Source organism: Lepidochelys kempii, chromosome 9, assembly GCF_965140285.1.
Source record: "Lepidochelys kempii isolate rLepKem1 chromosome 9, rLepKem1.hap1, whole genome shotgun sequence".
In the NCBI taxonomy this organism is placed as follows: domain Eukaryota; kingdom Metazoa; phylum Chordata; order Testudines; family Cheloniidae; genus Lepidochelys; species Lepidochelys kempii.
The window spans coordinates 2,100,838-2,225,020 of NC_136388.1; the positions used below are offsets into that span (position 1 = coordinate 2,100,838).

The window sequence follows — 124,183 nt, forward strand, 5'->3', positions numbered from 1 at the left end:
TTGCAAGCTGGGCTTCGCTAATAGAATCTGTCACTTGGTTTTTTCCAGGTCACAAACTAAGAAGAGCAATTAAATCAAATTGGAGGCTGTAGAGATTGGAGCAAGCCTCCATAGGCCAGGTAGTGAAATCATTAACGATGTAGTTCTTTTCCATGATAAATTGTCGAGGAGAGTGAAACATGCTGCTGGCCATTAATCTGGGCTAATCAGCTTGAAAACTGGGTTGTTTTATTTAGTAATTAACTGGTTATTTGAAAAAAATGATACATGGCCCAGTGCAAGTCTATAGAGCTGCCATCCAGCAGATAATAATGCAGAGCAGTGGGGAATCTCTTGAGGGCAATTCATGCCTTTTCAATTAGAGCCATTGGCAAAGTCTGAAAAATGGCCCAAAGTTTGTACTGACACCTTGTAAAGAAAAACACTCCAGTGAACAGAGCCAGCATCTTGGGGAGTACTGGTAATTGCTCTGGCCAGCCCCTTGCACAAAGTGCTCTAAGCAAAGCCAGGCATTTCAAAGGTATCCTTGTGTTTCACACCTCTCTGGTGCCATTGGGAATAAAGGAGCCGAAGACAGAAGGCATTCAAAGCTGGCAATGAAATAACTTGGGGGGCCGAGAATATAAGGATCCTCTCTAACTGGTGAGGGCCCGTATCTCCCCACTCCAGTGCACAGGGTAAATGGGGAACAGGCGTGAGCTGTCCAGCCCCCCAGGGGAATCCGTAGCCCGCTGAGTCTGAAAGGGAAGCTGAGCAGGACAAAGGAGCTGGAAGGGTTTTCCCAGGGAACCCGCTGCCAGGACCCTGGCTCAGAATCGATTGGTGCTGCCCAGACTGTTTACACACGAGCAGCCTCACAGCCTAGTGCCAGCTGAACAAGGGAGATCACAGGATGGGCCCACGAGGTGGCTTGGCCAGTCGGGGCCAGGTGCAGCACGCTCATCCCCTCAGCAGGAAGGACTTGCTATGCCAAAGGGACGACTGCAGCACGGAGACACAACAGGGGCCCGTTTGCTCCAGTCATTTCATCCAGGGCTGCCCAGGGACCTAAGGGGAGCCATGGCCCTAGGTCCTGCAGCACAATCCTTGGCCGCCCTCCTATAACTGCAGGGCGACCCCAAAGCCTCAGGAGGTTATTCCTGGCCACGGGCAGACAAGCAGCGCTCTCTTCTCATTGGTCAAGGACAACCCGGAGAGAAGCCCATTGGTCGCATGAGTGTGTTTTACACACGTCTGTGCATTTCTCTCCAGATCAGCTCCTGGCCAGCTGCCAAACTTGCGTCCCCCAAACTTGGGGACCGCTTTCAGTGACCTGCGTGTCCCAAATAATGTCCATTTTCCCGTTTTGTGAAATATAAACAGTGGAAAAGTAAAATCACTGCTGGAAGAGGCCTCTCCCTGCAGCCCTAGGGAAAAGACACATCACGGTGGGAGTTGCAGCAAAAAGCCAGTTCCCAGGGGAAGGCGCAGGTCTGCACTGGTGACGTTAAAGGGGCACACAGAAGTGTCGTGCAGCTGGCGAAACCTGCCGCTCGGTCACACTGCTGTTTCCAACCAACTGTACTTTTAAAATATTTGCTCTTGGGGAGCCTTTGATGCAGGCTTGGAGGGGTGGGCGGGAAGGGGGAATAAAGAGAGGCCATTCAAAGGGCCAGGAAGCACTGTCTGAGACGAACATAATGCATGTGGCAACAGGCAGCCCCGGTTTATTAAACCCAGCGGCCAGGGTCAGTCGAGCCCCAGAGCCAGTGGTCATCCCGCAGCAGGAACCGTGCAAGCCCCAGCAGGCTTAGCAAAGAGCCAGTTAATGAAAACCTCCACCAGGGAAGCAGATCACATCAAGGCCACACAGAAGCTTCAGATCCCTTAAGCTGCACTTTGAAGAGCAGCAGCAGCAGAGAGAGACAGGCAAGGTCACAGAGCACCGAGACCCCCTCCAACCTGCCACGCCGCTGAGTTAAAAAAATCATTGTTGCCATTTGACGAAACTTCACCAAATAAAAAAAGTTGAATCTCCCTGCTTAGGAGAGTTCCCTGGGTTTCCACTCTCTGCCACTGGGAGCCCTCCCTTTCTCTCGGTTGCGATGGGCATTTGGGATCAGACAATCTCAGGACTCTGGAAGGGCCTGTGGCAAGGGAACCTTCGCACCCCATAGACAGTCAAATATTTCAGTCTTTCGAAACTAGCTGTAAAGGCTGCGGTTACCCTGGCACCGACCAGCATGACTCCCATTAATTCAAGTTGTGGGAGTGTAATTTTCATTAGTAATAATAATTGTCCCCATAAAATCTGGCAGGGGGAACTTAATGGACCTACACTGTTTCCCCATGAAATTCCTGCTTTTAAAAAGTTCCCCCTGCCTGGCCTTTTTAGCTTCTACTGTAAAAAAACAACCAACACCTTGAGTGACCATTTCCAAACCAACTTTGCTGCTTTTCCTGTGCTGGCCCCAAAGGGAAAGTAAAACAACCTGAAGCATGGCCAAACCCCCAGAAAGTTAGCTTGAAAAAGGCAAAGATAAGAGGGGGAGTGCCAAGTGCCCACAGGGAACAAGAGCAGGTCTTAGGGGAAGTATTAGTCCCATGCAGGGTTTATTTAATGCACCAAAGACTTCACCAGCCATCAGGAATTCACAGTGCAATGCCCAGACCCCGAGGAGTAAACTGACCTGGCATGGTCATGATGGAAATAAAGTTATATTCAACGAGCAATGGTGATCTTGTGGTTAGGTCAGGGGGCTTGGGCTCCATTTCTGACTGATTCACTTGATGTCTCAGTTTCTTAGTTTCCGCATCAGTAAATTGGGGATCAGAGTCTCTGTAAGTGCTGATTATTCAAAAAGCAGCAAGACAAAGTGTTACGTCTAATCATCATCTAACTAGATTCCTCCCTCCTTCTCCATATGTTCCCCTAGGCTCTCACAGTCACTCACCTCTCCTTGTGCATTAGACACAAGACTAAGAAACAGCTTTAATATTGCATTGGGATGACAGTTGTCTCTTACTGTGATGTCTTGGGAGAGTGCCACGCCTGCAGATCCCGCTATTTCAGGAGCCCACCCTTGAAAGATAATCGATTGTGGAGGGCTGAGTGCATGGGAAAGCAGACAGATCTTTGCCCCTTCCCCTCACTTAGATCAGGCATCCAGAGGACAGGGAATTTTTTGGCTAGCTTCTTTTCCATGCAGCCAGGCAGTCACTCCTATAGATTGTACTCCAATCGCAGCCACGGTACTTGCTGGTATCATCACACTGCATGGCAAGATGCTGACAAAGTTCATGGCATGACGACATCGCATCGACAAGTCACAGTCTAGGTTAGCCGATGTTCACATTCAGTCACCCCTGCTCAGTCAGTCTGGTCCCCCTGGGCTGCACCTTGCGGAGGCAGGATGCATCTGCCATGAGTGATTGGACTGAGTGGCAAGGTTTGGCCCACCAGGAAGATGCAGCAAAAAGCCAACATGCTGTATGAGGATTCAGAGCTCCCCCGTTTTGCTGAGTTGCCGCGTTCAGATCATGAAGTGACGCTGTCTAGTTACACTTTCCAGCACTTTCTAGCCTTTAGAAAAGCAGGACTGAGGAGTCTTCCAATATGTTAAGGGTGGTGATCAGTTGCTCTCCATGTCACTGAAGGTGGGACAAGAAGCAATGGGCTTAATCTGCAGCCAGGGAGATGTAGGTTAGATATTAGGGAAAACTTTCTAACTCTCAATGTAGCCTCTGGAACAGGCTCCCAAGGGAGGTCGTGGAGTCACCATCATTGGAAGTGTTTAAAAACAAGTTGGACAAACCCCTGTCAGAGCTGGTCCAGGTTTACTTGGTCCTGCCTCAGTGCAGGGGGCTGGGCTTGGTGACTTCTCGAGGTCCCTTCCAGCCTGACATTTCTGTGATTCTATAGAGGTGAACATGCCAGCAATTATTTCTCTGTGAACATTTACACAAATAAAAGAGTGACTTGGCTTTAGCGGAGTCCTGACTCTTGCGTGCTCCCTTTCCATGACTACCTTAGTGAAAGCATTTACTGACAATTCACAGAAACAGCCACATTTTAAGCAAATGTCAGAGAATATTCATGAAAAGCAAATTCGGAACTTGCAAAGTCGAGGGTTCACACTGGAAACCTGATTGTATGAGAGATACCCATCCGCTGAGGGAACAGAAACAAAGACCTGTGACCTCTGCGTCCAATCAAAACTAGCCTACCGGGGGAGAAGATTTCTGATACTAGCCAGTTCTTTGATCTAGTAAACAAGGGCAGATGGTGGTGATCCCATGGCTGGATGCTGAAGCTAGACAAATTCAGACTAGACATAAGGTGACAATGTTTACCAGTGAGCGTCATTAGCCATTGGAACAACTTACCTGGCAATGGGCTGGAGATGGGGTCTCTCTTTCTAACTGATCTCCTCTAGCCAGCCAGAAGTTATGGGCTGGCTGCAGGAACCACCTGGTGATATTCTCTGGCCTGCATTATACAAAGAGGTCAGACCAGATGGTTACAATGTTCCTTTCAGACCTCAAAAAAAAAAAAAAAAAAAAAATCTCTGAATAACTGACACAGTAGAAATTTCACATTCTTGAAGCCAACTGCTTGCGAACAGGCTGCAAACCCATTATTCACTGAATCACTTCAAGTTGCCCAGGACAAATTGTGAAGAGAAAATAAAGGGGAAATTCATCAGATACGTTTTTGACAACAAATTTATTCAGCCTGCTCTGTCAAACGGCACTACAAGAAGCTGGGTTTGCCTTGTTTCAAGGACTCTCAAACTTCCTTTGCTTTCCATGCCCAGCGTCTGTGGGATCACTTAGCTGACTTTCAGCTGAACCTGTTATTGAGACATGCATCAAGCTGCCCTGAAAACCTGTGAGTCTCAGTGCTATCAAACCCCACAAAGGCAATTAACTCAAAACAGGGTTTGATTGAATAAGTTCTGTTGACCATATATTGCAAATACAGTCACATCTTAGCATGTTACATGGTAGAAATTAAAATCTCTCCCTGCTTGACCAGCCAGACTCCTCATGGCAGATTAATCTCATATAGACCATACTGGAGATACTTATTCATAAACTGAATCGGTTTTCTCTAAGCCGTGGGTGTTTGCTTGAGAGTGCCACCACCAGTCACCCAAAATCATTATGTACCAGCATTTAAAAAAACGTTTAACTTATCCCTTTATCAGGGACGCCGATCTCTCACCCCTGGCTCTTCATTAGAATAATTGCCAACGCTGTGGTACAGTATCAGAACGGCTACAACTGAACACCACGTAACGAATGTGAACGGCACACAGGGGGAGTAAGTGACCTGATTTCTGGAGGAACCAAGGTCCGTTTATTAACTGAAAACCCAGGAGTTCTAGGAGCACATGGGTCACAGGGTGCTGCAGCTCCACTGGGTTTGCAAAGTTCATTGTGACTGTGGTACATTAGTCACATCCTGTGAACCATCTCTCAGCACTTCAATATTATACAATTTGATGGGAATCCTGTTGTCACTTTACTGTAAATGAGGCCTCAAGTCCAGAAAGCTGTTTCCAGGAACTCTCCAAAAGGAGGAATTCAGCCCCAGAGTAGCAGAGTGATTCAGGCAGTGCTATAGAAATAGGAAGGGAGGCCTCTGACTGACACCACACCACGGCATGTATTCTAAAAATCTATTCAGGAAAAAAAAACAACACCCCACCCTTGTTCTTCTAATCAGCCACGTGGGTTTGCACAATTAAAACTCAATAGCTTCTTCCAGGTCTTTGTCAAGGTCCCGAATACCCCTGTGTCAATGTTCAGTGTGGCATGCCAGGGCCTATTCTCTTCTCTCTGCAGGTCTGTCTCACCACAGCCGCTTCTCCACTCCATCAAAAGGCTTCCTCTCCCTGGCGCTTGCGTGGGACTCGTGGTTCTGCTTGGCTGCACGTGAAAAAGAAAGTCCAGGGTCAGGCATTGGTCAACGTGGGGGCTGTTTAGCACAGGCAGTGCGGTGGGTTGGCCAGTGGAAGCCTTCGTAAACCCGAGCTGTCACATGAGTGCTACTACAGTTATAGATGTAGGATGTTGATGAAGCAGGCGTACCATAAAACGAATGCCAAAAATTGTTCTAAAACCAAAAAAACCATGTTTCATGGCAACCAAATCTCAAAGTTTTGCCGCGTTAGTTCAGATATTCACCTATTTTTGATTGTAACAGACATGCACAGTCAACAGTAATATCTATGGATATATGGTGGGATTTTACAAAAGCACCCAAGATACTTATGAGCACACGTCCCAGTGACTTTTATGGGACATGGTCCTAAAGTCAATTGTGCACATTTGGACATCCCACCGACAACATTCACAGAAAGGTGACAGTGGACCAGCCAGTAGAGGGCGATGAAACTGCTTTGAAGTTGTGGTTCGGGCTGGAGCTCGGGCTGTGGGCTTCAGAGCCTGAGCTGCAACTTGAGAACAGTGTCTACACAGCTATTTCCAGAGCCTTAGCCTGAGCCCGGCTAGCCGAGTCTGTTGACCTGGGCTGGGAGGCTTGCTCCAAAATGTGCATAGACATACCTATAGATAATGACAACTTACTAGTGTATCGGTCACTCTGTTGCATCTGATGAAGTGAGCTGTAGCTCACGAAAGCTTATGCTCAAATAAATTGGTTAGTCTCTAAGGTGCCACAAGTACTCCTTTTCTTTTTGCGAATGCAGGCTAACACAGCTGCTACTCTGAAATCTGTTAGCTCAGATATCAGAGATCTGTGCTGCGTCTCTAAGGGGTCCAACCTTGCCTGATGACCCATGTGGGTGTACATGATGGAATTTCTCTTTTTTTTTTTCCAGTTTTCTTTTTTTTAAATGTAGGTAATGACACACACACACACAAAACTGTGCTAAAAACAATCAAGGTTGCCAAGTCAAGCGCCCAGAAGTAGAGCTGGGCCAATAACTGATTTTTCAGTTTGTGGCAGTTCTGAATTTCTGAGACTTTTTGAAAGGTTTGGCAAATCAAAAAAGTAAAAATTGTTCTGAGTTAAATTAAGCTTTTTGGTTGTGAGTATTTTAACCTTGTTCGATAAAAAGCAACGAACAAAGTGCTCCATTCACAAATCAGCAGGAGGAGGTGGTCAGCCTCCTGTTACCCAACAGCTAGGGCATTCCCCCAGGATGAGGTTGAAATCGCCGCTCTTGCTCAGGGACCTGAACCCAGGCCTCTCTGCTCCTGGCAGGTGCCCTAGCCAGTCAGCTGGCAGCTAGTCTGGGCAGGGCTCTCAACCTCTCCTGTGGAAGCTGGTTCACGGCTATAAAATACTTGCACAGTTCTTGGGCCAGGCAGCGAAAATGAGAACAACTCACTAGCCTGGTGGTTTGGGCCCTCACCTGGGCGGGTGGAGACTCGATCCAGGACCCTGATCCAAGGGTTACTTAGCGACTTCTACAGATTGACGTCTAGTTTTTGTTGACCCCAAAGTGTGTTTTTCTGTTAATGAATGACTCATCCGAAAAGAGCTCTATGCAGCCGCTGGGCAATGCCAGAATCCAAGAAAGCTTATGGTGGGGCTTTGCATCACTGGCACTTGAAGCATCTCAGACGCCTGGGCAAGCTCTTTAAACTCAACACCATCTGGGCCTTCTACGGCATTTTATTTTAAAGCCCAGGGATGACAACATTGGCTTCAGAGACCTGCTTTATAGCGTGTTCTCTCACATGAGCTCACATCCCCTGCCCTGTGCGCACCCACGGGGGATTCCCCGCTGCATTTCGGCTGCCTACAGGATCCCAGTGGGGCAGAGACAAGGATACCACGTGCTGAGCTACAGCTCAGCCAAGCGGGATTGGCACAGTCAGGAAAGCCGGGAGCTCATTTCTGGGCTGACTGCCTGGCCCTTCCAAGCCAGGAGTTACAATGCACAAGCGGAGGGAGACTGTCCCACCAAATCCTTCCGAGACACAGAGATCCTTTTCTTTCATGAATTTGAAACCTACTGATTTCCCCTGGCCACGTCCCCAACTTTTGTTCTAAGACGCTGGGAAGTGTGAAAAAAGTGAAATAAAAAAGGGAATAATTGTTTTAGGAAGACGAAAGCAACAGGGCTCCGCTCTCCCTGGTTGCTGTAAGTTGAGCACAGTAAAGGCCTTGTTCTCCCCTGAAAGCTCGAGACGTGGGTTTTGTTCCCAGGATATACAGGCTTCAGCAGCTGCTTTTGTGGCCAAAGAAACATTCCAGACAATTGGTGAATCATCCCCAAAAGTGGTAATTTGACATCAGCCACAAAGGCTGCCAGCCCCGTGATCAATGAGCATCTTGGGGTGTATTAATACAGGAAGAATTACAGTGGCCTTTCTGAGCGAGTAGCGCCCATCTCCTCTCTGCGGACAGCACAGTCATGAACCCCTTGCTCTGAGATTGCCCAAGACAACACTGCAACCTCCAGATGGCACCACATAAGCCGCGGCTCATCCCAACACCTGGCTCTGGGTGGAGGGCTGACTTCTGCCTTATTCTTCGGATTCAGACACAGGACTTCTTTACAAGCTGTGTCTATAGGATGTACAAAGAAGAGGCCGCAATTTTTCTGATGCACGGAGAAAGGGGGACAGGAAATGGAACCCTCATTAGCCAAGGTTGGCAGCCAAACCATGTAAGAACCCCTGCAAGTCCTGCCCTCTGGATGCCTAGGGGGATATCAAGAGCTGTATTTTGATTTTAGCCTGCATCCATGGAAGGGCCAGATCCCGCAAGCTGCTGACACCCTCCACTTATTGATTTGTAGGAACTCATCACCTGGAGCGACTCCATTCAAGTCAGTCACTTGATGTCCTGCAGGAAAAGATGCTATTCTCCCCGCTAATCTGACCCCATCTAGCTACAAATACTGCAGGGCACATGATCATGCAGCTCCCATTTAAATCCAGCTACAGCTGGTTATAATTGTGAATGCCCCAAAGCCACTGGGTGAAGTAGCATTTCCTGGGGTTTGGGTTAAATTTACCTTCCATTAACCTTTGTCCAAAACCTGACTGCTAACGTGACCCAGCGCTGTTCTCCCTCAGGTTACTAGCCCAGACCAAGAGTGGCTGTCCCTGAACAATGGCTCTGGCCAGGGGGCTGTTTAATGGCCTGTGTGAAATGAGCCGGGGTGGGAGGGTGTCTCACTCAGTGCCCAATGGCCATGCGTTGAGAGCAGAAAAACTGACAACCAACACCAGACAACCCTGTGCTGGCACCCTGCTGGGATGAAGAACATGAATACTGAGCTCTTTCCATCCCCAGGGCAAGGAAAATGTAAGCGAGGCAGACAAGGAGGTGGCAGGGAGCGTGGAGAGGCTCAGAGGAGGGAAGAGCTAGGACGTAGGTTTGCTCTTTTTAAATGGCCCATTGGTTTTTCCCTGAATCACTGCATGAGGGCACAACAGAACCTACAGGCCAGGTCTGCAAAGGGGGCTCAGCACAGAGACAGACAGACAGGTGCCCAGAGCATTGTCCAAAGACACCAAACCTGCCTAGGGACTTTTGGAAACTGCGCAAGGTGCCTATCTGCAACTCCTGGTGCCTCCATTCTTTGGTCAATTTGGCCCTGCATCCTTTGGAGGAATTTGCACAAGGAAGGGTGAGGGGTTAACGACCCAAGCACAAAGGGCATTGCATGCAGCGCAGCAGTGGGGAAAACACAGGCTCTGCTTGAGAAGGAGAAGTGGGCCATCACAGCGGGCGGAGTAGAGGGGATGGGGCAGTGTGATAAGACGAGGTCAGCTATGTAGGCAGAGGGGAAGTTATACTGGGATTTGGAAGTCAGGGGCATGAGGTTAAAGTCTGATGTGGTAGACAGCAGGGAGCCAAGGGACCCCTCAGAGTTGGGGAGACATGGTCAGAGTGATGGAGATCGTTTTAGCAGCTGCATTTTGGCTGGACGGGGCACGTACCAATTCAGGCTCTTCTGAGGAACCGGAGCTGCTTCCCCAGTTACAATGTGGTATTGCCCTTGTTAGGTACTACCCCAGAGCAATATCCTACCTGCCAATCACCCACGGTGAGCCCAGGGCTGACATTTCCCAGCCAAGCCCTGCAACAGAATAAGAGAGGATGATAAACAGTCCAGTAAATATCCCCTTCAACAGCAGCTTAGTGAATGCTCTCCAGTGCCTGCAAGAAGGGGGGCTTGTTTGCAGGGCAGTTTGAAGTAACCATGGCCGAGGGGTGATGCTTAGCTCCAGAGATCAGGCACTGGGTTGATATTGGCAGAGTAAACACTTGGGGCTCCAGATCACAACATCCCTGCTGTTGACAGAGGGCATTATACCAGGATCTGACGCCAAGTCGCACTTCACGGTGACAAAGAGGACAATGCCATGATCTGGCAACTGTCAACAGTGTTACAGTGCTGAAGACTTTAGTTCAATATTTGCCAAGAGGCAAAGTGAGTAGTGTCTGCTCAGTCTGTTGACTTAGATGCATCAATTATTAGAAAAACTAGATTGACCAGATGGGAATTCCCTTTCAATGGCTGGTGACCAAATTCCATCCGCAGCATTAGATCCTGTGGCCTTACATTCAGAGTAACAGGAAAATAGTCTACCTCTAGTTGTTGCCCTGTCCTTGGGCTACAACAAACAAATGCTCGTATTGGGAAGCACCGTTACGTCACGTGCAGCCGCGCTGCCAAAGCTGGACAGTTCCCTGGGGGCAGCTTGCAATGACAAGTGGTGGTTCAAATGGCTCGTTCAAACACGCTGCAAACCCCCTTCGTGGAACGGGTGAGATGCTCCCGAGAGTTCCACGGATGGCCTTTCAGAACGGTCCGACGCCGCTTCTCCGGTGGGAATTAGGGGCTTCAGCAAACATGGATGAAGCCAGACCCGCCGACGGGCGGGAGGAGAGGGGCAAAGGGGGCAATCGCCTGGCCGGGCCGCAGGGCTCCTAGGCGCTCGCGGGCTGGTACCGGCAGCGGCGAAGGTAGCCGGGGGCACGTGGAAGCCCTGGCCGTGTCAGAAGAGTGCGCCCGGCCGCAGCTTACTGGGCACCAGCCAGCGCAGGTGCAGCACCCCCCAAATGTCAGGCGGACCCAGGGCCGTGGGGGCACGACTTGTGCGTGCGTGCACCAGCTGCCGCACGTGGGCCAGCTCCGCGCCATGTGGGGACGCGACACCGGGCCAGCGGCAGCCTGGGGCCCGGCTCCGGCAGCCTGGCAAAGCTCAGCCATCCCTTTCTAGGGGGCCTAGTGACTGCTCTGCCCTGGGGCCTGGAGGAAGCGGAAAAGCGAGCAGTTGCTAAAGCTCATTAACACTTCGTACCTCATGATACCTTGTGCCTGCAGACAGCCCCGCACTGGTGCAGCCGAGAAGCCGTGGCTGATCGTCCATTAGGCTGTGCAAGTAAAAGTCGCCCTCCTGATCCAGTTCAGCGTCAGATGAGAGAGTCTCGGCCTGTGCAGGGAGGGGCCAGCGCAGCACGAATCGCGGCTGGGGGCTCCCGGGCAGCGTGGGCTGTAGCGGCAGAGACCCCGACCCACCCCAGGAGAAGGGGAAGCACGTGCTGCTCTCTGGGCCTGGGCAGCGCATGGCCCTGCCTGAACCTCATCCCGTTGGGGGAGACGAGCAAACTTCTTACACCCAATTCATGCAAGAGCACACGAGGAGGAAAGCTTCTGGCACCCTCTCATCACATTGGAGCCCTGTGCAGGGTTAGCTGTGTAGCCTGGCCCTAAGAAATAAGGGGGAGAGGGGAGAACAGATTTAATTACCTAGTTATGTCTCTTTAAAGACCAAGGACTGGTCTATACTGCAGACCTGGGTCGACGTAAGGCAGCTTATGCAGACCTAACTCTGTAGCCGTCTGCCCCACAACGTGGCTCCCACCAAAGTAACTCGCCCGCTACGCTGACCTAATACCTCCCCCCCACGAGAGGCGGAGCAGTCGGGTCAAGACAGTGTCCATGTATTTGCCGCACTGCCGCCCCCCAGTGCCCCACACTGGCAGTTAAATCGGTGCAAAGGCTCCTAGTAAAGGCGTGGGCTGCCGAAACAAGCAGCATTGTGTGGATGTGCAAAACCGATGTCCTTTCTGCGGTGGCTGCACCTCGATGTAAGTCAGGGCCAGTCTCCACTACAAAACGAATGACCTAAGTTACATCTACGGACAGCCACTGCAGTAACTGAATCGCTTTTGCACGGCCACGCTCTGCTCCTTGGGCCCGCGTCGTCGCCCGGAGCGCTTACACCAATTGGATCGTCAGGGCAAGTCTGCGCTACAGAATTAAGTCAACCTAAGTCGTGTTGATGCACAGCCACCGCAGGAATCGAATCAGTTTTGCACATCCACACCACGCTCCGCGTGTCAGGGGTGTGTAGCCTCACGAGACGCGCTCGCACCCATTTAACTGCCAGTTTGGGGCCCTGGGGGATGGCGCTTTAAAAGCAGCAGCAGTCAACGTAAGCAAAGCAGCATCTACCCTGACGCGGCGTCAACCCAACTACATCCACCTAAGTGCTATGCCTCTGGCAGAGGTGGGGTTATTACGTCAGTGCAATGGGCGAGTAACATCAGTCGGAGCAGAATTCTAGTGTAGACGCTTATTGAGTTAGGTCAATGTGAGCTGCCTTACGTCGATCGAGCTCTGTAGCGTAGACCAGGACTCAGGTCATAGTTAAATCATTTCTACTGCCTAACTGCTGTCATCATTAGTGCACGTGAGAAAGTGGCGCTAAACTTAGCTCTGGCTTGTGCTCGGTTACAGGAGAGCTCACTCCCTCCCCCGGGCTTGCAGCTTCCGTTGCTGCATCCTCCAGGGGATTTCTTGCCTGGCAAGGGGAAAGCACCAACCACCACCGAGCTGGGTTACAATAAAAATCAAAAGTGCTCCCCTTCCTCCAGGGCCCCGACCCCGTGCAGACATATGCACATGCTGAACTGTAGGGGCTGAGAATCAGCCCAGCGCTTCTCACAGCGCAAAAAGTTCAGCACGTGAGAAACTCTGTGTAGGATCCGGCCTCCTCCGTCCCAGCCTGCGGCACCCAGCTCCCCCTGGTGCTCCTGGCACTGGGACAACTGGCAGGACTGGGAGACGTCACTCAGCAACCTGCAAAGCCTTTCCTCTCTTAGATATAAAAAATGAGAGTGAATCCAATCTGGCAGGATTGGAAGCCACAGCCAGTGTGTGTCTTGAGCAGGGCCTATCAATTGTGTAAACCCCCTTTCCTGGGCACTTTTCCTTACTGGAGCCCTTGAGAGAGGAAATCAGCCCTAGGCCGCAGTTATAATTGTATTGGCAATAAACCACTTCACATTTCACTGTGAAATGCCGGATTAGGGTCCCCCATTCAGGCCGTCCTCGCGTACATGAACCCTCTACTCATCACTCCATTCCCCTATCCAGTGTCCTGCCTCTTCTAGAGTCCCGCTGCTACTCCCAAAACGAGGAGACACTCAGATGTGCCGAGGGCCACCGCCCAGTAAATACACCAGAATATGCATGAAAACCCCTGGGATGGTTTGGAACTGAGTCACACAGGTTGGCTTTGTCCCTTGCTGTCCTAAGACAATGAACATATGTCATGGAGATTCCTCTCCAGCTTATCTAGGCTGTAAGAAAGGCTTTTCTTTGGGTAATAAAAGGGGTCTCGGATGCTAAGATACCATTCTGTTTCTCAAGTAATGTCACAAGACTCCTGGCTTGGCCACACAGTTGCTCTTTAGAAATGAAAGAGACAGTCCGTGCTTCTGCTCAGGACAAGTGGCAAAACCGTTGCAGCCCTTTTTAGAGAAGAATAAGAAAAAGAGAGAGATCAGGAACCCTGTTGCTATCCTGTCATCCTGGGAACCAGGCCTTTGGGCACTGTTTGCCAAAGGGATGAGCCGTGGGGCCTCTAGGTCTCACCTGCTGATCCTTAGGAGTCATGAATATTCTCATAATCCCCCCCCCCGCCCTCCTCAGCCCCAAAGCCCAGAAGCCTTTTCATCCCCAAGCTAGGCTTCATCCAGAGCTTGTTCTGTGCCCCAGTGTATGCCAGAGCATCCCCTCATCTCCACATGAAAGTAAGCATCTGCCACCGGCCAGGCCTCCGTGTTTCTTCTCTACTGCTCATCTACTAATAGTGTTTACTCTTCAGACTGTATTAGGCGCCCAAGTAAATTCTATTCCTGCCGTGCAGAGGACAGACAGCAAGTTGGGATCTCGGCAGCACCAGACACAAACTAAAACAGCTTTCCACTGGATACATGTGCGGGGATGGACAGATGGACACCCCCCCACCCCCAGCAAATCAGACACCAGGAGCTGCCATCAGAAGTGATGTAAATGGCAGAGTAAATGATACTTTCATCGATTTTTCAGGCCAGCTGGGACCACCCTGGTCGCCTGCATAACAGGCCAGAGGCCGTTACCTGGAGCTGGTGTAACTGACGTGCCAGGGGGGCGGGAGAGCGCTGGAGCAGGAAAAGAAAAGGCACCCAGAGTGTGTGAGGAAATGCAGCAAAGCAGGGTGCAGGGAGAATATTTCACGTCACCCTCCCACCAGCTGCATTTCCAGTCACTGGCAGTGATTCGTTGCCAGATATGCTAAATGCGGCCACCAGGGGCTTTTCGTGTGGCCACAGCCTCCTGGGCAGTGATTGGGTGGCGGGGGGAGGGAAGGGGGCATTTTCCCCAAGCAAAGTGTGGTTTCAAACATAACCCGTGGATAACCTTGTGGGCACATAATAGTCCTAAACAGGAGGCGACTGGCCAAGAAAGGTTGTGCTTCTTATTGCAACAGCATCACACGTGGGCTACCAATGTCACTGTAGTGGCAGGAGAGCAAACAGACGGAACAGTTAAAAACCCTTGCTCGGCTGTCTCGTGGTGTCTAGGAGAGGAGCTGGTTGTCTACGTCCGGTTGCCAGGTGGTCACCTTCCAAAAGCCAACAGCCCAATTAGCCCCTCTCCTGGCAGGTCTCAGCAAAGGCACCAAATACTGATGGGAGCAGAGACGGCATTGCCTTCTCGGGTCCTAAGCTAGCGGATGAGGGATGGCAGGGGCCAGCGTGGAGGGAGATTGCACTAACTGCTCACACTGAACTTACCTGTGGAAACATAGGGAATGTGTCACGCAGAGCGATGTCAAGCGAGTAGCTATCACCAGCCTTAAATCACTGTCCAAGAACCCAGCCTTTCACGAGCAGCCTCCTGGGGCTTCTTACAAATACGCCCTCTTTAGTCTGCCCTAGAACTACCATAACTGTTTCCACAAACAAGGAGCTTTTAGGCGTGGTGTGTTTGAGATTTAGGTGAGCTGGTCTTCCCCCTCAGATACAGAATAGTACCACAAAGGAAGTGAGGTGTGCGGAAGTTTATCTAAGGAGACATGCTGTGCACCTTCACGGGGTGGAAATTTGTTCTAAGGATTTCATGCTATTTGTCTTATGATTGTTGCACTTTAGAAGTGGACCCACCCCAAAGAAAATTTTCTGTGTCGAGGTTATGTCAAGATATCACCGTTGTGGTGAAGCAGCATCCCCTTTCAAAGCCCCTGAGGCAAGCCGGGACATCCACATTGCTATGTTTAGTGCACTAGGTCGAGAGTGAGTCGGTCTCCCCAGGCTCGGAGGCTCATTCCCAGCTGGAGTCTAGACACACTACCCTGGCACACTGAAAATTGAGGGTAAAACACAAGATAGCCTGAGCCGGGTCAGTAGCACCCTCTGAGATCATTCAGACTGAAAAAGCTTATACAATCAGATTTACTTTTCACTATTCATGCTTTTCTCTCATACGGACACTGAAAAGAGACTAGCCAATTTCCCGCTGGTTTACCGGCGGTTTCACTTTCTGGTTCTCCTGTGTTAACGCACTGCTGCAATGTTAGTGTTGCAAACATCGTGGAAGGAAGTTTGTGTGTCTAAAAAAATACCCTGGGCAGAGCTTCAGCAGGTGTAAATTGTCCCAGCTTCACTGCCTGCAGGGGTTAATAAAGCAGCTGAGGATCTGCTCCCAGGGCCAATTCATTCAGCCTGACAGTGCCCTCCTGCAAGGGATGTGTGTGTGTGTGTGTGTGTGTGTGTGTGTGTGTGTGTGTGTGAGAGAGAGAGTGTGAGAGTTTGTGCTTCTATGACCAGATTCCATGACTGCAGAGGTACTTCCGATTAACACCCCTGTGTGACAGGCCTCTCCTGCCTTGAGCAGATAACACTTGGGTGTTGTTACCATGTCGGAGCTTAGGCCACGAGTAAGACAACACATTTCGTTTTCCTGATCGTACAGAGGGTAAATATATAAGATCTATGGCAAAGTTAACCACATATGGCAGGATACTGCAGCTCAGTAGGTGTGGTGGCAGCCACCCCACACCCCCTGCAACAGGCCACCTTTCTCTGCCTCTCCTGTGGCATGTCTCTGAGGAGACGAATCTCTCCTGCTCGGGGAGTGAGCGCCCCGTCCTGGAAACATTCTGAGCATAGGTCCCAATGCCCTGCTCAGGAGATGGGAAATCAACTCATAGTTGGGGATTAGGTCCTGCTTTGAGCAGGGGGTTGGACTAGATGACCTCCTGAGGTCCCTTCCAACCCTTGATATTCTATGATTCTATGTATCAGGGGGTAGCCATCTTAGTCTGTATCCACAAAAACAACAAGGAATCTGGTGGCACCTTAAAGACTAACAGATTTATTTGGGCATAAGCTTTCATGGGTAAAACACCTCTTCAGATGCATGGAGTGAAAATTACAGATGCAGGCATTATATAATGACAGAAGAAGGGAAGGGAGTTACCTCACAAGTGGAGAACCAGTGCTGACAGGGCCAATGGGAGCCCGGTGGATGTGGTCCACTCCCAATAACAGAGGAGGAGGAGGTGTCAATCCCAGGAGAGGCAAGGCTGCTTCTGTAATGAGCCAGACACTCCCAGTCCCTATTCAAGCCCAGATTAATGGTGTTAAATTTGCAAATGAATTTTAGTTCTGCTGTTTCTCTTTGAAGTCTGTTTCTGAAGCTTTTTTGTTCAAGTATAGCTACTTTTAAATCTGCTATAAAATGTACAGGAAGACTGTACTGGCTTTTGTATGTTACCATTCCTGATGTCCGATTTGTGTCCATTTATTCTTTTACGTAGGGATTGTCCGGTTTGGCCAATGTACATGGCAGAGGGGCATTGCTGGCACATGATGGCATATAACACATTGGTAAACATGCAGGTGAACAAGCCCCTGATGGTGTGGCTGATGTGGCTGGGCCCTTTGATGGTGTCGCTAGAGTAGATATGGGGACAGATTAGGCAATGAGGTTAGCTACAGGGTTTGGTTCCTGGGTTAGTGTTTCTGTGGTGTGGTATGTAGTTGCTGGTGAGTATTTGCTTCAGGTTGGGGGGCTGTCTGCAAGCGAGGACTGGCCTGTCTCCCAAGGTCTGTCAGAGTGAGGGATCTTTTTCCAAGACAGGTTGTAGATCGTTGATAATGTGCTGGAGAGGTTTTAGCTGGGGGCTGTATGTGATGGCCAGTGGTGTTCTGTTATTTTCCTTGTTGGGCCTGTAGTAGGTGACTTCTGGATACCTGTCTCGCTCTGTCAGTCTGGTTCCTCACTTCCCCAGGTGGGTACTGTAGTTTTAAGAATGCTTGATAAAGATCTTGTAGGTGTTTGTCTCTGTCTGAGGGGTTGGAGAAAATGCGGTTGTATCTTAGGGCTTGGCTGCAGACAATAGATCTTGTGATGTGTCCTGGATGGAAGCTGGAGGCATGTAGCTAAGCATAGCCATCAGTAGGTTTCCGCTATTGGGTGGTGTTTAAGTGACCATCACTTATTTGCACTGTAGTGTCCAGAAAGTGGATCTCTTATGTGAACTGGTCCTGGCTGAGGTTGATGGTGGGGTGGAAATTGTTGAAATCCAGGTGGAATTCTTCAAGGGCCTCCTTCCTGTGAGGCCATATGATGAAGATGTCATCAATGTAGCATTGTTCTACGTCAGCCATAAAAAGGAAAACACCATCCTGGCCGCCATGGATGTAGAAGCTCTTTACACCAATATTCCACATAAGGATGGACGACAAGCCATCAGGAACAGTAACCCTGATGAGGCCACGGCAAGCCTGGTGGCTGAGATTTGTGACTTTGTCCTCACCCGCAACCATTTCAGATTTGGGGACGACTTATACCTTCAAATCAGCGGCACTGCTATGGGTACCCGCATGGCCCCACAGTATGCCAACATTTTTATGGCTGACTTAGAACAACGCTTCCTCAGCTCTCGTCCCCTAATACCCCTACTCTACTTGCGCTATACTGATGACACGTTCATCATCTGGACTCACAGGAAGGAGGCCCTTGAGGCGTCTTCAGCTATAACAACAGTCTCAAACATTCCACCCCAGACAGTGGTTTATTAGCTCCCGTCTCCACTTTACTGGAGGAGGAACTCAATCGCTCAGATGTTCTGAAGATAAAACATTTGCAGGCAAGAGCATATGAGGATGTAAAGTTTCAGAGTAGCAGCCGTGTTAGTCTGTATTCGCAAAAAGAACAGGAGGACTCATGGCACCTTAGAGACTCACGAATTTATTTGAGCATAAGCTTTCGTGAGCTGTCCGATGAAGTGAGCTGTAGCTCACGAAAGCTTATGCTCAAATAAATTGGTTAGTCTCTAAGGTGCCACAAGTCCTCCTGTTCTTTTTGAGGATGTAAACACACCCATGCACGGAAAAAAGGTGTCCAGGTGTCTAATGTGCCCACATGTGAAAGGACTCCTGGGAGCAGTTTTCCCCTTTAATCTGGCCCTTCTGAAAGGGCTGAGCTTGTCCCAGCTCATACCCAGAAAGCTTTCGGCTCGGACGGCTTCAGACAAGGGCTGCATTAACTCCCCAACCTGCAGGAAAATTATTGGAAACAAAAGATTGTGAGATGTCCCTTTTCCTCCAACAAGCCTGGAAACAAATGGTACAGGAATGAGGTCAGAAAGGAATCGTCCGCCCACCATACTGCTGAATTCATTTACCTACCTCAGAGCCCATTCAGGGAAAGGGGTGGGACAGGGAACAAGGGATGCTATAAAGCAGAATGAAGCTTTGGGGTCGGTTGCTACATTACAAGATTTGACAGGCCTTTGCCAGCCTTCAGCTTCTTTGTGTCTTTCGCATAATAGAGAAACACAAACTGAGCAGCCCAAGATCTGGGGGTTGCACGATTAGGCAGAACAAACCCTTTGCAAATGCTAATAGTATTGTAGCATCCTGTCAGGCAGTTACACAAAAAAGGATGTTGATTTTCACATGAACCAGAACAGACCCATTGTAGAGAGCTGCAGTGAATGTGCCATATCTAAACACCAAGCGCTGCAGGAAATCACACTGGAGATTTGGCAAAACGCTGTTTTAAGAATTCTGAAATACCTGGAGTAGACTGTTCTTGCACAACTTTCCTCTTATTTGGAAAGATTAATGACGGAGAATGGCATTAAAATCAACTGTTAGTTATTGGGCTGGATGCAGGACTCACTGGATGAAAGTCTCTGGCCTGGGCTACGCAGAGGCCAGACTAAGTGTTCATAATAATCTCTTCCAGCCTTAAAATCTAGGAACATCTTGGCTGGGACAGTTCCTGTATGGTGGAGGCAGCAGTAGGTGCGCTAACTGTGGTTCAGGCTGGCTGGAAGGCAGAGCAGATTCTCCAAGGATTGTAGCCAAATCTTGGTCTACTCTTCCTGCCCTTCTGGAAATGCACCAGTTTTTAGACCTTGATAAATGAAGTACTGCAGCCAGTTGCTTCCTGAGAAAAAGAAAAGTATGGCCGGGGAGGCAGCATACCAGCTTGTTGGTCAGTGACAAATTAGTACCGGGATTATGAGGTTCCCTGACAGTGATCCCAAGACCCCACAGACTAGTTGGGTGAGGATGTGGGGCCAGCTGTAAACAGGACAGGTTTGATCATTCACAAAGCACATTCCTGCTGCTAAACTCCATTCTACACTTCACATTCACAAAAACAGAGGGACCATCACAACTGAGATGTTTAGTGTAACAAATTCTGTTACAGAAAAAGATTCCATAACAATCACCAAAAGGGCCTGACTCAAAGCACAATGAGGTCCGTAATTCTGAACTGATTTCAAAGGGCTTTGAATGAAGTCCAGAGGCCTGGCATTCCAGAAGTGTTTCCATTTCTCAACAAGAGACCAATGAAAACCTATTAATGAGTTTTATTATACACTTGAACATGTGAGGAATATCCTTATTTAGGCGGCGTCCCAAACTCTGAATATCTCACCCTCTAGAAATATATTACATGAACTTTATATATTTTTCAGCCATAGCTGTGTTCACCTAAAATATCAGATGAATTGCAACTAGTAATAACAAATAAAAATGCCCAGGTGATCAAATATGTAACACCGCACCTCTCGCCGGCTAAGAGATCAACTTGTTTCTTCTATTTCAAGTCTGACTACACTCTAGATCAGAATGCTTTGCTTTCAGCACATTTCTAGGTCTTTTAACTGTCCTGTATCTGAACCTCTAGATAACAATCTCTAGAAGAAAGAAGTCAGTGTACTTGAAAAATAAGCAACATTTCTGAAATGCTTTTGTTACTTTTTCATTGAAGAAATTCCCGCGAAAGCCTGGGTACATTCGTTCACCATTACATGAATGGGAAACGTCAATGCCAGGTAATATGTTTACAGGATAGCAATCGCTGTGCATTGGAAAGGAAATCACCCCTACTGTAGACAGCTGAGGGGTCAAGAATGAACCTATATCATCTCTCACAAAGCTGCACTAATGTTATGGCTTAATCGTTACTGCTTGAAGTATACAGAAATTACAGTTACATTACACAGCCTCTGAGAGGTGTCATGTTTAATGTAAAAACATTACATGCTTTTACAAGTCTAGTGCAATCATAAATATAAAGTGCTGGGAATGTAAAAGGTCACAGTTTAAGGTCGTTTCCCATCTATCTGCTAAAGACTTTGCCATACTGGTTTTACTTGTCACAAAATATACTGTTTTGGCTAGCTTGACTTTTTAAAGCACATAATGAGTTTTTGGATAATTTGCTCTTTCCCTTGTACAAATCATAATGGTAATTAAAGTAATTTTATTTTAATATAGTTTCAAGATAAATGAAGGCAGCAAATCTCTCTCATTATGCTGGTTTTAGATAATTAAAAGGAAAAATCCATTAAGCATTTTCTTTGCACTCAGACATCTTCATAAATGTCTAACTTCTGGTATTTTACCAACTGTAATCTGTCTTGTCTGGTTATGTTGCTGAATGGCTAATCTTTAATTACTGAAGAGTTAAGCACAACCTCCTCCTAAATAGCAACTCCTTCCCCAGGCAAAAACCACTAACACAATATCAGCATAAAATCAGCTCTGGTGAACAGGTAGGCTGGTTTCGGATTGGCTAAGACACAAAATACACTGGCACGACCAACCAGATAGCATCTTTTCAGTGAATTCAGATCTAGGTCATTCTCTCATTTGTTTAAAATTGCATATTAATGTAATAACTGGCACAATTCTGCCCCTTTCAAATTTCTATTGTCTTGCGTGAGAATTCCTCTGAATGACATTAATTTCCTGAAAAAAGACAAACCACCACCTTCCTTAATGCAAGAAGAACTTTAAAGAGGCAGGAACACGTAAAACCAACTGGTGAATGTGCACAGATCAGGAAGTACATGCTTCACTTCTGTTTTGCTTTCTGAACATTTCAGTATTTCAACTGGTCATTTAATTTTACAATGAGATTATTAGCAAGGTACAATCTATTTAATATAATTGACATGCCCTCTCAATTATCAGAGGGAGCTGTTAATCTGTACTGTATACTCAAGGCCCTTCATTTGCTGTTTTTATTTTGTTTAAAATTTACCAGGAATTTATAAGTGTTTATTACAAAAAATAAAAAGTGGATGAAAATTAGAGCAAAAAATGAACTTCACAGGTTTCTGGGTAAAGAAGGCCAATGGCATTTTGGGATGTATAAGTAGGGGCATTGCCAGCAGATCAAGGGACGTGATCGTTCCCCTCTATTCGACATTGGTGAGGCCTCATCTGGAGTACTGTGTCCAGTTTTGGACCCCACACTACAAGGAGGATGTGGAAAAATTGGAGAGAGTCCAGCGGAGGGCAACAAAAATGATTAGGGGACTGGAACACATGACTTATGAGGAGAGGCTGAGAGAACTGGGGATGTTTAGTCTACGGAAGAGAAGAATGAGGGGGGATTTGATAGCTGCTTTCAACTATCTGAAAGGGGGTTCCAAAGAGGATGGCTCTAGACTGTTCTCAGTGGTACCAGATGACAGAACGAGGAGTAATGGTCTCAAGTTGCAGTGGGGGAGATTTAGGTTGGATATTAGGAAAAACTTTTTTACTAGGAGGGTGGTGAAACACTGGAATGCGTTACCTAGGGAAGTGGTGGAATCTCCTTCCTTAGAGGTTTTTAAGGTCAGGCTTGACAAGCCCTGGCTGGGATGATTTAGTTGGGGATCGGTCCTGCTTTGAGCAGGGGGTTGGACTAGATGACCTCCTGAGGTCCCTTCTAACCCTGATATTCTGTGATTCTATGAAATATTGATGTTAATATTTTGGGACAGGAGGACAGAAAAAAAAGCAACAAATGGAGAAAAGTCAGAGTATTGAAAATAAAAGCAGTTTTATGCTGTGGTTTTATTTAATAAACTGTACGTTAACAGTCTGTGCACATAACACACACGTGTGTATCTTCCACTACACTGCCTTACTTTAACAGACAGCCTCACATTTACACTTAGACTAACACATCTACCTAACGTAAGGGACTGGATTTTCCCAACGTAATCAGTACTTTCATGTACTTGAGTGTGCCCGAAATTTGGGTGAAAAAAAAAATGAGTAAAAAAACCAAGTTTTTATAAAACCCAGGAATTTTTCAGTAAAAATCAGCACAAACGGACAGTGAAGGGCCTTGTATACACCACAGTGCATTAAACTACTTCAGTGAGGAGAGGTAAAAAACGGTGACCTACCTTTTCGTAACTGTTGGTCTTCAAGATGCGTTGCCCATATGCCCATTGCATTCCAGGTGTGTGCACACCCACGTGTACGGTCGTCGGAGATTTTTGCCTTAGCGGTATCCGTAGGGTCAGCTGTGGTGCCCCCTTGAGTAGCCATGCTATCAAGTTCAGGAGGCTGCCATGGTCCTGGGACAGCAGGTCCGGACAGAGAGACAGCCGCAGTGGGGCGGCTACCGAAAGGTCCAGCAGCGTGCTGAACTAGTGCTGGTGACACCACTCGGGCTACCAGGATAACTTTTGCCTTGTCCTGTTTGATTTTCAGGAGGACTCTGCGGATCAACAGCAGCGGTGTGAAGGCATATATCAGGGCCCCCGACCATGGGAGCAGGAAAGCCTCTGACAGGGAGCCCCTGTCCATTCCCCGGAACAAACAGAACACGTGGCATTTCCTGTTCACGGGACGTGAACGAGTCCACCTGGGGAGTCCCCCACTTCCGGAAGATAATACTGACTGCCTCCGGATGGAGCGACGACTTGTGGCGAGATGAAAAGGTCCTGCTGAGGTGATCTGCAAACGTTCCTGGTTCCGGGCATATGCGCGGCCACCAGATGAATGGCATGCCACACACAAAAGTCCCAAAGGCGGAAAGCTTCTTGGCAAAGGTCCGAAGACCTGGCTCTACCCTGCCTGTGGATGCAATACATCACGGCAGTATTGTCCATAAGTACCTGCACCACCTTGCCCCTCAGGTGGGGCAAGACAGCCTGGCAGACCAGGCGGACAGCTCTGAGCTCCCTGACTTTGATATGGAGGGCCAGATCGTCTCACAGCCAGCAGCCTTGTGTGCTGAGCCTGCCAGGTCTGAAGCATAACAGACCAGGGTCAGTGACGGGGCCAGGGCCACGAAGGGAACTCCCTGAGACTGGTAGTGTGATACGAGTGAGATAGATGCTGAAAGGACATTGAACACGGTGTCCACCTGCTCGGCCATCTCCTCCACCTCTAGGCCCAAGTTCTTGGCCACCCGTCAAAGCAGAGCCTGGTGTTCTTTAAAATCGTCTGGCGGGCTGGCCCTCAAGGGTCCTGCGACCACCTCGTCCAGGGACGAAGATGATGACTGTACCACCGGGGGAGGCCCCAGGGCATCATCCACCGTGGGGGAGGGAGGTTTAGGGGTGGGTGCAGTATCTTCTGAGCCAGGTGCCGTTGGTACCGTCAAATGTTGCTCTGAGGCGGCGGCATGTGCGAAGGGGGCATCGTCATGGATGCGAAGGGGGTGCGAAGGGGGCATTGTCATGACAAGCACACCCCACACACTCCAATAAGGCCACTGCGCTGGCCACTGGCCACACTGCCAAGGCAGCGCCGTTGTTGTCGACGCGGCCTCGGGTGCCCAATTGCGACGATGGGATCTGAGCAAGGGGCTGAACTGCCCTTCCATGCCAGAGGAATCCCCTTCCAGGTGGGGCTGTCGACACCTGAGTCTGCCTGCTGACCGTTACGGTAAGAAGGAACTGAGAGGGCGTAGGGCTGGCGGGGTCTGATATAGCAACACGTGAGCGTGGCACTCAAGGGGACGCCATTGCTGGATACCACTAAGGCAAAAAACTCCGACGACTGTGTGTGCGTGGACATGCGCACACTTAAAATAGAATCGACATGAGCCCGACATTAAATCAAAATAGTAAAAGATGTAACCTTTTATTGGTACCGGTACTCCTGTGTCTATGATTTAGGCTTTGCAAAACAGGTAAGCAACATCTTTAATATCTGTGCTACTTGTCAGGATTTTTTTTTAATTGTTTTTGTAACATTTTCCTGAATCTTCAAGGCATGGTTTAGCACTCCAGAACGCACCTGTTGATAAGCTGACTTCCATATCATCATAATTCTCAATTCCATTGTCTTACTAAACATCTGTGTGGTATAAGAGAATCTAACAAACATTAAAGCCTGGTACCCAGTGTAAAAGCCTGTGAGAATTTCACTTACACTGAGAAAAAGTTTTCAGAGTAACAGCCGTGTTAGTCTGTCTTCGCAAAAAGAAAAGGAGGACTTGTGGCACCTTAGAGACTAACCAATTTATTAGAGCATGAGCTTTCGTGAGCTACAGCTCACTTCATCGGATGCGATGAAGTGAGCTGTAGCTCACGAAAGCTCATGCTCAAATAAATTGGTTAGTCTCCAAGGTGCCACAAGTCCTCCTTTTCTTACTGAGAAAAAGATCTATGCACGACCAAACCATGAGAAAGCTGATAAGCTTCTCAAGCAGGGACCATGTCTGGTTTATCTGTAAAGCACTATGCCTATACATAGTGCTATATTAACACTACCAGCGAAATACTGTAGTTTATATATAAGGCCCATTGGGTTTGGTTTTTATTTTATTTACAATTTCCTGGGAATTTATCAGTCTGCGTAAAAAAATTAAAAACAGGTGAAAATCAGTAAAAAAAAAAAAACTAAAAGGAGGGGCCAGAAGGCAGGAGAGGTGAAGGGATTGTTCCACTTCCTGTGGGCCTGGCTCTGCAGCTGTCAAGCATTCTTGGCTGCCAGGACACGACTCCCTGCCACTCTGCATGGGGCCATGCTGAAAGTCAGGAGTGGGCTCTGTCTGGCAGGTAGAGCAGACTGGGGTGGTCACCGGGTTCCCTGCCCATCTCTGGGGGAGCGAGACCGGCAGGGAGCTGGTGATAGGGGAGCAAGTTAGGCAGGAAGCCCCTCTCAGCTGTCGGGTCCCAGCTCCCTGCCTCTCACGCCTCCTCTGCACAGCAGCAGCCACCAAACGGCCTTTACTCTCCTCTCTGCAGCTGGGCCGCGCCATTCCGTGGGGGCTTTGAGGGGGCAGAATGTGGGTTAAAACTGGTAAAACCCGAATCCTGACTTTATCAAAACCCGGGGATTTTTCAGGAAAACCTGATAAAAAACAGAACCAAAGGGTGTTATTTATACATTAAAACAGTAGCCATATTCAGCAACTGCATAACGCTCCATGTTCCTAGATCTCAAAGCACATTACAAAGGTGGGGTACCTTTATCATTGTTTTACAGATGGGGAAACAGCCACAAGGAGGTTTAGTAACTTTTCAACTGTGCATACGACATGAACATTTTGTGTTCAAAGCCTGAATTTTATTATTTTCCCTTCAATTACATCTGCATTCAATAAATACCCAGCTTTCGAGGAACACATGATGCTAAGTCTCAGATCAGCAATAAATTACAACCAAAAAGTGTACTGATATCATGCTGGAGAAAAGGTGCGTACTGACCACTGGATGTGACATTTTGCAACATTCACACTACACAGAGATTTCAAACAGTGATCTTGTCAAGTAAACGAAAAAGGGTTTTTGTACAGAGAGGGATTTCATAAAAGTACAGACTCATTCATGTGACAGACAATCTAGGGAATCTGCTTTCCTTCACAGTTGTGGAAACAACTTAAACTTCTGAAGTTACCCACAGTCTGTGCCAAAAGATCATATAAACCAATTTACCTTTTTTCTAAAATGCACTATTTTTCCCGTAATCAAGTGGTTTTAAGTAAAGAGAAGCCCCAATGCTCAATCTGTTCGATTATTTTGCCATGTTTAATTTTAAGCACCACTGCATGAAATCCTACGTTAGTTTTTTTTACACAGTGGTGCTTAAAGTTTTATTTTTGATTATCAAATGTTAGGGGTTTCCTGTTCCAGTTGCTCTCTGTGTCTGAGAATCAAAACGATAAATGTTCTTACATACTTATTCCTTCTCATTCTCAATTACTAGTAATTCAAATCGTTTGCCTCTTTCAGAGGGAAGAATACAAGGCTATGTCAATTTCCTAACCTACATTTTGGGGTAATTGCACAATGAACTGTTTTGAACCTGTCTAACATCCTCTTCCTGGGCAGTATTCAGCACCGTCTGTCAATTCTAGCTGGATTACTACACTTGTATTAAGAGTGTCTGGAGAAAAATAAAAAGGGGCTTTAAAAAGTCATCGGACATCTGTGAAATTGTATTTAGATCATTTTCTTAAATCTGTCTCATTGACAATTTTAACAGCAATAGAAGCTAAGTTGAGATATGTAAAAAAAGACGATGTTCATTTATGTGGGGCTTATATTACACAAAATGTATAACTGGCAGACGAGATAACAGAAGAAACAAGTAAAATCAAGTGAGCAAAATTCTATGTGACACCTCAAAGAATTGGTGAATATTTGTTTAATCCACCAAGCTCTTGTATGTCACTTGCAGACTGCGTTGGGGGCAATCTGACAGACTGAAGGAATGACAACCACTGAACATTTATACCTGTCTAAACTACACAAAGCAAGTGGCTATGAAGGGATCTTGTGTATTACACGACTTTAAAGCAATTTTGGCCTTAAAGTCCCCAGTAAAAAGAAAATATATATAAAAAAATCTGGTTTTGATTTTTTTTTTCTGAAATGTTTATTTGAGAGGGTCAAACCAAGTGAGTTACACTGTTAAATTATTTTACTGTATTAGCCACACACATAATTAGCTTACTTTCCAACAGGATATGGGAAAAGTTAACAGGAAACCCAGTTAGTGTCCAGGCAACCCCCAAAATGAAATGTGATTGGCTATGATTCAGCATATCATCATCTACTAGGAAAGCAGCCATAAAATGAGCAGCTGTTGACATCATTTCCTGAGCCAAACTTTTTAAGGAGTCAATGAATGACAGCCTGTACTTTTCAAAATACAGGAACTGGCAGAATTCCTTGGATAATGCTCAAGCGCAAGTGCTTAAGTAAAGTCTCTCTCTCTCAGATCTCCCTTCTCACCACAATGTATTTAAAGGTGTACCCTAGTGATTGAGGATGCTTCACATACCGTATACAGATACAAACAATATTAGTTAGAAGGGCATTCATTCATGTATGTACAAATGATAAATCTTTATTTCAAACTCCCAGGATTATTTGCAGGCAAGAAACTGACACTGGATAAAAGCAAGGTATGAATCTGCTCCAGTACAGCCACACTAGACCGCAGCCAAGAAATAAAAGCCTCTCCTTCCTCTCAGGAACAGAACTTAATTGGGCAACTTTGGCATTCCCTCCTCTCGTCATTTCAACACAACAAAAAATGGATTCTGCGGCCATGTTTGTCTTGCTTCAAAAATTCAAATGGGAGGTTTTGTTCAATACTTCTCAGTCCAATGGGAGAAATTACTTCCTTCACCCCCTTTGACATCGCAGGATGCTTCAAAAAGGTACGATAGGAAGAAGAATGGGACAGAACAGCCATTTCATTCAGTCTTCTTTGTGCAATGCATTTTGGTAAAGGCCCGCATTCTTATGGTAAAAGTGCAGCTGAAATATAAAAAGGCAATTAATGTAATTAAAAACAGGTGCAATTATACTATACAGTTCAGTCATGATGCCTTATATACTCTGAGAATTAACACAAGAATTAGGTGATGGACATGAATGAAATCTGAAAGTGACACTCAGATCTGAGTGCTGACAATAATAATTTTCCCGTGCACTATCTAGCACTTTTCATATAAGGATCTCAAAATCCTTTACAAAAACAGAGGTATCGTCACATTTTGATTACAATGAGCTATAACTGATCTCACATTTTAATGTTGATACAAACTGTGCACTCAAAGTGTATCTTAGAGCTGTTTCATGAGACCTGAATAACTAACCTAGAATTGTAGCTGCACCAGTCCCAGTATACGAGAGAGACCAGGTGGGTGAGGTCATATCTTTCATTAGACCAACTTCTATTCATGAGAGAGACAAGCTTTCAAGCCATACAGAGCTCTTCTTCAGGTCTAGGAAAGGAACTCACAGTGTCACAGCAAAAGCTCTCCGACTCCACCTACTACAAAGAACTCAAAGATGACCCCATACCACAGTTTACCCAGAAACTTAAGGATATCATCAAATCCTTCCTCAAACACCTCCAAGACAAACTCATTCCCCACATACCCACCCCTTCTACATACAAGGGCAGACCCATCATATCTGGCCATGGCACTCTTACTGGAGGAATACTGGGACTCATACAAACCAACCTCAAACCACTCACCACACAAAGGGCCAGCTTCCTCCAGGGTACAACCAACTTCCCTCACAAATGCCACAATATTAACAGGCTCCCTCAGAACACCATCCTAACCTCCATGGATGTCACTTCCCTACACATCGATATCCCTCACAATGATGGCACGACTGCCTGCCTCCAATATTGACAAGACAATGGACAAGCCTCACATATCCACTCCAAACACATCACCAAATTCATTCATTTCATCCTCATCCATAACAATTTTACATGCAAAACCAAATATTTTGTCCAAACCTTTGGGGTACTAGGATGGCTCCCAAAATGCCAACCTCTTCATGGGCCACCTTGAAGAATTTCTGGACAAATAAATGCACCATGACACCAAATGATATACCTGAGATATATCGATATTTTCATCTTCTGAACAGACAGCTTAAACTCCGTCAGAGATTTCCACCACAACTTCAGCTACCACCACACACCCATTAACCTTTCTCTGGAGCACTTCCACATGAGCATCAACTTCCTGGACACCACAGTCAGCTTCAACAATGGAACCCTAGAGACAACTATATACAAGAAACCCATGGATCAGCACACCTACCTTCATAGATCCAGTAACCACCTCAAACACACCAAGAAATAGGTTATCTACAGCCAAACACTCAGAGAACACGGAAGATGCTCAGAGGAGAAAGTCTGGGATATACTCTTAACACACTTAAAACTGTCTTCACCAAGCAAGGACATACCACAAGAGAAGTAGACTGTATCATGGAATGGGCCACCCAAATACCCCAAGAGAACCTGCTTCAATACAGAAATAAAACCTTCTCCAACCTCACACCCCTAGTTGTCACCTACCATATAAGGTGTCAACAACTACAACGGATACTCTATTATCTTGAACCTCCACTTCTGGCCTTCAAACAACCCCCCAACCTCTCCATGCTCATCATCAGAAGCAAGCTTCCCTCAGACCAGGACACACCAACTCAAAGTGACATCAAACCCTGCCAGAACAACAGATACAAGACCTGTAGTCATATCTCTACTGCTACAATGATCAACACCCCCCCCAACACAACTTTCAAGATTCATAGATCCTACACATGCCTATCAACACGTGGTGTACCTCATCCAGTGCACTCAATGTCCCAACAACAAGGATGTGGGTGAAACCAGACAATCACTATGCCCTCGAATGAACTCAAACAGGAATATGATAAAAGACAAAAACACCCTATCACCCATGGGTGAACACTTTTCACATCCGATGAAGTGAGCTGTAGCTCACGAAAGCTCATGCTCAAATAAATTGGTTAGTCTCTAAGGTGCCACAAGTACTCCTTTACTTTTCACAAAGTGATCACTCTATATCTGACCTCTCAGTCCTCATTCTCAAAGGAAACCTGCACAACACTTTGAAATGACAAGCCCAGAGGCTTAAATTAATTACTCTGCTAGACGCCAAAAATCATGGGCTGAACAGAGATACTGGATTTATGGCTTATTACAGCAATCTGTAACCCTCTAACCCTCTCTTTTTGTCCTATGACTACAGAGGTGTTTACAGGCCACTCTACCTTGAATGGTCCGTTACAATACGTGTTAACTCCTTATGCTAAACAATCTGTTCCACCTTGCATTTTGCTGTGACATTCAGAGTATGTTTCCCAGACCTGAAGAGGAGCTCTGTGTGGCTCGAAAGCTTGTCGCTCTCACCAACAGAAGTTGGTTCAGTAAAAGACATATTACCTCACCCGCCTTGTCTCTTTAACCTAAAAGCACTTATACTATATTTCACATTCTTTTGCTGTTATAAAGACTAGAATCATAGCACTGAAAATTGAAATAAAAAAGGAAAGAAGCAAGGGAAAGCTGTAAAATGAAATGGATTTTCAGGAAACAATTCCTTCAGCATTGTGTGTGATGGGTTGTTCTGCGTGCAGAGAACAGTAAGAACATTGTACCTGCTTGAACAATCTACTTCTCCTGATGGAGGGCTTCAATGAAGGCTTCAAGTTTTTCCTGGATTTCCCGAACTTTTTCTAGAAAGATTAAAAAGATTGCCATTCAAATTTCTTGCTATTTTATTGAGGATAGATACAAAAAACCTCAACTATAAAGCAGAACAAAATCCAATTCTGTAAGCAATCATTATCCTAAATGTTTGATGCACTGAATGCCTTTGTGAACAGTGTCTGCATCAGACAAAAATACATACACTATCTTTTCAGGCTGTTTTTTTCTTTAAAGAACTTTTCCAAGTATATACCTTTTTCCATAAATGCTAATTTAATAATTCCAAAATGCAGCAAAGCAATCTGATACTGAAATAGCTATGTTTTGAAAAGCTCAGATTTCCACTGGCTCACACATGTCAAGTCAACTGTGCACCTGTTGTTATACAGTGGGAGTTGTTATCCATTAAGTAAAGTGCACTAATCCCTCTCTCTTTTAGCCCAATATCATTATTCTCCACATTAGTAGCACAAACACTATTAATCATTCAAGAAACAGTTAAAAGCTAGTGACCTAACAGGTAGAATTTCAAGCAATCAGACCTCAACGTGCAATAGACCTGGTACAAAAGACACAGTGCTTGGAGTGAAGAATCCTATCTGAGTTGAATATTCAATTACATATCTACGCTTGGTCCCCTGCATCTCAGCACTGATCAAAACGATGCAGTCAGAATTATATTCTGCAAAACCTCTAAATCTGGAATCATTTTCCCCATCAGCAAAACCACTAGCAGGACAAAACTACATGCAGTCACTGAAAACAAAATGTCAGTAGGAAATTTTAAAAAACCCAAACCCTTGATTTTTTTTTTTTTTTTACCATCACTGTGTCCCTCTCTCCCCCTCAAGATCTTGTACAACACCCTTCACTGTAGTGTCTACATGTTATATGTAAACTGCAGTGACCTACAGAACAGACTTTAAAACTTAATGGGATTGAAAAGCCTCCATGCTTTTCTCCCCCTGCTTGAAGTTCCTTCTTGTAAACCAGTGGTTCTCAAACTTTTGCACTGGTGACCCTTTCACACAGCAAGCCTCTGACTGCAACCCCCCCACATAAATTAAAAAACACTTTTTTTATATTTAACGTTATAATAAATACTGGAGGCAAAGCGGGGTTTGGGGTAGAGGCTGACAGCTCCAACTCCCTGAGGGGTCACAACCCGCAGTTTGAGAACCCTCTGTTGTAAACCTACGTAGAGCCAGTTACTCCTTTTTAAGTGTGTGAAGGAAAGGGAAGAAGTGGATCATTGCACTTAGAATAATCCGGAAATCAAGCGTTCAGCAAAAGTATGCAAATGTTCAAATCTAGTTTTAACAAACTAAGAATATCATCTGGGATAAAGCCCCAAATTCCCTTTGTGAGGTTACAAGGGATGCTTCTGGTTATCTTCTTCCATTAGTAGTTTTCTTCATTTTCCCAGCTACTTATTACATTTTAAAAAACCAAAGTACATGACTGAACAGGGTACGTGTGCAGCTGGGAGCAAGCACCAAGTGTGATCACCCGAGGGAGTGTTTGTAGGAGGTAGCTAGGAAAAATAATCGTTTCATCTAGCAATGAAATGACCTAATCCTCATACTTTACACCAAAGTGTGTTTCAGAAACAAAAACAAATTAATCATTGTAGGATAAAAAGGACATTTCAGCGGACCAGATTTTTTAAGAGTGATGTAAAATATACTCCAATAATAAAGAAAAATTCTGCAACTGAAACAAAGCTGTTAACATTATTTGGCTAGCATTTGAAATAGATACAGTAAAACAAGGCAGTCAGCTTTATTTCATGTTAACAGCCTGGCCTGGTAAGCTCTTGCTTCGGTCTCTCTATGACCTCAACCTCAAGTTGGCTGGATCACCCCCTTGAAGACCAGACGTAGTTTAGTCTCCTAACCAACTTTGTCATGGGGCATTCTAATGAGCAAAGAAAGGATCTGTACACCAGAGTGAACTTAGTGATAGTGTGTGCTGACCTGTGTTCCTGACTACCCTACACTGGGCTAAAACTACCAAAAGGCATTTCATTAAAGACTTCAGGCGATCTTAGTCTATACTCGTCCTATACACAGTGATGAACATGGGTGTCTGAATGTTTACCAGAGCTAAAAATTAAAATAATGAGATGTATGGTTTTCAAGTGCAGCTTTCTCTCCAATCCCCTCCGCCCCCTGCCTGGGAAATGACATGTATGTTTGTTTTGTTAATCTGAGTGCATTCATATGCATCCCTCAGAAGTAGTGCTATTCAGGGCAACCAAAGTCTTGGAGCTTGAGACAGCCTTTTAGCTATCCTGGGTCCAGATAATTTCTAGTCTTGCAGATACGGACAGAGGGTAAGTTCCTGGTCCCATTAAAGTCAATAGCACAAGTCCCATTGACTCCAGTAGGATCAGGATTGTATCCCAAAGACTTAAAATATGACTGGAGATGAGCCCTCAGTAAAGCCATGTTGCTAGAGACAACATGCTACTGCTGGATTCAAAACTGCTTAAAGATTGTTTTTTTGTTTCTGCGGGCGGGGGGGCGCGGCGCACAACCCAGATCTCTTTCAAAGGCTAATTTTGTATTATATTTGACAAACACATCACAATTATTTTTGTAATTATGATGTATACTTCTTGCTTTGGGGAGTAATGTAATTCTGAACTACTTATTTTTAGTTTGGGTTGCTTTATTCAGTCCAACATTCTTTCCTCAAATATGATTTTTATATTTATCAAGCTATTAGTCTCACTGAAAGCAGACAGATTTAACAACATTAAATGCAAATATTTTTCCTGTTCAACCCTTGGTTAGTGAAATAGTCCAGTGCTGGAAATTCACAACATCAACAAAATCCATAATTTATGAGTTCACCCTTAAAAAAAAAAAGTGTGTGTGTGGGGGGGGTTCGGTTTGTGCCAACAAGATCTACTTTAATTTTTCGATCAAGGCATGTTAAAGTACCAGGATAGCCAATGTTTATTCCACCAGAATGCAGTTCGGCAGTTGTGGTTGTTTAGAGAACAGACATACTAAAGTTGCCTCCATAGTTATCATAAGCACTTTATCAGTTTTTACACCTGGATAGAATTGAAGTGACTCCTTAACTGTAATAATTATGAGGTCTTTAAGTAACTTAACTCTTTGAAAAAAAAAATTCTTAAATAGAACAGTTAAAAAGTCTGTCAAGAAGTTATAATATATTCATACTAAGCTTTGTATTCGCGGTAGGAATACAGCTTATTGCACTGAAACAGATACTAATCAACAGGTAAAATATATTTTTTTTCTAAAACCCATAATGCAACACACAGTAATCGTGCCCTGCTATTTAGTTTGCTTTTCATTTAGCATAACGGCAGAAAGCGTATTGATACAACTGTGGTTAGTACAATGATAATTTGAAATTCTTGGAGATACTTATTTTGATGAGCAACAGAGTGCAGTGACTGAATACTTCACGGTAAGTATGTCAGTACCTCCTATCATTTACATTCAAACAATGGGACGATAACTAAAATTGACCCAAACAGAAACAATAGATATTAACTGCCTCAACGTTTGGGGATGTTTGCTTCTGGATCCAACACACTTTGCTGTGAGATAGATTAACACTTGCCTCTTCTCCCAACACACACACACACACACACACACTTCCCAGGGGTTCTGCTCCAAATCTGTGTCCAAGCTTCTTGGCTTGAGCCCATCTTCAATTAAACAGCCCAATTGCAATACATTTTATATTGCAAATGAATACTTCCTCAAAATCCAATAGGTTTTTGGATTTCAAACCAGGACACTTCTTCACATGAGTCCACATTAAGGAGATGGCTATGACATATTGAGGGTATTTATGTTGCAATATTGTATTATTCTAAAAAATAACCCGCAGACTACGAGATAAACTTTTAACCTGCTAACAAGTACGCACTTCTCTAACATACTGAACTTTCTCCAGAGTTACTATCCAATGCTCCAATATCACATCAGGCTTCCAAGTGCTACAGTTCTGTTATAATTTACTTCTGAAGTTTATATTTAGATGTTTCTCATAACTCTGATAGTGTTAATACAGATGTGGAGTTATGAATGCATGATTCTTACACCACCTGTTAAACAGTGATCAAAACTTAAGTGAAACCAGCGTAGGAAAACTATAACAAACCCCTTGTTTCTAGCTTTGGAACAATGAAACACACAGGCCTACAGGCAATGAATACCCATTCTACTTTCCATTTACCCAATGTTTACCTAAAGGATGAGCTGTTCCATACATCAATTCATTATGTCTCCTGATTTGGTCATGAATATTCCCATAATCTTTTCCCAATATCCCATAAACCTCCACTGACACAGAATGAAGAAATTCTTTATTCAGGCGGCTTGAGAGACCCATTCATGCTTGTTCCCTTTTTATCTCCACATGAAATGATACCGCTGCCCACTCATTTTCTTTTCATTAATCCTCTGATACTGACTCTAAAAGGCTCAAAACCAGACTAATTGATCCGTAATTAGGATTTGAATACACAGTGAATACAGAAAGACACAGCCAAGGATAAGGTTTACTTTTGCTGTTAACATCAATTTAGGAAGGAGAACCCCCCCCCCCAAATATTCAGTCTCATAAAGACAGACTGTCTACTTACTGGTCCCAACTTTATAGCTACATTATTAACGTGCCTCACCAGTAAAAGCATTGCATAGAGTGCAATAGCAGTGCTGTTAAAATTGAAGCCAGTTACCTTCCAAGCAAAGATGATGAGGTAGGGGTGAATAACTTAAAGCAATAAATCTGAAAGAAACTTTTCATATAATGCTGTAAGAGTAAGAAAAATAATCAGCTTTATAATCAAATGACTTTTTTTAAAAGAAAAGGAGGACTTGTGGCACCTTAGAGACTAACCAATTTATTGCTCTAAAAAGTCCTCCTTTTCTTTTTGCGAATACAGACTAACACGGCTGCTACTCTGAAACCTGTCATTTTTTAAAAGAGGAATTTAGCTTTCCAGTGTAAGACATTTCTGTCATGACTGAAAACAAATAGTGGAAAAGTTTCCTCAGAAGCTAGAAATTTTCCACAGAGGTATCCCTGTAGACAAAGTTGTCCTGTTCACTAATTCTTCTCTTTGATGATATAAATCTATATTTTTGTTTAGTTTTTCAAAATACATACATTTGACTAAATATAGGATCACTTTTGCCTTAATTTAACATTAAAATCAACCTAGCAATACATCACTGGCAATGACATTGCCTTCTCAGAATAATAGGTGCTTAGATGCTGTGTGCCACAAACTCCTAGATGGAGAAATGCAACTTGAAGACAGATCTACGAATTATATCCAAAAAACACACGCATGCACAGGATATTACACACACACAGTTCCTCCTCTGCCTTGGTGGGTCCTGCGCTTTTTTGGTGGATTTGCTCACCCCAGAGGTTCACGGCAGCTCTCAGTTTGGCCGCTTTTGCTAGAGGCTCAAATCTGCTGTTCACTCAGCTAACCTCATCACTGGCCAGCAAGGGGGAAATGGAGAACAATCCCCGCAGTCTCTGTGTCCCACCTAGTGGGTCGGGGACAGGCCAGATCCCTTTCCAAATTAGACCTTCCCTTCTGGTGTTGCTCACAGAGCAGGTCAACTTCTGTGTCCGATCAGGAGTTGGGGAGATGGGGGCAACGCAGGCCCACCCTCTACACTGGGTTCCAGCCCAGGGTCCTGTGGATAGCAGCTGTCTACAATGTCCCCTGTATCAGCTGTGTGACAGCTACAACGCCCTGGGCTACTTCCCCCATGGCCTTCCCCCAGCACCTTTTTTATCCTCACTGCAGGATCTTCCTCCTGAAGCCTGATCACGCTTGTACTCCTCAGTCCTCCAGCAGCACGCCTTCTCACTCCCTGCTCCTTGTGCGCCCCCTCACTAACTGATGGGAGGTCCTTTTTAAACCAGGTGTCCTGATTAGCCTGCCTGCCATAATTGATTCTAGTAAGTTCTTAATTGGCTCCAGCTGTCTTAATTAGCTTGCCTGTCTTAATTGGTTCTAGCAGGTTTCTGATTGCTCTAGGGCAACCCCTGCTCTGGTCACTCAGGGAACAGAAAACTATTAATTCAGTGGCCAGTATATTTGCCTTCGACCAGACTACTGTACCCCACTGGCTTGGGTCTGTCACAATACACACACACACATTATATCTTACACACACACGTATGAATGTATGTATATCAAGTAGTGCAGCAGCAAGAGGAGTTGCAGGTAACCTTTCCCCTTCAACTAACTCAAAGGATCAGTTTAAATCTTTTACTACTAGACTATCCATACGGCAGCAGTAGCATGAGTTTCTGAAGAAGGTTGTCATCCTGGCCTTGGAATAATATTTAGGACTCAAGAAACCTCCTAGAGCTTGTCTGCTTGGGGAAGTTATACTGTTCTCTGATAAAGTGTGAATTTAAACTGCTTTAGTTACAGCACTTTAGCTCCTCATGTGGACATTAAATACAACAGTGTCATAAGAACATAACATAAGAACAGCCAGGCTGGGTTAGACCAAAGGTCCATCCAGCCCAGTATCCCATCTTCCAAGAGTGGCTAATGCCAGGTGCCCCAGAGGGAATGAACAGAACAGGTAATCAAGTGATCCATCCCGTCACCCATTCTCAGCTCCTGGCTGGGAGCATGCGTGCGTGTCACTTTCACACACAGAGTCATTTTTTCTCATTTTCCAAAGCTTAGTTGCTCTGGAAGGGGTTTAAGCAAAACTGAAAAAGCCACTCTTATTCCAGAATAAGACAGTGTCCACACAACGAGTTAAAGTGACATAATTATACTGCTGTAACTCTACTAGTAAAACTCTCCTGTGTAGACAAGCCCTTACTCTTTATTGTATGCCTCTGCTCCCTGATTCTGAGATGAATATGAAGGGAAAAAACCCTCAAAAACTATTTTTCTTTTAATCTACAGATGGACAGTTACATTGTAGGAAAGGGGCCAGAGCTGTCTGTACTTAGTGAACTAAATCATAATACTTAGGACTTTACAAACATTAAGAAGGAATCTACACAAACATCTCTGTCTTGTAGGAAGCAGTTAGTATTCCCATTTTGCAGATAGGAAAACTCAGGTAGAGAGGTAAAATCATCTGCTCAGAAATCAATCACACATTTAGATCCCTGTTTAGGTAAGCATTTAAGTACATTTAAGTGCTTTCCTACGTAAAAGACTTTTCTCATTCAGGGCCTTAGAGGAACGAGCACAAGGCTGGCAGAAAACCTTTTGAGTTCTAATGTCTTCTCTGCAACTAAGATATGCTGCCTCCCAGTCTTACAAGTTAGACAATGGGAGATGGTCATTAGTCCATTCCTTGCCTATACAGGATTGCTCCCAGCTCGATGATCTCTGGTTCTTTGTTCGGGCTACTTTTAAACAACCCAAGAAACCGGGGCATCGAACACGCTATAGGAATCTATTCTGCAGACCAACACATCTCTCGGCCAAAAGTTTCTCCTGCCCTGCAGCCTGAAACTTTTGCTCAGTATCAAACCATCACCTACAAAAAAAGTTTATTCTTTAAAAAGAAGAGGAAATATTTGCACAGCCATGACATATGCATGCTTTAACTGAGTGATCACAAAAGGCAGGCCTCTGACCCTTGCGCTTCCTTGCCCTCCTCCCTCCTGTTTTTGGTGTATGTTGCATCCTCACGTGTCCGTCAGTCTATCATTCAGGGTTTGAGTCTACAGTCTGATTGGCACGGAGCCCCACCGAAGTCAATGGCGCCCATTTATAGACATCGAATTGCAGGATCGGGGTCTGAGATTATAAACTCCTTGACGACAGGGTCCTATCTTCTATTATAAACTTCGACCAAGCACCTAGTAGAATGGGGGCACTATAAAACAACACTTATAACCCCTATAAGTTCTGGCTTCTTGTACTTTGTTAAATAATTCTTCTCCTTTTTGAGTGTTTACAGCCTTCTGATATTCGTAGGTTTTGATCTGTCCTTCCTTTTATCTGGCACTTATATTTTAGTTCTTTTAAATCTTTCCCCTAAGTCAATTTTCTCCATTCTGTTCCCTGAATTCCTTCTACACAAGAAGTTAGTTTGCTACAACTCCTTTAAGAAAATCTCTGATTTGCTGTTATGAACACATCATCTTTCCTTCAGTAAGCAGAAAATCCAGTCTATAGTCAGACTGATTAGCACGCCCAGCATCAAACTAACTAGCACATTATCCCAGTTACATATACAAAACCACACTGAGCAAATATAAAGGGGGCTAAGTGAAACAATCTCTTCTTGGTTCAGCCCTTTGTGCCACGTTCTTCCATATTCTATAGGACCATAGAAAACTCCAGTTCTTGCTAAAACAATGTGGGGGAAGTGTTCTAAAGATTGTCCAAAAAAAGTCAACTCCCAAAACAACCCCTACACCCACAAGTTACAAAACTTGCATCAACATGCCTTCTCCCACCTCACAAATCTCGAAAGGCTAAGAAGAGCTACTATAATTTACTGATCACTGCAGGGTCATGTCCTGCTGAATGTTAAAAAATTCTTTGACATTGGCTCATCACATTTTTTTTGCCAGTTTCCTCTTGCTCACATACCATATTTTGCTCTGGATGTGTCCGACGGGAAAGCTAAAACTAAGAAAAAAGGAAAAACCACCCAGGCAGCCCTTAAAGAGACAGAACATCATTTATCACCTGCAAAGACAGATTTATAAGAAGAGGGCCCCCTCTGTTCCTTTAAGACTGGAAAACAGATGGGAAGTGAATGGACAGTCAGAGGGTCAAGAAAACACATGGGAGGTGCTACTTGTCTGCTGTATGTATGTTCCCAGCATAAGAAAGAGGTCAAGATTGTAACTGCATGGCTGGGTGCTGGAAAGGCCCTTTCTTCAAGCTGTTACAAAGACAAACGCTGTTCCTCATCCTGCTGTCAAACTGTTATAAATATTGGTTTGTCAAAAGCCCTTCAGTGGCTGAAGTTTTTTAAAAAAGGCAGAACAGCAGGATGAATCATGTGAATGATTCTTAAACAATTAGCTCATTAGTGTAATAAAAGCACTGCAGTACTGGAGAAGTTTAAATGGAATTTATAATAGTTCATATAGTAAATCCATGAATCATTAAAAATATACAGACTTAAAATGCAAGCTTGCAGAAAAGCTAGTGTACCACTTCGTTACTGGTAGCCAACATAGAATGAACAAAGCTGCTAACCAAGGTAACACCATAGTAAAACTAACATTTACGGTTATCAAATATGTTCCTTAAATCTACTGTACCATGCAATAGATGTGAATATATGGCAAGATTAAATAAATACTTTCTGTAAATTTTGAACTTCAAAGTATATTTATTGGGATTGGATAATCATGACACAAAAGCGTTAATCACATCTGTGTATAAGACTTGCTTTACAGAGCTAGGAAGATAAAAACAGCACTGTGATGTTTTACTAGCTGGAGCCCAGAGCTACTGGCAAAACTTAAGCACGTTTGCACTAAATCACTTTTCCAGCCCTTGAAAACAGGCAGTTCATTTTGGGTGCTGCTAGAATCCTGGTATTCTTGGTGGTATGGGGAGTGGTGCGAGGAGGTATTCTGCATGGCTGATAGCACAAGTGAGATGCTATTAGAACAATGGATATTGATCTTACTTTCAATGGTTAGCATCTTCTTAGAACCCTAAAACAAAACCAAAATATTTAGCACACCCATTTTATATATCTCCAAATATAGCCAGATCTCCAGGAGTTGGTTTAACACATCCTTGTTTTATGGACATGAGCTCTTCTATGACCTCCTGATAGTGAACTGACCAAGTACTTTGTTCAACTAGACCACAACAGGAAACATCAGGGGAGCCTGCTTCCCCACCACAGAGAGAGAATCTGTTGGTCTTTCTCTCTTTTCCTTCCTGTTTCAGGGGAGGATTCAGGCAAAGGAAATTTAGAAACCCCAGCGTGTATGGTTAACATGCTATAAGCCAGAACCATGACACCAGGTCAAACACTGCAAGGAACTGATGCTAGGAACAGAGTCTGGATAGAAGATGTTAATAATCATTGCTCAAATCAATCTAGCTACCAGCGCTAACGATACTTTATCCTCAAATCATATTGGAGCAAAGTTATCAACCGCGACTTAAGAGCCCCACCTTTACTTCATGCTAGGGGATGGAGCAAAACCAGCAGTCAGAAAGCCAGCTTGTCTGAAGAGATTAAAGATACTTTCACAAGTACTTAGCATTGCCATTTTATTTTAACGTTGCTAAAAATGCTCTTAGGAAAAAAAAAGACCCCCATAAAACATGAATTGTGCATTGTACTGATGAAAGTGTAGGCTACTAATTAATCAATGTCTTGACCCACACTGGCCTGAGGTCTGCACATGAGCCCGTCTCAGCTAATGAAACTGTTTCCAGCAACACATTTTCCCCTCCCCAATCAAACAGAACAGAAGCCGACTGTGTTTCTCAGAGTAGTCCCCAGGGCTCTACAGACTGGCAAACATGAAGTTATCACCCCATATCTGACAACGCAGGAGCATAGTATCAAAGCTGAGATAGCTAAGCGGAGGTGAAAATGACAACTACTGAGACTTTTGACCTGACACTAGTTACATTTGAGAACTTGTCAGGTCCCACATCCCTGTACAAGGGAAGGTAATTAATGCCACAGCACTACCATAAACAGCGCTCAGAGCCTACCACAGGTTTCAAAATTTTCATTATGTATCGGATTTCCAATTAAAACTGTCAAAACGAGAGACAGAATGGAGCACACAATAGATGTTAGTCACATTGCTTAATGCATGCCTGGAAGGTGCCCAGATGTACAGTGATGAGGAACCAACACAGAATAGAAATGTCTTGAATCAGCTCTACAATCAGGCAAAGATTTAATTGTGGAAGGAAACCTGTCATTTTCATTCACTGTATCAGAGCAACATGCCCATTAACTGGAGGGAGTAGGTGAAAAACAAACTGAAAGCAGACCATGAACACTATGTGATGACTCATCCAAATACATAAACGGTTTAAATTCCTCCAGCTGACGCACAGACAACTTCTGTGACTAACCATATTACGAAAGAAGAAAAGGAGGACTAGTGGCACCTTAGAGACTGACCAATTCATTTGAGCATAAGCTTTCGTGAGCTACAGCTCACTTCATTGTAGCTCACGAAAGCTTATGCTCAAATAAACTGGTCAGTCTCTAAGGTGCCACTAGTCCTCCTTTTCTTTTTGCGACTACAGACTAACACGGCTGTTACTCTGAAACCTGTCATATTACGAAAGGCAATTACTTGTGTAAATCCCAGTGCAGAAACATGAATATTGATCTTTATAAAAACTAAGTGCTGGAAATTGATACATTTTGGTCCTCAAACCAAAGGAGGACTGTACTCAATAGTTACTTGGACCACAAACCAGTAAAGCCTATCTACAACAACATTTATGTTATGATTTCAGACAGACATCTTCTCTTTTAATGATGAAATTTAACAAGAGAAATGTTTAGAGATAGGACTGATACCATGATTCGTCTCTGCTTGTCAGGAATACAGACTAATTGCTCAAGTCTTCCTGCTCTGAAAGAGAAGATGTTACTTTATTCCTCATGTTTGTTTGTGTGGTCATATTAATTACTGCACTTCTTTCTTTTATTTTATATTGCCTTCCATCTTGGAAGCTAGGTGAAAAACCACCGTGACCATACTAACTAAGCTGGCAGAGAAACCCTGATGACCCTAATTTCTTAGGTCTTTTAGGGTCTGATTAATATATTTCACAGCTTGGTAGAGGTTGATTCATCTTCTTTTGATTCATCCACCTGCAATAATTTTGCATTTCTACAAACACTACTACTTCCACATGAAAATCCAATTAATGATGTATATGGTATCTGAACATATAACTGATCAGTATTTTTTAAACTAGCACCCAACATTCTGTTTCCATCCTTGTCACGTGCAGTACATTTCAGGAAGAGATTAAATTTAGTAAACATAACACCAGAACAACATGCATCAAAGGGTAGATCATTGGACTCAGGCAAGATTAATAGGCAGCAAGCATGCCTTCAGTCCTACACCGATTTATCATTATCTTTCTATGTTGACTTTAAATGATGGTTTTGGTCTGCGAAGAATGTGCTAAACTTTGTGAGGATCTGTTTTTGAACCTGGATATTAGTGCCTGGCTCTTCATCAATAACATTAAGAAACCACAGCACTCCGATCTTTGCCATCTGGGATTTTGAAGTTAAGAAAACCATCGCTCCATCAGAGGAGGTTTACAATTGATGTATGCTCTCCCTAGAGGATTACTTCCCTCTTTGAGAAGACGCGGCTCTTTAAAGCCCTTTCTGCCATGACACAAAGCAGGAGCTACCTTATCTGCACTTTGACACAAACAATCCTACACATTCCTCTAGCAACTGCTTTAATTTGTCAGTTTCACACAGCTGTCCAAAACAAAGAACTGTTAAATTCAAGTTGCCTCCACTACCACAAAGTACATTTGCTTTAGCTGGGCTCATGCACTGAATTAAAAATAAGGCAAAGGTGACTAGGTACAAATAACAGCTATTTGCTCTATAACTGAATAGAACAGAGTAGGAACACTAAACAAAAATAGCTGAATACATTTTAATCCTAATGATAACGATCATATTCAGTGTGCATGTACAAACTATACATATGCTGTCTCTCTCTCTCTCTGTCACACACACACACCCTCCCCACAATTCAGCATGCATCTGGGGAGGGTTGAGAGGAAGCAGGTCATGTTGCCTCTAACATTTCCACCTTATCAGATACAGATGGTGTAGGTGAGCATTCAGTTTCTGGCTGAGACTGGGGCATAGATGAGGGTGCACTAAATAAGGAACAAATCCAGAAAAGACAGAGGGGGAATGAGTGGAAGATAACAGCCACCGTAACTGAGGGCATATACTGACTTGCATTTGCAGGTCTTTTTAGAGTAGCAGCCGTTTTAGTTTGTATCCGCAAAAAGAAAAGGAGGACTTGTGGCACCTTAGAGACTAACAGATATATCTGAGTATAAGCTTTAGTGAGCTACAGCTCACTTCATCGGATGCTCAAATAAATTTGTTAGTCTCTAAGGTACCACAAGTATTCCCTTTCTTTTTGCAGGTCTTTTTAGTTCCTCAGCTGCTTTAGATGATCAGATAGCAGGGATAGTCAGGACTGCTGTTGGATCTGCACCTGTTCAGAAGGTTACAACGCTTTCAGATGCAGATCTCACTACTATTATCCTTGCCTTTGTCACTTCAAGATTAGACTACAGCAATGTGCTCCTTATGAGGATATCTTAGGGCCATTAGGAAACCTGTACATAATGCAGCTGACCCTTGTTAAGTGGTGTAGCTAACTGGTTGCAAAGTTACCATCCAGTCTTCATTAAAATCTCTTCTAAAAGCTCACTTCTTCCATGATAATAATTAGTTCTAAAGATCCCTGTATGTGCTTCCTTCCTCTGGATTTCCAAGTCCACGTCTTCTCCATATCCTTCTTTTAGAGTCCCTTCTGGGGACTTTGGGACCCCACAGTAAGTGCTTACGGAATTAGACCCTTTACCTCAATCTTGCAGAATCCAAACATATTGTTGGCAATAAATAAATGTTTTAAGCACCAATATAAAATGAAAATAATTGTGGCCAACTCTCTGTAATCGACATTGGTTATCTATCGGATTCCAGGTGGAATTTAAGGTGTTGGTTTTACCCTAGTGATCTGGACCCTTCCACCCTGAGAAACTACTCCTCCCCCGTGGTTGTGACCAGTAGAGCTGCTAGAGTTTTATCAGTCCTTGTTTTTAAAAGATCTGATTTAGAAGGAAAAGAATCTGGAGCAAATGGAGTCAGGAAAGCCAAGGGAGGACAGGATTTTAAGGAACATATGTGATCAACGGGTCATGAGATCTGACCAGGAAGAGGTCAATAGTAACCTTGTAGTCATCTCAGTGGAGTGAAATACAAATATGGGATAGTCAGCTCCAAACCATAAAATTAGTTTCATGCAGCATTTTCATTCTGCAGCTCATAACAATGAAGAAAATAATGTCACCATGCAGTACTATGCTACAGCTGCCCCCAAATTACTGCTAAGGGACTCTGGCACCAAGATCCACTTAAATGCATGACATTAAAAACTGGTGTGTCTTTAACCACCCTTTGTTCTATGCAGACATTCCACAGACACCAGGAGCTCCCTTGTTTAAGTGGAATCTAACAAATGGCCACATATTACCCAGAAACTCCAAATACTGGTTCCACAACACTCTCTGTATTTCAATTACCAGTCTAATCTGGGGAGAAACTGTACACAGATGTGCAACTGAACTACGATGGCACGCTGAGGATGCCCAATATTCAACCAACATCAATCGGGCACACTAAAAGGACACTTCCAAAATAAAATGCAACAGAGGCTTAAATCCAATTCTAATGAATTCATAACACACTAAAAATACAGTGACTTCAACAGGTAACAAAACCCAGTGTTAGCCTTAGATATAAAAAGCAGAAGAGTTTTTTGGAACACCAGTTTAGTTAGTCTTGATACACTTTGTGCTTTAGAAGAAAATAATTACAGCTAATTCTGTGCACCAAGATTACATTTTAGAACTGTGACAGAATTTAAGAAAATCACCCTAAGGTAGGAATTTCTTTTTGTACACATTCAACTGCACTCCTCCATTTCAATAGGCCTTTGTGTAGAAAGAAGTCCTGACTAGTCTGACACCTGCACAGGTGTCAATGCCTTATGTGCTGACAAACTGACTTGGGGGCTGACCACTTAGTCATTTGAGAGTCAAGTTTCCCTCAGTATTCTGCTGATCCCTTGCCTCCTACTGTGCTCCCTGCCAACTACTCCCATTCCACAAATAGGATCTGCATGGGGTTTTGTTTCTGTTTTTGGGTTTGTTTGTTACAATACCTGAATTATGAGGGAGCAGAATATTGGATGAATAGCACACACAGAACTGTGGGAAGAGGCTTTGCATGTTAAATAATTCTTACATGCGCATATACTGGGCAGAAACTGGATTTTGAAGAAAAGTGGTCTGAGGTTTTTTAAGCAGCATTCATAGTTAAGCTCTTTAAAAGAAAGGACACCCTGAGATCTATATTAAGTTTCTTGGAGCAGAGACCGGGCTGAAATCTTTACACTACCGAAGTCAATAGCAAGAGTCCCACTGACTTCAGTGGGGCCAGGGCTGCACTCCGTATCTTCCTGTTTGCATTGACAGCACTTTAGCCTGTTGTAGGTGCTACTACAATATACGTCCATAGTCGCTTATGGAGCTTCAGAAGTGGAAAAGACCTTATGAACTGCTCTGTGCGGTTACTTTTCAAATGATTTGCAAGATTTTTTTCCTTTCCATTTATAATAATAGTTACTTATTGAAATTGATTTGTAAAGCCAAACCTTGCAATACAGCTGTGGTTAAGAATCTAGCCATGTAGCTAAGATAGAGAAAAAGCTTCACTGTCATTTCTAAGCAGTGCAAACTGCTGAGTAAGAAAGAGTAAAAGAGTAGAAAATAAGAGGCAAGCCCAGACAAGTGCTGTATCCTCCCAAAGGAAACAAACTTAACATCCGAGAAACACATGCTCGCTGCCTGGGCAGCCAAGAAACAAATGCTAGCTGCCTGGACAATGTGCAGGCATCAAACAGTAAAGAAGAGTAAACAGAGTCTGGACGCCTGGCATGGCACGACTCCTGCTTATCGATCCTTCTCAGTGCTGCCACAAAGGCCAGATGTTGCCATCTTGTGTTAGAAAGCTGTACAGCAACTTAACTGCATCATGAAGTTCATGTTATTCAGGAAATTTACTTTGGCCCTTTATATTTTGAATTATTTTGACTGAAATTCTAAAAGAAATCAGTCAGACAGAGTGGAACTCTCAAAACAGTTAAATATTTCTGGGGCCCACTTCATTGGGAAGCTCAACAGCAAAGAGCATCTGTGTCAGGAAGAGTTTTGTTGGAAGATGAAAGCCACCCTCACAGCATTAATCTTCTGTACAGGTTTCAGAGTGGCAGCCGTGTTAGTCTGTATCAGCAAAAAAAATGAGGAGTCCTTGTGGCACCTTAGAGACGAACACATTTATTTGGGCATAAGCTTTTATGGTCTAAAACCCACTTCATCAGATGCATGCAGTGGAAAATACAGTAGTAAGATATACATACACACAGAGAACATGAAAAAATGGGTGTTGCCATACCAACTGTAATGAGACCAATTAATTAAGGTGGGCTATTATCAGCAAGAGAAAAAAAACCTTTTGTGGTGATAATCAGGATGGCCCATTTCAAACAGTTCACAAGAAGGTGTGAGTAACAGTAGGGGGAAAATTAGCAGGGGAAATAGTTTTTACTTTGTGTAATGACCCATCCACTCCCAGTCTTTATTCAAGCCTAATTTAATGGTGTCCAGTTTGCTGCTAAAGTAACTATAATTTATTTTGTTTTAGGAAACAAATTACAAAATCAAGGGAATTCTGCATTTCAGTGCAAGATCGAAGTCATTCATCTGCATTATTTTCTTTACCATATAGGATACAAATCTGTGGTCTGATTCTGGACAACAGCACTGCACAGAAACAAGTTCTTCTAACTAAACCAGCAGAAAAGGTCTGAAAGCCTGCACCAAGCTTTTTGATGGCAACAAGACCCAGTAACCAACAACTAACAACTCCCTGACGACAAAAATACACTAGCAGACCTACAAGTTTCAACATTTTGAGTAGTTATTTGCTCGCTTTTTAAATTTAACAACGTTCAATAAGACCAATGGAGAAACAACATACTGAAGTGTACAGCATTAACTACTTTGATGAAAGTAAAATAAGGCAGAAATGCAGTAGAAATCACTATGTACAGGTAAAACATAATAAAAGATTATATATTCCATTCAAGGAGATTCATAGACTAGCCCTTTTCCATGCTGTAACCATACAGATAACAGTATATCAGCTCTCCTTCATTTAAACAGCAGAAACCAGGCTAGAACTTTAACAGTATGCACAAAAGTTCTCTATCCAGCTGTGGCATTAGTATGGATTTTACTTTGCTATCAGTAGATGCTACAGGACTCCTTTCGTGCCCAAAGCAGAGACTTAAAAATGAAGGCGACAATGGGAGGGACGAAGAGACTGACAAGGTGCACTTTTATGAGTGCGAAATTTACTTTATATAACATTTTTAAACATTACTGCTTTCATTCCTACTCCTCCGTACCAATGCTAGTAGATCCTGCATATAAAGTACATATATAAGGAGCTGTCAGGTGAGATTCTAAGGGTCGCTGTGGAATCCGTGTTTCGTAAGTGCAACTTACTGTTGTGCCACTTGGGCTCCATCTGAACTACAAATACAAACAAGTCAGAGGACTCAATTACAAGACAGTTGCATTTTTGGTAACACACATGGGACTTCACAGTATCCTACAGATAGGCTAAAGATTTGGAACTGTTTTTAGACAAGCTACAAAACACAGGTAAGGTCCTATCTATACTACAAACTGAAATCATGTTGCTAAGGAGCTAGGGAACAAGTGAATTGACAACAGGTCCCACCAATGGCTGAATTTGTAATCCAGAAGCGTTGTAAGTGCCCAATTAGACAGGGAACAAGACAGACCTAGATGACCCCTGCACCGCCCTGTTTGCAGATGTTACACAAAATAATGAGCATGTCTAAACCTGTTCTTACAGGTAAACATCTGTGGCTTTCCGGTGGCAAATAATTTTAGTGTTTTGTTCAAGGCAATACATGTCAAACTTCTACGTTCATCTATATGCAAGGCACTTTTAAAAGACATTATATTACATCACATTTCCCCCAGTCAATTACTTTTCTCCCTCTTTGTCCCCTTCTTCCAGGTGTTTCTGGTCCTAGGACTTCACGTTATTAATTTAACACTATGTGAAGTCGAAATAATACTACGACTATTTGGCATTTCTCTGAAATGAATGCACACACACTTCCCCCCCTAAAAAGATCTTCAGTACAACCTTCAGAATTATCCATATTTTACACAGTTTGTGCTAAGCTGTGTAAGGAATCAATTTATGAGCAGACTTTGGAGTGTCTATAAATAAAATGTGGAAAGTAACATGCAGTGAAAGTGTTAGATTCAGGGCCCGAGTGGTATTAATGAAACACACGCAGAGTTAAAAATTCCATTCCAGGATTTAGAATACATGCAATAAAAACATGCATCAAATGAGAATTTTGTGATTTATATGTAGTCTCATTGTGAGGCTGTGTCATCCAAGCTAGAATACTAAACATGCCATCAACTGGCATCTCAGGGCAAACCAAACAATAAAACACTTTCAATGCTTTGGAGTTAAAAATTTGAGGTAGCATAGCAACACTGCTTGACTTTTGTTATCAGGAGACAAGTCCTGACATGTCAAGGGTATTTAAATAATCTAGACTTCCTTTACAAGTAGAGCTTCAAACTAGGAAGCTAAATCTCAACTGGTGAATTAAAATCCAAACATTTAATGAGAGTGAACTGCTGGAGTGAGGATTTCCTTTCCTGAAGTAGTGGAGTTCTAATTGCCACTTCATGTTTACGAAGGAGATTACTTGTAGGTCCTACTGAGACTTCAATGCCTAGTGTTATCAGAAAGGATCTCTCAGGTGTATGAAAATTGTAACAAAGAAAAACATTCTCTGTACACTAAGGAGAAAGCCAAGAAATCTTCTCTCAATCATCTGCTCATTAAATTAGTACCACTTAGCAATAAAAGCATGCACAAGAGAGTGAGGAGAATGTTTCTGAATTGACTGCAGAGCCAAGCACTGATGGTTTTAAAATCTTCCCAAAGGTACAATAAAACAGAACATGTCAGCATACATCATCTTTCACCGTAACTGTGCACTGGATGAGGATTAGTTAATAAAAAAACCACCTGTGGTTAGGGTCTGTGACCTGCAAGAAACACGGGCATTTTTTGTTGCTACATTTTATTGAATATAAAATGCTAGATACCCACTGATATTCATGACTGAATTAATAATATATAAGTAAGGCCCTACCAATTTCAAGGCCGTGAAACATGTCACGAACTGTGAAATAAGCCCTGCCCCTGAAATCCCATCTCCCCATGCTGCTGGGAGTACCCGAGCTTGGGGATCCTAGCTGTTAGTCTGGGCCGGGCTAGGAGGGACAGGAGTTGCCCTTCCCCTGCTCTTGGTGGGGAGATCAGAACCACCTCCAGAGGCAGCACAGAAGTGAGGGTAGTACACCTTCATTTCTGCACTGCAACAGACCCGGAACTGGGCTCGGGGCTTCCGGCCCCCCGCGGCACCCACCAGGGCTTCTGCCCCCCTGTATCTCCAGCCAGGACTCAGGCCCCCATTTTTCCAGGGGCCCCCCAAATTGGCCAGGACCCCTGCGTTAATCCGCCACTGGCCAGGACTAGCAGCTAGGCGCCTCCAGCTGAGGCGCTCCCAGCAGCTCCGGAGGGATTGGACCCACCTCCAGGAACCTCCTCTAGCTACAGGAAGCTCAGTGGCTGCTGCCTTCAGAGCCCAGTTCTGAAGGGAGGGTAGCAATCCTGTGACCTCCCCCTCCCACAACAACTTTGCAACCCTGCCCCGAATCCTATTTTGGATCAGGACCACCATGGTTATAACCCCGTGAAATTTCAGGTGTAAACATCCGAAATCGTGAATTGGCTAATTTTAAAACCCTCTGGCCATGAAATTGACCAAAATGGACCATGAATTTGGGAGGGCCCTATACAGAAGATTGCTATGTTCACAACTCATCCTTGTCTCACTGGAAGTCTTGCTTTCTGCTACAGATATCTTGTAGCAAGAAACATCAGTCTAATAAGGCTGTGTCCTTCAGTGAATGGAACTGGAAACCAGGATGGTCTGAGATATTTTAAAGTACTAAACACTTCCATAGCTGTCTTAAGTACCAAGTTTTTAGCTTTCATAATATCTTGTTTTCACTTCTAAGCATTATGTAAGTCAGCAAAAATCCACTGATTCATCTCTGAATACTGGTGAATCAGGGCAGAATTTTCAGAAGCCTTCTCGCTAGCTTGGAGCACTCAGCAGCTGGCCTCCAGTGATCTCACACACTATCCATCAATTTCCTTGCTGGTTGTTCCCTTAGAATCATAGAATCATAGAATATCAGGGTTGGAAGGGACCCCAGAAGGTCATCTAGTCCAACCCCCTGCTCGAAGCAGGACCAATTCCCAGTTAAATCATCCCAGCCAGGGCTTTGTCAAGCCTGACCTTAAAAACCTCTAAGGAAGGAGATTCTACCACCTCCCTAAGTAACGCATTCCAGTGTTTCACCACCCTCTTAGTGAAAAAGTTTTTCCTAATATCCAACCTAAACCTCCCCCACTGCAACTTGAGACCATTACTCCATGTTCTGTCATCTGCTACCATTGAGAACAGTCTAGAGCCATCCTCTTTGGAACCCCCTTTCAGGTAGTTGAAAGCAGCTATCAAATCCCCCCTCATTCTTCTCTTCCGCAGGCTAAACAATCCCAGCTCCCTCAGCCTCTCCTCATAAGTCATGTGTTCCAGTCCCCTAATCATTTTTGTTGCCCTTCGCTGGACTCTCTCCAATTTATCCACATCCTTCTTGAAGTGTGGGGCCCAAAACTGGACACAGTACTCCAGATGAGGCCTCACCAATGTCGAATAGAGGGGAACGATCACGTCCCTCGATCTGCTCGCTATGCCCCTACTTATACATCCCAAAATGCCATTGGCCTTCTTGGCAACAAGGGCACACTGCTGACTCATATCCAGCTTCTCGTCCACTGTCACCCCTAGGTCCTTTTCCGCAGAACTGCTGCCTAGCCATTCGGTCCCTAGTCTGTAGCTGTGCATTGGGTTCTTCCGTCCTAAGTGCAGGACCCTGCACTTATCCTTATTGAACCTCATCAGATTCCTTTTGGCCCAATCTTCCAATTGGTCTAGGTCCTTCTGTATCCTATCCCTCCCCTCCAGCGTATCTACCACTCCTCCCAGTTTAGTATCATCCTTCTACGATGACCTGCCACTATTACTTCCTTGGTCACTTTCTTGAGGTTATTTCCATCTCTGCACCTCACATGGCCAAAGTACATAAGTTTGTGCCTACGGATTTCTAACAGCAGGGCCTGCTTCCCCCCCAGTAATATTTTTAACATTAACAGTCATCTTCTCTTCATTCCATGAGATACACAAGAGTCTTTGCCAGCATCACACCTTCAAGACTTCAGTTTTCTGAACTGGGAGTGGATGGGTCATTGCACAAAGTAAAACTATTCCCTCCCCCATTTCTCAAAGGTTTTTGTCAACTGCTGGAAATGGCCCACCTCAATCATCACTACAAAAGGTCCCCCGCACCCCCGCTCTCCTGCTGGTAATAGTTCACCTTAAGTGATCACTCTTGTTACAGTATGTATGGTAACACCCATTGTTTCATGTTCTCTATGTATATAAATCTCCCCACTGTATTTTCCACTGAATGCATCCGATGAAGTGAGCTGTAGCTCACGAAAGCTTATGCTCAAATAAATTGGTTAGTCTCTAAGGTGCCACAAGTACTCCTTTTCTTTTTGCGAATACAGACTAACACGGCTGTTACTCTGAAACCAGTTTTCTTCTTGTTGCAGCATTAATTTACCAAGCTACCTAAGCATTACAGTTTTATATAAATATAGTTTATTTTCTAAAAAATAATATCAGCTTTACAGCACTGAATACTGAAGGATAAATCAGTGCTAACAGAGAATCATGCAATGATCTGAAGTTTTGCAAAGAAAAATAACGTATAGGTATTAAAGTAGCAAAATGAGTATTAAAAGGACAACATTTAACAACGGAAAATGAATAGGACTCCTCGCTAAAAAAGGAGATAATTTCTTATACTCATACTCTACTCTTTGTTTAAACACCAAATAGCTTCTAGTTTTTCTTTACACGGCTTGATGGCGAAGTGTTGAAACCTGGGCAAGCCTTGGGTAAAGCCCATTTCACTTTAAGAGTTACATTACAGTAGGACGGACAGGGGACTTCTGAAGTAATACGGATACTTTGTGCTGACAGCAAGGTGCCAACAACCTGAATGCATCTTCAGATCACTGCTATTTCACACAGATGCTAAGAAAAAGAAATAGACTAAAAAGACCTTGACTAGGCCACTTCAACATCCAATAAAAGTTCTCATTCTCTGTAATCCTAAAATACTACAGCAACACCTACAGAATCCCCCTCCCTCCCAATTACCTACACTTTTAATTTAAAGACAACACTGTAGGTTCTCAATGTAATCATACAGATTGGTGGTGTCAACAGCAGGTCCTTCTATAAGCCTACAGTTTACAATACGCATAAAGAATTTGTTTTTATATAGCATTGTCAGCTATCATAACCTTTTGCTAAAGAAAAACAACGTATATATACTAGGAAAATACAGCAGCAATTACATGCTCAGCTATCTATGAGATGACAACTGCTTGACTGGTTCTCATGGGTGACTTTAATTATTCTGATATCTGCTGGGAGAGCACTACAGCGGTGCACAGGCAATCCAGGAAGTTTTTGGAAAGGGTAGGGGACAATATCCTGGTGCAAATGCTGGAGGAACCAACTAGGGGCAGAGCTCTTCTTGACCTGCTGCTCACAAACCGGGAAGAATTAGTAGGGGAAGCAAAAGTGGATGGGAACATGGGAGGCAGTGACCATGAGATGGTCGAGTTCAGGATCCTGACACAGGGAAGAAAGAAGAGCAGCAGAATGCGGACCCTGGACTTCAGAAAAGCAGACTTTGACTCCCTCAGGGAATGGATGAGTAGGATCCCCTGGGAGAATAACATGAGGGGGAAAGGAGTCCAGGAGAGCTGGCTGTATTTTAAAGAATCCCTATTGAGGTTACAGAGACAAACCATCCCGATGTGTAGAAAGAATAGTAAATATGGCAGGCGACCAGCTTGGCTTAACAGTCACATCCTTGCAGATCTTAAACATAAAAAAGAAGCTTACAAGAAGTGGAAGGTTGAACAAATGACCAGGGAAGAGTATAAAAATGTTGCTCGGGCATGTAGGAATGAAATCAGGAGGGACAAATCGCACCTGGAGCTGCAGCTAGCAAGAGATGTTAAGAGTAACAAGAAGGGTTTCTTCAGGTATGTTGGCAACAAGAAGAAAACCAAGGAAAGTGTGGGCCCCTTACTGAATGAGGGAGGCAACCTAGTGACAGAGGATGTGGAAAAAGCTAATGTACTCAATGCTTTTTTTGCCTCTGTCTTCACAAACAAGGTCAGCTCCCAGACTGCTGCACTGGGCAGCACAGCATGGGGAGTAGGTGGCCAGCCCTCTGTGGAGAAAGAAGTGGTTAGGGACTATTTAGAAAAGCTGGACGTGCACAAGTCCATGGGGCCGGATGTGTTGCATCCGAGAGTGCTAAAGGAGTTGGCGGCTGTGATTGCAGAGCCATTGGCCATTATCTTTGAAAACTCATGGCGATCGGGGGAAGTCCCGGATGATTGGAAAAAGGCTAATGTAGTGCCCATCTTTAAAAAAGGGAAGAAGGAGGATCCTGGGAACTACAGGCCAGTCAGCCTCACCTCAGTCCCCGGAAAAATCATGGAGCAGGTCCTCAAGGAATCAATCCTGAAGCAGTTACATGAGAGGAAAGTGATCAGGAACAGTCAGCATGGATTCACCAAGGGAAGGTCATGCCTGACTAATCTAAACGCCTTCTATGATGAGATTACTGGTTCTGTGGATGAAGGGAAAGCAGTGGATGTATTGTTTCTTGACTTTAGCAAAGCTTTTGACACGGTCTCCCACAGTATTCTTGTCAGCAAGTTAAAGAAGTATGGACTGGATGAATGCACTATAAGGTGGGTAGAAAGTTGGCTAGATTGTCAGGCTCAACGGGTAGTGATCAATGGCTCCATGTCTAGATGGCAGCCGGTATCAAGTGGAGTGCCCCAAGGGTGTGTCCTGGGGCCGGTTTTGTTCAATATCTTCATAAATGGTCTGGAGGATGGTGTGGATTGCACCCTCAGCAAATTTGCGGATGATACTAAACTAGGAGGAGTGGTAGATAACGGTGGCAGGTAGGGATAGGATACAGAGGGACCTAGACAAATTGGAGGATTGGGGCGAAAGAAATCTGATGAGGTTCAACAAGGATACGTGCAGGGTCCTGCACTTAGGACGGAAGAATCCAATGCACAGCTACAGACTGGGGACCGAATGGCTAGGCAGCAGTTCTGCGGAAAAGGACTTAGGGGTAACAGTGGACGAGAAGCTGGATATGAGTCAACAGTGTGCCCTTGTTGCCAAGAAGGCCAATGGCATTTTGGGATGTATAAGTAGGGGCATAGGCAGCAGATCGAGGGATGTGATCGTTCCCCTCTATTCGACATTGGTGAGGCCTCATCTGGAGTACTGTGTCCAGTTTTGGGCCCCGCACTACAGGAAGGATGTGGAAAAATTGGAGAGTCCAGCAAAGGGCAACAAAAATGATTAGGGGACTGGAACACATGACTTATGAGGAGAGGGAACTGGGATTGTTTAGTCTGCAGAAGAGAAGAATGAGGGGGGATTTGATAGCTGCTTTCAACTACCTGAGAGGTGGTTCCAAAGAGGATGGTTCTAGACTATTCTCAGTGGTAGAAGATGACAGGACAAGGAGTAATTGTCTCAAGTTGCAGTGGGGGAGGTTTAGGTTGGATATTAGGAAAAACTTTTTCACTAGGAGGGTGGTGAAACACTGGAATGCGTTACCTAGGGAGGTGGTAGAATCTCCTTCCTTAGAAGTTTTTATGGTCAGGCTTGACAAAGCCCTGGCTGGGATGATTTAATTGGGGATTGGTCCTGCTTTGAGCAGGGGGTTGGACTAGATGACCTCCTGAGGTCCCTTCCAACCCTGATATTCTATGATTCTATGACTAAGGGAACGCTGACCAGCACGCTAGGCCACGCTTGATATCCTACACTACTTACACAAAAGCTATGTTAAAAGAAAGTTATGTAGTTGCGAAGTCCAGCATGTGAAGTTAGGAAATGCCAGAATTAACGTTTCCTGTGACCTGAATTTGGCCCCCTTGTGCATGTGCACTATGGCACAGTCTTCAATTATGTGATCAGACTTTCTTTGCACAGTACATTTTCCTCTCTTCTGGAGGTTTTGCTCTGCTTGTACGCTGCTGGGGCGAGGTACGGGGGCACGGTAAGCACAGTGCTCAAGAAATGTTGAAGGATTTTGGTCTTGTGCCAAAAAACCCAAGCTGTGCTGTGTGAAAAACAGATGGGCAACGGCAATTTTCATAAGTTTATAACTAGGCCAATTCTGAGCAGATTTTCATGAGGCCAGCAAAACACACTTCCCTGACACCAAGACCATCCCCATACCATATCTGAAAGGTCTGCTGCAATAATAGAGTGTAGAGTGCTTCAGAAAGGGTTCCAAGAACCTATTATTATCTGAAGCATTAAGCAGCCTAAAAGTAGAGGCAGCTTTTGTTCCCCAATAAGAAAAGCCAGATCTTAAAACTTCCATCCTGACAGCCCCATGGCACATGTATATGGGATCTAGGTTTACAGTTTCATCAGAAGGATGCCAACTTAAGCAACACACCAGTCCTCCAGCACTGCATGGTGTTGTCAGCACTTTGGGTGAGACCCAAACCTTCTAGCTGACAGGTAAGGATCTGTATTAACGTTTAGTATTGTCAGCAAATAGGCATCACAATTTCATGTGATAAAGGGCTCAGCTGCATGATCTATTTCCTTTTAAGTCCTATGTGAAATACTAGTAGAACAGCTACTCACTGAGATCCTCCGCCAGCTGGACCCTTTTGCCCGTTAGTAACTTAACCTTCTTGTCACTGTCCTCAGCAAAGTCTTCCAGCACTTCCTTTACATTCTTCTCCAAACGTCTGACTGTGAAAAATACATGTTAAAAGACTAGTGAATTCTTTGATAGGAAAATGTTTAAAATCAAAGGAATGTGCTTTCTTCTTTGCTAACACTACTTTTTTCATCCCCTCCAAAAAAGAAAAGAAAAATTCCTGGTTTTTTGGACTTGTGCAGTTTGTGGGGAGATATGGGCAAGCTGAGTTCACACATGACAATTTAAATAATGCATTCAGCTTCCTAAGCCGATCTTGCCAGAAGTTTCATAAAATCTACGTATTTGGTATTAAAATATTAATTGCACTTAATTTCTAGTGTATGAAACGTGATATCTAGACACAGTTACAAACCCTGGTCTTCCCTAGAAACTCACATTTGTGCATTAATAAATTAATACCATGACAACTACTAATAATGAACTTCCGGCCATGAGTCACAGGCTCCCCTCAAACAGCCTTTCAGGGAAAGCCTGAGCAAAGAAATAAACCCTGCCATTTGCCCTGAAAAATCAACAATCCCTAAACATAGGGGATTTTATCCCTAGATGGACAAATCTAGTGACTGTCATTTTCAATAGCTCAGCTGATCTCCAGTGCTAGCTTGGAGCATAAAGAGAGGGTGTTTCTAAAATACACAGGACCTAACCATAAGGGAGTCTAACTTGGATCCCCCAAGGAAGGCTGTTAGAATCCTGTGGAGCCTAAGGATATTGTGCTGAGTGTGTGAAATGCCCAGAAGAAAAAGCCTCAATCTCTTTTAACCAGTGAAGGCGGACAAAAGTACTCTTGGGTACCACTGTTATCTGGGGATCCAACAGGAGCCTAAGAACCACTGTACTGCAATTGCAAACTGTTTGAGAAATACCAAATACCATTGCAAACTGTTTGAGAAAAGTTCCTGAAGTGTAGGGGTCTGATGTTCCCTGCACCATTTCCTCAGGCTCTTTTGTTTTACATGGGCACAGTCTTAGCCGATTAGTTCTCATCTAGACCAGATGCTTGGGAAGCCGAGGGAACTTCCGGTGTAGGAAACATGAGAGCTCAAGAGTTGAGTGATATCAGCAGGATGATGGCAGTGCAGCTTTAAGAGCCTCATATATACATCACCAACATCAGAAATAATAAACACGTTAAACAAGTAGCCTTAGGCCTCTCGTTGCCCACCAAAACATGAAACCAAAGCCAGCCTTCTATTCCAACAAACTAGAAAGTAACAGAAGCTTATTAACCTTAGCACTGTGTTACAAACAGGACAGTCGCTATAAGCCTCACCTTCAGTGTTAGTAAGCTGCTGCCTCAGTGTGTTTGCTGTAATCGCTAGCATTCGCTGTATGCGCCAGAACAGAACCACATCATTGCATTCGAGCTGAAACAGGTAGAGGAAGGTGTTAGCGCTTCTTTTCCTTCCTTCCTTCCCCCGGGGGACTCAACGAACTGTGTAGTCCCTTGAACAGAAAACTGAGGTTGCTCTGACATAATTCTTGAACACACTGACTATAGCATATACACATTAACTCATGCAAAGACATATAGAAAAGATGTGCTGTGCATGATGAAGAAACATACCCACAATGCCTATGCCAAAGGCCACTCTCAGTCTTGTTAAATATTTCTCCCACTCCCCCTGCATCCAGTTGTTCACCTTTCTCCAGTGGAAAGGGCCATGAAGGGTCAGCACAGGAAAGTGACCTGCAGGCACTACATACAAACTGGTACTGGGCACATGGCGCTCTGAAGGCTGTATTATACCAGCTTGAAGGAGACAGGCAAACTCCAAACTTTGTCTTGCTGCCTGACGAAAACTTATGAAGAACACGTGGGAGCTAGGGGTTTGCACAAGGGCTTGCAGGAGATACCCAAGGCCCATGGGACGCTCCAGCTTCATAGAGGGGTTACCAAAGAGGGTATAAGACAGAGGAGGAGTTGATATATGAACTCCTGCTGGGTTGCTGCCTGTATTCCTGACTGCATGCCTGGTGCCACAGGATGGCAGCTCCCAAACTCCTCTCTGAGACCCCATCCTGTGCCACAGAGCCCTGACAACAGCAGTCCTGTAGAGAGGCTTCTGTGGTAGGGACGAGGAGGATTTCGGACTATGTTAATTGATTCTTTCTCTTTAATCATAGGGAGATTCTTTTATTTTAGCTTTTTTGGCAGTTTCTCCTTTATTTCAACACACTGATTAAAGAACAACCCCTTCCTTTTGTGCTGCTGCAGGCAATGCTGCAATCATCAAACTTCCAACAGTTTAAAATACAAATCATACATGAAGTTACAAAAGGTGGCTCTCTAAACATCTCAGACATTTTCCTCATCTTTATCATCCCATAATTTTAAGTATAAATCTGTGATACACGTTGAACCATTTCCATATCTCAAGGGATGACGTCCATTATCATGATCAAAAACAGATTTCCAAAACACTGTTTGCATCAGAACAAAACTGCCATTTCTCTCTAAACCTTCCATTTACAAATACTGGAGGCTCCACTGATATGCTAAAAGGTTCAGTAGAGGAGGTCTGATTGCTACCTCTGTGGTTGACTATTAAAAATGAAAATTACTTATATATGGCCCACATTTTATTGTGCCAAATATTAACCCTTATTTTTATTTCTAACACTACTGCTCCACCCTCTTCGCAGAAAAGCCACTCTCCTTAGTAACAAGGCTTTTCCTCTACTACAGCTTTGAAATCTAAAAGTCAACAAGGAAAGCAGACATTAATGGGAGAAGTGGGGGCAAATAATGGATACCAGCAAGACGCCAACAGTCCGTGAGGGCTGTCGTAACATTAAATTGTCATAACACACTGAAGAGTTAGAAGAAAAGGAGTACTTGTGGCATCTTAGAGACTAACAAATTTATTTGAGCATTTGTTAGTCTCTAAGGTGCCACAGGTACTCCTTTTCTTTCTGCGAATACAGACTAACACGGCTGCTACTCTGAAACCTGAAAAGTTAGAGTCAGGTAAAGAGATGCTTAGTTGATGACTGACATCTAGTGGACATTTTATGTAATTACCACTTAATGGAATTTTGTCCATTGAAAGCAGACATAGCCAGCTGGGATTAAAAATACCATACTGAATATTTAAAAGCATATAAAGAAACAGATTAATTTAAAAATGGTTGCTTTCTTTTTGGCTAGATCTCTATAGACATTGAGGCTGTTTGCATTCCCCAAACTGCAGTATCCATGTGTTCCTCAATTTACCTCAGAGTCTACAAAATGCCTTTGGTAGTAATAAAAGCCTCTTCGACACAGATTACAGTGGCTCAAAGCTGTCCTCAAAAAATGTCTTCTATAAACTTGGTGCCACGTGTCTTTAATCTAAAAAGAAAGTGGTTAAAATTCATGGATAAACTACATAAGCATTCTCCAGTTAGTATTTTATGTATTTTAATAATCACATTTCACCTTAAGCACATGAAAAAAGTGCAGAATTGATTTGCACAATCCCTTTCCCTGTATACATTAGCTGTTATGCAGTTATCAGCTGGTGAATTAATGAAAGCTATACAACATATAATCAACATCTTAACTGAATCCAAGGAAAACATTAAAAAGGATTCTGTCAAATAGCATGTTTACGTTTCTATTCTTCAATGTTTGCAGCATCCTCTCAGAAGTTTAAATTATTGTGTGCAGACATTTGTAAATGGCATACTGTTATTCTGAGTTACATGCAAGTTACAGGTCACACTCTGCGAAGACTGTCATTTGAGCACAACAGATCATAGAATCATAGAATATCAGGGTTGGAAGGGACCCCAGAAGGTCATCTAGTCCAACCCCCTGCTCAAGCACTTTGAATGCCATACATTAGTTAACTTGCTGTTTAGACAGAAAAGGGCACAGGGAAGTATATTAGTGGATCTTAGATTTATGAAGAAACTACACACCTTTAGAACTTTTCTTAATTAGGTTTATTTAGACCCCAATCCTGCAAACTCTTATCCATGTACTCTGCTTTCTTATCAGAGCAGCGCATTCTAGTAGATGAAGCACGGTTCTGAGACTCAGAAGAAATGGATTCTGTTCCTGACTGCCACTAGCTTGCTGAGTGACCTTGGGCAAGTCATGTCACTTCACCTCTCTGCCTCCGTTTCTCCCATCTTTAAACAGGGGATAATGCTACTACCTCCTTTTGTAAAGTGCTTTGAAATTCTCTGATGAGAAATGCTGTATAAAAGCTAATTATTAATTATTATTATTATTATTATTATGTACTTAGCTTGAGTAGTCATGGTAGTAAAGTTAAGTAGGTGCATAAGTCTTTGTAGGATTGGGGCCAAAGTTACTACAAAAACAACACAGCACTAAAGAAAATCTCCATGTACCTAACACTGACAGTATTTGAATTTTCGTATATAATTAGTTTTTTAAACTGCATGTTTAATGAAATGAAGGGCCTGGTTACTTTAAGGACCTTACACGGTTACAACTGTAAACCACTTTCCAAAAGATTTTCACCGTGGTGACACAGTCCCCTGAAGAAAGATGCTCCCTTTCGATAGAGTTAACTTCAACCTCTTTGGCTGATTCATCTCACGGATATAAATAGATGAACTTCAGTCAAAGTCAACTACACATACAACTAAATACAATTCACAACGTCTTCGTAAATACCAGAGGATAGGTTTAATCATTCCTCTGCCCCCTGTGGAAGATTTGCCTCCACTACACACTCTATGGATACTACCGCTTTGGGGTAGACATAATGCAATATGGGCCTCTATCACAGGCAATGTATCTGGTTAGCAGATTCTGATTCCACTGTCAAATCCAAAAGTGCTGTACTACAGTTGTCTGACAGCCGACAAATAAGGCCCTACAAAAATATGTGCATTGCATGCAAGTATTCATTTAATAATTTATTCTGAAACATCTGGATTATAAATTCAGTTTAGATAGTTGTTTTTATGATCGCTAGAAAGAGCATACAAACGCTTCCATATGTTCTGCTACAAAGTTACATCTTACCAAACATGGGTCCACTGCTACCCCTTTTGCTTCAAGATTCTTTCGGACAGTTGTCACCTCATCATTTGCAAGGTAAGCTGCGTGGTCTTCGTTGCATTTGATCATCTTCTCAAGTTCATTTTTTGTTTCATTGCGAATATTCTCAAATAAAAAAGAGGTTCAAATTCAAACACAGACAGTCCCACATTATTTAGAGTCAGTAGTTTCCCAGCACCACCATTCGTGTGAAGAGCCACGAAGGTAAGAATCCCAGCTTGATGTCACTCAACTTGCATAGCATACCATATCATGTCTATGCCATCAGCCCAGATTACAAAAACCCTTGTAGTAGTACAGGTAGTAATAATAAATATATCACATACTCAGTATGGACAAAAAGGCTGAAGTGTAGACTGCTTGACAATAGCGGTTTTAATTAAGGTCTGCATTTAAAACTCCATGTAGCTGACACAATCACTTGACCAGCACTTCTACATGGCTGCCACCCAACTCAACAAGTCCCTCAACTTTTTCTCTGTTCACCCTTGGCTGTCTAATCTCAAATCAACTCTTAGCTGCATTGTAACTTTATAGCCTGGTATCTCCTTCTTAGACAAAGTACCATGTCTCTCTTTATTCAGCCTTAAATTTTTTCACAGAACCAGCTATCTTTGAATCATGCTGGATCTTGAATGCCAGACAAAGAAAGAAATGGAAAGAAAATGCATCAATTAACTCTGTTACCCCTTTTGGGAAATCTTCAGAATTCAATCTTTATCTCGATTTTGCTGCTGTTAAATATTATGCATGATTCAGTCTCCTACCTGTACTATGTTATAGCATGGTCCTTCCTCCTAGGTCTTTCTATAGTAGAACCTCCGAGTTACGAACGCTCCAGGGAATGGAGGCTATTCACAACAGTGAAATGCTCATAACGTTGAACAAAACATTATGGTTGTTCTTTCAAAAGTTTACAACTGAACATTGACTTACTACAGCTTTGAAACTTTACTATGCAGAAGAAAAATGATGCTTTCCCTTTATTTTTTTGGTAGTTTACATTTTACACAGTACTGTATTTTTTTTTTTTTTTTTTGGGTCTCTGTTGCTGCCTGATTGCGTACTTCCAGCTCTAAACAAGGTGTGTGGTTCACCAGTCAGAACTCTGGTGTTCGTAACTTTGAGGTTCAACTGTATACAGATATTCTAAAAATAACTCCCTTTTGGGCAGAGACCCAACAGACACATTAAATTCATTGGGAGAAACTTTCTCACTTGCTCATAACTTGGAAGACTGGGCTAGAATAGAAATGCTCAGGTGACATTAACTAAAGCTATCCATAACATGCCAGCTATAATACTGTAGTTCACTACTGAAACGACGCCATTTAGCCATGGTGGGATACTGCACTGTGTGATTCAAAAGGCTAAATTAATTAACATCCTGCTTACATATTGGTTTATCTACCAAGAGAAGAACTTTCCTCATTACTACAAACATTCAGTTTAACGACTGAACAGTAAAAGACATCATTCCAATGAAGTAGAAAGGAAACAAGTTTACAATCTCTTATATTATGCACCTGCCAGGTCTCCAAAAGAAATAATTTCCTTTGGGCTAACAGTTACAAAGCTTAGAAATGATCCCTGGGAAACTGCAAGCGTTATACACAATTACCCGCTTGGCATGTGCAATAGCAATAGAGTGCACAGGTCCATAATTTTAAAATCTAGTCATTAATAATCACCATGCTCACCACAAGACTATGCAGCTGCAAGACATCCAATATTTCTGTTTGCTTTTACCTGTTCTTTAGTGCGGCCTAGCCAGTACAGCCATCTTTTTTTCCAGTCTGGGCCTACCATGTCTTCAATAACCGATTCAGCTAGAAAAGGAAACAAGATATTAGATATAACTCAGTAAAATACATGCTACTAGGAAAGACATCTATTGAACCAAAACCTTAAGTATGATCAAAGAGTAGACTTCTAACTCCTCTTTTATGGAACCCTCAAAACAATTTAATAATAAGGAAGTTTTCACATTCACTTTTTAAATTATTGAAATTTTCAAAGCAGTCAAGGGGATTTAGACATACCTTTCATCAAACTTTTTAACTAACTGGGCTAGGACTATAGCAGCAGTGAGGAGTCTGAAATGTACTACACACAGAATGTAATTGAGATTACATACACATACATCACTGCACAGAAAACTTTTTCCTATCATAGAATATGAAGTGTGAGCACTCACTGTCCTTGAGGCGACTCTGGAGAGTATCCTCCATGAAGTGAATAGCTGCATCCCATTGCTGTTTATCAGATATTGACCGATCTTCTAAAGTATTGTGCTGTATCACTCGCTGGCAACGCAGAAAACAAATCTTAGATTTTATACAGGCCAACTTTTTAGTCGCCAAATGAATTAATGATTTAGAACCTACCTTTAGGACAGAAAATAGCAAACAAAAAAAGTCAAACTTAGAACACTGTTTCGTATAATGAAAATATGCCCCACTCAAAGTGATTTTTTGAAAATAGCTCAGTTTTAGCAGTATATGCTATTTAGACTCTCTCTATGGACACAGCACTTACTCTGTGTGTTACTCCAGTAAGGGAAACTTTCTGCACATCACCTAATAATGTTTTGCCATGAAATTCAGCCCTTTATGTTGCTGTGTCTTGCTGAGAGGAGGCAAATATGTGGAATATCAAGTAGTAGAAAGACAAGATGGGTGAGGATCAACTTCTGTTGGAGAGAGAGACAAGCTTTCACGCCACACAGAGCTCTCCTTCAGGTCTGAAAAACATACTCGGAGCATCACAGGTAAACACTGGAATGCATTATCTAGGGAGGTGGTAGAATCTCCTTCCTTACATATTTTTAAGGTCAGGCTTGACAAAGCCCTGGCTGGGATGATTTACTTGGGGATTGGTCCTGCTTTGAGCAGGGGGTTGGACTAGATGACCTCCTGAGGTCCCTTCCAACCCTGATATTCTATGATTCTAAGAAATACAAAGTGGAACAGATTGTTTCGCATAAGTCGTTAAGACCTATTTCAAGGGACCATTTAAGGTGAAGTGGACTGTTAACACCCGCCCAGTCATGGGGGGAAAGGAACTGGGTGAGGAGGGGTTATAAATATAAATTGTTGTAATAGGCCATAACTCCAGTGCCTCTATTCAGTCCATGATTTCTGGCATCTAGCAAAGTAATTAATTTAAGCTTCCAGGCTTGTCTTTTGAAAACGTTGTGCAGGTTTCCCTTGAGGATGAGGATTGATAGAGTGATCGCTTTGTGAAAAGTGTTCACCCATGGGTGATGGGGCATTTTTGTATTTTATCATTTTTCTGTGTGAGTTCATTCAAGAACACAGTGATTGTCTGATTTTGCCCATAGAGTTTATTGGGGCATTGAGTGCACTGGATGAGGTACCCCACATGCTGTAATAGGCATGTGTAGGATCCATGGATCTTGAAAGGTGTGTTGAGGGGGGTGTTGATCATTGTAGCAGTGGAAACATGTCTGTAGGTTTTGCATCTGTTGTTCTGGCAGGGTTTGCTGCCACTTTGAATTGGTGTGTCCTAGTCTGTGGGGAGCTTGCTTCTGATGATGAGCTTGGAGAGGCCGGGGAGTTGTTTGAAGGCCAGAAGAGGAGGTTCAAGAAAGATTTCTTTCAGGATGGGATCCCAATCGAGTATGGGTTGTAGTTGTTTGATGATACCCTGTATGGGTTCCAGTGAGGGGTGGTTGGGGACAACTACAGGTGTGAGGTTAGAGGGTGTTTTATTTCTGTATTGAAGCAGGTTCTCTCAGGGTATCTGAGTGGACCATTCCATGATGTGATCTACTTCTCTGGTGAAGTGTCCTTGTTTGGTGAAGGTAGTTTTGAGTGAGTTAAGGTGTATATGCCAGACTTTCTCCTCTGAGCATCTTCTGTGATATCTGGGTGCCTGGCTATAGATAACCAATTTCTTGCTGTGTTTGAAGTGGTTACTGTATCTATGAAAGTAGGTGTCAGGTTTCAGAGTGGTAGCCGTGATAGTCTGTATCAGCAAAAACAATGAGGAGTCCTTGTGGCACCATAGGGACTAACAAATTTATATGGGCATAAGCTTCCGTGGGCTAAAACCCACTTCATCAGATGCCTGGAGTGAAAAATACAGTAAGCAGTATACATATACACAGCACATGAAAAGATGGGAGTTGCCTTACCAAGGGGGGGTGGGGTCAGTGCTAATAAGGCCAATTCAATTAAGGTGAAAGTGGCCTATTTTCAACAGTTGACAAGAAGGGGTGAATATCAAGAGAGGGAAAATTACTTTTGTAGTGCTAACAAGGCCTATGCAATCAAGGTGGTATCTGATGAAGTGGGTTTTAGCCCACAAAAGCTTATGCCCATATAAATTTGTTAGTCCCTGTGGTGGTGCCACAAGGACTGCTTGTTGTTTTTTGTGAAGGTAGGTGTGGAGATCTGTGGGTTTCTTATTAGTTGTCTGTAGGGTTGCATTATTGAGGCTGATCAGACAACTATATACAAGAAACCCACGGATCAGCTTGTCTCTCTCACCATCAGAAGTTGGTTCAATAAAAGATATTACCTGATCCACCTTGTCTCTCTAGTATCCTGGGGCCAACATGGCTACAACACTGCATACAATGTCAAGAATGTCAACAAGGAATCCCACTGGAGCATGGAACCAGCCTACCAGAGGCACAGGTAAATGCTATGACTTTACTACATTTCTAGGCTTTATATTATCAATTCATTTTATTTGTGGATGTGATTTTCAGGCTGTGGTCCATGGGCAAAGAAAAAACCTCTGAGAACCAAACAGTGAGATTATTGGGTACTGGGAAGGTAAGCTGGTCCACGAAAGGTAATAAAGAATAAAATAAAATTAAATTAAATAAAATAATAAACCAAAGAACCACTGATTCAGATCATGACATTCAAAAGCAGAGATTGATACATTTCCTAGGACTTCTTCTAACACTATTAGGGATTTAACAAAAAAAATGCAAGCAAAATGAACATTCATCTTAAATCAAATGATTTCAAAGGCAACTTGTTTGGCAGCTGCAAGAACAAATACCACTCTGTACCAGGCTGTCTTCTGCTCTCTCATTCCACTTGTGTCGTTTAATACTTTCTTCTTTGACAGCTTGTTTCAGTTTATCAAAGATGTCATCATGCTCTTTTCCTTTCTTTTCTGTCATGAAGTGAGAAAATTCTTCCTGCAGAGTCTCCCATGCTACCTAGAAAATTAACAAGAGAAAGGTTTCAGAGTAACAGCCGTGTTAGTCTGTATTCGCAAAAAGAAAGTGAGTGAAAGTGAGCTGTAGCTCACGAAAGCTTATGCTCAAATAAATTGGTTAGTCTCTAAGGTGCCACAAGTACTCCTTTTCTTTTAACAAGAGAAAGTTACCTTCTGAAGCAGTCCATTACTTTGAACAGCTGTATGTATTACAGTCACTAACATAATCTTACAAATATGCAGACAGCAATACTCACTCACCAAGAAACGGAAGATATTAGAATTCAGTGATTTGCTTTTGTGGCTCACATATAAAAGAAATTAACACTAAACTTTGCTCACTGAGCAGCAACAACAGATGAACACAAAGGGGAATTCTTCTGCTGGGAGGAGGGGAAATATGGATATAGTTAGCTTCTAGCTTTTTGCCACTTAAGAGCGATTTTTATTGGAAAACATTTAGTGAGACAGCCAAATAACACTGCCAGTGGTTTTTGTGGCGCACACCCCTGGAAGACAATAGCTCGCCAATCTCCGGTGACTGGCTGCAATGGTCAGGAGCATGGACATCCGGAATCGGAAGAACTGCTCCTCTACTGTCATTTACTTATAACTCCTAACCTTCTTTTTAACAGGCTTCCAACAGAAAAATAAAGAGCTGTAAATATGAAAGCAAGGAGATATTTTTATTTATAAAACTAAAATGCATTCAGCTAATTAAGTTCTAACCTCTACTGCTTTATTAGGCAGTTGTTTGTCAGTCCACTGCTTCAGCTTGATGTCCACAGTGGTGTTAAATGTCCCTGAATTCGTAGCTTGTGCTGCTGGCAGGTAGATGTTCTCAATCACATGAGTAGATACTCTTTCCCACAATGTTTTCTGAAGAATCTCCTCCCTAAATTGAAAGGTATAACATGTGATAACTTCCAGTCCGTAGAGTTCTAATCCATATGGCCAGTACTTTAACAGACTGACAAAACAGATGCCTTCTTGTACTTTCATTATTCCTAACACCAACCCCCAAACCATGAACTTCTCCCTACTTTCATTCTGCTGAATGAACAAAGATGGTATCTGGAATTTTTACGCATAATTCATAGGCTTGTTGACTGATGAAACTAGCTGAGAATTCCAACCTACAAGTCCATCTCATCATGAGTATATGTCAAAGTTCACCTGTCAAATTAGCTTCTCATGTCGCTATGGAGCTAACAACCATTTCTCCTATTTGTGTTGCAGTACAGACGTTAATATACAATCAAATAAAATATAGGCTTTATTAGTGATGATTCAACCCCCAAATTAATTTTTTTAAAATATGGTTTTAAAACATTTCAGAGAGACACGGTGGGTGAGGTAATATGTTTTATTGGATCAACTTCTGCTGATGAGAAGGACAAACTTTCAAGTGTACTCAGAGCTCATATTCAGCTCCTCACTGACCTTTTCTCTCTAATATCTTCGAACCAACACAGCTACAATGATACCGTATTAAAATGTTTTGGAAGATTTAACATTATATGAGCTAAAGAGGGCAGAGTTGTCATTAAAATATTCAGGACACAGCAGTCTCATGGCCAGCTGACATGCCGACTCAGGAGGAATGACTGAGGAACTTCTCAGAAGTGTCACTTCAGCTCCTTCCATCTCACTAGCATAATGACAAGTCAAATCTTTGCTTCACTGTTATTAAATATCCCTATTCTCCCCAAGCTGTGGTAACTTCAAAACTGTCTGCCTGCCAAGTCAATATAGACGGGGCTGAAGTCACTCAATTCTTTAAAGCTGGAAAAGGCTTTTAAATAGGTTTTCAAAGCTTATAAAACTATTCATAGGAACCTAAAAAGAACAAGTATTTAAGAACCAGGAAAGAATTCTGGAAAATTTACCATCAGTAAATAAAAATTATTATTGCCTCTGGCAAAAATGTTGGTTTCCTTAAAAGCTTTTGTTCAAAACAAGGTAATTGCTTCATCATTCACACAACCTCATTTATTTGAGCAACACCACTACCACTACTGAGAGTGATGATATTGCATGATACTTTTGCTTAGGCCCGTGCTGGAACCACCAGGTCTGGCGTTTGTTCCTTAAGATAAGCCACAGAGTGGGGCAGGATCTTGTGACTATGAGCAAATGCAATCTCAAGATCTTCCTTATTGTCATGCCAGTTTCATCAGATCAACAAATCAACCCTACCCAGGACATAATGGAAATTTTTAATGTATGACAGAAAAACGTGGAGTCCTCAGCAACTTGTCACTATCACGTCAGATGCACTGATCGCTTGATGCATATCATTCTGAACTCAATGGCTCACACAAGGATATTTTTATGGCCCAGGTTTCAAGTTTCCCTATCATCTATAGCGCACACACACGTGATACACTGGGTCAAACAGAGGAGCTAAGTGATGGGTTAGATTACCCAAGGAATGCACTGAACTCTGAAACCGCAGGCCAGAATATGAACTCAGAAAAATCTTTTGCACAGAAAACATTCATGGGCCTAGATGTGTTTTAAGGGAATTGTTTTCTTTAATGAACTGGAATCTTAGCATTGGCCCAGATTCTAAACTGTGACCAAGCTGCAGTTCAAGAGGTAAAAGGTGCAAAAGTGGCTGAAGCTAGAATGTACGAATGTTTGGGATATGCTCTTTTTCACCTGGCTACACCAGTCTTACTGGGACAGGACATGGATAGAATGTAGCACAGTGACTCTATGCTAGCCAAGGAGTCCTCTGTGTAGAAGGAATCCTCAAAGGGACTGTGAACAGAGTGCTAGGTATGAAACCCTGAGTCAACACTCTGTTCGCAGCAGCTCCAATCTGCTATGCCTGATTGGAGCTGCTGTGAACGGAGTGCTGACTCAGGGTTTCATACCTAGCACTCTGTCACAGGGACCATTAAGCCAACTTTAGGGCCTAGAAGTATCTCGTCTTTCAACGCTCAAATCTCTGATTCTCAAAGAAGATACAGAACTTAATATTGTCAAGGTTGCGCATATGCGCGCGCACACACACACGTGTTATCTCAGCATATATGGTGGTAACCCAAACCAGGAAGATTAAGGGATTACAAAAATTCATCTTTAATGAGAACATGACCAATTGTTGAGTCATTATCAAAGTTTAAAAGCATCCTTGCTTTGCATGTTCATGTTCACTCCTGGAACTGTCGAGTGTGTGTTATATCAATTCTTCCTGAGGTGGCAGGAAAATGTACTATATTGACCAGGGACTACAAGCAAGTTTAGTGATCTAGAATAAGAAACATGTTATGGTGGAAAGGTGGACAAAGGAAATCACTCAATACCCAATTAGGCAATAATTACCCAATTAGGCAATAATAATCCTTTTTTATTTTAAATCTAAACAAAAATCTGTAAGATAAACAAAAAAAACCCTCATCTGTTTTTGGAAGAGGAACATGTAGCATAAATTTGAAACTAAACAGTTACTGTACCAGTGCTTTGGTGTGACCTGGCTCAAACTTATAACCTCATCAAGGATTTCATTCTTCGCTTTTTCGAACAGTTCATTCTATGCAAAAGATAAGCATGAAAGTCAGTGAAGACTCTGTGATGACGACTTTATCTTGAATATGCCTGGACTGTAACTTTCTATGCAAGGCAAGGGAATACTTTTTCATGGCTTGTAAACCTAAAACGAAACCTTCCAGTTGTGTTCTGGCCAGCGTTTATGCTTGTACCATGCTATCCTAGTGTATCATGCTATGCTCTTCTGCACAGCTGCTCCATTCCTGTGAGCAAGCTGGGTATTAAAATATCCAAGAACTTTTACAAAGAACTCAAAGAAAAAGATTATATCAATATCCTGTCTTCCTACAAGGACAGGGAAGACAGGAAGAGTTGACAGAACAATAATCTACATGATTACAAAGCAACATCGTTCCTTGTTATTTTGACGAGTAGAGCAACTCTGTATCGATTATAGGATTTTAACAGCACTGCAGCTATTTGAAAACTGAGACTTATGTTTTGTGAAACTCAAATGACTGAATTTTTGAAGTGACTGATTTCATATCACATAAGGCCTGATTCTTATTTACACAGTTCTGGTAGCTGAAAGAGGCCTTAAAAGTGATGTAAATGTCAATTATGCCATCTTTAAGGTCCCTTTACAATGCCAGAGTGCAGCAAAGGAGCCACAGTACAAATGAGAATAAGACTCATAATTTCTAACCCATAATCTTAATAAACATTTTCTAACATATCAAGTAAACGTGTAATGGAATTTACCCGGTCAAGCTCTCGCAACCGGGGGTAGTTGTTCTTCCACTCAGTCTCAAGATTAAAACGTGTTGCTATAGAACGAAAAAGAAGAATCAGAGACATACATTTATTAAGACTCCTTTATAATCTGTTCAGAATGCCTGGCTATTCTAAGGACTCACCTGTTCTTTAAATTCCCATGAAACTTACTTGTGAGAAATCAATCTTGCATTTGACATTTCAAGTAAACCAAGTGACTGAGAAAAATCATATATTTTATTCTTCAGGCAAATTTGAAAGGCCATAACAGAAAGGGAATAAATTTTGGCATTTTTGACCATAAAGCTCTTTAGTGACCAATGGTTACATGATGACAACTCACAATTCCATCATCCAAAGCTGTGCTAAGATTTGTCCTTCACTTCCATGCTTTAATGTTAAGCAAACGCATTTCTCTGAAACTTTACATTTAGCAAATGATTTCTCTGTGGCTTTAACTATCATTTCATAATTACTCAATCCATTTAAAAAAAGTTACTAATTGCAACAGTTATGGAACATGAAAAAAAGGAAAAAGCACAAGATCAAAACGTAAGTTTCACAATAACGTACAGTTTCATAATTTTTCTTTCTGCCCATCATTTATGATTCAGATTATCTAAAGAAGCTTATTAACATTTCAAAATGTATGTTGTAAGATCTTATTTTCAACAGGAGCTATTAAACAGTACTGTTTTTAACTCTCAGCTGTTGGTACTGCTTTCTTATCTTCTATTCTATTCCCTAGCTAAAGAGTCAATCGAACTCTCATTAAAGTCCAGGAAAAGTCTCCCACCAACTTCAATGGCAATAGGATCAGATCCTAACACGGGGTGAAATTCACTCCAACAGAGGGCAAGCACAAGACCCTAAACCCCACCAAAGTGCTTAACGAAGGTTTTCCAGTCTAGTCATTCCCCCCTTTTCACCCCTGCCCCAACTAGGCAAGCATTGGACTTTCAACAGAACTAAAATGAACATCACAGTAGCAGCTGTTTGTGCATTGGCTACTTATGGTAGCCCAGCTTTGGGAAGAGAGTTTTACAGTGAACTGCTGGCACAGAGTCAGCACAATATTGCCCAGAACTACTAACAGGCATTGTTGGTTTGAATCTACCAGTGTTTGAGGGGACTATTCTATAAATGCCTAAATATTTATCATTGGGGCAGACTGCCAGACAGGAACAATTTGAAGGTAGGTAAAATATAAGGCTTAAACTATCTAGTGTCTGTCTAACCAAAGACATTCAAAGTTCCTCAGCCAATCCACTGTCTGCTCCGACTCACTGCAGAAAAATATTTCCTTTAAAATGTACCCCACTTACTGCTATCACAGAAGGAAATTAACCAACACTTAACACTCAGTTACAGCTTGATTTAATATCTTCTAAACAAATGTCACCCGTTTCAAAAATGGAATTGTAACATGTAGCCAATTCGTTCACGTTATCATCCATTTACTTGAGTGCCACCTACTATCATTTTGTCAGATTCAGCTTGGGTGTGTAACTCACTCACAGAATTTTTACCAGTATGGGATGCTTATGCAGTTACATCCTCAGACCTGGCTCCACTCAAATATGCTTCACTTTTGCAGTTTACTGGCAAATTAGCTATACAAGTGTCCACTCCAGAAAAGCGATCCATGGTCCAGAAAGTTCTGCAAGCCCATAGCAAACTTTAACCATATGCTCAGGAAAACCATCATGCCGAGTTCTTGGCTAACAAAGGAGCTTGAAGTGGGATTCTATGGGAAGAACTCAAGAAAACAGATCCCATAGCAAGCCCAGATCTGGTCCCAGTAGGCACAGCAAAGGAACAACTTAGCACAGAAGAATAGCATAGACGTTCCAGATTTCAAAGCTTTGCAGAGAAAGGATCAAGAAATAGTGAAGGTAATTAGGCAGCTGTCTAAGTCAGATGACAAACAAGGAACCTGGACTTCATTGACACAGAGTTCCCCATATAAAAGGCATGAATTAGAATTGTACATAGATGGACTGTTGATGTACCTTGAAGAGCATTTCCCAGTGTGGGCTGTACCATTTCAGCTGCACAGGGAAACAATCTACCTGGTGCAAGACACACAATCAAGAGGAAACCCAGGGGTATACAAAAGCATGCAGCAACTTACCTCCATAGGTTGGTGGTCAGGCATGAGGATGGATATGCAACAGTACTGTGAGAAATGTTTGGTTTGTGCACAGAAATAATCCTACCCTCACAAAAAGAAATGTTCCCTTAAGATCTCAAAATGTATGAGAGTCCTTGGCAAGCTTTGCAAATTGATTTTGTGGGACCCTTATCAAAAACTCAAAGAGAAAACCAATATTTTCTTGTTATTATTGTCCAGTTCTCTAAATGAGTGGAAGAATTTCCTTTAAAAGCAAATACTGCTTTAACTCTGGGCAAAAATCTTGGTAGAACACGTCTTCTCTCGTTGGGGACTCCCCACTCAGATAGAGTCAGACAGTGGAAAACATTTTACTGGGCAGGTGTTCTAAAGATGTTGACAAAAATTGCACATGCCATACAGGCCCCAATCATCAGGGATGGCAGTGCAAACAAACTACACCATCAAACTAATGCTGCGGAAGCTGGTAGATGCTTATGGATGCAATCGGGATACCCTGATTCCACTCATTTTTCTGGCACTCAGGGCAACTCCAGCTGCCTCCACAGATCATACACCCTTTGAGGTGGTGAGTGGGGGAACTACGTGAATGCCTGAGGAATGTTGTGGAATACCAGTAGCACACAGTTAGAAGAGGTTAAACGGGAAACCTATATGCAAGCATTACAGAATCATCTTAATCAGATTCACTTGCAGGTAGCTATTAAATTGGGAAAGTATAAACGGAAGGCAAAAGCCTATTTTGATAAAGAACAAAGAGAGAACCCTTGGGAAATTGGAGATCAGGTTATGCTCCTACCGTGTGCTGTACTGAAACACAATATATGTAACTGATGGACTGGGCCACCCTATATCGTGGATAGACTCAGTTCCTCTGTATACAGAATTAGGTTCAAACAGGAAAAAAGAAAAGTAGATAAATTCTATCATGTCAGTCAATTAAAGTTGTACCTGAAAAGAGAGATTTCTCCATAGGCAGAGGAACCAGAGATGCTGAGCACAAAAGAGGAAGTGCAGGACCAGAGAGAGCCATCCCAGTAACAGGGAAAAGAAATTGTATGTCGTAACACTGATTCTGTGTTCATGCCTTTACACTGCACTGCTGACAGAGCAACAGACCATTCCAGCACAGCAAGAAATAAGAATAGTTGAGGCAAATCAGGCTCTATAGGCAAGACTCAGACTTGCCTATAGAGGCTCCGGATGCAATGATAACAGTGACCTGGACACGACAATGAATAAGCCAATATCAAGGATTGAAGGGAAGAACACCACGTATTTCAAATAAAGTTTTCTTTGAATGGGATTGTCAACCAGCATAGCAACAATTTATAACTAAGTCTTGGAATAAAACACTATTTACTGCATGGACTAACAGCACAACTTTGAAAACACATAAGATACAGATTCATGTCAGGTCTGCACAGATTAGGATTACGGCTAGGATTAAAGGATAAGTGAAAGTTCGTATTGTGGGAAGATTTTCCATTTGAGGTCTAAAAACTTGGAAGGTACGTGCATTATTTTCCAAAAAACATAGTCAAACACTTCTTCCAACCACTCAAACAAGTTTTATTGAAAAGTTAAAGGAGCAATAGGTGAGAGACTTTTTCTTGCACATAACATAGAAAAAAATGAGCAAATGCCTTTTGTAGATTGGAAAATAATCTCTCCCTTAATTAGGTAATAAGGAGCGGAGGAAGAAGATGTAAAACATATGTTACAACTGGAGGTAAATCTTCAACAATAAGTGATAGAATCCCATATGGATTATGGAAAAACAAATGTCAAAGATCAGTAAAAGATGGATCATTGACCATATATAACCTAGATTATGAAAATGAAGGGGAATATGAAGCTGTATCCAAATTAAGTAGAAATACAGGCAATAGTAGTGGAAAAGGATTATAATTTGCAGGACCATGGAGAAAGTCCCGTTTTACATGAAGGCCCTGCTAGTGGTCTCATTGCTATGCCTCTACCATGGGTATTAATCAATCAAGTACAATTTATGCATATCCCTTTTGTGTTACATTTATCAAATTGGCAACTGAGTGAATTCAGTCATTTTAAGGACACACAGGTTGCATCTTTCTTTTCAGCTCTCCTTGCGGCTAAAGTTGCTACTTATCAAATTGTCCACTGTAGAGGTTGTCCAAACCTGAGAGATGCCAGTTCTTTTAAATAAAAAGGAACACAAGACCTGACCGTTATAACTGTATAGGAGGAAAATTTGGACTGTTCAGAAAAAGAAAAAGAATCAACTTCTAATTTGGAACATTCAGAATCGAACAGTAAGGCCTCTCCAAAAGCCATGGTAACAAATGTAAAAACCCTAGATGGCACTGCGAAGATGACAGGGCCAAGAAAAAGGGAGATCCAGCTGTAGCACATGCAGCATGTTTAGAAACGCCAGTAAAACTGTTTCAGTTAGAGGATGAGGTTTAGTTAGGATTTTACAGTTAACTGTGGGTGGAGCTTTGTGGAACACATGACCACCAGAATTTCGAGAAGGGGAAAGATCATTCAAAGGCACTGTACATCTGTTAGAGTGATGACATTTGTTTCACAACAAACATTTAGACTCCTAGCTAACACAGTATGAATTTGGCTCAGCCATTACCCCTTTAGATTTCCACCTTCCTCAGATTCCTAGGGCAGTGGAGACTGAGCTGGGTTTCCTGAAGCTTTCTTGTGTGGAGGCCAGGGGTTTCTCACCACACCTGACTTATCACAGCCCAGCGTGGTGTCAGGCTGTGCCAAAGGTTGCTCCTCTGGCTCTAAGGAGCCCTCTTAGGGTATGTGTACACTGCAGCTGACAGTGAGACTCCCAAGCTTGAGCAGACGGGTTTGCGCTAGAGAGGCTCAAGCGAGCATGCTAAAAAAGCAGTATGGATGTTGTGACTTGGGCTGAAGTTCAGCCTCTTAAGCTGAGGGAGTTGGGTGAGCTTGAGATACACAGCTCCAGGCCAAGTTGCAATGACCTCACTGCTATTTTTAGCAGGCTAGCTCAAGTCTGTCTACCTGGGTTGGGAGGCTCGCTGCCAGCTGCAATGCAGACAGACCACTATTGGCCGGGAAGGACAGAGATCCTGTTCTTAGCTGAGCTGGGCCATTTAATCTCTCCTCCTACTGCGCCAAGGTTTTCCCTCCTATCCCTCCATTAACAAGGGCAGGGCATATATTCTTCTCGGGTAAATTGTTTTGGCATTTCATTGCTGAAGGTATGATGTCGAGATGTTAACACTCCATTGTGCTCTCTTTTCTGTTCAGGTCAAGCCGGAACTGTGGTCAGGTTTCCACCGGTTCCACTACCTCATGTCACGTCTTTGAAGCAGATGCAAGGTTTGGAGGCAGATACGTTTTTTTGGCCATTTGGCCTGGGACAGTCAATGTAGAAATAGGATGTCTCCCAGCACTGTGAGATTCATCAAAAGGCTCACTGGCAGAGAACACTTGGACTCTGTCCCACGTAGCAGCGTGGCTTGGTGCAAGACACATGTCCAGTCGTGGGTGGGTTTGATAGGGTCTTTTGCCAGGAAGCTATTTTAAGCTTTAGATCTGCCAATCAGAATGAGGGGAGGCTCATGTTCTGGCCAAGCAGCTATGTTCATTTCTCTCCTTCACATATTTACATTCTTGTTGTTTATTTAATAAAGTTGGGACCTTTGTGCCACGAACTATCCTTCACTTGAGATCCCCCAGGCAACATGACATGGCAATTTCTTATTAATGATTACATACAAGGAGTTATGGAGAGATGTGCTGGCCAGAGGATGACAAACCCTAGAATTACAGATCATTCACAGAGCCGTGCAATGGAAACTTGCAAAGTTCCTGGACACATTATGGCTAACTAGCCAATACTATGAGGCTTTGCCTTCAAGGGTATTAAATTAAACAATATTACCTTTAAAAGCATCTGCTTGCTGCTCCACCGACTCTCTCACCATCTTCCAAAAGCAATCTGACACAGCAAGACTCAGGTTCCTCGTTGTCACCTGGTGTGCCTTCAGCATACATGTCCTGTAAAGAAAGGGATACATATGTACATAGCAGTCTTTTTAAATGGTCTTTTCAGGGCTGTTATTCCCAGAATAAATCTTTGCTTTCTATGCTGAAGAACAATTTAACATGACAACATGCAGCATCCTAAAACATTGACTCTCTCCACAAAATATCCAGTGCACAGAATTGTATTTGGAGTTCTCCTTGAATTATGAGGAAAAAAACATGTATCCTGTAACCCCGGAGGGAAAGTTTGGGATTTCAATGTCTAAGCAACATGAATCATATTTCTTTTCTCAGATAAAGTGTAAGTTTGCTAAGTTAGCAGAATCTCTTCACTTCACTGAAAGTGGGCCGCCCAAAGCTTTGAGGATTAGCAGACATTGCAACATATACACAGTGCTTTCACACTAAAAGTCTGTAAACAACGTTAAGCTCTGGGAATGTATGCTAGCATTTATTGATGAGATTCACTTTAATATAAAGTATAAATAGCAACATACTTCAACAGTTTTGAATTTTGAAAAAATTCCTCTTCATACTCTTTAATAGATTCGATACTTTCACTGCTGTTTCCTAGAGAAAGGAGAGAGTGCCACAACAATTCCATTTAGACATTGATTCTGTATCAACAAACAAAAAAGAACCAGACATAGAACTCTGATTACCTTTTCCTGTAACGACTGCAAAGTAACCCAAAGCCTTCATTGGGAAGAGTTTACCTTCAATGATTTGTTGTATCTATGCAAATAAGTACAAAAAATATGTTGATCTTGTATCCATTCTCTCATTTCATTAATGCAATATTAAAATGTCTCAAACAACATATAAAGATAGATTATGCAGGACTAACTCTTTCTTAGGAGATTACACAGAGGTTTTACTGCACTCTGAAAATTGTAGTTAAAGGAAAGACACAAATACAGGAAAAACTTAATACCAAAATGCACAGTACATAGCTAGAAGATGGAAAGCCACTTGAAATTTAATGTTGACTGGACTGCAGGTTTTTACAACAATTAGACTTACATAAACCTATTACTAATAAATGTTTTGACTATCTTGGATATTACTTAAAATAATAATAATTATAACTGCAAGTTAGTTAGCATTTTACTCCCATATATCAAAAAGCACTTTACAAAGGAAGGTAAATATCATTATACCTATTTTACAGATGGGGAAAATAAGGCACAGAGTTGAAATTACTTAACCAATGTCATATAGCAGAAATCAGTAAAAGCAAAAACCTGCACAGATTAAAAATAATAAAACCCTCATCCTGGATGCCCTAACAGACATCTTTTCCTTCTTTTCTTTTCAAAACCTTCCCAAAAAGTTAGATGCACTTTCATGTTTGTATTTGCACCACAATTTTCTGCACAACTGTCCCTCTACATGCTGTGGCCTTAGAACAGAAGGCTTATATAGTCACCCTGTTTGGGCTGGACACGTTTTTCTCAGCAAGGTCCACCTTAGTCAAAACAAAGATTGTCCTTTTCCCGTGAGGATCCATTTGGCTGACTAAATCAGTGACAATGCTGCGTTCTGCATCCACCGACCCATCTGAAAAGATTTTTAAAGATGCCATTTCAAGACCTTTGGTAGGATAGACAGCACTCGAACTCTGACTATTCAGTGGGCACTACAGTTAATTTTTAGCAAATTGTTTAAGTTAAAAATATTAATGATAGCATGCCCCTCAGTATTTAGCTTTCGGCACAAGCAGTGCGAATTTGCGTATGTTCTTTGCATCAGAAAATTATTGTCCCCTGGTGACTAACGATAAAAATAAGTTTCCACTAAAACTAAAATACACCTAGACGTTAAACTATTCACCAAAATTTTGTTTGAAAAAAGTACATGACACAATTCTCAGTATAAAGATCTCTCTACCGTGGTCTCTTAGCTTAGGAACACTGTTTTGGGGAAATCTTGCCTTTAAATAGTACTATCACGGTCTTGGTTATATTTTAAAAGTAATAAAATTGTAAGCTTTTTTTGTATTAGTGGCAAAAGGGCCAAACAATGCCATGAATTTAAGAAAAAAAGAAAGACATCACAGAGTGTACTGTGGGGCCCACAGTGCAAATTCCCACAATATTTCAGATGACCTACCTAGAGAACATTTCCTAAAACTGCACCAAGAAATTAAGAACTGACTTCTGTTCAGGGTCATTTTTCTAGAAATCTAGACGAAAGATCTAAAGAATACACTGCAAGGTTTTAATTAGCACAAGCAAATGCCATTTTGATTATTGTCTAGCGTCCTAATTTACCTTGAATACAAAGGATGATGGCATTCGGGTTCTGCATATAGGCCTTGCTGATGCTAAAGATAGTATCCTTAGTATCTGGAGCCATACCTGACGTCACAGTCTTTAAAAAAAATAGAATATATTTAAAAAAAGAGAGATGGAATGAAAGATTGTTTCCTTTGGTAAGAGTGTATTAACTGACTGCTCTGTACTTACACTAATGACACCAGGCAAATCTACCAACACCATTCTCTGCAGACCAGGACCTTTCACATTTAAGGAGATGGTCTGTAAAACAAAGCTGGAATGAAACTTTTCACCATGGGGTATGACTTTTTTTTTTAAAAAAAGAGGTCAGATGACCAAGATGCCTGACAGCAGAACCATTTTTATGGTATAAATACATTTCTTTATACAGTACAAGATCTTGAAATAGCTACAAACTGATTGGACATAGCCTCATAATTGATGGGACAAGTACAAATGAGACTCTGCATGAAATGAATGGGGAGCCTTACCTCAGCACTGACAGTGCATCCTTCTTTCACACTCTTCCTCATTCGGATCTCTATCTCATTTCTCAAGGCTGCAAGCTGTTTTGACACAAAGATATCAGATGATATTAATCATTTGGCTCTAGACTGTTCTCAATGGTAGCAGATGACAGAACGAGGAGTAATGGTCTTAAGTTGCAGGGGGGGAGGTTTAGATTGGATATTAGGAAAAACTTTTTCACTATGAGGGTGGTGAAACACTGGAATGCGTTACCTAGGGAGGTGGTAGAATCTCCTTCCTTAGAGGTTTTTAAGGTCAGGCTTGACAAAGCCCTGGCTGGGATGATTTAACTGGGAATTGGTCCTGCTTCGAGCAGGGGGTTGGACTAGATGACCTTCTGGGGTCCCTTCCAACCCTCATATTCTATGATTCTATGGGCAAATATTACTTGAATACTCAATAACAGACACCAACATTGGCAAACAAGATGACTTAGCAGCTAGGTAACACCTTTTATCCAAAGGTCATTGTTACAATCATTGACTAGGCCTCAATACACACAGGAGAAGCAGATAAGAGAATATCAATTTTATAATTTGGTTAACTGAAGCACAGAAAGGTTTACTGATTTGCCCAAGGACTCTCAAAACTCAGTAGCGTACCCGGGAGCAGGAGTTGTTACACTCAGTCTCCTGCTCTAACTATTATGCCCACTTCATTGCCATTCAGCTCTAGGTAGCAAGGACACTGAAACATAGTGTAACATTTAACAAAGTTCTAGAGTAGCAGCCATGTTAGTCTGTATTCACAAAAAGAAAAGGAGTACTTGTGGCACCTTAGAGACTAACCAATTTATTTGAGCACAAGCTTTCGTTATGGTCAAATAAATTGGTTAGTCTCTAAGGTGCCACAAGTACTCCTTTTCATTTTACAAAGTACCCCTCTTTGCTCAACAGTCTTCTAATCCCTATACTCAGTGGGCAACAGCCAGTATAGACATCTATTTTTTCAAACAAAAATGTGATCAAGATTACATTCATCTCAAGACATTTCTTGTACTTACATCCTCTTCCTTGGTCAGATCAAACTCCCGAGAGCTGTCTTTGAACAAAGCCACATGGTGGGGACCTTCACTAAGTGTTACCTAATATTTAGGATGAGGAGATGTGTAACTAATAAAATCTTAATAGCCAAGATTTACAAGACAGAAACCCTTCCCCAAAACAAACAAAATAAGGGTTTTAAACATTTACCATCATTATTCAAAGGAATGTACTACCTAAGAAAGGTGCTTGGTTGACAGCTCTCTAAATGGAAATCCTTTAGACATTCTTCGAATTTGCTAAAGCTATGATTTTGGCACGGAGTTCATGGCAATCATGAATCTGAATAAAGTCCGTGACAAGCCCATCCCACGGCGGCAGCTCCTGTCTTGTGGGGCTGGGCCTGGTATAAGCACCAGCAATGGGGGAACCAAAGGGCTATCCTCTTCCCTGACTTTTTAAAACGTGGCTGGGAGGGAGCATGCCATGGTCCAGCCCTACAGGCTGGCGCCCACTCTGCTTTATGTCATGTGCAATGTGCCAACTGGGACGCACTCTGCATCGTGCCGCATGATGGTGGCCAAGTCTTTACCTGCCAAAACCAAGGCGGCAGCAACTCTGGGCACAGGGGACCAGTCGGGTCCACGAAGCTGGACAAATCCATCATCCAAGGGCCTCGGGCTAGCCAGCAGGGATGGTAAGGTAAAGAGAGTGGGGGAGAGAGGGATGGTGAGGGGGAAGGGGAATCAGGAGCTTCAGGAAGGTTGGACCTGTGTGAGGGGGTACAGCAGGCGCTGGGGGCAGAGCGTCAGGCTGGTGGGGTCATTCTGGAGCCCCCAGATGGAGATGGAGGGGCGCTGTGACTGTGTATGTCAGCTCACAATGCCTGGACCGGGGAGATGGGCCCAGCCCTGTGGGACAGGAACTGCAGCTGCAGGGTCAGTGAGGGGTGAGTTCTCTCTCCAACCTCCCTGCCTCTCCCAGGCCTCATCTTTCAGCACCCCCACTATATAATCCACAGTCATTTCCACCCACCCTAAACAGTACACGTTTTTGGTGTCAGTTCTTTTCTTTTGTAACCAACCATACTACCAACAACAAAAGTTACTGTTTAAATTATTTTTGGGGAGGAGGAAAGCATTAATGTAATATTTCTTAGTAGCAACAAGGATTAAAACATCATTTTTGATAAATCTGATTCAGTTTGTTTGAAAAAGGGGAAAAATTATTGCTTTTCCTTGTTAAAGGCAGCAGGTAAAAATACATTATTTGGTGACCTTTCTGTGCCTTTTAGTTTTCTTCCTGCATCTCTACTGCGCCATTCACTAAAAATTTCTGTGCCAAAATTGTAGGCTTGGGAATGGACAATGAGTGTACAAGCTTTCAGTTCTGTGTCTCAGCCATGATTGCACTGACTACCTCTAGGACTAAGAGGCTAGTTCAGTCTCTGTGCTCATTCAACCAGCGGGTGTCTCTGGTGTGAGTGCTGATAAGTGTTAACACCCGTCTGTTGGTCTCCGAGCCAGTTCCTAACAGTCAGATGGGAGTTATTTTCATATTAGTGGCATTTCACCCAAAAGCAGATAGTTAAAAGTATTATTTATTTATTTTTTCCATCTGCACAATCAGTTTCTAATAACTTTTTATCTTCAGCAAGTTTGGTAAGAAGATAGCTATGCATTTAAAATATTCCATAAGCAAAAAAGGACCTTGCCTACCTAAAATGCACAGGCACACAACTGATTTTCACCTTCACTGATGTCATAGGAGCTCTCTGCACAATAATAATACAACTAATAACAACACTTAGCTCTGATATAGCACTTTTCATCAGTATATCGCAAAGCGCTTCACAATCTTTTCAATGCATTTCTCCTCACAACACCCCGCGAGTTAGGGAAATATTATTAATCAAAACGGAGGATGAGGCAGAATTAATGTGAACAGACATAAGCAGCACATATTTATGTATTATTCCTCATTTAAAAATTGAAGCCCCCATTCTTCAAATACGTCTAGGCATAGTGTTTACTTAGTGTGAGTAACCCCAATCGAAATCCATGGGACCATTCACATTAGTAACTGCTACACCCTGATAGTAAGTACTGGTAGGATTTAGCCCATTAGTAGAAACAATGCAACAGCACATTTATGCTTTTAAATGCTTTTAAAATAATCAGATATTCAAACAAAGATAACTTAGCTTAGATTAAGTGAATGTATAGTACTTGGATACTTTACAATATTTTGAATACCGTTAGGATACCTGTTAGGATACTGTTTCTTACCTTAACAGGAGAACGTGTCATCATTTCCCCAGACCCTCGAGGAAATATCCGGGCTTGTGCAATCATTTCCAGCACACTGGTTTTTCCTGCACTCTGATCTCCAACCACTACAACCTTAAATGAAAGTATTATGTATTAAATGAAAGTCACTGGCTTTTCATAATTAAGGCAGTTTCTTCAGTAGGACAGCTTAGTTAAACAATACACTGTAGCAACCAATTGAGAACATATATTAGAACTGGTTACTTTGATTAGTTTTGACAACAAATAATGAATTCCTTAATAGATAAACAACTGATTTTATTCATGCAAAAGTTTTTCCACTTGGGCCATTTAAAACTAGAGATAGGGCAAAGTAACAGTGTCTGGATCTGGATCAGGCTTTGTCTATGGTTCAAGGCCAGTTCGGGGTTTAGTTCAACGGTGATGAAGCCACATGATCTGTTCCCACAAGATTTTGGTCACATATGAATTGGAAAGTTAGCCTTTTTCAATCTGGATCTGAATTAGTACCAAACTGCAGTGGGATGTATGGATGCAGAAATTCAAAACCAAAAACTCAAAACCAAAACCAGCACCCAGCATTCAAAAGGGTTCATATTCAAGGCTGCAGGTTGACAAATCATTTAAAAGTGAAATGGACAAAACATTCAGAACTACACTATAGGGAAAAGTCCTGCATTATCAGGCAAATGGACTAACTCTAATTTTTATCATTCTGGGATATATGAAGGTCTTTAGATTAAATATCTAGGCTGTTTTTTCTGCGTGTAAGATTAAAATCACCCCTAACTCTTAATCTGGGGTCTGCAAACCAAAACACGTACAACTTTTTCATGCATGGTATACTATATTACTCACTCCAGGAAGTAACATTTTCACTTAAAGTTACATAACCCTTTAAGACTTCACCGACTTACCCGAGGTAGATGATCTTGGGTATTATAGCTGGCATCATAGTCAGACAGAATGTCTAGAACTTCAGAGTACATATCAATCAAAGATTTCTAAAAAGAATTGAAATACAGGAGTGAAAACTAAACTGGTTAAAAGAGCTAAGACCAAGTGCCAACAGTTTTCATCTTGAGGTCCTATAAGAGAAGATTATTGTGTGCTTACATTCTCATCAAGGTTTGAGCCTTAAACATTCAGTGCCGCAGCACAGACCACTTCCATTTTAGCTAAAGTATTAACTACAATAACTGGCAGCAGAAGTAGTCTGTTATCCTGTGCAGAAGGATTTCTAGCTTATTGAAACAATGGGGTGCATATACACGTCATGCCCAATTTTACAGACAGCACAGCCGAGTACTTAGGTTTGGCAGATTCTGAAACAGTGTAGTAAAGTGGCTGAATGATGGATTTCCCATATAAGAGATCTAGGTTCAATTTCTAGCTTGTAGAGAGGATTTGCTCGATCACCAGAGTTGCAAATCCAATAACTAATAACCTCAGTCAGTACAAGTGTGACAAACTCATTATCTCCTGGTTCCAAGGAGGAAGATCCGTTTTGTCTGTGCCTCATTTGGAAGTACTCTACATGAGGGAGACTGAAAAGAGGTGGTGCACGCACAGTTTTGATAGAATGCTCAGAGCTTGAGACAGCAAGTGAAGAACAAACTATACTTTGCAAAACACTTGAAAATAGTGATTTTTTTTTTCAACAACTCTTTATTTTGTTAAATCTGCATGGATTTATATGGGGCCATCAAACTACCTCTCTGCCAAGTCTCAAAGTCCCGTTTCAAACCATGGAGGTGCTAGAGAACTGTATACAAACAGCTAGAAGAATATTTTTATAATTAAATTACAATAATGTAGATTTTAGTTACATAATGCTGCACAAACCACAAATCCAACTTTTTAATTTATGTAATCTTCAAGATAGACTTAGTAACTTCAGATCTTGTTATACACATGTAATTACATACAGTTAAAGCACAGTTAGAAATGAGGTTCATTGAAATTGCTTACCCAGTATCCTTAAGTGTAAAGTCCACTCATCAATAGCTAAAAACATTAAGATGCATTTATGATGCTAAAAGACCAATTGCTAAATAAGTATTAATGAAGCACTGTAGCGCTCATGAACTAATTCTGGTCTCACACTTCTGAGGGACTACCATGTAACTATATGATACAGTACCTTTAGATTCCTTTGATGAATGCCCTTGTCATCTTTCTGCAACACCAGCTTTCTTAGTTCTTTGTTTTCCTTCTCTAAGCGCTCAAGAATTCGTTGATATTTCAGCTACAAAACAGTAGCACAAATAGAAAACAGTGTGCACAGATTAGTAAACTTTTCCCTATCTAAGAATTTTATTATATGGAAAAAAACCTCACTCTCCGAACAAGTCCTTCTAAACCACAGAAAATATTTAACCACTGAAAGCTTGTTAAAATCCTACATAACCAAGTGAAAACTATTCAAAAATGACAGATTGAAGAACCAACTTGACTATACCTTTATCGTGAATGAAATGAAAATTTTTAAACAACCAGAAAAACACCTGAAATACATCAAAAGTCAGAGATAGGAGAGAACAAAGAGAGACCTTATTAAAAATGTCCTTTCATTTGATATTCCATTCTTAGTTAATCTAGATATAGAGGATGTAGTAAGAGCCTAAACCAGAAGTTATCAAACTATGGTCCATGAAGGATTTCATGGTGAGGGAAGTAGGGACAGGAATATCATTCACTGATATTTCCTCTACAAATTGTGTACACTTTACAAAAATGCTTTAGACCAGTGGTTTTCAACCTTTTTTCATTTGCAGACCCCTAAAAAATTTCAAATAGAGGTGCAGACTCCTTTGCAAATATCAGACACAGTCTGCAGATCCCTAGGGTCCGTGGACCACAGGTTGAAAACCACTGTTCTATGGTAACGACAACCTTTAACAGACCCCTTAGACACAGTCCATGGACCACTGCATCTGCAGACCACAGGTTGAAAACCACTGCTTTGGACAGTATATTTTTCAGCTATCACAAGCAAAAGGTACCTCCAGCATCAGACTATTTTAGAACTATGGGACTAAGCCAAAATGTTCAAACTTGGAACATCTAAATTCATATTTAAACACCTAAAATGAGCAACCTGAATTTCATAGGTGCTGGGCACCCACAATTCCCATAGATGTCACTAATATATCAGTGGAAGCTGTGGGTGCTCACCATTACCAAGAAAAAGATCCTTATATTCAGTGTCTACATGTGGATTTAGAAGCCTGCTTTAGGTCCATAATTGAACATTGTGGCCCCACTGCCCATCACAGTTTCTAGAACAACTGTTCCAATTCACTCCAGGCTGACATGAAAGGCAGACTATTTTAAATTGGTACAGCTCAAGGGGGAAAAAGTTTTAGAAGTTGTAAAGTGTCAGGTGTTTGAGCTTTTTTCAAGCCTTTATAGTTTAAAAAAAAAATTAAAAAGGGCTGGTCATCTGAAAAAGGTGGAAAATTGAAGCGCTCTGCCAGTAGTTGTCAGCATGGCTCAAGGTTGTAAGATAGTTTCCTGAGCACTTCTATTGGCTTCAGATTGCTAAAGTCTATCGATAAATGGACAAAAATATCCCAAGGAAAACATTCTGTAACTTTGCCATTAGCAGCTGTTCACACTGCAAAGATATCACAACACCTCTTATAAAAATGGCTTTAAATGGGAGGGAAATGGTTACTGATTGGTGTAAACCTGTCTGGTAAGAGAACCACATATTCTAATTGTGCCTATGCCAACAATGCAACTCTTCTTCTGGAAGAAATGGAAACACCGGTTCTTGTGAATTCTACTGTGACTATAAACAGACTAGCATACCACCTTCTGTGGTTTTTAATATTACAGAACTTTCTCTTGTTCCACACTCAGATCCCTGGTGCTTGACTGTCTAATGCATTTTAAGAGCTTTGTGTCTCTCCTAGAAATGTGATTTCATGGATTAAGAGATTAAAATGTCATCTTTTTATGTATAATCCCATTTCCTTTCTATAACAAAAGTATGCCAGCTAAGCAAACACTAAAAAATCAAGACAAATCAACAAAGCTCTAAAATAAAAGAAGGTAAATCTAACACATTGTCCAATTCAGGATAGAGTATCAATTGTAGTGTAGAAGCATCTGATCCAGGCATAATCTTTAAAAAATTCCTTCAATTTCTGCAAGATGTCATATTTGAGGTGCATTTTTGTTCAGTCAATTTGAGTTTTGCACATATGGTCCTCTGAATTTTGGTTCCTTGTTACCTGGACTACGTACCTGAGTGTGCAGAAGTTCTTCTTGAAGCTGATCAATCTTCTCTTTGTCAGAGACCTACAACATTAAGAAACATAATCATGGTCATTGCTTGGTTATACAAGACATATGTTTAGTTTATCCTCAGTGTGCAACTGAATCCCAAACCAGAAGCTTTATTAAACATAAAATAACTGATTAAGCATGCATTTCCAGTCAAATCGAGTTCTTAAATCAAATCATCATTTGGCATTTAAAGTGGCTAAAGGTTCCGCCAAAAGCAGAAACATTCTATAAAATGAAGTCTAAATCTTTGTGCAAGCCAGTAGAAAAATTAACACCTTCAGGACCAGATACTGAGAAATCAGGCTTAATGATCAATAAAATTCAGTAGCTTCCTCAGAGAATTTCTCCCCCACCAAGGGATTGATAAAGTCAGGTGGCCGAATTGTCTGGGCCTAAATATTTATTTGTTTAATTAGTACGCCACTTTGAAGATGCAAACACAAACTTGTATCGATTTGGTTCAACACCACTCCCCGCTAGGTATGCCAATACATAAAATCTTTCTAAACTATCAGCATCCTCTAGATTGTGCAGTGCATTCTTGCCAGGTGTTTATATTTAAGATTTATAAATGCCAGAGGTTAGGGATCACATTCTTTGTGTCTTGTACACAACTGAGCCAAATTATGTAGCCAAATTCTAAAAGGAACACTGTACTCTGCAAAAATATTAAGTATATTTTACTATTCCATTATTTTAATTTGTCAGTATGCAATCTTGATGGGATGCTTTACATTAGCATACACAGTCACTCAGACAGTATTAAAATGTGGGAAACAATGTAGAAGAGTGATCATAATGTAAAATTTTTCAGTGACCGGTGAATTCAAGTGTGATCTCACTATAGTTGTGCAAACATGAAGGGACTTTTAGTCAAATCCTTTCAAAAATGAATTTGTAAAATAAAGTAGATCTAAAAAAGAAAGTGAAAACAGATGGAACTTTCAATCTGTTTCTTCAGAAATGTAATTAAGGTCACAAGTTCAATAATGAAATACCAAACATAGGAATCATGCAAGTATTTGAAAACTAAGATGAAGCGTAAAGGACAATTAAGAAGGAACGATTAATGAAAAGATGAAGTAATAATACCAATATAAAGAAATTCAACTCAACTTTAAAATGAAGTCACTCTAAATATTTGCAATTCAAACAAATTAGCTTGAAGTGAAAGGAGAATATCAACTTAATGCATGGATAACATGTCATTTATAGGACACAAACCAATGCAGTCACTCTTTAATTTCATAGTAACTGTTGGCAGCTTGACAGTTCCCAGTTCTTCATGGCAATTGGCTTATTGGAGCTTCTTAATCTATAAGATACACATGCCCATGTATTTACTTTGCAATAGGCAATGCCAAATTACAATCCTCTCTATATCCAATTATTTTCTTATTCATTAGCTGATCCTTGAAGATAAAGTGCTGGAAGCAGGCCACCTTCTGTTTCCACCAGTGGACCAACAGCACAGAAACATGAAGGCAACAGACACTAAGAAGAGTTCAGCACAGAGAAGGTGGCTTGATGCCTTTAGCAATATACAGTATGTCTAAACAAACAGAGATATATCTACCCACCCACACACCCAAATAGAAAGTACAGCAGGCATATAATGGGAGAGACCAGGATAAGAAGGACAGAAAACAGTGAAGGAAGAAAAGAGGAAAACACAAAAAAAGGAATACAGAAAATGTTTCTGGGCAATGCAGCCATCCAAAAAACAGCTATGTCCCTCCTCTCAAAAGCATTTAAGAAAGCTTTTTCTGGAGGTTTGATAAATTTTTAATGAAATAGTGAAGGGGATTATACTAGTCATTGTTATGGCCGCCTTTCATTTTGTTCACTATAAATATACCGCTGATATCTAGACAAATATTCAATATTCTCCCCCCAAAATGGTTACTGAAAATGCCCGAGGAATTTTAGGAAAAACAAACAATGCTTTTTTGGAATCCTAAGAATGCTCTCAGAGTGGGTCACAACTCTCCTTTCTCCACCTAAGCCATTTTACACTTCAGGAGTAGATGGGCAGATAATGCACTAATCTCTCTTCTCAGTAGTCACGGGTTGATATTTGCTGTCAGTCACAAAGGAGTGAATTGTGATAACCTTATTCTAGTTCCTAGAAAGCAGCCCTCTAACGATGTGCCACAATATACGGCAGGGAAATACGCAGCATTGAGACACTTCTAGCAGTAACGTACAGACTATGTCAGAACTAAGGACATGTGTACACTACAGCCCTAAATCAACCCACATTAGGTCGACTTACAGCCACCACAGTAATTACTGCAGGGGCGGATGTCCACACTACGCTCCTTCTGTCAGTGGTGCGTGTCCTCACAAGGAGTGAGTCCAACCAACTGAAAAGGGGCAGTGGGGGAGGCTGAGAGTCAAGGCTCTCAGCTCCCAGCTGGGCACACAGCTGCTCCTCTCTGCCCCGCCCCGGGCTTCTCACCTCCCTGCAGCCAGGCTCTAGCGACCTGGCTTTCTTGACAAGGCAGTCAACAGCTGATGTAAGTAACACAGCATCTACACAAACACTGCATCACCCTAACCACACCGACATAAGCTCTGTGCGTCTTGTGGAGGTGGAGTCATGATGTTGGTGTAGCAGGACACTTACACTGATGGGACAAGGCTGTAGTGTGTACATTGATATAATTAGGTCAACATAAGCTGCCTTAGGTGGACCTAACTGTGTAGTATAGACAAAGCCTAATGTGCACCAGCAGAACACTATAGTGAAATCTGCAGTCCCATTGATTTCCCACTGAATCTGTGTGTCCTATTCATTTCAATGGAACTATTCATGTGCTTTAAGCTAAGTGTTTCATTTATTTTGCGTTTTTATGCCTGGCTGTAGTTAGCACCTTCATATTTTTCACTTAGAATATTTCATTCACAACAATATTCCCAAGCATTTCTACATTGGTCATAATTAAGGCTGTGAGTTTGTCATGGAGGTAACAGATTCCTTGACTTTCTGTGACCTCCATGACTTGCAGTGGCCGATGCGCCTGGCAAAGGGGCAACTCAGGCAGCCCTTGCGGCAGTCTCGGGCCCCCGCGCCCCCTCAACCTCCCAGTAGCAAGAGTTTCAGTGTCTGAGGGGGCAGAGAATTGGGGCATGGGATAGGGTGAGATGGGCTCTGGGTGGCGCTATCTCAGAGGCTCCCCAGAAGCAGCGACATCCCCCTCGCTCAGCTCCTAGGTGGAGGCGTGGCCAGGAAGCTCTGTCTGTTGCCTCTGCCCAGAGCGCTGTCTTTGCAGCTCCCACTGGCTGGGAGGCAGCCAATGGAAGGTACAGGGGCGGTGCCAGCAGGCAGAGACAGCATGCAGAGCTGTCTGGCCACGCCTCCGCCTAGCAGCTGAGTGAGGGGGATGTCGCCACTTCTGGGGAGCTCCCCAGGTAGGCGTCGCCCAGAGCCCACCTCACCCCAGCCCATGCCCTAATCCCCTGCCCCCTCCCACACCCAAACTCTGCTGCTGGGGCTCGGGGGCGGGAGGGAGCCAGGTAGGGAGCCTGTCAGCTCTGCCAACATGCCCCCTTCTACCCCCCCGCAGCAGGGCCGCCAGGCAGCTCCCCCCACCCCCACGTTTTAGTCACCGGTATTTTTAGTAAAAGTCACAGACAGATCACAGGCCATGAATTTATTTATTTTTTTTTTTTTTACTGCCCATGACCTATCTGTGACTTTTACTAAAAATACCCATGACTAAAATGTAGCCTTAGTCATAACTGCAGTATTTTCCAGCAAATTACAGAGTAATAACATGGTCACCCATGCCTGATAATAATTGACATGATGAAAGAAACTGTCAACTTTTTAACAAAACATACAAATCCATTTATTACTTGTTTTAGTTCTTATTTCAAATGCTGTGCGGATACATTTTTTTGTCAATCCAATTCATCCAAAAAACCATAAATGACAAAAAAAAAAAAAGAAAAAGAAAAACAACATAGGCCAGATAGGGACCAAGTCCTGGCACTTCTGAAAATCCCAGGAGGCACCTATTGGCATCTTTAGGTACCTACATACCTTAAAAATCTGTGTGATTGTCACAAGTTTGACATGATATCACAAAACTGTCCCAAACCACGAACATCTCATAGTTAAACATTAAGAGCTATAACAATTCCCAGTGGCATCACTGAAAACGTCAATGCACAGAGAGATGCAGCCATATGAGTTCTTGCTATGCAACAAACCCTTCAGCTAAATATAATACAGTATTTGCCAAGTGGGCAATAAAAGTCTACAGGGAAAGAATTACAAGTGTATAAGGGCATTAAAAAAATGAGTTATCAGGTGCCCTTTTAGTAATATTTTCATAAATTTCCATCTAAAATAGACAATCTATATTATACAAACATTTTAGACTGTAGATTAAATCCCAAATTAAGATGAAAATCTGGGAAATTTAGATTCTGCAGTTTAATTATTTTTATGACTGAGGAGAATCTGTATCACATGGTGCATGCAAGTCCCTCTGCTGCTTGGTTTGTTCATTACACATTCTGACAACGTCAATGAGATACTAAAGGAAAGGAACAGGAATACTCAGGCTTAGAGGAATGGAAATGAAAATCATATTTTCAAGTAGACAGGTAACACATCAGCTTGCAAAAGAAAAGTGAGGTAAATTTAGCCATGGCATAAGTGGCAGCAACTTGGCTGACTTCAACGGGAGTTGCACCTGTTTCTGCCAAGACAGAGCTTGGCCCAATGACTGAATCTTTACATTACATCCTCATTTTAAGGTGTGTACAGCAAGTGTTCTGTTTACCTGGCCATTCAATTTGTTTCACAACAAATGGGTTCGTTGCAGCAAAATAAAACTCATCATCATTCCTCGCCACTGGCATGCATCAAAGCACACAAAACTGCACATCTAAATGTTACAATCGGCTTTGATATTTCTACAAGGAACGTGATGCTCAAGCATTCTGGACATAAATTTAGGACTTTCCCTTACAGGATTGTAAGTTATTTACTGAGATAGACATCAAATCTTTTCTGCAATTCCAAGGCCATGGAATTAGTTGCAAAAGAGCAATAATGATGGGGAATTCTCTGTAGAAATAGATTAATCCTGAAAAAATAAACTCTTTGCTAGTTACTCAAAAAATGAAGCCGAAGTTTAAATACCAAGTACTGTATCCCCTTTCCAGCAACGGTTTTAAGTTTTCATATATCCAACACTACACAAATAGGCACTCTTCTTAAAAAGGCTTTAGAAAAAAGTGGGGATTACTCCGTAATGTTCTTGCTTTCTATTTCAGAATGTAGACCCTTCAGCACAGTCAAATTAACACCCTGCGCTCAAGACAAAAAAACTACCTAGCTCTGCCTTAAACACAGACTTTGCATGCTACCTGACAAAGGAATTGAAGGAGTCACTCTTATTATGCAAAGGAATCAGTAAACAAACAGGCAGATTTAGTCAGCTAAAGGTATCCCTAGTCTTTTACCAGCAACATTGCTCTGGTTGCGAAGTGGGAAGGACTGTGTAACCTACTATTGGACAAATTCTTCTCGGAGTAGTCAGACTCCAGTGCATTACACTTCCAGCATCTTTATTATGTATCATGTTGTTTTGTTGAAGGCAGGACTTGTCAGTTTTCTCTAAACCCCCAAGGTATACTACCTAAATGAGCTAAAAAATGAAACATGAAGAAACGTACCTCTCCCCCTCACTACTCATCTTTCCCATAGTTGTACGAGGAGGAGGAGGAAGGGTAGTTCTTGAGCTGCAACGTGGCAAGGAAAGTTCGCTTAACATTTAACAGTAGCTTGACAAAGGATGCTGGAGACAGACTGGAGTACTTACATTTAAAATGCAACCTCTTAAGATTTTCAACGCCTTCAAGCCCTTTGGTGAAAACCAACACATGGCTACATACAACATTATGTACAGAACTTTATTTCAAGTCTTCTCCATCTCTCTCTCTCATACAACCTCAGATGCAGAGAGTGTCAAAGGTATGTATCCAGCGGTTAATTCCAAAGCTATGGAATTGTGAAAAGTCAGAATGAACTGTAGGTTCTGTGTACATGGGAACTACAGATAACTTGTGTTTTCACAGTCACAAAAGTGGTACAGAATTATACTGGCTACAAAAATTAGCCCTGAAGTACCCTAGACTACTAAAATTATCCCAATCTAGAAAGCAATATGTCAGCAACGTGCTAATGCTAAAAATTCAACTCTAGCACCAAGTAAAGTAATGGATAGATGACCAACAGAATAGCTACACCAAATCAGCTTGGACTGTGATTTACGATGGAAGCTCAGCAAGAGAAAGCTACTGAGATACATTTACTAGGTTTCATAGAATCATAGAACTAGAAGGGACTTCGAGAGGTCCTCTAGTCCAGTCCTCTGCACTCATAGCAGGACTGTATTATCTCGACCATTCCTGACAGGTGTTTGTCTATATATTGTTTATATTTACGAATATCAGATTTTGCCCGGGCATTAGCCATCAGACACTGGTAACCCGCTAATGCTCACTATTGTGTTATTACTAATTTTGTCATGGGCTATCTTTATCATTGCAATTATATTGGGGAGTTTAATGTTTATGGTTTTATCCTAATACGATGTTACAGGTTGTTTTAGATAGAATTATCACCCCACTGAGAATAAACTGAACTAGGATATGTCTGAGATATACTTTATAAATACTGCATCTGATGTCAGAATTGGGAAGCTAAATCAGCATCTACTCAGTTTAAGGCTGACTAGGATTCTTTGTCCTCCCTAAATCCAATTTCTAGAAATACTGTATATTAATCTGAAATACAGGTCAATTTAGAAGTAAACAAAGGTTTCAGAAACTGAAGTTAAATTACTTATAAGACTGTCCCCAGCATATTCAGTCATTTAATGGCCCCCAGTTAGAGTGACAGGAAGCAGAACCAGTTTAACACCAAGTGCTCTTGCAAAAAGATTTTTGTAATAATTATTTGGGCCTGTGATCAGATTAAAATTAGCTTCTTCTACATCAAATGAAGGAGGCTGAAGTGTTTGGTTAATATGAATATAGTACATAGTGCCCTTTGAACCATCACCTTTCGCTTCTGCTGGGAAGAGCCCGTGTTATATTGGCCAGCAGCTCTGCGTGCTTCCTCTTCATGCTGTTGGATTTGCTGTTGTAATAGAATGAGTTCACCAAGCAGGCCCTGCCACGAGTTTACAACAAGGAGAAGGAAGGGAAAAATTGGGGGTGGGAGGAAAACAATGTTAAACCAAAGAGTGTTACATAAAAACAGATGAAAGACAGGAATGAATGGGTCAGTTCAAACAAAAAAGGAAACCTATTTGCAACAGCTATTACTAGCCAACTGGAAACAACTGGCCAGCCTGTAGGTCATACAGAACAACAAATAGCTACATTTTAGAATTAAAGTCAATTGAAAAAAAAAAAAAGTGTCCAAACACTAAGAAGGTTTAAACTAGCCTTGTTTGAAGAGACTTTGTGGAGATTTTTGGCACCACATCCTCAATTATTCACTTCAGAAGTATTTTCAGATATCAGCATTTTTTTTTTAAACAAGAAGTAAAGGAAGTGCAATAAGAGAGACCTGATGCTTGGATGCTCTTCACAAAGTTGTTACACATACAGCTGTATCTACAAGATAACATGTTCAACTTTGCTGAGAATAAACAAGTTTTTTTTGTTCTTAAATACCTCAGCTGCTTGGACAGTTTGTCAAAAGAGGATTTGCTCTGCTGCTCAACCTCCAGACTTGAAGGAATGAAAGACTTTTGGATGGGTATATAGGGAGACAGAGAGAGATCTCCCTCTACAGCACCTTGGCAGTGTCTAGTTAAACTGCATAGTTCCTCTCACCTATCCAGAATTGTCATGCTTAATACCTTCACCTTATTTCCAAGTTTCTCCATGAACAAAGTGCCTAATTTTCTTTTGCCCAATTGTTCTATTAATAGCTATGTGTCTTAAAAATTCACATTTGTTCAGAAATAGTGTGTGAATTAAGTTCCACTGGAATTTCTCATACAACTAGTTTTAAAAGTTGGAGATTTAATATTAAATGTATTAACCTATTTAAAAAAACACTAAAAAGTCTTTGAACAATATTCTGCTCAAATGTAACATTACATTTTCATTAAAGAAAACATTTAATAGAATTACCAGTTTCAAAATAGACAGTACTTTGTTTAAAAACAAGCCTCAAATGTCAAAAGTTTGAATTTTTTTTTAAGAAAAACAAATTAGTTCTTCAGAGCTCATGTATCAAACTATACATATACCACACAAAAAACCCACATACATAAGCATGTACACATAAGTACAGACACACACTATATGGATGGATACAAAAAAATAAACAGACACTGTCAAATAGGATAAAGCCCAAATTAGAGGGTTTGGGAAAAAAAAAAAAGCTTTATCCATCTTTGTAGGAAGAGAAACAGCTTCATATTTATATTTTGTGTTTGTTTTTTTAAATCTCTGCACTGCTGGAAAACCAAACACAAATGCATCATGCTAATGCATAAGAACCAGAAACGAAACCGATCCATCGAGTTTCACTGCCCAACAAGAACAAAAAAGCTAACGAGCGAAAAATAATGTACGTTTTTAGAATTCTGATGAGTAAAGTTGTTATTGCTACCAAGTAAAGAATTTCTCAAAATGACTTGACAGTGTCCCTTTAAAAATTATGTTAAGGGTCAGAACCTACAAAAAGAGGAACATATGGAGATAAAGCTGCTCTGGAAACCTTAGCTTGCCCTTTAGTTTTTAAATAGGCATTGCACAGTGTGTAATGCTGTTCCATGTTATAAAACACAGTTTTTGTTTAATTTGTGATTACTTGCGACAATACCTGTTCTCTGGGCCTGCTGTTCCCCGGAGATCTAAGGAAAAAAGCTTCTGAGGCTAAGTTATTGTCTTCAGTACAATATCAAACCAGAAACGGTGGTAGTGTAAGGAATGAGTCTGTTTTAAATATAACTTCCTTTCCTTCGTTTATAATTGGACCCATAGCATTATTTTATATACATTTCCTCTGGCTTTCTCTTGTCTTTAACGATTGCATTACAATTGAAAGAAAAATCTTTGAATATCATAATGCACACATAACAAACAACTATGTTGGCATAGGCAACAAAAGGAAAGAATGGTTACTTACCCCACAGGAACGGAGGTTCTTCGAGATGCTGTTGTCTGTGAGAGTCCCACTGTAAGGGTGCATGCTCTTCATGAGCGCAAGTTCGGAGTCTTCTGAACAGCAGTATCCGTCGGAGCCACACACACACCCTCCCTTGTGAGGGCATAAACGGGGGAGCAGTAACAACCCTCCCTCAGGCTCCCTAAGAATCCAAAACCCATGTCTGCTGAAAACTCCGGAAGTGGGGACAGATGGCAGCTGTGGGATCCACACTCATGACAACATTTCAAAGAAACAGTTATTGTAGGATAAGTAACCGTTCTTTCTGCTTCAAATGTGTGTCAGTGTAAATCCCACTGTAGTTGGGTGGCAACTACCTCTGGATGGTGAAAATTAGGAGTTTCGGCTACATCAGTCGAACAGTGATTGCAGAGTGCTCTCCCAACTTTGGCATCTGACCTGTCAGGTAACTCCACACACAGTGTTTAACAGAGGTCAGTGGGTAACCCACGTCTCTGCCTTACAGATTTAGGATATTGGCACTGAGCTGTGGTGGAGTCTTAACACTCGGGGGAGAGATACACAAGCCATCTGGTAACATGTTGAGATACACTGTGTTATCTGCTTGGATAGTCTCTGAGATTGAATTCTCTGACCGTCTGACAGGCTGTCTATGACTACAAATAAATGAGGAGATAGTCTAAAGTAGCAGCCGGGTTCTGCCAGTGTAATAAAGTAAGGCTCTGAAGACATCCAGAGCATGTAGCATTTCTTCTGCCAGTGCACAGTGGGGCTTTGGGACAAAGACAAGTCAGCTAATTGATTGATTCAGGTGGAACTCTGAGATCGACTGAGGGATGAAGTTAAGATGATCTTAGGGTGCAAAGAGCATTCTAAAAGAGGCTCAAAGGTGGAGGTGGGGGCTTCCTGAGATTTAGAAGGAGAATACTGAGGACCATGTCGGACTGGGGTCTCTGACCAGTGGGTAAGCATGTAACAAGACTTTAAGAAAACTCAACACCATTGGGCAAGAGAAGATCAAGTATGACTAACCAGGAGAACAGACAAAGACTGCCGCAATCTTCCTTACAAGCCTGTGGGAGTTGTGTCAGGAAAAGGGCCTCTCTCTCCCATGTAAAAAAACTGTATTTTGTGACTAGGGCCTGATAGTTCATGATACAGAGCTGCAATGAGATGGAGGAACACGCCTTTGCCCGAAAAGGTTCTATTTCTTAGAGTTCTCCTCTTTAGAGGTGCCCTTTTCAGACTTGGATTTTTTTCTGTACCTTGAATTAGGATGGGTACAGAAATGTTCAGGGCCTTTTTATGGTACCTGGTGCCTCTTTTTGATTCTCTGATCAGAGAAAGAGTGGCTCGAGGATATGCTTACTGATGGGGAGGGCAAGCCTGGCTGGAGTTGAAGAGCCTGTAGGGTACTGGAACACCTTGAAGTTATCAGATGCTAGCCCGAAGGAAGCTCTTTTGGTGGAGAAGGAGGTCGCTGGAATTCCTTTGATATCACCTCTTCATGGAGAGCTACGAATGGTTCAGGCATGGGAGACCTGGTTAATGGTGACACTGGAGAGCAAGATCTCCTCCTCTTCTGTGCATTGTGGGAGAGAGCTCTGCTACAGGACATGTGAGGATAGCCCCCACTATGGCCTGTAGGGCCAAGATGGCATTTTACAATGAGGATTGAGAACCACTAGCCCACTGCCGCTGGAACTGAACTGGAAGCTTCTAGTGCTTTCAGTCGGATCCCCTCTGACTGTATGGGAGACAGATCCTGGCTTAATATCAGCAAAAGCATCCTCTCAAATGGCAGCACAGTTAGGTGGGAGTGGCCTCAGTGCTGGCAGTGATGGTGCTGGCAGTGGTATTGGTGTGAAGGATGTCCACAGTGGAGATATGGAATCCTCAATCAGTATGTGTCTCAGGACCGCGATGGGCCTCAGCACCAACGTTGGCACTGGTGGCAAGGCTGGTACTGGGCCACTCTTTCTTTGTGCTGTGCAGGTGGTTGAGCTCACAGCTTCAGCCCTTGACACTGTAGGGGATTTGTTTCTGGAAGACTGGTGTTTAGGTCCTTCCTTGTGAGATGGCCTGGTATAGTGCCTGGAGCTATACTTATGCTCTGTCTGGCCTGCTTTTTGGTGCCGGGCTTTGATGTTGGGACAGCTGGTACCAGCGTCTCTCTCTGCTCCTTGCTGTTGAATCCTGGCATGGGGTGTCTGCTAGAAAGGGCACTAGCTCAGGATGACTTTTTTGGCTCCAGTTTGGGGTGGGGGGGTAAGTCAGAACTGACCCTTAAACCCTGCTATACAGGGGGGATGTCCTTTTTCTTTTTTGTTTGGGGGAAGTCCAAGTACAGCTAATTTGACTAGAAGAATGAGCTCTTCAATGAAATGTATTTTTAAATAAGATATAGAGAGCACCAACACAGGAACGGGTCAGACAGTGCTGGGTTTCATCTCGGTAGTCGGAGGGAATGGAGGGAGGGTCATGGCTGTTCCACCCTTTATGTCCTCACACAGGAGCATGCACAAGGCACATGCGTGACACATACAGACACTGCTAGTTAAAAGACTAATACTATGTGCACACCTACAGGAGCATCTACACTGACACATGCTCAAAGAACCACCTCTCCCTTCCATTGAACTTGCCACTGTTTTCTCCTAACAAAGTTAACCATCACGAAAATCTATTCATGGGATCTTGCATGAGAAAAACTCTGAATTAATCATTAAAATGCTACTTCTGTTATAAAGATCAAGACAATTTTACACATTTGCTGACACAGTGGGTGGTACAAACTGCACAGAGGGAATGAGGATGCACAAACACATGGAATGATGAAGAACCATGGCATAGGTTCCAACTTTTACAAATGATGTTTTTTTTTTCCCCCTTCATAACACACAAGTAAGTAGTTTACATTAACAGAAAAATTTCTCAACTTTATCTATCAGGCTTTAGTTATATAGGGCCAAATTTTCAAAAGAATCATAATGGCTTAGGAGCCTTGGCTCCATTTCATAAGCATCTACGGCCTCCATCCTGCATAAATGTACACATGCTTAACTTTGCTCCCCTGAGTACAACAGAACCTAAGAGTTACAAACTGACCAGTCAACCACACACCTCATTAGAAACTGGAAGTACACAATCAGGCAGCAGCAGAGATCAACACCTCCCACCCCACAAAAAACAAATACAGTACTGTGTTAAACATAAACTACTAAAAAAACCAAGGGAAAGTTTAAAAAGGTGTAAGGGAACTGTTTCTGTGTTTGTTTCATTTAAACTGAAATGGTTAAAAGCAACCATTTTCTTCTGCATAGTAAAGTTTCAAAGCTGTATTAAGTCAATGTTCAGTTGTAAACTTTTGAAAGAACAACCATAACATTTTGTTTAGAGTTACAAACATTTCAGAAAAACGGACAACCTCCATTTCCAAGGTGTTCGTAACTCCTGAGATTCTACAGTAGATCCATTATTTCAATGGGGCTATTCACAATGGTGAAGTTAAGCACATGTATACATCTTTGCAGGATCAGGGCCTAAGTTCCAATGACAGTTAAGTGACAAAGGAGCCAGAATCGCATTAAGTACCTTTGAAAATCGTACCCACAGTGCCTAATGAGAGAAGACCAATACATTAAGTTGAGATCTCTGACCAAAAAAAAGGTTTTGTGCAAAAATACTCAGAATTGTTTCATGAAGACAAGTAAATCAGAAGTCACTGGACTTATTAAAATAATTAATACAAAAATAAAATCAAAATCACCTAAAGACTGACAACCTGTCAGACCTATACAATTTGAAAATTTTAAACCCTTGAAAACAGAAATTTATAGAGACCTCAGCAACAATCATTTCAGATCTGTGCTCTCCAGGCAGGCGGACTTATGAGAACAAAAACATGTAAATGTAGAATCAGGGAAGTAACCAAGGTCAGGGACTTCTGTATTAAGGTAAGCATACTACCTCTTAATCTTTAACAGAGCCTAATATTGACTAGAAATGGAATGCAACCTAATGCTGATCAGAAATGGAATGCACAGTATGAAGAAAGGTCATCTAACCCATTGTCTAGAAAACATTTTGGTTGTCAGTAAACCAAGTGGCTATGCTATCTTCATTATCCATCAGCGAACGTCTTATTTCAATCACAACCATAACAACAGTATACAGTTCTGAATAGCCATGATACCTTTTAACCCTCAGTTTTGAGGAGTCATTCCCCCGCAGTAAGAAAGCTATTCCATTAGCAGAGCTGCTGGATACAATTAGTATAACAAAACCAAGATTAACTTTCGGAGGACCATAGATTTAATCAGGGCCCATGTTTTCTGCAGCACAACCATAAGTTTTGTGGCAAACTGAAAGCTCTGTGGTCACAAGTAAATGCAAAGGCATTAAAAATTAGAGTGTTTTCCCTCTCTCTTCTGATATTCCAAACCTTCAAAGTAGCTACTCACTGTGTTATGGATTATTGCCCCTGCACTACAGCTGATTGCCTATCAGCACGCTCCTCCTGCTCTGCCTGACGGCATAAACAGATCTCATGTTCCTGAACAAAACAGAGGTACTATTTTATACCAGGTCCAGTACAGCGTTCTCCCATTTCCACAAGCATATGAACAGGGCCCCAATTTTAATGTTCACCAGAGCCAGCACCTCTTCCTCACAGCCAATTTAGTCCTCAGAAGCAGAATGAGACAGGAGAGCAGAGACACACAGGAGGAATGTGCCCAGGAAAGCAGGACAAGGTGAACAAGAAAACAGAATGAGAATTATTCCACTGCTCACAGGGTACAAATAAAAGGAAAGAGCAAGTGGAAACAATTAGGAAAAAAAATTAAAACATTCAAAACAAATCATTGCTAACTCACTAAGGAGGGTCAGTAGCACAGTAACACAGCCTTTTACTGGAGACCTGAATTCAAATTCTAATGCCTTCCATAAAACCTCCACTGAACTCAATAAAAAGATCCCCATTGACTTCTGTGGCAGTTGAACCAGGCCCATAAGCAGCAAATTCAAGTTTAAAAATGCTTTCTTGTGACCTTAACATTGTTTACCACCCAAATACTATGGCAATGAATGCCACAGAAAAGTCAATAAATAATAATAAACATTTGTAGACTCTTCTTCCTCTGTTCTCAAGTCCCCAGCAATATAGCATTGAGCTTAGCCAGTCACAGGCACGGGTAAAGAAACTCTGCATATGAAGAGAGAATCCTTGCATGAATTATCACTGGGAATTCAGATGAGTAGCCATAGCATTTCGTCTGATTGGGGGGGCAGTTAATCAATTGTTTCATTCAAATCTAAGTGGGTTTTCCACCAAAAGGTATGAAAGAAACAAGTTCTTCTTAAGACTGATTTATTATAAAACCACTTATTGCCTTGTTTTGTTTTATGACTTGATATTTGCATTTAGAAACCAAGCTTAATGAGCATTCATTATATGTGTGGTACTCAACAAAATATATATAAAAGCAAGTAATTTGGCATTGCTCCATAAATGATTTGTTAAGACAATAGGTAAGAAGACCTTTACTTCAAAAGTTGAAGTGTTTTACTCTTGGATTGTGAAGAATGAACACCTGTCTTAAGCAACCTTTCAAGGCAGACAAAAATCTGTTGCTAAACAAAGGTAGGCTTCTAATAAAGGGGAAACAGAACAGTATTCATTTCAAATGTGGAGACTTTGAGGTGGTCCAGGACAGGAGGTTGCCTAATAAAAGGTGATCTCTTGTACCGGTTTCACTGTAGGCATGTGCAGTAAGTGTGCACATGCAATAAAATGCAGCACACATGCATACATGCCTGCATGCACAGATATGTGTTTAAAATAAGAGCGTTATTTACAGTTTTGCTAAGACTGGGATGATAAACGTTCCCAGTTGTGAGGTATTCACAGTATTGATGGATAGATTCACACATGAGACAACTATTTTTAAAGAAGTTCTCAGTATGTATTAGATTTCATTCTGATTTGCTCAGAATTTTTCAAAATGTACAATAGCAAAAATGAAAACTACTATAAAATGAGATTAAACAATCAGATATGCTATTTGGTGGTTAACAGCACTAATAAAAATAAGAAGTGTGCAATACTAAACTTTACTTTCCTCACTTGCAAGGCAAAAGTTGAACATGCATGCTAATAAACTTAATTAACCAGCGGATATAACATTTCACACAGCAAAGACATCTTCTAGGATCAAAACAAAAAACCTCCTTTTCTAGAAAATGAGCAGGCCACAAAAACAGTTGCTGCACTAAGTTTTGAGCAGAAAAAAAATTAAAGCCAAAACTTGATACATATCTAAATAGAAAGGGATCATAAGATGCAATACTTTAAGACGTATAACTGAAGCTAGTGCATGATGCAGCACTTTGGGTTTTATATTAAGGCCTGAACCAGCCAACACTGTCACAGTTACAAGCAGTAAGTGTTGGCAGGATCAGTCCCTCAGGCTGCATACAAATTTAAAATGAATACAGAATGACTAAAGTAACATTGCCATTACAACCTAAAGTCTTTAAAGAAAATCATTTTAACAGAAGGTTCAATGACTTTACATTACTCCCTTCTTCCCCACAAAACATTTTAACTTTTAGTCTAGCTGTTATAAATTGCAATATACTAAACCATTTCAGCTCTCTCAAGCTTCTTTAAATCTACATCTACTGTTCATTTTTTAAGCTTTGTGATTGAATGACTAAATATGTTCTGTAAATATACCTTTTTGTATTGTTTGTCATTTTCATATCCCTGGTCTGTAGCTCTGAATGCTGTTTCTCCTTGGGAACCTAGGAAATAATTACAGAAACTTACCAAAATGCCTTAGTACCCTGTTCAAAACCCCAAACTATGTCTAATAGGAGGTCCAATTTTTAGTACAACTCAGTACCCAGTATACAAATAACCTCTCTAAAGTTGCAATCATTCTACAGATTATTGTAAATAACCACAGAAACAGCTTAAAACTGATATGTGAACAACTGTACCAATCTAGCATCCAACTCAAACTGAATGGGCTAATATAAAAGGTAACAGGAAACTTCAACTAGACCATTTAAGTTCTAAAGACATTTTTGCTGATGAAATGACTGCATGTGTTAGACATCAGATGATCGGACATAAATTAAATCATCATTTGTGTTGAGAAACACAAAATATTCCTGCATATTGTAAATAATTTTTTTCTGAGCAAACTTCTGAAAAATGCCTGAATTATAGGCATCTGTTTAGTGTTTTGACAGTGAGCCACTGGCTTTTCATTAGCACTGGGGAATTGAGTTTTCTTGAAGTAGTTATAAAATGTTTCCAGTTCAAGATTAACTTGCTGCAATAAATTGCATTTGCATTGTTATTCACTCCCTTTTTTAGTGTATCACTGTTTAATTAATTAATTTTAAAGAGGCATGTTAAGGGCAGTAAAAATGGCTTTTTACACACCTAACAAGAGAAGCAGATCAGAAGCTCCTATGACTTCACTAACCAAATTGTAACCTGTGAAAAACCAGCAAAAAAGGGGAAATAAAAATTATAAATACAAACAAATGGCAAAACAAAGATGTGAGGGATTTCAGTCTCAGAGTTCAGGGACAGAGCAGTCATAACCAATCTTGGTATGCTAACAAATGCAGCTAAAATGGATAACAAGTCACCCGTACCAAAGTCAAAATTACATTCTAATTAAGAAAACCCCAACACATAGGAGGTCTCATCTACTTGTCTCTGGTTTCTGATATTGCCCTTCTCATTACCCTCACACTTGAATCCCATTTAGATTCTGCTCTCTGTACATTTGTTTTTTATATATATTATGCTTTCTAATAATATTAAAAGTTGTGTCAGACAATGCAAGTAAGCCTGTTATGAATATGCAAATAGAACTAGAACAGTTACAATATTTTCAAGCACACTTAAATGAAAAAAATGTGATTGCTAAGAAGCTTTATATGTACATCCACATTTTTACATCTCTGTCTAAATTTACAATATACTATATTTAAATCAAGATTAGATGTGTTTCTAAAAGATAACCTTGAGTTCAGCCACAAAAGTTTAGGGGGCCTGATAATGTTTCACTTGTGCAGTAGGGAAGGGGACTTCCCTCCACCGCAGGAATGGCTGGGTGAATGTCCATGGCATGTGCTAGGCAGTAAATTAGACTAGATTCACAGATTCTAAAGACCAGAAGGAATTACTATCGATGACCACTGTGATCCTTTCTGGACTTAAAATCTATTCATTTCCACTGCCAGAATACATTTTTAGAATTTGTTAAAATGAGAAAATGGTTAAAGATTAAATTCAGTAGGGTATGGACAATCAATCGAGTGTGCAAATTTGACAATACGGTCATCCATTTGCCAGCTAGCATCTGGATTTTAGAGCTCATTCATCATCCTTTGTTCCATTCAGCCTGTCTTGTAGTCCTTTCCACATCCAAAACTCCCACTAACTTCAAATCAGAGTTTTGCTCAAGTAGAAAGTTGCCAGCTGAGCCCCTGAGAGACTACTAGGTTAGTCACAAATCTTCTGCATCTACTTGATGCTACACCCAACACAAACGGAGATATTTTGGTAGTTTTTAAAAAAAATAATCACCCATTGCCTGAAGCACATTTCTTTAACAAAATAATTCTTTTCTCCTACCATGAGCACAGTGATATATTGTTAAAGAGTACTGGCTGGACCTCTCCTCTCACCTTCACTGGCAACGTAGGTCCAGCATCTACACCTCACTGAAACATTAACATTTTAAATCTATTTGTTTTTAGTTTGACTGGGAGTCTAGAATTCACTGTTCAGTTTCACATCTCTCAGTTCTCATTGAGTATTTGTTACCACAATTTATTTCTAAACAAAAAATTGACATACCCGAACAGCACACAATTTCCACAAACCTTTTTCTTGTTGTTCTTTAAAGATGTGTTTGTGATCTCACTTTGTAACAATACACATTCTCATAAGTAAAAGAAAGCTGAAAAATAGTTCTCACCAGGCGAGAAAAAGCCCTTCAGGGAACTGAGGCTCTCTCCAATCTTGTCAAAGTCAGGTAGAAGTTTAGCAAGGTCTTCTGCATCAGGAAGGGCTTTGCTAAGTTTTTCTGGGGAAAAAGTATAAAAAGGTGAGTTTTTTTTATAAGTGAGAATAATTTACACTGTAAAATCTAGCAACTACCTAAAAATTAAAACACACATTCACATGCTCATTCCGTTTTTCTTTGTCAGGAATCAAAATGCTTCTCTTCTATATTTTAATGTTTGTTTGTTTAGGTTTCTGTGTATGCGAGAGAGCATTTGTACAACACAATTACTGTAATAAACATTTCAAAGACAATATTTTCCTATTTTTCAATTTGTTTATTTGGTGCATTCAACAGCATTTTGTGGCTAGGCTGTTTCACAGTTCCTTCTGCATACTTAGTCAGATATCCCTTTTATTTGTATGGGTCTTTCACATAGCAACCAGAAAGAGAAATATTCACAAAAACAAGAATTTGAATATAACAAAAACAAGCCAAGTATAGCACCTGCTGCTACTTTTAATTCTTTCCTTTAAAAACACAAAAACAAAAAGATTTCAGGCTGACAGCCTACTTTAAATACCATCACTGAGAGTGTATGATTGAATTATGGAATAATTAGATTTTTTTTTGTCTAGTCTCAAGCAATGCACCCATGTGAGGGATAGATGCTGGAATAACCACTACCAAATGTTATGTGGTCTTTTCCTCTTAGAATGCATATATAAGATGTGTGCCTTCCCAAGACACACCCCTGAGCACTTATCTTATTAAAATCATGTTGTAAGAACATTTATATAGAAGCAACCAACTTCTGAACACCTATGTTCTTAAATCTAAGAGTTGCATACGCTGATCTTTAGCAATCAAAGCATATTTTAGCTTTTGTGATACCAAAGTCAATGTGTTCATCAAGCTCCCAAATGAAGTCAGGAACAATCCACTTATAGTCACTGAGATCAGGCAGCATCTCCTTCCATTGATCATATGTCTAATACACAAATAGAAAAAAAGTCATAAGACAAGCATATAAAATGTTCTACTTGAAAGAATTTACCTACTAATCTATTGCGCTAGCTTGCAATCTTACACACTGGCTTTTTCACTTAGTCACAAAACATCTACAAAACAGTCATCAAAACCCAATCCCATTTCTGTCCAATACAATCTATTCTAGTAATTTAAATAACTTGTCCCTCTCTACCCTCATATTCTCCATTGTCTTTATTTGATCAAATGATGGCACTCCCCATTTTACTGACTGCAGCAATAACTACTACTCAGAAATGCCTGGCAGACAATATGAAACATATAAAATGGCCTCTGCAAATAAATACCTTTTTTGCTGTATAACCACCACCTACTGCAGATCCTAGTACAAGATAGCGAAGTTTTAGAAGCCTTGAAGCCAGTCTAGCTACCCAGAAATTTCTATGGGGCAGGTATCCATATTTTACAAATAAAAGTTTAGTTTTCCGTAAGGGAAGACGATTAAGAGAGGAGAACTGCTGAATTGATGTCCTTAATGGAGGTCTCTGAAACTTTGAACTTGTATAATGAGGATGATGAATACTTCGGGAAACAAGGCGCAATTTTTGCAGTGGTGATTTTCCTTTTACTCCATAGCTGCTATTTGCTAAGCTTTGGCAGACAACACTGGAAGAAAAAATAAAAATAAAGAAACAAATTAAGATTCTGTGACAGCTCTACTCAAAACACTTTTAGTCCAACTAGTCTTGTATCCTACCTCCAGCACACAAAGTATATGAGAGAGAGAGAGAGACTGATTTACAGAGGATGAAAAATAAAGTAGAGTATCATTCCAAAGGTTCAGTGCTTTACTATACAGGAAATTCCTTCCCTGCTACTAGCCAACATAGATCCTGTGGGCTCTCATAGCCTTTTGAATAGAATAACATTTGCAATTATTTCAAAAAATGTGCAATGACTATCTAATCCATTCTTAAATATTCCATAATGTTTTCATTTAATAGATATATAGTAATGTTTTGTTCCTATAAACACTACAGTGGCTAACCCCCCATATGTTAGCTTGACATATTAAAATAACATATCATCTTCATCAATATTTGTATCCTAATCATAGAAAATGTTGAATTGGATAAAATACTTTGGTTTAAAGGATACTTACTGGATAAGCAACCTCTCACTTGTTAACAAGGATTTGAAGGACAGAAATAAGTATCAACGCTTGGGTTAGGACATCTGCTGTCTTATAAACTTAACTTCTGCAGCTGAAATTGGTGAATAAGTGCATAAGAACACAAGAACTTGGTTTTGTGCACGTTCAACCGGAGTGGAAAGTCTATACAGGAACATGGCTACAATGTTCCACTCCCATCTTAGGGAGGGAAGAAAAATCTTTTCACGAGAAGACATATATAATAGACAGTTTACTTAACTACCTTACCCAGAACTGCATGCAAAACCCCTACATTAAAAGATCATTATTAAGGTCACAAAGTCCTTAGGAACATTAGGAAATGCCAGTCTGTGCATCCCTAATTCGGCCCCCTTGTGAATAAGCATTATGATAGTTTTAATTACACAGTCGCATACTGTTTCACGTGCTACAGCTTTTCAACAAAATAGAGACTAACAAATTTATTTGAGCATAAGCTTTCGTGAGCTACAGCTCACAAGTATCCTAATCATAGAAAATGATTTCTATAGCTCACGAAAGCTTATGCTCAAATAAATTTGTTAGTCTCTTAGGTGCCACAAGTACTCCTTTCCTTTTTATGGATACAGACTAACACGGCTGCTACTCTGAAACAATATCCTGCAATTATTTCTATTTTGATAAATTATGAAGCTGTGCCTCAATAATTAAGTTAATCATCTAGCAACCAGCAAGGGACATGATCAATAGGAATCCCATAATCCTTTCCTTCCCAACTATCACCACCTTGAAATGAAAACACAACAGAGTTAAAACTCATCACTTAGGACTTTAATAGAAACTTTGGCTTCGGAATAGTTGATGTGAAAGTGCTTCTAGCATGGAAGATGACCACGGAACCAGAAATATTTTAATTCCTTCTGCTTTAGGAGCCAATGACTGAGACTGAATATGGTCAATCCAAAAGGAAGCTTATGGCTGCACTTAGCTCTTTCATTTTCTGGGCCTACACTCAGTGTACAGAAATATTTAATCTTTTCAGCAGAGATGAAAAGATAGTAAATAGTGATCTGATGGCCAACTCTAGTTGTTCGTTTGAACCCAGCCTAAAGGGATATATGATAAAATCATATTTTTGAAAAAAAAAACACCTGGATTTGAAATAAAAATCAGACAATGAAATTTTTTAACCCTGCACATTTATTTTTTGCCCAAGTTGCATTCCCTTAGATATCACAGCAGCTAGAACTTAGTTAACAATCATATTGTCATTTGAATAATACCAAAAATATCAACTCCCTTCTGCTTTAAAGTAAAGATTTCATGCCACTTCTCATAAAAGTAAGGGTATATTCCAGTGCCATGCCAAGATCTTTATTATCCTCTTAGCTGTCACATACTCTTGGTTAGAACTGGTCAAAATGTTCTCAACAGTAAAAGTCCATAAAAAAAACGCAGTTTTCTCAAAACCAAGATGTTTTGTGAGAACCTGTTGATTGACACAGGTTTTTAATGGAAAGAAGCTGAAATGTTTAGTTTCAATAATGCTGTTTTGTTTAATTTTATTTCAATATTTATATTATTACAACATTAATTTTAACAGTGTTATATTTATAGATTATATTTCAAGATATATAGTGTATTTTATATCTATTATAAAATATACAAGTTATATAGAAACTAAACATTTCAATGGCCCTGATTCAAGTTTTCTTCTGAATATTCATTTCATGAGAAATTTTGGCTTTCCAGTTCCACTGCTGGTGTCTGCCTGGTTGCCACTTCAGTAACTGCTGTATTGCAGTTGTGTTGTATAGATATCTGTAAAGCACTTTTTCTGATCTTATAGAGTACCCCGTGCTCTCATATCTAAGCACCTGGGATGAAAGTCAATATAACTGTAAACCATCCGTCATTAACATACTGTTTTCAGCTATGAGCAAGGTTTGAAAAATAATATACCCAGCCTCTAGGGTCAGGACATGACCAATCAATTTCAAATTTTGAAAATACCTGCCAAGCAGCAGTTGAAGTGAAAGAGAACTCCTAGGCAAAGCACAAAGAAAACACAATGGTGGAAAGTAAGCTCAGTGGTTTGAGCATTGGCCTGCAAAACCCAGGGTTGTGAGTTCAATCCTTGAGGGGCCCATTTAGGGATCTGGGGCAAAATTGGGGATTGGTCCTGCTTTGAGCAGGGGGTTGGACTAGATGACCTCCTGAGGTCCCTTCCAACCCTGATATTCTAGGATTCTGTTTCTATGATATGTGAAAATAAGCTGGGTAGGAGAGACTGGCTGCCATTTGCATCCGTCTCTGTGTCATCTTTGTGCCTAAGTGAGATTGTGTCTAACTGGGCAATGGAACCAGAGAATCAGTTGACATTTATTTAGACTTCCCCAGGGCCCGTGAAAAGGTCCTTCAGAAGCGACTGCCAAAGAACCTAAGTCACTACAGGGTGAGAGACAAAGCATGGTCCTGGATCAGAACCCAGTTAAAAGACAGGAGACCAGGAGTAGGAATAACTGGTCAGTTTTCATCACGGCCCACAGCAGGGTGGCTCGAGGCTCCGCACGACGCCTGGTGGGGCTCAAGGTTACTCATCTGGAAAAGGGGGGTGAACAGGGCCGGGGCCAGACGTGACGATCACGCGGTTCTCTCCGTCAGCCAAGCCCGGAAAAGCCCGGGGGGGCGGCGGCGGCGGCGCCGGGGGGGCGCCTCAGGGGCGGGGAACGGGCGACCCCGGCGCATCGCAGAGCCCCCGCGCGAGCCCCCCGGGACGCCCCCGCGGGCGGCGCGAGCCGCTGCCCCGGGACGCAGCAGGGCCACGGAGCGAACTCCGGCCGGCGGGCAGGGCGAGGCTCACGCCGCCAGAGAGCTCCGCGGTCTGGCCCCGGCGCGACCCTCTGCGCCGCGCGGGCCCCGTCCCGCCTCAGCGACGCGACGCCCCGTCCCGCCCCAGGCCTGCGCGCGGGCTGGTCTCCCAGGGCCCCAGCCCGGGCCCCGGGCGCGCCCCGCACTCACCACACGGCCGCGGCCCGCCACATCCTGGGGCCGGCTCCGGTGCGCCCGGGCCCCGCCTCAGCCCCTCGCCGCCCGGGGGAGTCGCGGCCTCGCGCAGGGTGAGCCCGGAGCCCGCGCGACCGGAGCCGTCGGGCAGCGCAGCCGCTTCCGGGGGGGAGGGGGCGGTCCGTCCCCAAGCCCGGCCCGGCCGGAAACGCGGCCCCGCGGGAACGGTTCCCGGCCGGAAACGCGGGCCCGCGAGAACGGTTCCGGGCCGGAAAGGCGGCGCGGCGCCCTGTGGCTCCCTCAGCCGCTCCTGGCCCAGCCAGCGAAAGCAGCGGCCCGTGCCCCCAGGTCCTGCGCCTTGCACCCGCGAGCTGGGCGTCCTGCCCTAGTCAGCGGCCTGCTCAGGGCACGTTCATTGCCCGCCCCCAGTGCAGAGGGGCCCCAGCCCAGCCCGGCCACCAAAGCACAGGGGCTGGGGTCGGATAGAAAAGGGGGCTACTAGCGACCGAGGGAGATCGCCAGGGAGGCTAAGTGGGGGGCACAAAAGGTCGGGGGCTGGGTGCCAAAGAAAATAAAAGGCCAAGCGCCCAGTCCAGCGCTTAAACCTCACGAGGGGCGGCAGGATTTGGACCGAGCGCTGTTCGCGCCCCACTGCCGGGTCTCAGTTCGAATAGTCGAATTAAGACCATGTTGACGTCGCCGGTGTCGCAAGTGTTCATCAAAAGAGATTAAACTGATAGGAACAGATTTAATCATTTTATTCAGATAAGGTGGCAGTAAAAAGAAAACGGTTCAGACTTTAAGCATAGAAGTTTCTGGTTATCGGGGAATAAGGGACAGATTATCAAGGGGTGCGAAATTCGGTTTAGGAGCGGGTGGCGTAAGGAATACATAATCTGCAGTCTCCCCGACGCGGGGTAAAAGTTTAACGGGTCAAAGTACAGACATTGAGCTATGGGGGTATTCTGTCCATACAATGGCTATGTTCAGGTGTGGAGTATAATGAGCGGATACGATGATGGGGATGGATCTACCCTCATTTGGTGGGATTTAATGTTCAGGAGGACTTGTGGCACCTTAGAGACTAACCAATTTATTTGAGCATGAGCTTTCGTGCATACAATGAAGTGAGCTGTAGCTCACGAAAGCTCATGCTCAAATAAATTGGTTAGTCTCTAAGGTGCCACAAGTCCTCCTTTTCTTTTTGCGAATACAGACTAACACGGCTGCTGCTCTGAAACCATTTAATGTTCAGTGAGTTTATGGTTCCAGTTCATACGGTCCAATGGAAAAAGTCTCTCAGTCCCTTTCCCACAGTGGATGCACGATGTCGTACCGGCTCACACCTCCTGGTACTGTCGATGGCCCGTGATGTGTTCGATGTACATGTCCCTGGACCATCAGATGGTGTCCGAGACCATGAGGTGCCGCATGAGCCGTGTGTAGCGTCGACCGATCCCACAGGTCCGCAGCACACGCTCGTTGCAGGGGTCCCAAGCGCCCAGGGCTCCGACGATCAGGGCGTCCAGCTGCACCTCGTAGCACTTCGCTCTCAGGGTGTCTGCCAGGGGAGCGTATTTTTCCAGCTTACAAGCTCGGGCTTCGCGGAAGGCCGGGGTCCTGTTCTCGAAGGAGACCGTGATGTCGACGGGGATGATCTTTTTCTGGGCCAAGTCGGTGATTACCATGTTGGGTCGCAACTGGCTGTCAGTACCGGGGATGGCACAGTTCACGGCGACCTCCCTCAGGCGCGGTGCGATGGCTTTCACCAGACGGTTCTGGATGGTGTTGTGGCGCAGCTGCCAGGCTCTGGAGTGGGGCCTGCAGCTGCACAGGACGTGGGGCAGGGTCTCGTTGGAGTAGCCGCACTTCCTGCAACGCTTGTCTCGGTTCCCGTGGTGGACGGCTCCGTTGAGCGGGACGCAGTTGAGCTGGGCACGGTGGATGAACCACCAGTTGGCGAAACGGGTGAAGCCGCCCCCGGCGAGGAAGTGGTTGCTGGCGTCCCATTTGCTGGTAAGTTCGAAGGCTTTACCCTGGTCCGGTTTACGCTTCAGGGTTTCAATGTACAGCGAGCGGATGGCCGCCTTCAGGGTGCTCTCCAGCAGGCCCCTGGTGCTCGGGGTGACGACGGTGTTGTCCTCAGACCTGATCTGTGGCACCAGGACTCCCAGATCCTGGCGCTCCTCGCACCACTCCCAGTGGCAGCCGATGTGCTTCCCCAGGCGACTCGTGGCATTGCGAGCGCGGGACCACAGTGAAACGATGTTACCCCCGTCTCGGCCAAATTCGCCATCCAGGGAACCGCTCAGGAAGCTGGCGGTGTCTTGGTTGGAGGGGGCTCTACTGATCCGCTTTTGTGTTGCGTCATGGAGGGCTTTTGCTGCGATGCTCCTTACCATGGTGTCGGGACACATCAGCAGGCGGAAGGCGTGGGTGATCACCGCGATGTCACAGAGGTCACCTATGCGGGGGACATTGGCACCGCCATGTCTGTGGGTGATATAGACTAGCTCGTTGCTGGCTCTCTGGGGAAGGAATAACCACTTCTTCACCAGCTGCCGGATGATCTTGTCTGCCTTGTTGAGGGGTACCTTTGTCACGGCGGATCCCCTTAGGACGAACGAGATGCGGGGGATCAGGAAGGTGTTCAGGGCATTTATCTTTTGCCACGGTGCTAGTAGTGAGGTGTCGGTCTTGGCGGCATCCTGTAAGATCTCTTGGATGGTGTCCTCAGGTGTCTGTCGGACACGGAAACCCGTTGGTGTGCCGAGGTGTCGGTAGGCCTGCCCCTCTGCCAGGGGAATGACGGGCTCGCCCTGGATCTGGAATTCTGTCGCCTGCACCGAGTCCCTTTTGCTGCCATCTATGTGGAGGGATGCACACTTCTTTGCATTGAAGCGGAGCCCCATCCAATCGGCCGCTCGACTGGTGGCATCTAGCATACGCTGGAGATTCTCTGGGTCGTCTGCGGTCAGGACCAGGTCATCCGCGTAAGTCAGGACGCTCACCCTCTCACTGTGGAGGTTGAAGCCATCTGCGCCATTGGAGATCGCTCGCAGCAACAGCTCCATGGCGAGGTTAAAGATGATGGGGCTGAGGGGACAGCCCTGCTTAACTCTGCTCTGGATCGGGATCTCGGTGGTCTCCCCTTCAGCCGAGCGAATGGTGGTGCTGCATCCCTCGTACACCTCTCGGATCACACGGAGGAAGTTCTCTGGCATCCCAAACTCCTGGAGCGTGGCAAAGATGTGGTGGTGGGGCATGGACCCAAAGGTATTAGCCAGGTCGAGCCATGCTACCGTGCACTGCCTCCGTGCCTTTCTGGCCGTTTTGATGGTGGTTTGGAGGACAAAGTTGTGTTCATAGCAGCCCTCGCAGGACATGAAGCCTTTCTGGGTGGAGCTGATCGCTCGCCGACCACACCGTGATCCTCGACACCAGGCAGCTGGCATAGAGCTTGTACATCGTGGAGCAGAGGGAGATGGGCCTCCAGTTGGGGTCATCCCGCTCACCCTTCTTGTACACCAGTACCGTCATGGCCTTCTTCCAAGAGCTGGGAGTCCGGCACAATCACTTGCACTGGTTGAAGAACGTGGCGAGGACCAGGCAGCCGGGATCTCACTTTTTCAGGAGGCTGTAGGGGATGCCATCTTTCCCAGGAGCTGTGTTTTTTGTTTTTGAGAGTCTGGCCATCACTTCCTTGGGCGTAAAGCCAGTTTCCAGGACACCTGCTTCATTGACACAGGGCAGGGGGCGGAGGCACTCTGGGCGCTGCATGTCATTCTGGGCTGTGCGGTCGAATACATCCTTGAAGTAGCTGTAGAGACCCTCAGATGGGATCATGCAGTAGGGCGAGGGCCTATCGTGGATCTCCCTCATGGCTTTGGAGCGGTTTGCCCGGTACAGCTTTTGGATCCTTGAAGCCGCTGCTGGATCATAGCGGCGGCTGGCGTCTCTACTTCTGGCTCCCCTGGTGGTGGTGCTGTGGTTTGGAGCAGGCATTCTGTGGGCAGGCGGGGCGTTCTCCTGGTTGGACCTTCTCCTGGGAGCGGTTTCTGCAGACAGTTCTTGGGTGAGCCTGTCTACGAGGAGGTCGAAGTCGTCAAAGAAAGCTGTCGCTTGTAGCTCCTCGGTCCAGTCTGCCACAGAGTGGCAGCCCTCACCATCAGCTGCTGGCCCTCATGGTCCTCGACCTCGTCCGGTGCAGGCTCAAAGCCTGTATGGTCGGCCTGCCGTCTATCTCGTGGGTCAGGATTCCCTTCGGTTGGGTGCTGGGGCGGGATCTCTGGTGGGATGCTGGTGTTGCTAGTGGTCAGAGAGACGCGGTCCGGCTCAGGGGTTGCTGGGACACCACCGGTCCTTCTAGGAGTGGCTGCTGCCTGGGCGGTTGCTGCTGGAGGGTGAGATCTCCCATAGGCAGCGTCCCACAGAATGGACTCGGGGGCCGTGCTGGGCCATCTGGCGATGAGGGCCCGGTGCTTTGCTGTGGCTGCGGGGTTGGGTTCCTCCAGTAACGTCTGGAGCTCGCAGGGCGGTCTGAGGCTTGGCACTTGCTCCTCTGGCTGCTGGAGCTCGCAGGGCGGTCTGAGGAGCGGCTCTGGTTCCTCCGGCGGTTGGAATTCGCAGGGCGGTCTGAGGGGCGGCGCTGGCTCTTCCGGCAACAGGATCTCGAGCAGCTCTGCGCGGCGGGGCACTGATCCTTCTGGGGATGGGGACATGCTGGGCAGGTGGCAAGGTAGTACCGAGTCGTCTCAGTCTGGAGATTTGGACGAGAAGCTGGATATGAGTCAGCAGTGTGCCCTTGTTGCCAAGAAGGCCAATGGCATTTTGGGATGTATAAGTAGGGGCATTGCCAGCAGATCGAGGGACGTGATCGTTCCCCTCTATTTGACATTGGTGAGGCCTCATCTGGAGTACTGTGTCCAGTTTTGGGCCCCACACTACAAGAAGGATGTGGATAAATTGGAGAGAGTCCAACGAAGGGCAACAAAAATGATTAGGGGTCTGGAACACATGACTTATGAGGAGAGGCTGAGGGAACTGGGATTGTTTAGTCTGCGAAAGAGAAGAATGAGGGGGGATTTGATAGCTGCTTTCAACTACCTGAAAGGGCGTTCCAAAGAGGATGGATCTAGACTGTTCTCAGTGGTAGCAGATGACAGAACAAGGAGTAATGGTCTCAAGTTGCAGTGGGGGGAGGTTTAGGTTGGATATTAGGAAAAACTTTTTCACTAGGAGGGTGGTGAAGCACTGGAATGCGTTACCGAGGGAGGTGGTGGAATCTCCTTCCTTAGAAGTTTTTAAGGTCCGGCTTGACAAAGCCCTGGCTGGGACAATTTAGCTGGGGATTGGTCCTGCTTTGAGCAGGGGGTTGGACTAGATGACCTCCTGAGGTCCCTTCCAACCCTGATATTCTATGATTCTATGATTCTATGATTTGCTTGGCGACATGAGAGGGTGAGACAGGCCTCCTGCTGGCGAGGACCTGGGAGATGTTCCCCGAGGCAGCAAGTACGTTCTTGATCGCAGCACCCCGTTGCGCTGGTCTGGCGATGGGGACAGGCTTTTTGGCGGCAGCTTCCACGATCGCTTTTCTTTGTTGAGGCTCAGGAGCAGCGGGTCGGCGCGCAGCAGGAGGGCTGGGAGCTGGGGCAGGAGACTGTGTTGTTCCCTTCAGGCGTTTTCTGCAGGTGACTCGGTGCGTCTTGCATTGCTTCTGCATCTCGAAGGGCAGGCTGCAGAGGGCACAGCTGAAGGCAACCCGCTTGCTGTGGCATCTCTTCAGGTGCCTGGCAATGCCGCCGAGGAGGTGGAAGCTTCAGGGCGGAGAGCAGATGGGGCAGATGAGCACGTCCACAGCGAGGGGGTACTGCAGGTAGATGGTGTCCTCATTACCTTGCAGCGGGGGGGGGGCAGATTCCAGCAGCATCAGCGGCATCGCTGGCTGGTTCATCCTGGTGTGGGCGGGTGGGGTCGAGAGGTCCGGCTGGGCGGGCATCCGGCAGGGACCTGGGGTCTCTCTGGGTGGTTTCAGAGGCTGGGCAGGCATCCGGCGAGGCGCAGGTGACCCTCTGGGTGGCCTCTGGAGAGATGCTGGTCCCGTCTATGGAGATTCCTCTCTTGATGGTATGTAGAGCAGCGAGAGCACCACCAGCGTCAGGGACCTGCGCAGCTGTGGGGGTGGGAGGTGGTCGCCTGAGAGCATCTTGCAGCTGCAGAGTGGGGGGGGGGGCTCTCCAATGGCGGCTGGTGTTGCTGGAGAGCGGGGGGGCTCTCGGTCGGCAGCTGCTGTAAGGCGGGGGGGCTTACCCTCGGCGGCTGGTGCTGCTGGGGAGCGGGGGGGATGTTCCTTCTGGTTGTGATGTCCCGACAGGCTGGCCTCAGGATGCAGGATCTTACTGGAACAGCATCTCGGAGGGGGTCCTTCGAGCAGCCACTGATCTTCCCCTTCGTGCTGCTGGTCTGTAATGTCCTGGAGGCACCTAGGACCTTCTTTGTAGTCATTGTCCGAGAGACCTTCTGTGGAGCAGCGGCGGCGGTGGTGTGTTCGATGTAGATGTCCCTGGACCATCGGATGGTGGTGGTACATGGTGCAGCTGGGGATGTCTCAGGAGCAGAGAGAGGATTTCCTGCCAAGGTAGCAGCGGCAGAATACACCTTCAAAGCAGCATTGATTTTTTCAAAAATAGCAGCCGGAGAATCCATCTTCAGCGCAGGTGTTGCAAGTGTTCATAAAAAGAGATTAAACTGATAAGAACAGATTTAATAATTTTATTAAGATAATGTTGAAATAAAAAACGGTACAGAGTTCAAGCATAGAAGTTTCTGGTTGTCAGGGGATAAGGTACAGATTATCAAGGGGTGCGAAATTCGATTTAGGAGCTGGTGGAGTAAGGATTACATAATAATCTGCAATCTCCCCGACTGGGGGTAAAAGTTTAACCGGTCAGAGTACAGACATTGAGATATGGGGGTAAGTTATCCACATAACGGCTATGTTCAGGTGCAGAATATAGTGAGTGGATACGATGGTGGGGATGGGTCTACCCTCATTTGGTGGGATTTAATGTTCAGTGCGTTTGATCTTAGCCAAAAGGCCTTTCCCTTTGAGCCTGGGTCTGATCTGCTCACTTCACCTCCTTGGCTTCCCAGAGTGCTTGTTATTTGCAGCATAGGTAAGGGGAGGAGAAAGGCCCAGGGAGGATGCCACTGTCCCCTATTTTATACCCTCAGTCCATGTGTCTGGAAAATACGAGGTCAGACATGGCCTGGTGGGCTTTGCTGCGTCACAGGGTTGAGCGATCCCCCTGCTGTGTATGTCACTAGTAAATTTACAGCATATTTCAGAAACAATCATACAGGAAAATGTCAAAACTTGATACACACTATTGATACACATATTTTGACAGAACAATGGGTTTCATCAGATCATGACCTTTCATATGCTATCTTACATGGCATGCTTTGTATGAAATATATCATAATTACGGGACATTGGCAAATATGGGGGTTCCAAGGTGCTGCTTTGAGGTACAGAGTGCCACAGGTGGCTCTCGCTGTGTAAAGAGGGGGCCATTTTCAGCCCTGTGGGGGAGGAGAAAAGCAGGACAGTGGGTCTCTCGCGCACTCTGACGTCTCACAATAAACAAACAGCAAATAAAAAGAGCTCCTGATTTTGAAGCCAGGCTCGTAAATGCCTGATTCTTGAACACTTGGGTTGGGTAGTTTTTGCATCATGCTGCGGTGACATGATGCTGGGCTGAGGCCATTGGGTTGTGACAGGCTGATGCAACAGGCTTGCTCCGCGGCAATGCACAGCAGCTGCATTATCACGTGCCAACATTCCACAGGCCCCTAAGCAGGTTTTGGAACCCATCAGCCTCCTGACGGGGCGACGGGGGAAGCTGGCTTGTCTGGCCCACAAACGTGAAGTGAAGTGGCAGCCCTCACACTGAGATGCCAAGTGCCAAAGCCTATCAGTCAGTGAGTTTAGTCACACCATGCGTCAAAAGCTTGTGCACAACTTTTCAGTGGATCAGGGCTTAGGACAAGAAGTGAAGCTGAAAATTGCATGGTTACTGCATCTGCTGGAGAATGGAAGGCCGAACAATGTAATTACCTAATGAAGAATTTTGCAAGCAGTGTACGTGTAGCCAGGTCAGTCCCAGGGTATTAGCGAGACAAAGTGGGTGATGCAATAGCTTTTATTGGACTAACTTCACCAACAGAAACTGATCCAGTAAAAGATGTTACCCCATCTACGTTGTCTGCAGAATTGAGAATGTGTCTATAACACCACTTAGCTTGGTTGTGATTTTTAGAGGCTTTTTGCAAAACAAATGGTTTTCATTTTTTCCTGTTTTTGTCAAAAAACAGGGGGGGAAATCATTTAATGAAAAAAAATTTCATTTTGAAAAATTACATTTTGAATGTGGGATTTTTTTTTCCAATTCCCTCACATTTTTTACTTTCCCCTCCTTTTTTCTACTGGAAGTGTGGAATAGGGGGCAGGGAATTTTTTTAAAAAAAGTGGGGAAAAGTAAAGCTCTCTCTCGTTTTTGAAACTATTTTCACACTTTTTCAGGAGGAAAAAGTTTAAAAGTATAAGATTATATTCCCCCCCTTTTTTTCCTTCTTTCTTACTTTTCCTTTGGAAAATATTAAATAAGAGAAAAGATGTGTTTTCCTTCTGTTCCCTAACTTTCTTTTCTCCTGTGTTTTCAGTGTTAAAAAGTAAAGTAAAGAAATGAGAGAAAGTGGGGAAAATACATTTTCATTTGGAAATAGTGGTTATGTAAATTTTAGACCTATCTGGGGGGGTTAAATATTTTGTTTCAAACTTTTTCAGATAAGTTTTGCTGAAAAAAAAACCCCTTTTTTCCAGTTAAGTCCCATTTTTTCACAAAAATCAACTTTTCTTTGAAAGTTTTCAACCAGTACTATGCCATACCTTGCAAAAAGTCCTCTGGAATCTTTAATGACCATACTGAATTATGCACATGCTTAATTGAAACACATTTAAAGCCCCAAAAAGTTTAGGTAGAGGAAAGGAGGACTAGATACAAGCAAAGACCAACAAGATTATAAAGCTTTGCAGTATTGACACACATTAACTCTACACACTATGAGACACGCTATTGAAGTCAGTGGGATGACACACAGTGTATAAAGTTGAATAGATGTGTAAAATCTTTGAAGGATCAGAGCTTAAGTTACCAGAGTGATTAGAAGAACACATGACAAAATCTTGGACAAACCTTATTGAATTAAGTTTATGTATCACTGTAGGCCAGGGATTGTATGTAATTCCATGGAAGAGGGAAACCACTGAACTAAGAACAATGGGGAGCAGGTGGGCAAATTCACACAGGCTGTAACACCTCCAGAGAGTTACCATCAGCTGGAGGGAGGCTCACATATAGTGGTTCAAACTGGATTCTCCAGGGACCAACAGACAAAGAAAGGACTTGATAGAAAAAAGACTGCATTAAAATGAATTCAGGGCAGTCTTTCTGGTCCAGCAAATGGACAGGATCACTGCTTCATGGAGGGTCCCAACAACGCTTAGAAGAGAAGAGCTGGAAGTACTGGAGTCCATCGGATTGTGTGCTAGTTCTGAGCTGAAGGTGTTATGAACTTGTCACCAGAGCAAAAGTCCCTGCGTGGTGTTTGAAGGATTAATCACCAACCAGAGCCCTTGGGGGTTGGGGGATGATCTCTGGTAAGCTTACTAGCATGCATGTAGGTTCTTTTATTGGTTTTAATACGTTTTCTCTGTACTGCTTTATACCTTACTGTGGACTAACACTGTGTAGGCCGGGAACTGTTCAGCCTGGAAATACCCTGGTCAGAAGAGAGAGACACACATGACTCCACCCAAAAGAACTCAGGCCTGAAATGTCTAGAGTGCGTGCCCTTGCTGGACCACGGAGGAGAAATACAAGTGCTTTAGTCCTGAACTGTGACAGAGCGTAATGGTTCCTTTTTTATTTCACCCTTGCTGTCGTCTGTTTTAGATTTGTTTCTATTAAATCTGGCCTTGTAATTGTTTAGTTCTACCTTTGCTTTATAGATGTTTTGATTTAACCCTTACCTTTTGATATTTGTGCATGTTGGTTTTGTATGCTCTATTCAATGAAGAAATGGATGAGAAAACACAACATTATCATGACAAGTTTCAGAGTAACAGTAACTTCATCAGATGCATACTGTGGAAAACATTATCATGGAGGGACTTTTAAATGTGCAGATTGACCACCAACATGTAATAGGTTTCAGAGGAGCAGCCGTGTTAGTCTGTATCCGCAAAAAGAACAGGAGTACTTGTGGCACCTTAGAGACGAACCAATTTATTTGAGCAGAAGCTTTCGTGAGCGACAGCTCACTTCATCGGATGTAATAGTGACATTTAACAGTAGAGGGCGTCAAACTAAAAGACAATCCAGCAAACCCAGAAAAAAGTTTGCTCCTGATGAATCTGATCTGAAGCCCACTGAAGTCAATGGAAAAATTCCATCAACTTCAGGGGCCCTTTGAGTTACATGTTGGGTTGGGCTATTAATACAAGGATATCAAGTTGCCAAAAATATAATAAAGCATAAATGTTTAGTTTCTTTTAAACTGCTTTTTCATTATTTTCAGTGTAGAGAAAGAACCCTCCATACCACAGACTCTTATGAAGTGAGCTGTAGCTCACGAAAGCTCATGCTCAAATAAATCGGTTAGTCTCTAAGGTGCCACAAGTCCTCCTGTTCTTTTTGCGGATACAGACTAACACGGCTGCTACTCTGGAACCGTTCACTGGAACAAGAGTCTTTCTTCAGTCACATCTGAAGAAGTGAGCTGTAGCTCACGAAAGCTTATGCTCTAATAAATTGGTTAGTCTCTAAGGTGCCACAAGTCCTCCTAGTCTTTCCATTGACTTTAATCAGAGTTGGATTGGGCCGAGAAAGTGGAATAGCTACATGGACCCATAATTGTCCCTTAGAGCCCTGCGTGGTTAGGACCCTCTGCATGCATTATACTCCCCTTGCCACACAGAAGGGTGACTCAGCCACCTCTGCTTCACCCTTGCCCTTTCCCCTGACCCTGGAGTCCAGGGGTCTGTGCTGGGAATAGCAGCAGAGACTGGGCAGGCAGGGGAAGGATGGGTGATCATTTTGCCAATCCCAACCTTTAAAAAAAATCACAAGTCAGGTCTCACAAGTCACGAGATTGTCTTTAAAAATCTTGAGACTTTAAAATGATGCACTGGAGGTTCATATATTTGTCTCCTGGTTTTAGAGTCATTAGAAGACACCTGTTCAATTTCCTCTGCAGACATGAGGGATAGAAAATGAAAGTTGAGATTCTCAGGTAACAACTTGACTTCTGGGATAAAGAGAAACACCACATATCATGACAGCTGGCAACACCATAGGTGGGATGGAATGTGGTGTGTTGGAGGTGCCTATGGTTCCCTCTCCAGCCCATGGAAATCAGTCAGAAAAGATAACAGTTTGGAGCTGTAAAATCTTTTCCGAAGTCCCATTCCCTCTCGGGTAGCCTTGCCCGGTGAAGCCCTGGTAGCATGGCCCCACTACACCCAGATTTTAACCATTGTTTCTGACAAGGGTTTGAATACTATGCAGTTTTGCCAGAGCCTGCATTTGCATTTACATTGCATCCTGTGCCCATTCGCTGCATCTGACCCTGGCAGACATTGGTGGCAGTATAACAGTTCAGGGGGACTGCACCTGTATTCCCATTCTGTGGGCTGCCAAGGGTACCCACTCTCAGGCTTCCAGCTCCCCAAACATCACCTTTCTTGGGCAGAGACATGGATCTCTCTCCCCCTCCTGACTGGGGTATTTCCAGGCTGAACAGTCTACACTGGGATATCCATAACAAGACATACTGCCTAAAATGCTAGCATCCGTGCATTGCATTCCCGCCAGAGGCTATGAACAGCTTAACAAGCTGCACTCGAATGTTACCATGCAGCAATTTTTAAGGAAGTACATTTGTTCTCAAGACAAAAGCATTACAGAGAAAACGTTAGAAACCATACAAGAACCTAGATGCATGCTGATAAGCTTACCAGAGATCATCCAACAAAGGCTCAGTAGGTGTCAGTCCTTCAAACCCACACAGGGGATTTTTCTATCTTTACAAGTTCATAACATCCTATGCTCAGAACAGCACATCCATGAATAGTTCCATCTTTCCTTTATACAGCTTGCGCCTTTGATCTTCAGATGCCAGGAACAGGTAATCAGCACACAGTGGTTCGCTCCTCAGGGCATAACTTCAAAAAGCTGAGTTTTTGCATAACTGGAGATGGAAATTTGCATTCGCCTCCCTCTAGAGATTTCCAGGAAAACCACTTGACAGTGTTTGTCCCAAAAATCCACTCTTCTGACTCATTGGTCAATGTAGTCCTTTGAACATCATAACACTTCCTAGGGTTCACATCCCATCTGTCCCTTAGAGTGGTTGCATACAATCCTGGCTCCCAATAATAAATAACCTTTGCATTTAATACAAAACGACACTAGAGACACAAACTTAATTCAATAAGTTTTTTTTCAAGCATATTGCAGGAAATTGCCATCTGTCACAGGTAGCATCAGATACTTTTCCATGTGGACTGGCCTCCGTCTCTTCACCTCTCCTCTTTTTCTTCCTCTGAATCTTCCGGTCATGGTCACTTCAGGAAGTGTGACATTGGGCCAGAACTTGCCCAGTGCTGGGGATATTTGGATTTGGGGTTCTCTTGGGCCCATCTCAGATGAGAATAAAATACTAGTGAGTATAAAATATCGTGGGAAACTCTTGATTCTTACATAGTGTTTCAGCCGTATTACAATAATTAGAGGAGTTGT

At 43.0% G+C, this 124,183-nt stretch overlaps 1 protein-coding gene across 7 annotated transcripts; it reads right to left on the reverse strand.

Moving 5' to 3' along the window:
* Positions 1–26,058: 26,058 nt before the first annotated feature.
* On the reverse strand, positions 26,059–111,497 carry OPA1 (OPA1 mitochondrial dynamin like GTPase). 7 transcript variants are annotated; one of them, XM_073359008.2, is made up of 31 exons: positions 111,333–111,497; positions 107,506–107,824; positions 107,063–107,159; positions 106,142–106,249; positions 104,590–104,643; positions 103,873–103,940; positions 95,046–95,156; positions 87,920–87,973; positions 85,809–85,913; positions 84,583–84,669; positions 83,663–83,776; positions 81,395–81,475; positions 80,355–80,429; positions 80,053–80,124; positions 79,858–79,957; positions 79,014–79,144; positions 78,247–78,319; positions 78,082–78,154; positions 77,481–77,596; positions 71,425–71,489; positions 70,629–70,705; positions 67,894–68,059; positions 67,013–67,165; positions 64,160–64,268; positions 63,712–63,791; positions 61,927–62,067; positions 60,157–60,273; positions 58,213–58,306; positions 56,858–56,968; positions 30,961–31,038; positions 26,059–28,281 (listed from the first exon to the last, which is right to left on the reverse strand). In XM_073359008.2, exons 1-30 carry the CDS (start codon positions 111,353–111,355, stop codon positions 30,974–30,976), a joined length of 3,039 nt encoding a protein of 1,012 aa, XP_073215109.2. In that variant the 5' UTR covers positions 111,356–111,497; the 3' UTR covers positions 26,059–28,281; positions 30,961–30,973. The 7 variants fall into 7 exon arrangements, with proteins under 7 accessions (XP_073215109.2, XP_073215111.2, XP_073215110.2 ...); XM_073359010.2 differs by lacking the exon at positions 95,046–95,156; XM_073359009.2 differs by lacking the exon at positions 104,590–104,643 and having other exon boundaries at positions 111,333–111,496.
* Positions 111,498–124,183: the final 12,686 nt, after the last annotated feature.

Excerpts from the sequence above, each read along its gene's own strand:
- OPA1 (XM_073359008.2), bottom strand. The coding sequence starts at position 111,355 with ATGTGGCGGGCCGCGGCCGTGTG. Across the intron at positions 79,958-80,052 it reads ATTTGCCTGGTGTCATTAGT|ACTGTGACGTCAGGTATGGC; the intron begins GTAAGTACAGAG and ends TTTTTTTTAAAG. Across the intron at positions 71,490-77,480 it reads GCAAGCAGATGCTTTTAAAG|CAACACGTTTTAATCTTGAG; the intron begins GTAATATTGTTT and ends TTCGTTCTATAG.